This window comes from Meles meles, chromosome 19, assembly GCF_922984935.1.
Source record: "Meles meles chromosome 19, mMelMel3.1 paternal haplotype, whole genome shotgun sequence".
Taxonomy (NCBI): Eukaryota; Metazoa; Chordata; class Mammalia; order Carnivora; family Mustelidae; genus Meles; species Meles meles.
In genome coordinates, this window is record NC_060084.1 from 27,005,583 (window position 1) to 27,142,476 (window position 136,894).

The following is a 136,894-nucleotide window of genomic DNA, read 5'->3' on the forward strand; positions in this document are numbered from 1 at the left end:
CGTCTCTTCACCTCATATGATATTCAACCCTAAAAGGGGAAGGAAACTAGCATGTAACTGGTACTTGCTGCCTACCAGAAACTTTGTACACCATGCTTCTTGGATGGCTCCAAAAGTCCTGGGGACCAGGAGGGGATTACTAAATCATGTCCAGAAATAGTTTGTTTTTGAAGAGCAGCAAGGAGTCAAGTCACAGTCCACTCCATGCCCATCTAACTTCCCAAGCCATGTTTTTTTACATACCACCCATCAGCGGCCCCCTCCAGGGCCGAGAGTCCAGGCCTTCAGCAGGACCCAGCAAGCAGCAAAAGGGAGAAGGGGACACACTGGGGAGTGGTGAGGACTGTGGCAAACAGAGACGTGTGCCATACCTAAAGGGCACGGTCAAATGACTCCACCAATTTCCCCTGAGTGGGAATGTGGGGCCTAACGCCTAACTGAAAGCTGAAAATCTGGATTTCCATGTAAAAGCTCCCACTTTTAAATATCGACAACAGATTCAGAAAAGAGTTTAAATAGCATGCAAGTCAAACAAAGGACCGCTCTAACACTCTGAGCTTCTGTAATACTCTCACGTTACCGCTGATTGCAGAGTGGGTAGGCAGCTTGCCCACGAGCCTGTGACCAAGCAGAGACAGAGTCTGGACTTGACCTCATGTCTTCTGACTCCCGGGCCAGTGTTGCTCTCAGTTCACCTGTGGTCTGTCTTGCTCTCCAGGCCCTGGGGCAGGGGGTGAACCACTCCAGACCTTGGTGAGTTAGCAGCACACTTCAGACTCAGGGTAGAGGCTGGAACACCATCCACATTTTATTGGTCAAATTTGGCTTCAAGTGTGGCATGGCCATCCTTGGGCCTTTCTGGAAATAATGTTAGGTAGCACGTGCAGCCCCTGGGAGCTCACCCGGATCCTGCTGAGGTAGCGTCTGAACCCAGTGGCCTTGCCTATTTATCCCAGTAGTGCCTACCCCCACATCCTTAGACATGGCTTTTTCTGGGACATAGGTCAGACTGGGTCCATCCGTTCCGGAGGACTGTCCCCAGATCTGGGCCCAAAGTCTTTGGAAGCTGGGGTTTAAGGGAGTCGTCCCATTTACAAATGGGAAAACAGACTTGAGGCAAGACGGGCCTCATTCCAACACCTCATAGCTGAGTCTAGGGCTTGGCCCTCAGGCCACTGGGCTAGTCAGTGCTTGGACACTCCCCATCCCATTTCTGGGTGGAGAACATTCCTTGGCTTAGCTGCTCTGAAAGTGCAACGTATAAATATATACTTGGTTTTAAAAAGTAATAAATTAGATTTTCTACCAGCCTGAGGGTATCTGGCCAGCCACAAGTCCTATGACATGAGCATCTGTCACATGCGATATGAGTGTGACATGTGACAGGCGTCACGTCATATGCGAACCACGGATCATGTGTGCTGCCACGTGGTGGTGCCAGGACCTATCCCACTGACCCACAGGCCACACTGCGAGTTCCATGTAACATCACATAGAATTCTGCCACATGTGATCTTCTGTGTCACACATCACATCATGACACTCATTGTGTGACATGTCTCCGACTGGTCATCATGTCACATGCAACACGGGGTAGTCTTTTGGCCACACGAGGCTGCTGGTCCCTTCCTGAAGACCGTAGCAAGACCAGTGCTCCCCTCCTTCCTGGGGCAGCACACAGGGGCCCCCAGCCGAGGCTCTTTTCCTGAGCCCACTGTCCTGGTGAGTGGATGCTGGCTTCACTCGGATGAATTGAAAGGATCTTGAGGGGGGCCATCAACTACCCCGAGGTGGCTGCGGCTGTTTGTCAAAGAAAGCGAAGTCCAGCCTGGGCTCCTTGCTCTGTAGGTGCTGGGCCATGTCGGGGGAGATGGGGTTGTTCCAGAGACTGCAGGGCACAGAGACAGGCACTGAGCACCAGGAGTGGCATGCTCATTCTCTTGTCTCCATCCCCTACAGATGGGGAGACCCAGGCCCAAGACTGGGAAGAGCCATGCCCAGAGCTACCTGGCAGGTTAGACCAGCATGGCTACCCTCCACACCCACCTCCTGACTTCTCCCACTCAGTCTTCATCCCTAGGAGCTCATGATCCCAGCCAGGACCATGCTCATATGACACGTTTGTGCAAATAAGAAAAACTCCCCTTCTTCATGACACTTTACTTCCATCATTTGAAGTTGTCATGAAATATTCATTTCTATTGAATAAGCCACTTCACTACCATTTACTAGAAATCCAACATACCAATATATGAATGGTGTCCCATAGAGGCAATGCCCTTGTGCAGTGCACAACCTATACGGCTGTATGTGGTAGCTCTGATTCTACCATTTTAATTGCTTACTATGTCCTAGGCATTGTGCTCAGTGCTTTATATAACTGTTTAGTCCTCACAGCAACTTCCTGAGGTAGATACTATCATTGAGCCCATTTTACAGATGAGGAAATTGAGGTCAAGAGAGGTTGAGTTGCTGACACAAAGTTCCGTAATTGGCAAATGGCAGAGCTGGGATTTGATCCAGGTCTGTGTGCTGCCAAATTCTTGGTGGAGAGATCCAAGTCTCCTCTGCTAATCCCCAAGCCAGATCTTGCCTTTTACATTATAGAGGTTGGTGTGGCCTCCCACCCATCATCTCCCCACCGTGAGCCCTTTTTACCGGATGACTTGGATGCCAGACCCTTGTGCCAGCCCTTCGACCAGGAGCCAGGCTCCACAAGCTGTGATCTGGTTCTTCTCCAAGCTTTTCAACGGATAGCAGAGAAAGGGGAAAGAGAAATGGCTTGAGTGGGGGGGGATGGGCTTCCCCATATGCCCCGCCCCCAGGCCAAGATGCTTACAGAACCCAACACAGTACAGCCCGAAGGCTGGGGCCCGGGGAGAGCTAAGGTTGAGAGGGGCTTGGACCAGAATGTGCAACTCAGTGAGGACTCTGTGGCAGGCAGTGGCCTCTTGGTTTTCCCAAAGACGGGGGTTCCCCTTGGCATGCTCCCCCAGTTCTGGTTTCCCAGGATGTGCCCCTCATACTCCATTTTCTTCAGCCTGCTCATCCTCGGCAGGACCCGGGCCAGCTCTGCAGCCGCCTCGTCCCCAAGCAGATTCCAGGACAGCCTGCAGGGGAGGGGGTCCTAAGGTCAGTGGCAAGAAAACAGTGAGGTCAAGGGGTAGAGACAAGGTGGGAAGTGCGGAGGGCTGGGGGCCAAGGAGGTTGCCACACAGGTGTGACAAAGACCACTTGATAGGATGCTTGTGCGCCCTCCCAGAAGACTTTTCAGGATGGAGGTAAGTCCCTTCCTCTCCCCAACCCCGTTGTTGCGCTGGTCATCTTTCAAGAACCCAGACAGCTTGAGAGCTGGCTGTCCGGAGAATTCGGAGCACATGGTCTGCAGCAACAACGTCCTGATCCAAACTTCTACCATGCACATGCCTTCATCATCACTTTGCCCTATCCATGCACCCCATTTTCTTTAAAGCGGGCCTCCCCTCTGCTTTTTTTTTTTTTTTTTTTACTTTAAGAGATTAATCTTTGGTAATACTAATCACTACTATCAATGGGAAACCTGCGTTGACAATCCTAAACAGAAGGCAGGTACAACGATAAATACAGCACAGACAATAGTAATCATTTCTAGCTGGAACCTACGCCCTTCCAAAGATGCTGAGCTTGTGGCCTGCCCCCTGCTGGTTACAAAGGGAGAATCATGAAGAAAAACGTAAGCAGAACAAATTCAAGCACTCTCTGGCTGGTAGTATTTCAAGACCGCAGCAATTAGGCTGCACTGGCTAATCTCTGATTTATCTTTGGTATGAAGTAACTATCTGCTCCATGGTCATATACACTATTTCTTGGCTTATCAAGTAAAAAATAAATCAGGAGAATCACCAGGGTTAGGTGTTAAAGATGCCTTAGCAGGGATCTGGAGACTTTCTCTTTGGTGTCATGTAATGAGAAGGATTAAAACCTTTAAGATGGACAAAAAACAAGAGACTCTTAATCACAGGAAATAAACTGAGGGTTTCTGGAGGGAGGGAGGTGGAGGGATGGGGTAACTGGGTGATGGGCTTTAAGGAGGGCACATGATGTGAGGAACAGTGGGTATAAAACTGAACCTTTGAGGGGCGCCTGGGTGGCTCAGTGGGTTAAAGCCTCTGCCTTCAGCTCAGGTCATGATCCCAGGGTTCTGGGATCGAGCCCCGCATTAGGCTCTCTGCTCGGCGGGGAGCCTGCTTCCTCCTCTCTCTCTGCCTGCCTCTCTGCCTACTTGTGATCTCTGTCTGTCAAATAAATAAATAAATAATCTTTAAAAAAAAAAAACAAAGCCCTGAACCTTTGAAACCAATAATTCATTATATGTTAATTCATTAAATGTAAATAAAAAATGTAAAAAAAAAAAAACCCTTTAAGATGTAAACCTAATATCCTCTTGGAATCCCCTGTGTTCTGTACCCTAGGAAACAGCATTTTCTTCCATTGTGTGGTCAGGGCCCCAGGCTAGTCCTTAGTGTGGTTCACCCCTGTGGCTGCCCAAGGTCAGAGAGCATCTGATTGCCAGGAGGGGGGTGGGCACAGCCAGCGGGCCCGTGGGGAGCAGGCTGGTTCCAGCCATGCTTCACCACGAGCAAGAGGTTTATAAATCGAGGTTCCATAAACCAGATGAGGTGATCTATCCAGCCACCTCTCAAAGGGACGGTCAGGGACAAAGAGCTTTCGGAGACTCGCTAGTCTACCTCCCCGCCTGCCCTGCTCCAGCCCACAGTGGGGAAAACAGGCAGGAGAGGCTGAATGGATTTGCCCAACATCACTCACAGCCACAATGTTCAAACTTCCTCAAGAGAAGGCTTAAGGAAGAATGACCTTCCCCATTTACAGATGGAGGACTGGTCAGGGAGGAAGGCAACCAGCTTTAGGACGGAAGGTGGTGGGCAGCGAGGCCAAGCCCCCAGACGCCCACCCTTTCCCGCTCGGGCTTGTTCCAAGCACTCACAGGACTTCTTCCAGCGCGGGGCAGAGCACCAGGCTGGCCGCAAGGGGCTTGGCAGCATGGTTGTCAATCTCACAGGACACCAGGCTGGGGACAAACAAGAGGACAGGCTGAAGGGTGTCTGAGTCGGGGGCATCTCCAGCCAGCCTGCCTCTGCCCACCGTGCAATCGGAGCCCGAGGCAGAGGAGTGGCCCGGGGTGGGGGTGTGGGGGAGACTTAGGAAGGTGCCCCTTTTTGCCCCAGGCTTCCTTATACTTGAGGTTTCTGTCACTTCAAAGGCCTTCCCAGGTGCCAGACGCTGCCTCCCTCCCCGCCAACCCCAGCTCCCCAGGTAGTCAGGAGAGGCTACTCACTCGATCTGTCTGAGCAGCGGGAGCCCCTGATGGAAATGTGGGACCCCTGTAGCCAGACTGTTCACTGCCAAGCTGTGAGATAGGGAGACACCTGTGAGAGGAGCCCTGAGACCTGTCCTGGCTGCTCCTCTGCCCACACTCCATGGCCCACACTCACCTAATCTCTTCCACATATGGGCATCCGTCCAGGGCCTGGCTCAGGAGCAGTGCCCCCTCTAGGCTCAGGCCGCTAGAGGGCAGGCTGGGGAAAGGGGAGAAGGTGAGCAGAGGGCGGGCAGGTGTGGGGCTCAGGAGCCTTCCCAGAGCTCCCACACTCAGCATTGTTTCAGGCCACCCCATCAGACCGTTGGGTCACTGTCACCACAAATCCTCTCCCCATCCACACAGGACCCCGTGGGGGTCGGTGGTAAGGGCCCCCAGCTTTTGGGGGTGAGATCCTAAGTTCAAGGCGGGGCTCTTTCATGTGTCAGTAAAGCAAGCTCTCCATGCTTGGCTTGGCTTCCCTTGCCTGGAAAACGGAGCAGCTAGCAATCCGGCTCCGGGGCTGCTGGGGGGCTTTGATGAGGCCAGGGGCAGAAACCCGTGCTTTTCTGCCGCCCAGCCCTTTGCTGACACTGCCTCACCCGTCCTCAGAGACCGGCTCAGGGACACGGAATGCAGACCATGGTACTTCTTTTGCATATAAGGAAACCGAAGACTCAGAAGGAGTAGCGGCTCCTCCCATGGCCCAGAAGGGGCTGGTCACAACCCAGGACGAGGCTGGGTCTCCTGACCACCCTGCCCAGGCTCCAGAAGCAGGGGAGGAGTGGGCAGGGCGGGGGCAGGCAGTCCCAGCACGAACCACGACCTGACCTAGGGCCGGCAGTTCCGTTAGTGGAGGCCGTGATTCCCCAGTGCTGCCTGCGAACCCCTCCCGGCCAGCCCTGCAAAAGACCCCAGCGGAGGGACACTCACTGTAGGACTCTCAGGTGGTGGGGCAGCTTCTGTGCCAGCATCAGGGCTGTGACATCCCCCAGGACATTGTAGCCCAGCCTGGAAGAGGACAGGGATGAGGGTGAGCACTGGGCCGCCTGGCTCCAGACCCCATGCTGCCCTGGGCCCCCTAGGGAACACAAAGGCCAGGAGGGCTTAGGGGAAGGGAAGGGCTTAGGGAAGGGCAGAGGGCAGCCAGCAGGACCCACACTTACATTAGCTCCTCCAAGTGCTCACAAAGGGCGAGAGACTCCACCAACTGCACTCCCCCAGCTGGGCCAATGCCATTCCCTGAGAGGCTGAGGGCGGGTGGACATCAGACCCTTAGACACCCAGGTCTCCCCCACCCAGCGCACCTGCTGGGGCTCCGAGAGACTGCACCCCCGCCATAGACCTTCTCCACCCGAGGGGGCAGGAAGGACCAGACCAGGGCCTGGGCTGGCTGAAGGTCCCACGGCTGGTGGGGCCTACACGTAACCCATCCCCACCGCTTGGAAACTGAGGATGGCGCAGGAAGGTCAGCCTGAGCCGGGGCCAGGGTCTCCCCCACCCACGGTGTGGCTACTGAGGGCCCCTGTCAGGAGGCCTGACCACTCACTCTATCTTCCTGAGCTCGGGCAGCCCAGGGAGGATGGCAGCTAGGTGCTGGGCACCAAAGTCTCCAATCTGGTTGTGGCTCAAGCTTGGGGAGAGAACAACAGGAGGACTGGAACCATCCACCTGCCCGACATGTCATTTCGTCCACAGCCCCCCTCCCAGCACAGAAGAGGCAGTGATGTCTAGAGGCCTCTCAGCCCATGTGAGGTGAGGACTTCCGACTCTTGTCTTCTGTTTGCAGGATGTTCTCCCTGGTGTCTGACCTGAATCCCTCTTGCTGCAACCCACACTCTCACATCCCATCTTGGGGTTTGCTGATGGTCTAGGCCTGGGGTTGTGAAGGGGGAAGTAGGTGAAGGCAAGGGGAGGCTGGGCAGAACATACTCAGTTGAGGATCCCCTTGCTTTTCCCACCTGGCCCTGCCCAAGTTGTCTTGGGTTGGGGGACAGAGAGGCAACTCACCCCAGCTCCTTCAAGCTGCTGGCAGCTCTGAGAGCCTCTAAAAGCTGGAGGCAGCCGACGTCACGAATACCATTCCTGCTCAGCCTGGAGAAGCAGAGACCTTGGTCAGGAGCAGAGGCCCAGGCCTTTGACGGTGCTAGGTTAGGAACTCTACAGTTTGCAAAGCTTTTACACACCAGGAACCCATATGTTGAACTTCAGGGGTTGGGGAGGGGGACAGGTAAGGTGGGGATGACTGTACCCAGAGTCCAGATGAGAAAACTGAGCCCAGGGAGGAACCATGACTGGTCATGCACTGCTGGTGACTCCCAAGCAAAGTGGAAACGCAAGCCCAGAGCTCCCTGCTCCCCCGGCCCAAGAGCCGTGGCCAAACTGTTTCGTCTGTCCAGTCTCTGCCTCAGGCTCCCTGTCGGGGAACGCCCGGGCCACGCTCGCTAACGGCTAGTTTCATGGGGTTCCATAATCCAGGCAAATCATTTCTCCCCGCCATAGGCGTTCTAAGTGATGCAAACGCTGGGCTTTTCCCTAAAGCCGGTTTATTGACCTTTTCTGCACCCTGACTTGTCCTGCCCCCATGAGTGGCGAAAACCCAAACCCAACAAACCACAGGAGGCAAACTGTCTTGGCCCTGTGTCAAGGATCTGAAGGTTGTTTTGTTTTCCTTCCTTTCACAAATTAAACTTTAGGGATGTACCTTTCTGAGAATTAATTTTGGAAGAAATGACCTAGTCCCATCTGATATGCTTCCCAGAACTCTCTGACCTTGTCTGTCATGCACTCTAGGCAGCCACAGGGGAGAGGGGACTCGGGGAAACACAAAGTCTCTTGGGTTTATCTGTAGTCACCCCATTTTATATTTTGCAAAATCCCAAGAAAAGAATGTGTTGTATCTGTTAATCAAGGTGGCCAGGGGCCCATAGGGAGAATGTAAAGGTCACCAGATCAGAGACCATACCGTCATTACTGACCCCCAGGATTGGTATTACTTGGGAGCTTGTTAGAAATGCAGAATCTAGGCAGCGCAAGCTCGTGGAATCAGAAATGTGAATGAGCCCACTGGGAGAACGGTGCACATTTAGGGTGTTCAGGATTCGGGCCCAGCCCCTGGTGGTCACTCCTATAGCAGGAGGGAGCTGGTGGCAGCCAAAGGCAAGAGTGGTGGGCACTGACCTGGGAGGGCAGCAGTGTCCCCAGGATGGGAGTCACCGAGGGTCCTCAGGGAAATGCCTCCCTCTAGTGCTTCCCCGGGCGGGCAGTCCCCACAGACCCCGGGTGTGTCCTCCCACTCATTCCCATGGGGTCACTGGGCCACTCACCGGAGGCTCCGCAGGACGCTCATGTGGCTTAGTCCCTGCGTGAGTAGGGCCAGGGCGGAGCTGCCCAGCGGCAGATGGCTGAGGCTGGAGGAGAGGAGGACATCACTGGGGATGGGTCCCTGGTGGAGACCAAGGCCCCATCCAGTCTGCAGGCCTTGGTGCTCAGCAATCCCCAGGGACCTCCAAGATAGCCACTTACATCCACACGGAGTAGACATATTGTACAAAACAAAGCCGCGTGAGGCATCCAAAAGCCGTTTCTCTGCATGAGTGAAGGCCACCCAGGCAGCAAGTCTGTGTTCCAAATCACACGGGACCCAGACTGCTGACCAGGCACCCTAGTGGCCCCAGAGCGGGCATACACTCAAGGCTGAGCACTGAGCTTGGGGCCATCCTGAGAAGTAGAACTCTCTCATCCCCATTTTGCAGATGAGGCACACTGAGGCTCAGAGCATTATTAGAGAGCTTATTAAAGGCTACACGGAAAGTAGAAGCAACGGAACAGAACCCAAGGCCACAGGACTCCCATTCCTGAACCCCAAGCATGTGTGACCCCTGGGATCACACTCCTTCAGGCCCCCACCCTGAGCAGGAGAGGGGAATAATAATAACAATAATAATAATAATAATAATAGGAGCCAGTACTTGCAGAGTGTGAACTCTGTGCCAGGCTCTGTTCTAAGGACTTCGTATGTATTATCTCATTTAATCCTTGCCACACCCCCTAGGAGGTAGGTATGGCTCTTATTGCCAAAGTTAAGACGGGGAGAAAAGCACAGATAAGTAATTTGCTCAAGCTCACACATTCAGAGGCATCCTGGTTTGCCTGGAATTGAGAGGCGCTCCAGGATGGGCGACTCTCAGCCCCAGGGAAACTGGGACAGCAGTCACCCTACCAAGGGTTGAACCCAGGTGTCATGGCTCCTAACCAGGGGCCATACCCCTGACTATTCGGTCACAGGTGGGGTAGGTGGAAGAGGTCAGCTGGTGGCAGGGAGGAAACACTCAGAAATGACAGATCCGAAACGGGCAGAGGCATCTGCCCCTCTCTTCATTATGCCCTCTTTAGAGCTGGGGTGGCCAAGCAGGTGAGAGGTAAAGAGAATGGCATTAGTTGCCTGGAAAACCAGGGACAGGTCACACATCTGTCCTGTTCTCTCTAGTACCTGGCCTGGGCCCTGGTAAACACCTGTTAAATGCATGCATGAGCCAATCAACGATCTCATTGGGCCTCCAACACTCCCCCTCCCTGCCCCCATCCAACAAAAGCTTCCAGAAGGAAGGCAGGCTGAGCAGAGGTGAAGGCACATGGGGGGAGGTCAAAGAAACGGCTTGGGAGAAAAACACGTGGGTCCTCTGGTCAAATGTCTCTCTGATACCATCCACGCCCCAGTCCCCAGGACAAGCAGAAAGGGACAAAGTAGGAGAATTCTACTGTTCCCGGGCAAAAAGTCAGAAGGCTACTTTTAAACCATATTCAACACATATGTTGAAAAAAATCTGGAAGCAAATTCACACGCTGCTCCTTCGGAGCAGTTTCCCCAGGGGGTGTCACTGCCAGGGGATTTCGTGTCCTTTGTTACATATTTCTGCAATTACAGAACTTTCTATAACCAGGATATATTTTTGGTCATCAGAGAAACTTAGAGATTAACAGTAGAAGACACTGTGTAAAAGGTTCTGTCTAGATACTGATATGTCTGGGCACAGTGTTTGGGGTGGGGGTACCTGTCCTTCACACTGAGACTGTCTCTGCTCTTGTTGGAACCCGGTGACTTCCAAATTATAGGTGAGAGTAAAAATACTGCCAGTTCCCAAGGAAATGATTGTGAACAAAGAGCGGTGGACAGCTGTGTGTTCTTACCTGTTCACAGTCTGTTTCCCCCATTTCTGACAATAGCATCCAGAAACACCACCGGCCCCCAAGTCCAGACAGCTGGGTGGGCACGTGACCCAGATCTGGCCACTCGGAAGACTGTATGCTTAGATCCCCAGGGCTTGGCTTAGGGGTGGGCATGTGACCTGAGCTGGTCCAGTGAGAATCATCTAGAGCGTTTAACTACAGAGAGAAAGGTGCTCCCTTTCTGTGAAGCTGGTAGAGAGGAAGCCTGCTACCCACAGAGACCATCTGCCTGAGAATGAAGTCAAGATAGGGGTGGGGACAGGGCGGAGAGAGAGAACAAATACAGAACCCCTGGATACAGCCATCCCTGAAGTTAGCTGCCTTTTAATTTCCTGTGGCACGAGTCAGTCAGTGTCTGGCTTGGGTCAGCGTGAGTGAGGATTTTATTTCCAGGGATCAAGCATTTTGACAGCACTCAGTCAGGTAACGGAGTAAAAGGGAGGGTAATTTGGCTCACCTGTAACCATCCAGGGATGTCGCAGCTTGTGTTCACAAGAGAGGAAAAGGTTCCTAGGCTCCCAGCTCCTCCCCACCTTGCTCCTCCCCACCACCACCACCACCACCACTTACTCGAGCCTCTTCAGCCAGCACATCCCCTCAAGGACCGCCATCAACACTTCGGTGTCCTTCTCAACAAACGGGTTGTTGGACAAGCTGGAGGGGCCAAGTACGAGGCAAGGGTCAGCCAAGCCTGCCCGGCTCCTGGAGTTGAGCTTTCTCACTAGCCACCTGCATCTCTTAGTGCCCTGGGGGGGGGGGGGGGGTGCAGCTCGGGGTCTGCAGATCTCGGACCACCCTCTCTGTCCAGGCCCCACCCGGGCACTGTTGGCTCAAGGGCTGGGCTTTGGGGTCCCTGAGGAGGGGCATGGCTGTTGGCCTTTGGCCGTCTCAGATGATCCAGCTGAGAAAGGACACCCAGGATGAGGGCTGCCAAAGAGGAAGCCAGGGCCAGAGGACACACGGATACACATGTGCCGTGATCCCTTCGGCCCCATAGCCCGCCCGGCAGAGAAGGGCAATGACCCCCATTTTACATTTCACGTGAAATGTAAAGACAGACAGGCATGATTACTCATCCTGGATCACTCGGAGCCAGTGGTAAGCTGGGACCAGGAAGACAGTGCTCAGCCTTCCCAGGCCACACACCAGGATTGCTGGGCTTCATCAGGGAGCCAAGAGACAAGCCAAAGTCTCACCACCCACTTTACCAAAGGCCCAGCTCTCCAAGCCACCCCTGCCCTCGGCTGGGCCATCCCTTCCCAGATCCACACCCCCCCCCCCCAACTCTGCGACTCACTCCAGCTCCTCCAGGTGGTGGCAGTGGCTCAGACCAGACATCAGGTGGGCCAGGCCCTCAGAGCTCACACAGCTGGAGGTCAGCCTGGTGGAGGTCAAAGGCAGAAGGTCAGGCAGGGACTCAAGGCCTTGAGAGCTCTAAGTGTTGCTAGCAGAGGCCAAGGAGGAGGGGTGGGGCAGGGGGGAAGGTGCCCTCCTTCCCTTCATAAATCTCCCCACCTTGGAATCATTAAGCTTAGATACAGCCTGGACCAGTGGAGCATTTCCCTAAACCGTACTCAGGTAGCAAGTTCATGGCCTGTGCCACAGTCGGGCCTCACTGTAAGTCTAGCTAGCGATGGGCTTTTACCACGAGCTCTGCATCTTTATGTAAACCACAAAGCTGAGTAGCAAGCATTAGAGAGGTGTTCAAGATACATTGGCCCCAAAAGGACACTTGCTCCCGGATGCAATCAGTTGGTTTAAAGGAGAATTAAAAGTGAGAAAAGCTTCATTTTGCAACATCGTACTGACGCTGGATTGAAGCAAGCCTTCTCGGCGAGGGTGGAAATCAGCAGATGACAATGTGAGAAAGGACAGAATTTTCTACAGTGTCTTACAGTGTCTCCCTCCAAGATATGGATTAATTAGAAAGGGGAAAACAGTAGCTTCGCAGGGGAAGAAAGCCGATAGACGCTCCCACCTTCAGCGGGGAATCACAGTTATTACTGCTAGTGGGGGGGTGGGGGTGGGAAGAGACAAAGTGTGCCTCCCTGAGGAGAACACAACACCAACCCCTGTGAGTTTCTGCCCCAGCGGCAGGACCTAAACCTCAACAGGAGGGAACACTGAAGCCAAACAGAGGGAAAATCACGACAAAATCACTGAGATGTAAATGTCATGAAAATATCCTGCAAGACAAGAGGGTCTGAGGACCATTCCAAATTGGAGACAAAACGCAAATGACAATTAAGTGTAGTGCTTGACGGGACACCTGGGTGGCTCAGTGGGTTAAAGCCTCTGACTTCTGCTCAGGTCATGATCCCAGGGTCCTGGGATGGAGCCCCACATCGGGGCTCTCTGCTCAGCGGGGAGACTGCTTCCTCCTCTCTCTCTGGCTGCCTCTCTGCCTACTTGTGATCTCTGTCTATCAAATAAATAAATAAAATCTTAAAAAAAAAAAAAAGGTGTAGTGCGTGATCCTAGGTAGAATCCAGGACTGGGGGAAAAAATGCGATCGACAACATGACTGGGACGTTTGGCAAAATCGGAATATGAACAGTAGTTTTGATAACGATAGTGCAGGGATGTGAAATTTCCTGCACTTTATATGTTTACTGGATTACAGGAATGTTCTTGTTCTTAGGCAATTCACTGAAATAGCAAAGGGGGAAGGGGCACGTTTATGCAACTACTTTCAAATGGCTCAGGAAAAGGGGGAGGGAGGAGAGCAGAAGGGAGGGGTGAGGAAGGAGGGAAGAAGGGAGAAAGAGCAAAGGCGAAAAAATATATTGACAAGGGGTGAATTTGGGAAAATGATATATGGAACTGCTTCTAGGTTTTCTGTCCATTTGCAGTCATTTCAAATAATAAAGGAAGAAAGGAAAAAGAGGAAATCACTCTTGCCACATGGCAATGTGGATGACCACACACCCTGCTATCATTTCCTGGCCTCAAGGAGTCCCAGCCCCTGGGGTGGGGAGGGCAGGAAATGTGGGGGCGGAGCACAGCCTCCCAGTGAACGTCTTGTCTGCATACCTGAATGTCTTCAGCTCAGAGAGGGACCGAAGGAGGCTTTGCAGCAGCAGGGAGCTGGTGTCACAGAGGTTCACCTGGGACAAGCTGCAAAGGCCAGAGCACATTCCAGAGGATTTCAGGTTGGATGTTCCTCAGGGATCATCCAGCATACACAGACAGGGAGCCCAAGAGAGGGGAAAGAACCACCCAAGAGCTCCCAGTGGGGGCACCTAGGCCACCCTGGGGTTCCCACCCCCCAAACTGGCCAAGTGTGATTCTCTCCTGCTTGAGGAAGAAGGCCAGAGAAAGTAATGCTACCCCAGGCTCTGCTCATTCCCATGCTGACCATATCCTAGATTGGTCAGCTTCTCCCATGTGGCCTGGTTGGGGCACTGGGGGTTGACCAGAGAACTCGGGGCCCTAGCTGGTATTTTGGGGTTCTGACCTGAGCAGCTGCAGCTTGGCACATGTCTCCATCAGCTGCCAGACAAGAAGGCTGTGGTGGGTCCCAAGGTCACAGTGAGCCAACCTGGAGGTAGATAGGGAGGCAGAAGTTTCTGAACACCTGGGTCACTGCTGGGGACTCAATCACTGCCTAGAAGGAGCTTACCTTTCAGGGGTAAATAAACACGAATGAAATAAAGTCCCACAATTTTCTATTCAATTATGGCAAGTGCTATGAAGGAGAAGTCCAGATGAGGCAGCTGGTATGGCTGTGCAGGTTGTTCCCTGCACAAGGGGACCCACCTAAGGAAGTGAATTGGGGCTGATATCCAGCTGTGGTCTGATCCTCAGAATGTACACAGGCAGGGCTGCATTCATTCAAAAGGGGTGACATTTCAATTTCCAAAATGAGCTGTATGGATTAGGATGCTGTGAATCCAGGCATCTGTAATGGTGGATCATGGGAGAACTTGACTATGTCTGGGGGTTCAGAGGGGCTTTCCTGAGGTGGTGGTATTTCAGCTGAGACTTGAAGGATAAGGGAGAGCTAACCAGGTAAAAGAGGAAGAAGGTAGGAGAGGAGAGAACATTCTGGTCCAGTGATAGCCTGTGCAAAGGCCCTGAGGTCAAAGGGAGCAAGGAGGTGTTGGGGGAACTGAAAGGTGGTAGGGATGACTAGAGCTGAGACTGAGGTTTGGGGTGGGGTTGGGCAGGCTGGGCCAGACTTCTTTGGCCACGTAGACACTCTGGATATCAAAGGACTCTAAGCAAGGGACGAGACCCACTGATCAGAAGCAACAGTTATCCCTACCCCTGGCCCATCACCAGCTACCCCCTGGGGGCCCAGGTACTAGGTCCTACCTGAGGGCCACGGCCTCTGGGTTCTCCTGACGGGGAAACTCCAACTGGAGAGAGAACTGCTGCTGGGTCTCCGAAATGCTGAGGAGAGAACGGGCAGCCAGCATGAGGTGCACAGCAGCTTTCCCGTGGAGGCTGAGCTCCCCCCGGGGCTGCCGGTCTACTGACTCTGAGTTCCCAGACCCAGGAGCCATCCGGACCTAGAAAGTGGGACTCCACAGCCTTTGCTCTTAGCTACTCCATGTCATTCTGTCACCTCTAGTCCTAGAGCCACAGTGCATGCTGACTGTAATCCGGGGGCCACTTCCAGACAATCAGTGTGGACACGCAGCTGTGTCTACCTGGGATCCAGCAGCTCTTTGTCTTAATTCTGTGGCTGCCTTCCTCTCTCTGGCCCTGTGGCTTGATTACTGCACAAGTCCCAACAAATATGTGTAGTCCCTGCCATCTTGGAGATCCAGAAAATTTGCTAGTGACACAGCTATTACCCACAAGGCCAGAGACTGACGTCTAGGTGAGGGACGGTCCCAGTAGCCATGAAAAGATGAAGAATTCTGAGGGGCCTTCTCCCTCCACTCACCTTATTTCCGTGATGTTGCCTGAGGCCTGGGTGCAGACTTCTAGCAGGGCGAGCACCCCGGCTGTGCCAACCCAAGGCTCCTCCACCCTGTTGCAGAAACAGAAGGAGATGAAGCTCCTCCAGGGTGAGCTGGGTGGGGGGTGGGGGGGGCAAGGTGGGGCTCAGACGCTTTTTGGTTTTGCTTATTTAAAAACTATAAAATTACACAACTGGGCACAAGCATAAAACAGGAAACAAAATCACCCTTGCTCTGACAGTTACTACAACAATCCTAACGGAAAATATTCATTTTTTTTAAACAGCGGTTTTAGACGTAAGGAAAGATCCATATAGTGTTGCATGGCAAAGATAAGGAAATCCAATCCTATATAGAACATCCCCATTTTGTATTTAAAAAAGGAAAAAATATGTATGGAAAGAGAAGAAAAGATGGATAGAAACAGGGAAACAGGGGCGCCTGGGTGGCTCAGTCAGCTAAGCGTCTGCCTTCAGCTCACATCATGATCCCAGGGTCCTGGGATTGAGCCCCACATTGGGTTCTCTGCTCAGTGGGGAGCCTGCTTCTCTTTCTCTCACCTCCTCTGTCCCTGTACCCCACTTGTGCTCTCTCTCTTGCTTACTTGCTCTGAAATCAATACGTAAAATATTTTGAAAAAAATAGGGAGACAGAAATTCAAGAAAAATCTATTAAAAGTTAAAGACAGTTGTTTAGATGGTAGAATTCTCATGAGTGGTTTCTTCCCTTCTTCCTTAGTTTCCAATATTTTTCCGGACTTTCTACAATGTGCGTGCATTAATTTAGAAGCAGGAAAAAAGAGAGTTGTTTAAAATATTTTTGCTTTTGAAGTTATGTTGAGTTTTTTTCTTTTTCAAAGTACTATTTTCTTATGTTCATCTGGATTTTCCACAAATCTCTACGACGAGGATGGATTATTTTTAGAGTACGAAAAGCTTTATTTTAAAGCGTTATTTTGGGTGAGCCAGCAATGCTGGGTAGATACCCACAAGAACTGAAGGCAGAGATACAAAGAGGTATCTGGACACCACGGTCGCAGTAGCATAAAGAATCACAGCCAAAAGGTGGAACCACCCGAGGGTCCACGGACAGACAGACGGATCAACGGAACGCAGTGTCTACCTACAAAGCAACATAGGTCAGGCTGGAAAAGGAAGGAAATGCTGACGCCTGCTTCAATGGAGGTGAACCCTGAGGCCGTGATGCGGAGTGACACAAGCCAGTCACAGACAGGATAAATCCTGCTCATTCCCACTTAGACGGGGTCCCTAGAGGAGCACGAACCGTGGATTCAGAAGGAGAATGGTGGCTGCCGGGAGCTGGGGGAGGGGGAAGCGGGGATGTGTGTCACGGGGGTGAAGTTTCAGTTTTCCAAGAAAAGAGCCATAGATGCAGAATGATGAGGCTACATTTAACACTCCCGAACTGCAGCCTTGAGGATGGTTAGGAGGATAGATTTTGTTAGGTCTGTTGTACCACAACTGAAGGAGAAGGGCATCTGGGACAGCCACGAGACCTCACCGGCCTTGTCACTGGCTATTGCTGAGACGTGCTGAGCCCCAGCCATGAACTCAGGGTTTGGGACCCAGATATGTAACTGAGTCTCATGGAGCCTTCGGGTCCAAGTTCCATTCCGGGAAAGTCAGGGGTTTAGAGGAACAAATACAGTGACGTCAGGAGGAAGCTACCAGACAGAGCCAGCCAGTGTAGAAACGGCCCAGCGGGTGCTTTTGTCCATAGGTCAGTGATGTAAAAGAGGAAAGCAGGGCAGGGGTGTGTGTGACACGGACTTAAAGAGTCCTAAAAGCCATCGCTACTCCACACCAGTGTGCTGCTTGACTGGATCCTGGGTCCGACGTGCCAGCTGCCCCATTTGGGGACAGTGGGACCTTTTAGATCGGACTGGATCCGATTCTCCTGGGCATCCTCATTCAACCGTGATTCTGTGCAAAATGTCCTCATTTTAAAAAATTCATGGTGAAACGTTTAGGAGGCGTGTTTTACGAGATCTATAACTTGAGGACAATTTAGCCAAAAAAAAGAAAAGATGAAGCAAGCATAAAGAGCCCCGAACAACCGTCAAGCCCAGGGGCTCAGGACAGGAGTCTTCACATTAGTCTCTCTACTGTTGGTAACTTCTCTGCTTTGCTGAAAAATTTCTTTTCTATTTATTTATTTGCTTTGTGATTTAAATTCACGATAATTGACTTATAGTGTATTACAGTTTCAGACACAGAGTTTAGTGATTCTTCAGGGGCCTAGAACACCCAGTGCGCATTCTATCCCATGCCCTCCTTAATGCCTGTCACCCAGTGTCCCCGTTCTCCCTCCCCCCTCCCTTTCAGCAACCCTTTTCTGGAAGTTTTAAAATGATCCCCGTGAGCAGGCACACCCGGTATCTGTTATGTTATTGCTGACCTCAGCGGGGTGTCCTCTGCGGGTTCCTTGTTTTTCTTCAGTGCCCAAGCAGATGCCCTGCCTCAAGGAGGGCGGCCTCTCCGTGGGCCTGAGGGGGTGTCTGGGACTAAAGGCAGGGTCCAGGTGGCAGGGTTGGGTACGGGATGTGGCTGGGGGCACGATCCTGGGGGAGACCCACTCTCCGGGGCCCTGAGCGAGACAGTACCTGAGACTGAACAGCCCCACGGGCCACCTCAGCAGACTCAGCAGTCGTGTCAGCTGCTCCAGGCCCAGGCAGCACCGGGTTAGCCTGGGGACAGAGGTTTGTTACCCGGGAGGCTCTCACCAGGAGCCCCCGCCCCTCCCCCACTCCCATGGGTTGGCCCAGTGACTCACGTGAGAGCCGTGAGCTTTAGAGCCTGGTTCAGGCCGGTGGCCAGTCTGGACACATGCTCTGGCCCGAAGTTGCACTGGCTCAGCCTGCGGGCAGAGGGGAAGGGGCAGAGCCCAGGTGAGGCCTGCTGGGGCTCCTGGGGCTGCTTGTCCTGCCTCCTCCCATCTGCCCGCCGGCGGGGCACCCCACACTGAGGACAAAGGCTTGGAATCAGGGCCTGAGAACAGGCCCACGAGGCAGCTCCCGCTCTGGGAGCTTCTATCTCTTAAGAGAGATCACCCCGCCCACTACCAAGAAAGGGCAGGCATGTCCCTTATCAAGCCCGGACTCCATGCTACCAGGCCCTGGGCCAGCGTCTGGGTAACTGGAGGAGCTTACCTTATACACAGCCTGCCTTATACACAGCAATTCCAACCATGTCATTTATGGGCGGAATCCGATTTCAGTCCAAGTAGGCCTGACCCCAGGCCCAAACCTCCGCCGTGGCCCTCCTCCCCTGTACCCCTTTACTGCAGGCTCCCTGGGAGGGACGAGGCCTGGGATTCCTGCTGGGGCCCCACACTCCTGGTACTGTGGCCCTGGGTGACCTGCAGACGGGCCTCACAGGGCCGGTCATGGTCATGGGACGGGGACACCTGGGGACTTCCGCGAGGCTGACATTTCAGCTGGGTAGGAAAGGATTGGGAGACGTTTATCTTGTCAACTACAGGGAAGAGCGCATTGGGCTGAGTGCCTGGCGGGAGGGAAGCTTCATTGGGCACTGTGTGTTCAGTGAGTAAGGAGTGAAGGTCCCCTGGGCTGAATGTGTGTGCATGTGTGTTATGGGTGTGTTGTGGGTGTGTGTATGTGTGTTCCGTGGATGCGTGGGCATGTATGGGTGGCATGTGTTTGTACGGTGTGTGAGTTGTATACATGCATGTGGGGTGTGTGCGTTACGTGCGTGGTGGGGGTGTGGTGTGGTGTATCTGCGTACGATTTTGGGGGGGGGTGAGGAGGACCATGATGGGAAGTGGCACCCAGATCAGACCGAGGGAGAAGAGACCAAGCTAGACCAAGCTAGACCAAGCTAAGGAATTTGAATCTGATCCTGGGGGCAACGGGGAGCCACGGGAGGGCTTAGCACGCTGGAGTGACACCGTCCCAGGTGTGCTGGGAAGATCCCTCTGGGTGCCATGAAGTGAAGGGATTGGAGGAGTCCTGGCCAGAGGCAGGGGCCCAGTTCAGAGGCCATGATCACAGAGGAAGAAAGACATACAGAGAAAGTGACCTGAGGTGGTGGTGGTTAGGCTGAGAGAGAGAACACCCCAGGCTCCCAGCAACTGACACACGGTTCAAGTGAGCCAGGCCCTTGCCAGACCCTTTGTACATATCAACTCCTTTAAGCCTCATAATAACACTAAGGGCCAGGTCTTAACTATCATTACCCTTTAACAGATGAAGAACTGAAACACAGAGAAGTTAAGTCGCTTGTTCGAGGTCACACAGCTGGCAAATGGTAGAGCTGGGATTTACCCCCAAGTGGCTCGACTCTGAGCTCTTAACCATGATACTCAGAAGCCTCCAGGCTTAGAGTTTAGCCAAGGCTAAGAGGCACCCCTGAATGTGAAGGCTGGCCTAAGGACTGGGGGTGTGGGGGTGTCGGGAGCAGATCTGGGGGTGGCAAACCCAGGCAGTGAACGTGAAGCAGGGTATCCAAAGGAGGAAAGGACCAAGAGAAAAAGGAGGCATGGAAACTGCCCCAGGGTCAGCCTCCTCTTCCCCACTCCCTCCCCTTGACCCCACACCCCAGACCAGGACTTACCTGAGGGTCTTCCCAGCCTCCTCCTGTCTGGAGAAGTGGATCCAGAAGCTCTGCTCAGAGCCCAGGCTGTGGAGAGAAGGGTGTGGGGAAGCCGGAAGCCCAGCCTCCAGAGCCCTAGACACCAGGGGGTGCAGGAGGGAAGGGGGCTGGGCCCACAGGGACAAGGGCGGGTGCAGAAGGCGAGACCACAGGAGACCCCCCAACCCATTCTGTGAGGACACTGAATCCTGGCCTTTCCCACTCGGTGACCTCCCCGGTCTCCACGTCACCCAGGCCTCAGAGGATGAAAACCATGGTCCTCCATTCAGGGAACCCTGAGACTCAGAAGGGCTGCAAGTTGCCCCTAGTCACACAGACAGAGGACTGCTAAGCACGGCAGTCTTGCTTCTCCCCGCCGTGAGCAGTGACACCGATGTCTTACTTCACAGAGGCCTCCTGGGCACGCGGACAGGAGGGGAGAATCTTCACCAGGCCCAGGACACTTTCTAGGGAGATGCTGTTGTGACTCAGGCTGGAAGAGAAATGAGTTCAGGATGAGGGGTGGGTAGAGGCAGCACCTCAGGGCAGCCCTGCCCAGTCCCCCTTGTCTCCTCTCCTCTAGTTGTCATCTCTGGGAGGACAGTCCTCAATGTCCAAGTGCCCACTCTCCAGGAACAGACATTGAGGTCCAGAGCGAGGCCAGAGGGCACTCTCCCCACACGGGCAGGACGGGCACCTGGCCCTGTGTCCTCAGGAGCTGCACCCACTGGGGCTGACATAGGCTTGGTGGGGCCAGGCTGACAGCTCAGGAGCGCAGGGACACCCAGAGTCCAAAGCTCAGTTGCCTAGCAACCCGCCGTATCTGGGCTCTGGTCCCTAGTCTCCCAGATCACCTGGGAGATCGGCTGAGAATATGGGTGACTTCCCAGGGACCCTCCCTGCTGTGGGGACATCTCCAAATCCGTGTCCTGCAGATTTAGTCAGAGGGGCTTCAGGGACAGGAGGGACTAGAAGCCAGGACAGCTGAGACCCTGGGTCAGCTGGTTAGCCACAGTCACTTCCCCGTCCCAAAGTCAGCCTGGGTTACCACGCTGTAGTCACAGCCTCTCCTGGATGTCTGGTGGGGGCTCTGCCTAGCATGGGGGAGGGGGCTCTTCCTCCCGGCTGTCCCCCAGGCTGCTCTTCACTTACTCAAGCGAACCGGAGACAGGCAACTGAGGCAGACATTCCAGGAGGCACCTGAGCCCATCATCACCCAGCATGTTGGCTGAGAGGCTGCAAGAGGCAAGAAGAAGAGGTCGTCAGCAGTTTGATGTGCCCTTCAGCCAGAGACCCCATGGAGACCACCATACCCCCCCCCACCACACCATCAGCTCTGGCACCCCAGACCGATCACCCGGGGACACAACAGCTCTGCACTGCCCCCACTGCTGAGGACCTGCACACACGCACACGTGCACACACACACCTACCCCCCTCCGGTTCGGCCGAGGCATGTGCTCCCGTGCTCCTCTCCCTCCTCCCATGCCCCAACTTACTCCAGCTCGTTGAGGTCTTCACATTTGCTCAGCAACCAACACAGCGGCTCCACGTGCTCCTGACTGAGGCCACAGCCCGTGAACCTGCTGGAAGAGGAGCAGCAAACCCAGGAATGGGGGGCGCTGAGCTACTCAACCCTGCTCTGCCCGCCCTGGCTTGTTCTGGGTGTGGCCTCCAGCTCCCATGGGACCTCGGCCAAGGCTGGATTCTCTGGAACTCTTTGTCATCCACCACTTTCCCCTCGGGCACAGCAGATCCCACCCGGCACCCCGGGGCTCCTTCTGGGGAGGTGGTTCTCAGACAGGGATCCCAGACCAGCCGTGCCTCCATCACTTGGGAACTCTTTCAGATGCAAATTCTATTCTAGGACCTGGGCCCAGACCTACTGAATCAGAAACCGTATGGCCAGGGATCTCTCAGTGGTTGATTCAAGCTCAAGTTGGACAGCTCCAGCCCTGGGGGTCATGTTAATAAACAGACATGCCGGGTGGGGAGGGAGAGAAGAAGCAGGATGCCTGCTCTTGCCTTTGACATTGGAATTGAGGTGAAGGGGATTCAGAGATACCAACTTCCAGTTATAAAATAAGTCAAGGGGATGATGCAAAGCATAAGATGAAAAGTAGAGCAGAGTGAATACAGTCAACGATACTGTCATAACATTGTACAGAGGCAGCCAGCTACTGTCCCCATCACGGCGAACAATGCCTAACGCACAGAGCTGTCCAACCATTAGGTTGTACACCTGCAACTAACACAATGTTGTAGGCTACCTCTACTCTAATAAAAATGAATAAATAGCCACACATGAAGTAACGGTAAATCTGCCTTTGGAAGGTCTAAATTAAGACTACACAATAAGGTAAACGAAGGATCTATCATCACCAGCTAACAACTAAAAAAAAAAAAACCCAAAAAAAAGGGAAAAAGAAGAAGAATCTTAAAATCAGAAAGTACCTAAACTCTGTATCTCAAATTTGTTTTTAAAGATTTATTTATTTATTTGACAGAGAGAGAGAGACAAGTAAGCAGAGAGGCAGGCAAAGAGAGAGGGGGAAGCAGGCTCCCCACTGAGCAGAGAGTCCCATGTGGGACTCGATCCCATGACCCCGAGATCATGACCTGAGCTGAAGGCAGCAGCTTAACCCACTGAGCCACACAGGCGTCCCAGTATCTCAAATTTTTAATTGCTGTTCCTCTTCTTCCTGATTGTCTCCCATTCCCAAATTCCTTATTATACTATTATTTACTTCCTATTTTTAAATCAGCTCATTCTTTTCACTAGATGCATTTATTGCAAAAGGAAACCTTATATCATTCGCTCAGTTGGAAAAAGGGCATGGATGCCACAAACAGACCATGGAGATAAGGACGAATGAAATGAGAGCCAAATATCATCCTTAAATTCAAGCCAGAATGTCCTGGCGGACGGCTCTCCCCCTTGATTAAGAACGGGACTCAGCAAGTGCTAGAACCGCGCTGACATCACGCCAGGCCCCCACCCAGACTTCCTCTTGGCCTTAATCAGGTTAAGAATCAAAAAGAGAATAATGACCTCACGAAGGGACTCGGGTGATGTTGTCCTACCGTACTTGCGCCCAACCTCCTGAAAAATCCTCTCTTCCTGGTCTCTGTCCTGCATTTTGGAAACTGTGGGCTTAGAAACAATCCGGGCATTCTAGAAGTCAGCGGTAGCATTGGGCTTGGGCAGGAGGTGGGAAACTATGGCCCAGGGCCGCCTGGTTGAATAATTTTTTCCATTTTTCAAATGGTGGAGAAAAAAAAAATCAAAAGAAGGTGACTTCCACGCACAACACATGAGATGCCAGTCTCCGCGTCCATAAACGTGTCTTACCAGCACGGGGTGGGGGGCGGGGGGCATTGCTTTACCTACTGTCCGCACCGCTTTCAAGCTATAATGGCGGGGTCGGGTGGCTGTCAGAGAGATCGTGTGGCCTGCAAACCCCAAACTCCTTCCAATCTAACCTTTATGGGGAAAAGTCTGTCTGCCCTGGGCTGAGGAGCACAGTGGAATGGCCTGGTTCGAGTCACGATGGCCCCCTTCCTGCTATGGGACCACAGCCGTGAGGCATTTGGGACACAACTTGCAGAAGGCTCTAGAATGGCGTCCTGCAGATATTCAACATATCTTGATTCTCCTATTTATTGTGACTTCACAGCTGAGGAGGCTGTGGCTCTCAGCGAGCCAGCGGTGTCCGCTCCCAGAAATGTCATCTCTGCGGCGAAGGTTGCCCTCCGCCCCATTATCCTGCCTCTGGGGCAGTACCTCCTCCCTGTCACACAGGCAGCCACGGAGCACGGGTCCGTCCGGCAGCCAGCCGGGCAGGGACACCCGCATCTGGGAGGGCGACCTGCTTTACACATCGTCTCGGTTAATCCTTGCAAACAGCCTGCGATATGCTGACTCCCTTTTCTGCTGTGGCAGCTGAGGAACACAGAAGTTAAGGAGCTCGGGCAAGGGGCCAGGCCCCGTGGAGCTGGGATTAAAGCCCAGTGGGCCTATTACGAAGTCCTTTTCCTTGGACCAGGCCCGTGAGCTCTGGCCTAGTCTGACAGGCCTTCCTTTGTGCCTTTGCCAAAGCCCGGCCCTCTCTGGACCTCTGCTTCTTCATGTTGAAGGAAACAAGACTCTTTGCTGGGTCCTTTCAAGGAAATGGCCCATGAGAGGCAAGCTGTACTCTGCTCTAGGCATCCAAGAGGCGGGTCTACTTGTCCCCAGTACCTACCAGCTGCCTGGGCATGGTTTCAGGGACTTACCCACAACACTCGCCTTCCCGCTCCTTGCTCGACCTGAAGTGCAGGGTCACGTGACACAGGGACCTGGAGCAGACAGCACCTGAGTCGGCCGCCCTTGGCCACGGCATTAGGATGCCCCCAGGGGCAGGCGCCCCTTCCTGCAGAAGCCAGGCCCCTGACTTGGGTCCTACCACCTCCACCTGACCCCCTCCCACCCACCAGACAGGGCACAACCCTCCAAGGCTAGAGCTGGTTGTCCTAGGGTGATGCCCACCTGAGATCCACCTTCCGAACCCGTGGGCACAGGCTGAAGAAGTCGGCCAGCAGGAGGGGGCTCTTCAGGGACAGCCTCGTCTGGCTTAGCCTGAGAAGGAAAGGAGCGGGGCCTTATGTAGGCAAGTTGGAGCCAAGCCAAGAGTGGGCAAGTAGCCTGGAGGGGAAGGAAAGGGAGGTCAGCGAGGCAGCAAGAAGGCAGGTAGGGACTCAAGAGGGAAAAACAGAGACTTCAAGTTGAGCAGACCTGGGTTTGAGCTCCAGTTCTGCTTACCGGCTGTGCGTCCTTGGAAGAGTCACTTAACCTCTCTGAGCCTCAGCTTCCTTACCCAGAAAACAGGACTACCTGTGGGATACCTTCCTCTAGGGTGTCGTGAAGACTTAATTACATCAAGTTGGTGTACTGCCTAGCGTGATACCCATGCTTGTTTTATGATTATATCGTTTCTGGCCTCAAGCACAGACTTAACAGCCCAGTCCTCCTGACAGGGAGCGGGAAGCTTTAGGCCCTTGGAGCAATTTCTCAGCCCCAAATCTGGGGCTAGTTATCTATCAGATTTGGGGCTAGATAACTCATTGTTGGGGCTGTCCAGTAGGGTGTTCAGCAGCACAGCAGACCTCTCTACGCACTAAACTCATTCGTAATTCTCCTTGTCCCCGTCCACTTCCCACTGCCACGACAACTAAAAATGTCTCCATGGCCATGTATCACTGGGGAGCAAAACCCCCCCAGCTGGGAATCACTCTTAGCGAAAGTAAGATGGCTCCATCTTGCCCTTAGAGGTGTCCTTGGCTCCTCCGCTTCGCTGGCCCCAGAAACCCTCCCTCTGCTTGTCTTGTCCGTTCTACTCTCAAGACGTATTCCGAATTGACCTGCTTCTGCCCCAGCCCCACCAATCCCGGACCCACCATCTCCGACCCTACACAGCCTCTTCCCTGCTCTCATTTCCCCTCTTGTCCCCCAACCCATTCTCTACCCAGCACCCTGACTGAGCTTTTCTTTTCCTTCTTTTTAAAAAGATTTTATTTATTTATTTGACAGAGAGAGAGAGAGCACAAGTGGGGGGAGCAGCAGGCAGCGGGAAAGGGAGAAGCAGGCTCCCCGCAGAGCAGGAAGCCAGACATGGGGCTCCATCCTAGGACCTTGGGATCACAACCTGAGCTGAAGGCAGATGCTTAACCAATTGAGCCACCGAGGTGTCCCCACACTGAGCTTTTGAAAACACACATCACAGGGGTGCCTGGGTGGCTTAGTTGGTTAAGTGTTTGCCTTCCGCTCAGGTCATAATCCCGGGGTCCTGGGATCAAGCCTACTTCTCCCTCTCCCTCTGCCTGCTACTCCCCCTGCTCATGAGCTCTCTCACTCTCTCTCTCTGTCAAATAAATGAAATCTATTAAAAAAAGGGGCACCTTCGGCTCAGGTCATGATCTCAGGGTTCTGGGATCGAGCCCCGCATCGGGCTCTCTGCTCAGCGGGGAGCCTGCTTCCCTTCCTCTCTCTCTGCCTGCCTCTGCCTACTTGTGATCTCTGTCTGTCAAATAAATAAAATCTTTTAAAAAAAATCTATTAAAAAAAGAAAAAAGAAAAAGAAAATACACATCACACCTCTTGTCTTTCAAGTCCCCTTGAACGAAAATCTCAGACTCCTCCCCATGGCTCCCAGGCCATGTGTGACGGGGCCCAGGTCCCTCTCTCCACCTCCCCTCCTGCCATAGTGCCCTTCTGGCTGTTCCTTGAGCCTACCAAGTTCAATCTTGCCTCAGGGCCTCCTACATGCTCTTCCTTCTGTTTGGAATGCTGTTCCCTGTTCTTCACAAGCCTGGATCCCTTTCGTCCTTCAGGTCGAACCTTAGCATCCCTCCTCAGAGGCATTCCCTGATGCCCTCACCTTTGCAGGAATTCTTTTCCACATCACCTAGACAAATACCTTATCACTGTCTGAATTCATCTTACTTGCTTATCGTCCAGCTCCCTCTATTCCAAGGTGAGCTCCAAGACAACAACTCTTTTCTCCCCCTGCCTCTCTGTGTCTCCAGCCCTCCAAACAGTGTATGGATTGAGTAGTACAAAGCATGAGCCTGAGTGAAGGGCAGGCTCGCCACCTCATTCCAAAGACAGAAGAGATTTAGGGGCTGTGTGACGTGGGCACGGAGAAGTCCTTCGCTGGTCTGGGGCTTCCCACCTGCTCATTTTAGCCGGCCACTTTGTGGGTTCAAAGGAGCCCCTCCCGTCGTGGGGGCCGTGCGTGGACGTGAGCTCTGCCACATCTGCCCACCTCTGGAATGTCACACGGCTCCTCCGTCCCTTCCCAGTAGGACTCGGGGACAAGCAAGATCCCGGCTGCGAAGTGAGCTGCCTCGGGCGTCCCAGAGAGCCTTAGCCTTAGTACTTATGTTGCTGTTATTAACGGTATGATTTAATTTCCCGTTGTATTTTTCCATCCCAGCTGCAGCTGCTTTCCCCCTGCTGGAAGAGTATTTAAAGTAAATCCTTTTTAAATTCAAACCAGTCTGCGCTGAAATTAGTAAGTGGAGTTTTAAATACTTTGGAGGATGCTGCTTCAGTTCCCCTTTGGCGGAGTTAGACGGTGACCTTTAAAAACTGGCGTGTGACACAGACACCACCTACATCTGTCAAGTCCCTTTCTAGGAGCTGGTGACCTTTCCGTGGGTAGGAAGTACGACAGCCCATTTGCCATAGCCCCTCTGTTCCTCGAAGTGCCCAGAGAACACCTATCTTGTTGGAGCCCCAGTCCTGGGGGAGGGGTTGGGGAACAGGAGTCCCATTTCACAGATGAGGAAACTGATCACATAGCACCCCCCCACACGCCCCCCAAGGTGAGTAAGGTATTAGGGAAGAGCTCCCGGTTGGGCCGGATAAAATAAAAGCCCGAGAAAAACGAGCGGCGGGGAAGGAGAGGACGGCTTTGCAAGCTAAGACCTTCGGCCTAGCACAGGGAGAGGGCGGAAGCGGTCTTACTGCAGCAGGCTGAGCTGGGGGAGCCGGGCTAGGTGGTGCAGCAGGGTCTCCAGGCTCTGGTCACTCAGGACCTCACAGGACAATCTGTGAAACAAAGCATCCAAATGAGGTGGGGGAGTCTTGGGGAAAGCTAAGAGTGCACCGTTGCAGCCAGAACCCTCTGGACAGGGGCTTCCAGCACACTCCCTCCGAACGCCAGGCCCTTGCATTATCATTGAGGCTGGAGGAAAACGAAGGTCACACAAGTCTGGAAAGTGCTGGTTAAGCCAAACGAAATTGTTTTCCTTTGCGGCAGGACATCTCAGAGTTTGAGTACGCTGCTAGGCATTGTGACTTTCCCAGGGAACTCTTAATACTTTTCCCCGAATGTCACGGACTCGTGGGAGCATTATCTCGAGGGCCCTGGAGATGGGCACTGTGCAGAAGACACTTGTTAGGAAGAGCACGCCACCTTGACCACGGTGAGATCCATGGCGGCCACTCGAGGTGCAGGTTAGCTGGGGTCTCGGGTTGTCCGTCAAAACCAGACCAACCAGCGGATCGCCTGTCAGGATAATCTGTCAGAACCCAGCCCACTTGGGAGAAACTGCAGACATCCACCCTTTGGGGTCTGCTTGGGCTGCAGACCCGGCACCAGTAGAGTGTCTAAGCACCCTGCGATGTATAGAGCTTCTGCAGGGGTCTGGAGCAACCTCCCCACTCCCAGAGGCTTTTGAGCTGTGTCTTCCTTGTGCCTTCTCCCCTTCTGCCCTTTGCTGTCCCTGTTCCTGTCCCACCAGTCCCCCAGTACACAGTGTCAGGACCTTTCGCTGGGTCAGTGTGGGCTTGACACTTTTTTTTTTTTAAGGCAATAATAGCAACTTAACCCATTACAAGATCTCACATGGAACGCCAGCGGTGCCCAGGCAGAGCAGACCTGCAGTGGTAGAATTCGGGGAGGGGGCTGGATTCCCGTCCCCTTCCCCGGCATCCGGTTACTGGAGTTCAGCATTAAGCACGTTGATAACAATATTCTGGTACGCAGTCCTGGCACTCTACAGTCGGCAAAGTGCTTTCATGCTATTATCCCACTTTCTCCAGCCACAGCTGAGGGAGGGGGGCCCTCCGACCCCCATCTGTGCTCAGACCACCCAGCGCTGCTGGGGGCAGCTGACACAAAGCCACAGCAGAGGACACAGGGGAGCCACAGCAGGCAGGGACGTCCAGCTGTACCCTTGTGCCCCCTCCAGGGCCTGGCCCGGTGCCTGGTATACAGGTGGTGCTTAGTAGTTACACGACAGAAAAGCGCTCTCTGCAGCACTGGCTCCCGCACTGCTGGAAGCGGCCTGGGCGTCCATCCAGACTCTAGACGGGTGTGGCTGAGGAGCCTGTGGCACATCTAAACTACGGAGGTTCATACTAAAAGGCACAGATATGAAAACATAGACGGGCATGAAGGAGGGCGCATGATGTAATGAGCCCTGGGAGTTACAGAAGACGGATGAATCACTGACCTCTGCCTCTGAAACCAGTAATACATTATGTTAATTACTTGAATTGAAATAAAAAGTATAGATAGATAGATAGATAGGCAGAGAGAGAGAGAGAAACAAAAGACCCCCCAAATATTTTAGGTCTGATAATGGCTTTGTGGTTATACTAAAAAAAATAAACAGGGGCGCCCGGGGGAGCTCAGTCAGTTCAGTGGCCAGCTCTTGGCTTCAGCTCAGACCATGATCTCAGGTCGTGAGATCAAGCCCCACTTCGGGATCTGCGCTCAGCCCAGAGTCTGCTTCAGGTTCTCTTTCCCTCTCTCTCAAATAAGTAAATAAAACCTTTCAAAAAAGGGCACTTACCTTTGAGCTACATATACTACAATAACTACGGATGAAGTTAAGAGGTGCCTGGGACTTGCTTCAAAATACTGTGTGTCCAGGTGTGTGCTGGGGCCACGGCATGGTAATTACTGAGGAAGGTAGACGGGAACTGAGGGTCCATTCCACTACTCTCTCTGCTTTCACATATGCTCCAAAGTATCCATAATAGAAGTGTGGTTTTATTAAATTAAAAAGTAACTTCAGGGGTGCCTGGGTGGCTCAGTGGGTTAAGCCTCTGCCTTTCGCTCAGGTCATGATCCCAGGATCCTGGGATCGAGCCCCGCATCGGGCTCTCTGCTTGGCAGGGGGCCTGCTTCCTCCTCCTCCTCTCTCTCTCTCTCTACGCCTGCCTCTCTCCCTACTTGTGATCTCTATCTGTCAAATAAATAAATAAAATTAAAAAAAAAAAAAAAAAGTAACTTCACAGTGGGGAAACCTGACAAACACTTCCTCGGCCAGGCTGTCAAGGTCAACATCAACAGGTGGTCAAGGTCAACATCAACAGTCCTGAGTCGACAACATGCACCTCTGAGATGGGACGAGAAGCGTACTTCACTTCTGCCGTCTTCTTCCCCCAGACCCAGAACCCCAGTTTACCCAACAGAAAAACATCAGATACACCCACACTGAGGGCCATTTTGCAAAGTACCTATTGAGGACGCCTCAAGGCTGTCAAAGTTATGCAAAACAAAGACTGACAAACTGTCACAGACCAGAGAGGCTGAGAACATGACGCCTAAACGCCAGGCGGGATCCTGGACAGGATGCTGGGTCAGAGAAAGGGTCTTAGGAGGAAAAACCGGGAACATCTGAGGAAAGCCGGGAGTTTGGTGACTGTAGCAAGCAAGGCTGGCTTCCCAGTCACGACAAATAGACTGTGACGGGTGATACTAACCACGGGAGCTAGGGGCGGAGGAACTCTCTGGACTAACTTTGCAACTTTTCTGTAAATCAAGCCTTAACTTATTTGAAAATGAGCGCATATTTAAAAGTTCCTGGACTTCACATTCCAGGGAAGTCATGATGTACTGTCCTGAGACAAGAGCTGGCTGCGGAGATATGACACGGTAAAATCCTGTGTCTGATAATGATGTTAAGCCCCCTTGTTCTGGGTCCCCATGTGCGCGCACACGGAGAGAGGCATGGAAGGATGGACCCCAGGTGACCGTGGATGAGCTGCTCACAAGGGCCAGGAGGGTACCAGAGATGTGAGTGGGAAAGCAAGAACAATGACCGTCGTCATGGGAAAACCATGTCAAGTACAGCTGGAGAACACAGGGGGGTCTGTGGCTCTGAACAGGCAAAAACCGATCATAAGCCCAGACCGGGGTAGGGCGGGGGGGTGGTCCCGGGCCCAGTGACAACAAGGACTGGATGTGGAGAAGGGCTGATTCAGGGGAGGGAGGCTTGTCTTGGATTTCTTTACTGTAAGGTAATTGTGATAAAGTGATAACAAGGAGGACAAAGGAAAGGCTGCCCATCTCTACAGGTGACAAAGCGGAGGCACACCGAGGTAGAGCCCTGTGCCCAAGGTCGCCCAGCCCGTAGCTGGCTGAGCTGGGACTCCTGACTCCAGGTCGAGTCTCTGGTCACAGACCCTGGGTGTTCTTGGCTGGGTGAGTGGGATATCAGGAGAGGGAGGCCCTGGGCGGGGGGGCCCTCGGAAGGGACACGCTCCAGCTACAGAGGCAGACATGGGGGGGGTTGCCGGGTGGGGCTCCAGGGGTAGAGGGAGCAGACTGCGGCTCCCAGATGGCCTGAGTTGAGCAAATGCTGAAGAGGGAGCCCTGGGCCTAGCACAGCGTCTGCTGGTAGAAGGATAAGGTGCCCCGTCGGGACGCAAGGAGCAAGGGACGCAAGGGTAGGTGAGGGGCAGGGTAGGGCTCCAAGGGCTGGGGACCAGGAAGAACTCATCCGGCCTCTAACCAGAACATGCCCACCCAAGTCACTGGGCAGATGCCCACATTGTGCCCTCTAGGACTGTGCCCCCCTTACTTACTTGACTTCCAGAGGCCCCGGACACTTCTTCAGAGTCTCACAGAGGCGGGCGAGGCTCAGGGGTTCCAGCTGACACTGCCTGAGGCTAAAAGGGGGCAGCGGGCAGGGGCAGGGGGTCAGAGAGGGCCCAGGGTGTACGGCCCCAGGGGCTCTCCCCTTCTCCCTCCACCCCTCCTCCTCAATCTCCAGGCTGTAGGATCATCCCCTTGCAGGGCACGCTCTGCACCCCAAGTCTCCCCTAAAGACCGATCCCCACCACTAAGTGACGGCAAAGGCCTCCTAGTGCCTAGCTGCCCTCGATCCATTCCGGTGCCTCCCCATGGCCCTTGCCAGAGTCCGGGCCACCACTGTCACTTGCCTGGACCACTTTAACACCCTCCAATTCTGCTCCTGCCTCCCCGCAATACTTTTCCACTTACCAGCAGCTTATCTTTTAACTGTGCACATCTGACCACGCTTCTCAGGTGCTTAAGCCCCCTGTGGCTCCCTATTACTCTCAGGCTAAAAGCAAAGGGCCTTTTCCATGGCTTCTCTTGCCTCCACGGGCCCTGTGTATGCCAGCCACACTGACGTGCCTCTCCAGAGCTAAGCTTTCCCTCCTCAGGGCCTTTGCCCATGCTGACCCACCTGCCTGGCACATTCCTCCCACTTCTCCTCTGGATAACCCTGTTTGGGCCCCAGATGAGGCATCTCTCTTCCTAGGTGAGGAAATCAAGGCCCAGAGAGGGGAGGGGCCCAGCCATGGTCACACAGCCATGGCAGAGCTGGGATGTCTTCTGAGAAAACAGCGTGGAATCTTTTCTCTAGGGAGAACACTGGGCCCAGCAGCCCCCCTCACCAGTCCTCACACTGGTCCCTTTCTTTTCCTTCTCTTGAACTCTCTTCACCCAGCCCCAGCCCCCAGGCTCTCCTTACTCCCAACTCTTCACTGTATCATGGTTACCCCCCCCCCCCAAAGAAGTGGGTAAGACAGTACCAGAGGCTCCTAGGGACGCAGCGCTGATGAAAGGCCGAGAACTGGGCTCCAGCTGGGAACTCTGGCGAAGACCCACCAGCCAATCGATCCCTTGAAGTGGGGAGACCATTTTTGAGAGGAAAGTTCGCAACACATACATGGGAAGACAAGACTCAGAGGTCAGGGCTGCAGGGGGCCTAGGGACCATCAAGTCCCTCCCTATACAGATGCCGGAGTGAGAAAAGCTGGGAGCTTACACCTGTCCGGGTGGCAGCACCTGGCTAGGTCAGGGGGGGCCGGGACAGAACCCCTCCTCCCTCTGATCATCCCCAGCCTTCCACTCTCTAGGCTTCGAGAACCCAGAGAGTTCCCAGAAATCGAGATCCTGGCCCAGGACGCAAGACCACCCTGGCCTTGGGTCACTCCAGCTTCAGGCAGCCCGGCTGGTCGGACAATGCCTCCCCTGACACTTTAACTGGGAAGGCCCTCTGCCCAGCTGCCAAGCTCCCCAGTTCCACGTTAGGCCGCCCCTGGGCCTGCCAACCTCCCATGAGAGACCAGGGGGCCCGGCCCCACTAGGGGGCAGCTGGGAACATCTGTGCAGAACTGATGCCTTGTTTACTGCAAAGGTGTGGAAACTTCTTCAGAGCACCAACGGTTCTTGGTGTCTCGAACGCCATACCCAGAGTGTGAAGGACGGTGACTCATACGAAGTCGGGAGTCTGCAGAGGTCCCGAGGGGCAGAGGCCGGCCGCCCTCCCTCGCACTCAGCAGCCCTGAGCGAGCACCTGTTCTGCCACACCCCCGCCATCGTGTCTCCCTCCCCAGCTGCCCTGCCTCCTTTCCAGACAGAGCTAAGTGGCCGATTACTGTGAACTGATGGACACAGGGGTTCATCTGCAGAAGGGGTGCCAGACCTGGGTGGGTTACTCTAGGGCCAACAGTGGTCAGCGTGGGGGCGGGGGTGGGGGGCACCTGTAGGAAATGGAGGCCAGGGGGAGGGGGAGCCCATCCTCCCCTCCTGGGAGCTCTCCCTGCTCACCTGCCTCTTCTGTCACCTCTCAGGACGACACGCTGACTATCAGAGCTGCAGACAGAGGGGAGGCAGCCGTCTGAGAGAGACCAGATGGCCTGGCCACGGAGGCCCTGGATGGTGGCCCACACTCTCAGCAAATACAACAACGTACGACATACTAAGCATAACAACACGGACTGAGGCACATACAAGCGCACCACCGCCGGGGCCTCCTTTCACGCTCACGATAAGGCTGTCAGATATGGGCGTACTCTTACTCCCCCTTGACAGATGACAAAAATGGGTACAGAGAGGCCCAGTGACTGCTCAAAGCTGCACAGCAGGTTAAGTGGTGAGCCTGGATTTGAACTTGATCTGTCTGTGCCCACACCTCCCGCTCTTGGAAGGAGAAAGTGGGGGGAAGGGGCAGACCCCACTGAAACCATGGCTCATCTGCATGGCTTGGCCCCAGGCTGCCTGGCCGGGAGGCCTCCCTTCTATGTTCTTATCAGCTCCAGAAACCCCATGACTGAGACCAGTCCTCAGGCACCCAACCTCCATCAGGGAGCCGCAGGTTTCCATAAACGTCTCCTAGGAGGATCCAGAGCGTGAGTAAGGGAGAGTCACTGCATCGTGTCCCATGGCAAACTTGGAGAGACAGTAGTGTCCTGGGGCTACTTTCATTCATCGTCCATTCATTCATTCAGCAGACACCTACCACATGCTCATAGGGCCTGGTGCCACACAGCACCCCGAGAGGCGACACTGTGAATGGGACAGACAAGGAAGCGCAGTGGGAGCCCATGGCCCGTGGGGTCAGGGAGGAGGCCCAGAGCCACACACCTGATGTCCAAGTGAAGGAGCCAAGGCAGAGTGGAGAAGCACGGGGTCAACATGAACACTGCATCCAGGGACAAACCGTTCTCACTGAGGCTGGAGAATCACAGGGGAGACGTTGATGGAGCTCACTGAGACTCACAGATGCCCTCTTTGTGGTCAGAGCTCAGGGTAGGGGAGGGCTGTCCCTGAGTCCCGATGACCCCCAGATGGCCAGAGGGTACCTCTTCTGACTCCCCATTGTACAGATGGGGAAACTGAGGCCCAGAAAGTGACAAGGTCTTGCTCAAGATTATGAGACGTGCTGGCAACAGAGCTGGGATTAGAACTCTGGTTCTCTGGGTCCGAATGAATCTGGGGAGTGCTTTCAGGCCAGCGCTGTGCCTCAGTTTCCCTACCTGAAGGTGGGGCCCAGTGCAGAATGAAAATGCAAGGGCCCCTGTTCAAAAGGCAGGGACAAAGCTTTTCCTTTTTTCAGGTCTGTCAAGCTGTCAGTGTGTTTTCTATTTGCCATTTAATGCCGCCCTCCTCTGGCACGGGCATGGGTAGGGCAGATCTTACAGGCCGGAGCTCAGATGATTCCTCAGTACTGAGAAGGCCACATAGGGATTTGCCCCAAGGCACCAATCTACATATAATTTGCCTGCAATGCCCACAAACGGGCCCAGAACAGGAACAGAGGCAACCTCATCTTCCCAGATCCCCCAGAAAGACTGAGCAGGCAGGGCCCTCAGGCTAGAACTCATTCTAAAGTTGTAGCCAAAACCAAAGCCCCCCACCACTTTCGTGCGTGTGCGCCCACACACACGCGCACGCATGCCAATGTGCGCGCACACGCACGCGCGCACACACACACACACACACACACACATTTCAGGTGTTCCCTGAGAACCTGGAGCCCAGAGAAGTCATGGAACTTGCCTAAGATCACACAGAGAACCCAATAGGTGCGAGCTCTCTCCTCTCACTTCAGCCCCAAAGAACTTAGGAGGAAGAGAAGGATATGTGGGAGCCCAAAACACAGGGGCCTTCTAGCATCCAGAAACTCTGGTCTGTTGCAGGCAAAGTCTGGAGGCTCCTGGCCACCTCCTGCAGGGCTTCCCTCCTGCACTGAACATCTCCCCCCTCTCTGCTCTCCAGCTGCCCTGAGCATCCTGCCGGGGCATCCTGTCTGGTACACATCCTCCCCAGCGAGCCTGCAGCCTAGCAACAGCCCCTCCCTGCAACCCAGGCCCAGAAGGGCTGCCAGTCATTAGGGTAGTTAACTAACCGTTAGCTAATGCTTCCCGCCCATCCTCACATGGCCCCAGGTGGCCTGGGCCTCCCAGAGAGCCTGTGCAGAGCTACAAAGTCAGGTTCAAGAAGTAAAACCTGAGATCGGCAGCTGGATCACTGAGTCCCAGAGGCCAGTCTCTCTCTTCCTGAGACAACAGCGAACTACCCTCTGTGAGCACTTCCCATGTGCCAGGGACAGGACTGGGTGATTGACGTGTGTTTTCTGATTAAATCTTTACAAAACCCCCAGGAAGGAATGAGACTGGACACAGGAGACACACACACACACACACACACACACACACACACACACACACACACACACACACACACACACACACACACACACACACACACACACACACACACACACACACACACACACACACACACACACACACACACACACACACACACACACACACACACACACACACACACACACACACACACACACACACACACACACACACACACACACACACACACACACACACACACACACACACACACACACACACACACACACACACACACACACACACACACACACACACACCCCCCCCCCCCCCCCCCCCCCCCCCCCCCCTGATGAGGACAAGCCTAGAGGCTTTGTCTAGTTGGCTACTTACTCCAAGGACTGCAGAGCTCCCAGCCCTGGGAGGAGCTGAGCCAGCTGGGCCACGCCTTCGTCACCCAGAGCGTTGCCTGAGAAGCTGGGAGGGGCAACAGCGAAAGCAGGTTAGTGGTGGGTGGGCACACCAGGCTGTCGGAGCTCTGTGTCTCCACCTCTGCCGCTCAGTCACTCTGCTTCTCCTGAAACTGGCACAGGGCCCCGGGCGACCAGGCCAGGTCTCAGCAGATCTCCCACCGGTCTGCTGGAGTTTCCCTCCTCCCCAATTTCCATCCTGAGGCTCGTGACCCTTGGGGGTCAGGGAGGGGCTTCAGAGGGGGTCATATGCGGGGACCTATGTTTTCGGGGGAAGGGCTACAACCCTGCCCAGACTCCCTTAGGGGTTCCTGATTGCAGCAGAGAAACACCGCTGATCACAATCTTAAAAAAAGTCGAAACAAAACCACACAGGCAAACACCTGCCGCCTGTGGGCCCCACCCCCCGCCCCCAGCCGCCACTCACTCCAGGTCACCGAGGTGGCAGCTTCCTCTCAGCGCCCTGCAGAGTTGCTCTAGGTGCTTGGCCTGCAAGCCACAGTGTGTCAGCCTGCAGAGGAGGAAGGGCGGCCCCTCAGAATAGAGGCAACAGCGGCCACCACCCCCAGGCATGTAGAGGCTGGAAGAAGAGGGACAGGGACGTGTCTGGCATCCAGAGAGACAGAGACGCACCAGCACACAGCACACACCTAAGATTGCACGGGCAGCCGAGGGCCAGTCAGAGACACACGGAGACCAAGATGGAGAGACACCGAGATGAGAGACAGCGGAGACGGATGCAGACACACGGACACGCACGCACGCTCGTGTGCTTATGCACGCAGGCATACTTAGGGATGTGCACCTACACGTGCACACCTACACACACGTACACACACGTGCACCTACACACACGCACCTACACATGCATCCGCAAACACACACCTACACACACCTACACACATGCACAACACCTGCACACACAGCAGCAGGGGAGGACAGACAGACAATGACAGAAGGGGCAGCAAGCAAAGACAGAGAAACAGAAAATAAAGAGAAATAAGGAACAACAGAGACAGACAGACAGACAGAGAGATTCAGACGGACACAGAGTAAGTGAGAAGCCAGAACATCGACAGGAGCCCTGTAGGGGCTGAGCTCAGCCCCAGGATGACGAAAGCAGGTGACACAGGTCCCCATTCTCTCCATTCAGAGTCCCCACCACCCATCAGCTGCTGGAGGCCAGGGGAGGTAAGACAAGTGGGGGGGCCCCCGGGTAGGGAAGGTGGGAGGCAGGGAAGCCAGGCCACAACTCCTGGACAGGCAGGTTGTGTCCTCCACGGAGCCCCTGGGGCTGGAGGCCTGTGACAGGCTTTGAGCAGAGGAAGGCCATCTCTGTACCTGATTGCTGCAGGGCGCAGGGGCGGCTCAGAGGGCATCTGGCACGTCAGGCTGACCGGAAGCGCAACCCTGGAGGGACACATCCCACAGCCAGGCTGAGCACACTCCCAGCCAGTCTCCGGCCTCAGCCTTATCACCCGCCGTTCAGTCTCCACCTGAGGCCTGGAGACCCTGCTTTGCCCCGGGCTTCTTGGCTTCCCGGCTGTGTGACCCGGGGTAAATCTCCCAGCCTCTCACTGGGACAAGGCATGGACATGGCTTTAACACGGCATGGGCCAGAGGGAGCCATGACCAAAATCAGAGCCGCGGGCCAAGCGATCTGCAGATCCTTGGGGTTTATGCCCGAGGGCCTCGGTGTCTGGCGAAAGGCGCCCTGGCTACCCCACCCCCACCCCAGGAGGCCATTCTGTGTCACAGGGAAATGGGGCAGCAGTCAGTCCTCTGACACTCCCTCCTCTGGGCTGCGTCCCTTGCCAAGCCTGCTGCCTTCCTGCTCCTTCGTGAGTCTGTCTCGGTCCCCTGCGAGCTGAGTGATGCTGTCCAGCTGTGGAGATGGTGTCCAGCTGTGGAGGTCGGGGAGGGTCTGGGCCTAGCTCAGGACAGGGACCGGATGATGTGGGGCCTTACCTGTCCCAGCTCCCTGTCTGCTTCTCCTGCTCTGGGGCAAACGTGAAGACCACAGTTTTGTGCAGCAGGCTGCCGAGAGAGAAGACAGGAAGGAGACAAGAGGGTGACGGAGGTCCTGGGTCCATTTTCTCACCTGGCCCGGAGGGACCTCAAAGGCACCATCCCCGACCTCTAGCTGAGGCCATCTCCCCTGGCTCTGCGGTGACTTCCTGAGCTTCTGGGCACCTGGAATCTTTCTACCACAGAGATTTTGCAAACTTACCAGCTCTTGTTTCCTGGAAAGCCCTTGAAAGAAAACTTCAGTTCTGCCTTTTCTCTGCCTCAGGCTGAAACCCTCCTCCCTCTGCTGTGTGAACCCTCAGGTGAAGGCACTCAACCCAGCACAGGGAGGTCACTGCCAGCTCCAGGACAGGCGCTGACAGTGCACACGGGGCTGTCACGTACAGCAGGAGCATCTCTAACCTCGACTGTGTAAACGGACTTTTAAATACACATTTCTTTCTTTTCTTTCCTTCCTTCCTTCCTCCCTTCCTTTTTAAAGATTTTTATGTGTTTATTTGAGAGACAGTGAGAGAGAACACAAGAAGGGGGAGGGGCAGAGGGAGGGGAAGAAGCAGACTCCCGGCTGAGCAGGGAACCTGATGCGGGGCTGGATCGCAGAACCCTGGGATCATGACCTGAGCTGAAGGCAGAGGCTTAACCAACTGAGCCACCCAGGCACCTCTAAATACACATTTCTCATTGCAGAGCTCATACTTCTTCCATGTGGAGAACTTTCAAGTTATAGTAAAGAATGAAGAAAATCAAGAAAAATCACCCACCACCTCTTCCGCTGATAACATTTGAGAATGGGGTCTTAAAGTCTTTTGTTTTTAAAATGCAATGAATGTTCTTTCTTTTTTTCTTCTTCTTAATCAATAGGATTAAAGGACAGATTCTTATTTAAAAAGTAGTTTGTCAAGGGACAGGTGAAACAAGAGTGACAAAACGCTGATAATTACTGGTGGGAGCTGGAGGGTTCGCCATTCTCCCTACCTTGTATGTTTCAGAAGCTTTACTATAGAAATGGTGAATTAAAATTATACCACAGTCATCCCTCTAGACTAAGACTGTACCTATATCATCATTTTTCATTGAGTTTTTCTCTCTGAAGGTAACTCAGTTTACTTACCTCCTACGCAATGGCTAATATTTAAGGCATGCTCATTGTCCCCTATTATAACCAACACTGAGGTGAACATTCCTATATCTAAATGTGTTTGCACCAGTTGATTTCTTTAGTGTAAATCCCTAGAAATGAACGGAGCACCATTTGGAACGAGGTGAGGATCCTTTATAGGATCATTACACACAGTGAATCAAGGTCCCGTCATCTCTCTTTTGGGTTAATCTGTGTCTCTCTCTTCCTTCAAGGGGTGTTTAAAGCGGGGACCACCCTACTTGGTTGGGAGCCCAGCGGGGTGGGGATTGTATTGATGGTAATAGCACCTGGCCTCAGCTCCCCAGACTGAACCCAGAGACTTACAGAACTAAGGTAAGGCTGGGCACGGTCTCGGGTCAGGTTTCCTATGAAGCAGAGCCTGAGCCTCCGAATGGGGTAGAGGGCCAAGCCTCACCTGATCACTTCTGTCTGTGATGTCCTGGGGGCCTGCTCTCAGGAGAAGCTGGTAAGGGACCAAGGGAAGCAGAACAGAGCAGGTCCTCAGCCTGATCCCACAGGAAGCTCTGGAGCGTAAAGGGCACCAAAGGTTTGTCCCACCTACAGCAAGGGGGCTAGAGAGTGATGCCCCTGGCTCTGTCATTGGCCACTCCTGATTGGGGGAACTGGGAGGACAACCGGCCAGGTGTCATCCGTGGCTCCTATTAGCCCGAGGTAGTTTCCTGGAGAAGGTCTAAGCTATAAGCAGCCAATTCATAGCAACTGGGGAAAGAGGGTGTGGTGGGGCACCAGCAGCGTCTCCTCCAGGTCCCAAAGGCCTGGGCCCAGAAAGAATGCTAAGGTCTAAAAGAGGATGGTGGGAGAGTCCCAGAGCTCCAGGCTGGAGGGAGGAGTGGGTGACTGGGGTCCACTGGGAGGTCCTACCTGATGCGCAGCTCTGCCAGGGTCCGGCACGTGCTCGCCGCGCTCAGCACACAGTGTACCCCCTCCACAGAGAGCCCGTTGTCACTGAGGCTGTGGAGAAGAGAGGAAGTGGCCGTCAGCAGGCAGCTCAAGTCCCCAGGCCCAGACGGCTCCAGTCCCCTCCTCCTGGTGTAGTAGCTTGCTGGCTAGTCACTCTTAGGATGTCCTGGGTCCTTCACCAGGGTGTCTCGAAGGATCCTGGCCCACGTGGATGAGCCAAGAGCTCCAGGACCTCACTGCCCCACTCAGAGAACAAGGTTCCACAGCTTGAATGGGAAGAACTGACTCCCAGTTTTCACCTCTCTGGGTCTGCCTCCTGGTCTGAAAAATCACCACCATTTTCATCCCATTTTACAAATGGGGAAACTGAGGCTCAGAGACATTAAATGATGTTGAGGCTACTAAGGGACAGAGTCAGGACTGAACTCCCAAGGCAAGGCCCCAAACCACTGTTACTCAACCTCGTCATTCCCCTACCCGACCCACGCTGGATGCTAAGACCTCAACACACCCCACCCAAACCCCACCCGACCCAATACCGTGGGACACCACAGCACATCCAGCCGCCCATGACCCTTTCTTTCCATCCCAGCACCCCAATGACCCACCCCTTGATTCGACACCATAGCCCCACCCTAACATGCCTCTTCCCACGCCAACACCCCAAAACCCACCCACCCCGAACCCTAATGCAAGACGCAGTACAACACCCACCCCGCCCCAGGGCTGTTGCAAGGATGAACTAGAACACTAGCCACTGAAGTACGAGGAACCCGCTCTACGCACGCCGGGGGTTTTAGTTGTTGGAACCGAGACAGGGGCTCCTGCCAGAGGCAAAGGCAAGTCATGGGCAGACTTGGCTCCAGCTTTGCTGGTGTTGGGGGAGAGCAGGTCAGTGGAGCAGCACTATCTTTGGCCACTGCAGGTGTGCAGACCGGGGTGCCAGGGTCTAGCTGGGGCTCGATCCGGGGTTTCTCCCCTACCCCCCGCCACCCAGCAGTGACGCCGGTGACTCACTCCAGACTCCTGGCGATGTGCAGCTGAGAGGCGGCCTCTGCCATCAGTCGACAACCCTCATCGTCCAGCTGGTTTCCTGAAAGGCTGAGACAGAGGGGTCCCCATGCCTTGTGCCGTTGGGGTGGGGTTCCCCCCCTTCGGCCTTAGCACTCGCACAGTCCCTCCTTGACTTTAGGCAAAGCAGCACTCTGGTAAATGAGTCCTAATAATGATGGATACTGCAAGGCTGTGTATGATGAGTTCCGACTGGTCCAGTTGCTTCTACCATTGCTGGACATTTCATCCTCATAAGGACCCTGTGGGGCAGGCCCTGTTACTATCCTCATCTTACTGATGAGCAAATCGAGGTAGACAGAGGTTAAAGCACCTCCTGAAAGGTGGACCTGGGGTTTGAACCCGGGCAGCCTGATTTCAAGGCCCCAGCTGCTTTTCTGTGCTTCAACCTGTGTAATTGCTTCCTATGATAAACTCATGGTTTTAGGGGCATCAGATCTACCATAGGGATCAGGGAAGTTTTCCCTGATGTTGGAACTACTTGCTTGAAACACCAGGAGCTCAGTAGGTAAGGGGTGGGACAGAGATGGGGGAAAGGTGTTCCTGGTATTGGGAGCAGCTCATTCAAAGGTCCTGCAGCATAGCCCACTGGAGGAGCTGAAAGAAGACACTGTGTAGGACTGAAGATTTCAGTGACAGGACAGGGTCAGATGGGGCTTGGTGGGCTGGAGGCAGCGTTTTGGATCACACGGGATTTTAGGATTTGGGCTTCAACACGAGCAGTGGGAAGGCGTAAAGCGGGGGCAGGCAGCAGTGAAATGCAGGTCACTCTTTACTACATGGAAGTGGCCAGTGTGGAAGCAGGGAACCCAGTGAGGAGGCTGATGGGTCATCCAGGTGAGGAGTGAGAGTGGTTTGGAGGGGGAAAGTGGATGAAAAGAGGGTGGTGTTGAGAGCTATGTAGGTGGTGGGTGGATGTGGGATGGGCTGGCTCTGGGGGAGGGTGCAGGAGCTGAGAGATGTCTGGTCTGTGTAGCCAGGTGGGTGATGGGCCCATACTGCAGGTGAGAGCACCGGGGCAGATGCCGGGGAGGGTCAGGCTTGGTGATGTCCTGTGTTTTGCAAAAACTTCTAATCCTGTCTTCCTTCTCCCAATGGGACAAGGTCAAGGCTCAAGCTCTGGTCACCAAGGCCCTCATCCATTCATCCTCCCCTAGGTTGGGGCTGCTCTCCTCACACCACCTTACGGCATTCCATCACTCCAGCCTCATGCCCATTTGATTTCCTGGGATGGTCCTAGCAAGGATCCCCTCCTGGAGACATGACAGGGCCTCTACCAATCCCCAAGCTCTACTCTCAAAGGAGCTGGGCATTAACAGAATTTCTCCAGCCCCAAAAGGGAAGGTGGTCTCACTGTACTCTGGGAGGAAGACAGGGGGAGGGGACCCTGAGGGCTGTGGTTTGGAAGACACATGTGATGAGGCCTCTCTACTTTGCAGCTCTCAATGACACTGGTTACAAGGACGAGGCTGGTGGGAGTCAGACTGCCTGAGCTTGAACCCTGGCCTGGACTCTTCCTAGCTGTGTGACCTTGAGCAAACTTAACCTCTGTGTGGTTGAATTTCCTCCTCCATGAAGTATGTAGAGTAGTAATACTTACACATCTCAGAGATGGTAAAATCAAATGAGAGGATGTACGCAAAAAACCCTGGTCGAGGGCAAGTGCTGAACAGTGGTAGCTGCCATGATGGTCTGAGTTCCCCAGGTTCTTTTTTTTTTTTTTTTTTAAGATTTTATTTATTTGACACACAGAGAGAGAGATCACAAGTAGGCAGTGAGGCAGGCAGAGAGAGAGGGGAAAGCAGGCTCCCCGTCAAGCGGAGAGCCTGATGCGGGGCTTGATCCCAGGACCCTAAGATCATGACCTGAGCTGAAGGCAGAGGCTTAACCCACTGAGCCACCCAGGTGCCCCTCCCCAGATTCTTAATGAGTCAGCATGCCCTTCCTTACATCACGCACCCAAAGTGGAGGCCCTTCAGACAGTGCCCTGCCCCCACCCATCTCCCACCCCAGCACTTTCTGTAATACTCACTCCACTTCGTCCAGGCGGGGGCCTTCCCGGAGCTGGGCTATGAGCTCCTGCGCATCATGGCCCCTGAGCTGACACTGCTGGAGCCTGGAGTGAGGGCGGACGCGGGGGAGGGGGGTCAGGGCAAGAAGCTACACCACACCTCCTCCAGCCCCAAGGGCCACTGCCAGGGGCGGGAGCCGAGGGAGTCAGGAGGCAGTCAGACCGGAGTCTCATGCTGGTCCTGCTTCTTAGTAACTGGACAACCTTGGACAAGGCCCTTAACCTCACTTTCCTCCTCTATCAAATAGGAATAATGAAGCATACCCGGCAGGGTTTTCAAAAGAATTACAGTGAGAAAAGCATATCAAATACTAGAGTGCCCAGCGTGTAGCAAGGGCCCATTAAATTAGTGTAATTATTGCCGTTATGACAGAAGCTCCTTATTCAGGCCAGGATGGGTTATTCAAGTCCTTTCTCTGCCCCATGCCTGTTTTTCCTTTTAGCCTCCTCACCCCGGCTGGCTATATACCTCTCCTAGGAAGGCACCTTCCCCCACCCCCATACCATATCCCTCCCCTTAAGGCAATGGAGCCCACAGAGGTACCTGAGTGTCAGGCTTCTGCTCTGAGCCTCTTCCCTCTGGCCAGCATTTCCCTGCAGTTCTGGCGCTCTGGCAAGAACAAACCCAACACTGGCCTCGTCTTAGAGTCCAGGGCTGAAGGGCCAAACCTCTTATCTTGGGTTTGGGGCCTGAAGAGCCCAGGGCACCACCCACAGGGAATGAGTAACAAAGATGGTTGTTTGGGGGAGCTAAAGTGCTATTCCGCAAAGCAGCAAGAGCAAAAGGTTTGAGGGCAAATAGACTTTATTCAAATTCTGGCTCTGCCTCTCAGAACTGTGTGGCCTCGGGCAAGTCACTTCCCCTATCTGAGCTTCTGTGGTCTCTTTTCCAAGATGGGATGACAATCTCTAACACACAGTGATTGAAGGATTAAAAATGAGCCGATGTTCCGCCAAGCACCCAGAAAGGGCATAGAATTGAAGCTCAGCAAAAAGAAGCTGCTATTTCTATGCTGTGAAGCTCTCTATTTGCACAAGTGCCGCCTGTGGTTCTAACGGCTGGGAGCACGGACTGTGGGTGGGTCCAGGCGGTGCCACCTCCAGGCTCTCTCCCACTGGGCCAGGGGACGAGTGGGGGCTGCAGACAAGTTGGCATGTTACTGGCCAGGTTTTCACAGACCTCTAGATTGGCACCATCTGACAGAACTTTCCACAATGAAGAGAATGTTTTACATCTGCGCCATCCACTGTGGGAGACACTAGTCTCCCACGGCCATTGAGTCCCTGGAATGCAGCTAACGTGGCTGATAAACTTAAATGTTCATTTTACTTAATTTTAGTTAATATACACTTAAATAGCCACATGTGGCTAGTAGCTACCATATGGGGCATCTCGGCTCTATGCAGCCAGAGGGGAAAAAGATACTGATCCGACTAGATCATTGTATGGGTGAGGAAACGGAAGCTCGGAGCAAGGACTTGCCCAGGGACATACAGCGTCATCTGTCTGTGAGTCTTGGTCAGCCGGGGAGAAGTGCGAGAAAGCCCAGTTGGAATGTTCTCTCACAGAACGGCTGCTTCCCTTTCTTTGCCATGCAGGACCAGCCACACTGGAATCCATGCACAGCTGGATTAGCCGGCATCTGAGTGCCACCGGGATGTCAGCGATGTTTTAAGCACTTTCAGTATATTAATTCATTTCATCCTCAGAGTACTCTGAGATGTGGGTATCATCATCCCCCCCCCCACTTTTTAAAAAAAATTTTTTTAAAGATTTTATTTATTTATTTGACAGAGAGAGAGATCACAAGTAGGCAGAGAGAGAGGGGGAAGCAGGCTCCCCGCTGAGCAGAGAGCCTGATGTGGGGCTCGATCCCAGGACCCTGGGATCACGACCTGAGCCGATGGCAGAGGCTTAACCCACTGAACCCAGGCGCTCCATATCCCCCACTTTTTTTAGACGGAAGAGTTTTCCAGAGCTTTTCCCACATATTAACACCAATCTATAGTCATGCCTTCCTTAAGGGCCTGACTTGCTCTGAGATTTCTGGGGATGCTCCCTCCAGCACAGGGACCAGATGTGGTCCAGACAGGCTAGAGGAAGGTAAAGTCCTTTGTCAACTTTGAGAAGAAAGGTATTTCTCAGGGCAGCCCCACGTTCCAGCTCTTCATAGGCTCTCCTGGCCATCTTATCCTGCCAGTGGTTGAGCCCAGACTGCTCCTTGGAATGAGCCCAGACCCACCACCTCCCTAGGTTCTTACCCTTGAAGCTCTGCAGCAGTCTCTGGGGGCGGGGAAAGAAGGAAGATGAGTTCTGCCTCCCTGCAAGAATCAGACACTGAGCCATGAAACCGGTGGACTGGACACCAGCACATCACCCACTACCTGCACTCCCCTTGCAGCCCCAGACATCCAGAGAAAGTCTTTTATTATAACCAAGAGAGAAACAACTGGCAGAAATGCCCCAAATCAGACAAGTGAAATTTGTGACTGTCGTTGTCTGATGAATCCGAGAGAGTATTTTTAAAAGTCAGGAAAACAATATGTACAGAGAGGACTTTTGAAATTAGGAATGCAAAGAGCTTCTGTGGGAGTTACCGTATTTTAGGGTAAAGAGCAACGGCACTTGACCCACTCCGTAATCCGAAGGGGGGGGGGGGGGAACCCAGTTCAGCACCATGGAGAGCGACACGCGGCTCAGGATTCCCGGGCTAAAATTACACTTCCTAGATGTGCTGACCCACTCCTTCAACCGTCCACCCATCTATCCATGCATCGTTCTGCTCAGCCACTATATACTGAGTACCAGGTGCCAGTCCTGAGCTGGGCTCTGGAGATATTGAAGTGAATAAAACAGATTCAGGCCCACATGCGTACGTATTGCAGACATGGTGCTGCATTTCCCACTCCCTACAATCCCCTCCCCTGTTCTCAAGCCTCTGAAGGCCCCGATTCCACCTCTTTTGCTCACCTGACCTGCAGGGTCCTGACAGTAGGGCATTCGACTGCTACCTTTGTCAAGCAGAGTAACGTCGACAGGGAGACATTGTTGCGGCTCAGGCTGCAAGATTGTGGTGAGGGTATCAGGAGCAGATCCTATATTCCAGGGGCCCCAGACTTTCTTTGCTCTCCCGGGCCGGGGTGGGGTGGGGTGGGGTGGGGGTGGGGGGTGGGGGTGTGTGTGGAAAGATTGCTTACTCGAGCTTCTGGAGCCGCGGCAAACAAGGAAGTACCTCCACGATGTTCAGCACGGCCCAGTCCTTGAACTGGTTGTCCTGAAAGCTGAGAGGCCCAGCCCCTCAGCCATGGAGCTGGGGAACTTGGGGGCCCCAGTTGGCAGGTGACATGGTTGCCCCAAGTCAGAGGCCCACAATATGTTGGTGACCTGCTCCACAGTACCCAGTAGGCCCAGCTAGGAGAGGCCCTCTGCTGTCCTCACGTCTGTCCCTATTCAGTCCCAAGGGGGACTTCCTGCCTAATGGCCCAAGAGATCGGGATAATGGGCTGTGAAGGCCTCATGAGGTGGGATGGGGACACCCAGAACACTGCTCTTAGGGCTACGTCTGGGATGTGCCTCAGGCCAGAGTTTATCAGGGCCTCCTGGCTCCTGGGTGATAAGCAGAGTCGAGACTGGGATACAGATGCTGCTGCTTCCAGCCCCAGCTCTGGCCTTGACTCACCCAGAACCTCACCCAGGCCAAGCACTTTGTTTCTGACCTCACATTCCCCATCTGTCAAATGGGAGCCTCCAATCCAGCCTTGCCTGAGTTCCTAGCCAAAGGGACAGAAGTGCGAGGGTCCTTTTGTGCATGATCGCTCTGGTTAGTGCAAAGGTTTAGGAATGTGAACTTGTTGACACTTTTTTCCTCCTGATTATTGACAGTGACCTTTGTCTTTTCTCCTGCCAGCCGGTGATCCCACAGAAAGGCACCCAGCTGAGGGGACAGGAGCTGTGGTCCGGCTAACATTCCACTCAGTAAGTGGGATGACTTAGTGCCAGGTTGCATGTGTCTGGACAAAGGGTGCCCTTCTAAATCTCCTAAAGGTGCCATACAAGCTTGTGGTGGTTCTGCCCATGAGCTCTTGAGAATGCGCTGCAGCCCCACCCCTCCTGGGCTACTCATCAAAAACACAGGGCAGGACTATATCTGCACAGATGTGATTGGTTAGCATGTAACTTGCAACTAAATGGGTATGTGGATCTAAGTGTGCACAAGTGTGCACACACCTATGAATGTGCATGTGAAGGGAACATGTGTAAGTGAGCAGGCGAGTGCAAGTGCATGAGAGTGAAGGTATGTGTGTGTTTCATGCACTTGTGTGGACCCACCATGCCTGACACCTGCCTACACATGGCCATCCCTTCTCTCAAGGTCACAAAAAGAGGAGAAGGGCGGCCTCAATACTCAAGGTCCTTCAAGACAGCCCCAACTATGAGATGAAGGAAGCAGTGCTCTAGGTTTCAGGGGAGCCTTGTGTCTGGATCTAGCCTCACCCCGTTTTTGGACCAAAACCTCCCCTCTCTGGGTCTCACTGAAAAATAGGCCAAATCCTGATGGAAAATGCAGGACTCATTACAGGCTCTGGGGTGGGTGTGGGGAGCCCAGGGACCTGGGAAATAACTTGTCCCCCTAGCCAGCTGGTCTACCTGGAGATCACTCACCTGACCTCTTCCAGCTGTGGACAGAGGCGCAGAGCCTGCACCAGGTGGCTGATGCCTCGGGCAGTGATCTTACTTCCTGCTAACCTACAGGGTAAGCAAACGTGGTGGGCAAGAATGGGGGTGGGAAAGGGGGTAGGTAGGTCAGGAATCTGTCCTGTGCAGGGTCAAAGGGAGAGGGGAGAGTTTCAGGCATTTCCAGCTGAGGATCCCTCTAGGACCCAAGCCCGGGCTTACCCCAGCTTCTTCAGGCTCCCCATTGTCGACAGGCTCCTGGAGAGGGCTTCGGCAAAAGCATCCCCACACTTCCTGCTCTTAAAGCTGCCAAAGGAAGAGGCAAGATGGCAGAGCCTTAGTGCTGGGCAGGGCTTAGAAGCCATCACTCCCACCCCTTCCTCTGCCAGATGGAACTGAATGGTGACATTAATAGTAGTAGCAGTAGCTGTTGTTTGTAGAAATAACGAACGCGTAGTATGGCAAAGACTGCTAACTGCCCACGGAAACCCATTCTCCACGGATGCAGCTCTTACTGGGAACAGTTTCCCACTCACATTTCCAGCCTCCCGTGCAGCTCAGAGTGGCTATGCAGATATGTTCTCGCCACTGAAAGGTGAGCCGAAGGGACATGTCCCATTTCCACGTGTGTGAGCTTGGACACACTGGGTGCATCTAATGCACGCTCCCTTCCCTTCCCCGAAGCTGGAGCAGAGATGCCCATGACCCAGGTTTGACCATGCAGATCTAGATGCCCAAGGGGACGATGGAGCATCAGGGGGAGGGACCTGGGTCCCTGCATGACCACATGGAGCTGAGTCAGCTCAGAGACCTGGACCACTTACCTCTGAGCGTTCCACAACATGCAAACAAAATTCAACATTACTTCACTCACTGTACTGGGGGGCAGGGAGGTGGGTTCTCTGAGCTTCACCTTTTCTCTTGCTCCTACTACACATACTGAGCCTTTACTGTGTACTAGGCGCTTGCTAAGGAGGGTTTTCCCGGCATTCTCTTACCAGGCTCTCACAATAACCTCATGTAGTTGGTATTATTACTGATTCATTTTAGGGACAAAGAAACTCAGGCTGTGAGGTTAAGTATCCTGCCCAAAGTCAGACCACCTCTGGAGTCAGAGGCTCCAGTCTACAGCTGAGAGGGAGAAGGAGACTCAGCAGAGTTCCAGCAACCGCAAGGACACCTGGACCCTAAGGTCTTGGGAGGAAGGGAGCTTCTGCACCAGCTCTTGGGTCAAGGGGCAGTTTGGACTCTGTCCTCATGTTCGAGATCTGTGCCCAGCCTCCCTTGGCGAGGGTTTGACCGACTCCACCCTCCCGAAGCCCAGGTCCCTCCTAGGGGCTCACCCGTCCTCCCCTGACCCTACTCTTACCTGAGATTCTCGACCTGCTCACAGCCCACCAGGGCCTCAGGACAGTGGGGCTCCAGAGGGCAGCCCTCAAAATCCAGGTGGATGGGGGCGTTCCTGTGCCCCAAGATGCTGGTCAGGGCAGCCAGGTCGGCGTAGGTCAGTGGGAAATTGTGGAAGGACAGGTGACAGGGGAGACTCTGGGCCATGAGACTGGCCAGCTCAGGCTCCTGGGTCTCACCCACACAGTGACAGAGTGCCACAATCTTTGGCCCCGTGAGCCTGCGGGCGGCCAACTTCCTCAAGGCTTGCATCACCACGGTCTGCCTGGCACTCACCCACATCTCGTCGCGCTGGGCCACGCAGCTGAGGAAGGGTCGGCAGGCGCGGGACGCTAGCCCCGCCAGGAATGTGGGGAGGTGGTCTAGGAGGCCCAGCCTAGCTTTGGTCCGCAGCACCCAGCGAGAACTGAGGGTGACATGGCCGGCAAGTGCATTTCCGTCCAACTTGGGGCTGGCCATCAGGTACAAGGCAGCAAAAAACTCCTGTAGGCTGAGGTGGGTGAAGGCGTAGCCTGTGTCCCGGTGCCCCGGGCCCGTGCAAATGCAGAAGGAGGTCAGCAAACCGAGGGCAGCCGCAAAGGCCATTGTGGGCGGGTGGATGTCTCCTACAGAGAAAATGACCTTCCCGGTCTGCAGGCCACTCAGGGCCACCTCACTGAGCTCCAGTAGGGCCTCGGGAGGCAGGTACCCGCGGGGGCCGAGGGTGGACAGCATCTGCACGTAGTTCTGAGTCACGGTGGGCAGGAGGGCCGCAGACTGGCCTGGCGGGCTGCCCGGGAGCAGACGGAGGAGGCAGAGGCAGGTGACCTGGCAGAGCGCGGGCACGGCACACAGGCTCTGGAGGTGTCTGCTGCCCCGCAGCTCCGCCAGGGCTGCCTCCTGCCCCGACTGGTCCGGGAAGAAGCGGCCCACGTACTCCTCCACCCGCAGCCTGTCAAAGCCCCACATGTGGACTGTGGCTGCTTCGGCGGGCAGGCAGTCAGGCAGCTTCCCTGGGCGGGAGGTGGCCAATACCCAGCAGCCGGGCAGCAGGGTCCCCCGGCAGAGGCTGGAGAAGAGGGCAAGGGCCGGACTTGGGTCCTCAGGACCTGCCTGCCCTCTGCTGGAGCGGGGATGCAGGGCCTGGTCCAGCCCATCAAAGATGAGCAGGACTCCATTAGCATTCTCCTCCAGGTACTGGAAGACCAAGTCGGCGCCTGCCTCGGGGTTCAGGTACAGGTCGAAAAGGAGCTGGGGCAGCGTCAGGAGACGTGTGATCAGGTTGAGCTGGCGGAACTCGAAAAGAAACAGGGCCTGGAAGCGGTCCAGCTGGCCGTCAGCCCACCTCTGGCAGAGCCGATGGGCCAGGGTGGTCTTGCCCATGCCCGCCTTCCCCAGGAGCACCGTCACCCTCGGGCCCTTGTCGGTCCTGGTGCTGAAGAGGTCCCGGATGCTCACGTCCGCGCCATCTTCTGCCTTGGGGTCCCCCGGCGCCATCCCCTCCTGGGTGCGGAAGGGTGCTGGGGTCCGGCTCCACTGCAGGATTGGGGGGATGTAGGCCTGGTGGAAGGCTAGGGGTTGCCCTGGCCCGGGGATCTTACTGCCGTAGCGCTGCTGGGTGGAAGTCTTCAGTAGCTGCAGGTACCTCTGGGCCAGCTCTGCAGGGGGCAGGGCAAGGCATGAGGGTGGGGGCGCCTCCCACCCCCCAGATCCCCTCACCCCAGCACTGGCTGTTGGAAGCCCGTAGCCTGAGCTGTGTGTGCAAGGGCATGGGGATTGGCAAGAACACACAATTCCTAGAAGGAATTGGTTCCCCAGTTCCTGGTTCCACAGAAGCCTTGATTCTGGGGGCCATTCAAATGGAGAAGTCCGGCTCGGGGAGTGCAGATCATGGCTCTGTTTGTTTTGCAACAATATAGATGGTGTAAAGTTGTTGGTGAGATGGAGGAGGGGAAGAGGGGGACTCCCTTTGCAACATCTTCTGTATCTGAGTAGCCTCTTCCCCACCCAATATTTCAGTTTTGTGATTCTCCAGAGGGGAGGGCTAGCCACCTATAGGCCTAGGCACTCGCCGGTCAGAACTGGAGCTGGGCCCTTACTATGCCAGGCATTGACTTTTTAATGTTGGATCCCTGGGAAAGCTTGGGTGGCCCAGGGAAGAACTGGGGCCCTGTCAGGGGATGCTGGGGACAGCTGGTTGAGAACAAGGATTCTTCTGGACAACAGGTGGAGAGTGAGAGAAGTTCTGTCTACTCTACTCCCTCTGGCCTGGCCGGTCCTCAGCAGCCCCCATGCCTTGTGGTGGGGGGAGGTCTCCCTGGTATTCTGCCCATCTCTAAACTGGCCAATAAGGCTCCAAGTCTGAGGTCATGGTGGTCACCTCTCCCCTGCCCACCCAGGACATCCAGTCCATCTCTGCTGGAAGGAAGACCAGAGTTGCCAGGCTCCTGGGAGCTTATCAGCAGGGCACAGAGTCCAGGATCTGTATCCTGGCCCCAGGGCAGGTCCTGATGTCTGGGTCCTTCCTCACCTTGGTACCCACCTAGCTGCTGCTTCTTGCACTGCTTCAGGCGGGGTGAGGACCCACAGCTCTGATAAGGCCGCTTGAGGCCTGGAAAGAATGAGAGAAGAGTAAGGGGTGAAGTCTGGGGGCCTGGGCTGAGGGGCCACCAAGCACCTTTGGGGAGCTCCAGGTCACAAACAGACAGACAAGTGTCACTGCAAAGGCAGTGGCAAAGGCAGGCCTGGGCAAAGGCAAAGGCAGGCCGCGGGCAGAGGTTGAATCTTCAACACCAGCTTCTGTTTGCATAAGGGGGTCGCAGGCCTGGGTGACAGGCTCAGAGGCTCTGTGATGGAGGATCTCCCAGTCCAGGATGCGGGGAGCTGGGCCCACAGCCAGCAGCCTCAGAAACACTCAGCCTTGGCCATTGAATGGCTTGGGAAAGACGCAGGTCTGTCGAGGCCACTGCTGGTTAGGAAAGTGGGGTTTCCAATGGACTAGGCCAGGTCTGCGCCCTCCCCCTGGGGTCAGTGTGTTTCATCACCCTTACTTCACATCTCTCATGTTTCCTCACTTCCCTTACTGGTTTCTCAGATTCTTATCTGTTTTGTGGATTCATAAGAGATACTTTAATGCCTTTCCAAAGAGGCTGGGAAAGGAGAAGGGGAAGAAGGAAAACAAGAAGGAAGGGGAAAGAGAACAGAGGGAAGGAAGAGAGGAAAAAGGAATTAGGGGACAATGTGAAGAAGTAAAATGGGATACTCCCCCAGCAGGGCATCAGTGACCAGTCAGAGCAGCCCCGGGGCAGGACCCTAGCCCTGACAGGTGTTGGCTGTTAAAGTGCTGGGTTGCAGGGAGATTTGGGGACCCCTGAGAGGGACTGGAACCAGTTTGAGGGTATTTTAATATTCCCCAAGTCCTTTATTAATAAAGGACCCACTGGCTAAGCATCATTCAGGTCTGGTCACAACTATGTGATAATTACACCAGCTCAATGGTACAGGCCGGAAGGAACCAGGACTAAATGGTTTTGATCTGCTGGGGAGCTGGGATTCTGGGGTGGACGTTTTCTATTAAAGCCTGTTGATATTACTGCCATGCACAGCTATGGTAAAAAGCCCATACTTCCACAGAAATAAAGGTTCTGAGTGCACAGCCTTCGTGAGACACAATGGTGAAAGATGGAAAGCTTTCCCTTTAAGATCGGGAACAAGGCAAGGGTAACCGCTTTCACCACCTCTATTCAACATAGTACTGGAAGTCCTAGCCAGAGCAATTAGACAAGAAAAAGTAATAAAAGCCATCTAAATTGGAAAGGAAAAGGTAAAACCTGTTTGCAGAGGACAGGGTCATATATGTAGAGAACCTTAAAAACTCCACAAAAGGATCTTTTGGACCTAATAAATGAATTCAGCAAAGTAGCAGGATACAAAGTCAACATATAAAAATAAGCTGCATTTCTGCACAGATGAACAACCTAAAAGGGAAATTACAAAAACAATTCCCTTTACAAAATCATCAAAAGAATAAAATGTTTAAACATTAACCAAGAAGGTGGAAAACGTGCATGATGAAAACTACAAAACACTGGGGCCCCTGGGTGGCTCAGTGAGTTAAGCCTCTGCCTTCAGCTCAGGTCATGATCTCAGGGTCCTGGGATCCAGCCCCGAATCAGTCTCTCTGCTCAGCAGGGATCCTGCTTCCCTCTCTCTCTCTTTGCCTGCCTCTCTGCCTACCTGTGATCTCTTTCTCTCTCTCTCTGTCAAATAAATAAATAAAATCTTAAAAAACAACCAACTATAAAACACAATCTTACCCCAAACAATCTACAGATTCAACACAATTTCTGTCAAATCCCAACAACCTTTTCTGCAGATATAGGAAGATGGATCCTAAAATTCGTCTGGAATCCCAAGGGACCCCAAAGAGCCACAAACTCTTGAAAAAAGAAGAACAAAGTTAGAAGACTCATACTTCTTGATTTCAAAGCTTACTACAGAGCTCCAGTAAGCAAAATAGGGTGGTACTGGCATAAAGACAGATATAGAGACCAATGGAATAGAATAGAGAGCCCAGAAAGAAATCTTCACATATATGGCCAAATAATTTTTGACAAGGGTGCCAAATCCATTTAATGTGGAATGGACAATCTTTTCAAAAAATGGTGCTGAGAAAAGTGGGTGTCCACACACAAAAGAATGAAGATGGACCCTTACTTAACATCACATACAAAAACTAACTCAAAATGGATCAAGAACCTAGATATAAGACCTCTAGCAATAAAACTCTTAGAAGAAAACATAGGGCAAAAGCATCATGACATTGGATTTGGTAATGATTTGTTGGATATGGCACCAAGGCCCAGGGAACACAGGAAAAAACAAACAAAACGGGCTTCATGAAAGTGAAAAACATTTTGTGCATCAGAAGACACTATCCACAGAATAAAAAGAGAACCTATAGAATGAGAGAGGTCTGCAAAACATAGATCTGCAAAGGGATTAGTATCCAGAATATATAAAGAACCCCTAACCTCAACAACAGCAAAACAAAGTGGTTTAAAAAAATGGACAGGGAACTTGAAGAGACATAGCTCCCAAGAAGGCATAACAATGGGCAATAAGCACATGAAAGACACTCAGCACCACCAATCATTAGGGAAATGCAAATCAAAATTACAATGAGATCAATACCACCTCACACCCATCACGATAGCTACTATATTTTAAAAAATCAGAAAACAAGGGCTGGCGAGGATGTAGATAAATCACAACCCATGTGCGCTGCTGGTGGGAAGGCAAAATGGCACTGAGGATGAGAAAACAGTATGGAAGTGCCTCAAAAAATTTAAAAATGGAATTGCCATATGACCCTGGATTTTGGAGATATACTCAAAAAGAACTGAAAGCAGGATTTTGAAGAAATATTTGTTCACCCATGTTCACAGCAGCATTATTCACAAGAGCTAAACTGTGGAAGCAACCCAAGAGTTTAACAGTGGATGGATGGATAAGCCAAGCGTGGTGTTCACAGACAATGGAACGTTCATCAGCCTCACGAAGGAAGGAAATCCTGACACCGGCTACAACATGGACAAGGGACAAGATGTTGAGTGAAATGAGCCGGTCACAAGATGATTCCACTTATAAAAGCTACTGAGAGTGGTCAAATCATAAAGACAGAAAGTAAAATGGTGGTTCCTTGTAGCTAGGGGAGAGGAGACTGGGGAGCTATGGTTCGGGGTGGGGACAGAGTTTCAGTTTTCCAAGATGAAAAGGGTTCTGGAGATGGATGGTGGTGATGGTCACACAAGAGTGAATTTAATACCACTGAACTGTGCACTTAAGAATGGTTAAGGGGTGCCTGGGTGACTCAGTGGGTTAAGCTTCTGCCTTCAGCTCAGGTCATGATCTCAGGGTCCTGGGATCTAGCCCCGCATCGGGCTCTCTGCTCTGCAGGGAGCCTGCTTCCTCCTCTCTCTCCGCCTGCCTCTCTGCCTATGATTTCTGTCTCTGTCAAATAAAAAAGTAAAATCTTAAAAAAATACATTTAAAAAAAGAACGATTAAGATAGGGGCACCTGGGTGGGTCAGTCGGTTAAGCCTCAGCTCAGATCATGATCTCAGCGTCCTGGGATCGCCCGAGGTCAGGCTCCCTGCTCACTGAGGAATTTGCTTCTCCCTCTCCCTCTGCCCCTCCCCACTGCTTGAGCTCGCTCTCTCTTTCAAATACATAAAATCTTTAAAAAATGGATATGTATATTTTGCCACAATAAAAAAAAAAGAAGAAGTTGGCTCATGAATCCTGAGGTGGTCACCATTTGATCGCTGACCTCTCTGTGTTCTACCTGAAAATCAGTCCGAGGTTGCCAGGGTATGGACAGTAGTCCGTGGGTCAGTATTGGGGCCCAGGGCATCTCAGTGATGCGCGCCCAAGTTTGTGGGTTTGGAGGACGAGGCCTAGGGCTAGGGGACAAGGTGAGAACACGCGTCCCCCAATGAGAGTGGCTGGGATCTTGGCACTGCCCCAGGGCTGACACCTTCCTGCTCACTCAGGACATTCCAGCTTAGACCTCTGGGAACAGGTATCAGGACAGGCCAGAGCCTTCAGGGCTGCGGAGGGAGAGATGGGGAGGGGGGCCGGTGCCTAGGATCCATGTTGGCAGGGAGAGGATACGTGCAGATGCGTTGTGGAATGAGGGGCTGGTTTAAGGGAAATGCCTGTGCCCAGCCACCATCTGCCTCCTCAGGGCATGCCCCCCTCCTACTCCGCACCCCTGGGCCTCACCGTGCTGGAGCTGAGAGGCAGGCTGGCTTTCTTCACCGGCCTCCAGCTGGCTGGGAAACGCTGAAAGAGAGGGAGAATGGAAGACGCTGTGGGGCTGTGGGGGGATGCTCTGGGACCAGCTCTGGGACGGGCTGGGGCCCAGTGTCTGGCTCAGGGCTCATCTGTCAGGGCAGGTCCCCAGCAGGAGAGAAGTGAGGTCAACACTCGGCCCAACCAGGGAAGGCAGCTGTGGGCAGAAATGTGCGCGTATACACAGGTCTGTACATGCACAGGTACACGCGGGCATGTCTACAGGTGCACATGTGCACATGAGTCCCGCATCGGGCTCTCTGCTTGGCAGGGAGCCTGCTTCCCCCTCTCTCTCCGCCTGCCTCTCTGCCTACTTGTGATCTCTCTCTGTCAAATAAATAAATAAAATTAAAAAAAAAAAAGAAACACAGAATTTTGCTCCTGTCTTGACCACGTCACCCCCGTGTGACTCAGGCAGATCCTGGCCCTCCCTGGGCCTCCCAGGCTCCCCGGGACAGGGGCCAGCCGGCTGCTCGGCGCCCCTCACGCCTGCCCTTACCGACTCCGTGGCCCCAGGTACTGAGCAGCGGCACCTCGAGGTCCAGCGGCACGTCCAGCTCCATGCACACGCAGTGGATGAACGCCTGCCACGTGGCCTGGCCTTGAGCATGCAGTCTTCTCAGCTGCAGGATGACCCCCTGTGTGGCATCCTGGGCCTTGTCCCCAGAGCACACGTCCATCTTGGGGAGGAAGAACTTCACCTTGGCATTCAGCCATCCTGAGTCTTTGCTGAGCAGCCTCACAAGCCAGTTCCACAGGTGCTCGGTGCCCAGCTGGAGGCTATCGGGGTCCATGAGGAGCCGGCCCTGCAGGGACAGGGGAGGCAGGTGAGCTGGGGGGGCAGGCAAACAGGGGGACAAGTCAGCTGGTAGGAAGCCAAAGGCGTAATCAAGAACCATGTCCCACATCTGGGGGGCCGTGGGCAGGCAGACAAGTGGATTCTTGGTGGAGTCTCCTTGCCTGTGCCCAGGGATCGGTCCCAGAGAACGGCCCGCTTCTTTCTTACCCCTTACCCCCTGCTTATCTGTGCCCGTGTCCTGGCACTGGAAGGGTCCAGTCCATCCCCTGTTGATGGTTCCCTGAGGAGGCTTTATTTTTCCCCGTTTCCATGGACCTATTTGAGCTGCTCTCTGAGCTCGGCTCATGGCAGAAACAACTCATTGTCCCCCACACGCCCAATCTGTTCTCCCCCGCTTCCTTAGTATTAGAACTCCTGAATATTTCCTGCTCATCCGGAATAAGTTCTATTTCCCAGCCTCCCTTGCAGTTAGAATAGGCCATCTTATTAAGTTTTGGCCAATGGGATAAAGGTAGAAGTGTTGTATATCCTTCTTTGCTTCCTCCTGTTAGTTGGGATGTCAAAGTGATGGCTGCACCTTGGGCAGCCACAGAGGATCATGAGGTGGAAGCCAGTTCCGCAGGCGGTGGAGGGTAAGGCAGAGGGTAAGGCTGAACTTCTCTGACATGACAAGGAGATACATTTTTGTTTAAAGCACTATCGTTTAGGGCTTTTTACTACTTACAGTGAAACTGAGTGCTAGCTAATACAAACCATCTCCTTCTCTCTCAGCAGATTTTCTCCTAAAGTGGCACTCAAACAAGCTCTTGGTAGGAGTACCAATATAAGGCAAGGGGCACTTACGTAGCAAAGCTTAAAAAAAATTTTTTTTGAAAGATGTGGCAATTCTGTTTCTAGCACTCTAGCCTTAGGAAATAATTATGAGTGTACATAAAAATTTTAATTAGAAAGCTGCTTCACTGCAAGGTTATTTATAATAGATAAAAACTGGAAACAACTTAAAAGTCCCAAAACTGGGGATTTAACTAACTGGTGGTCCCTCATATGGTGGAAAATGCTGTCACATCTCCAAATCTACTTTCTGGTACTATTTCCTTAAGAACAGTAGCGAACACTTAGAAAGCACAGACTATGGGCGAGGCACGGTTCTAAGTGCTTTATGCGTCTCATATAATCCTCATGACTGTAGAGACCCCACTTCCAAATCTGAAGAGTGGGAGGCTCACCCAGGAAGAGCAGCCTTACCAACTCTCAGAGGCTGGGGTGCAGGACTGAATGTCCCGGGGTTCAGACTGCATCTGCTCCCCTTGACTCCCAGCAAGGGCATGTGTCCCCAGCCCCCTTTGGCCATTCCTTGGTACCTGGACTGGTAGCAATGGCTGCTCACTCAGCCACAGAGCTTTAGAATTCATGAAACATGTCACATCCATGCGGTAGGCAGGGATCACCATCCCTACTGAACGGATGGGAAGACGAAGGCCAAGGATGTGCCCAAGGTCATCATGCAGGGCCATGGCAGACCCAAGCTCAGAACTGAGATTTGCTGCCTGTCAGGTCAGTACATTTCGGAGGCCTTGGAGCCCTAGACGGCAGCAGACAAGGACTAAGTCCTTGGACTTGGTGTGATCTTGGTCAGAGGGTGTGGTTATGGCCGAGACACAGCTTCTTTTCTGGGCTATGGTGTTCCAAGTCCACGATGCCCATAAAGAAATCAGCCAGGACAGTCAGGTGTCAGGTGGAAGTGAAGAGTTTCTAGGTGGTAGAATTCTGGGGGAATCCTTAACCCCCAAACGTGTCCACCCTGCCAGTATGACACAATGCCTTTGCTTCTGCCATTAAGCCTCAGTCCCCTTGGGGTAAGGCGTCACGCCCTTCCAGGAAAACCACCCATGAGAGAAAAAGCATATTACATTATTATTGGTCATTGAGGCATCTATGGAAAAGAGCCTTGGAGACAGAGGACTATAGTAGAAAGATCCTCAGCCCCAGAGTAGGAAGACTAGTGTTCCTGACCCAGCTCTGTACCTGTAATTCTTTGTGGTAGGTATCAGGGCTAGTCACATATATTCTCCTTCTCTTTCTAGACCCGTGGTTGGATGGCACCCCCCTGCGCCCCTGAAGTCAGCCATGGCCACGAAACTTGCTTTGGTCCATGAAATATGCTAAAGAATGACTCGTGTCACATTTGTGCAGAAGTTTTCCAACGTGCAATTCGCGAAGTTCTTTCTTTTCCTCTACCCTGGGGACCAGCACTATTCCAGATCTTGGCTGCTCCTTTTGCCTGGGGCCAGCAAGAGTATAATGTGGAGGAGAGGTCCTAGTTGACCGAAAAGAGTCAAGAAGCAGAAGCAGAAATAAGCTCTTATTGTCCTAAACTACCAGGACATTGGTGGGTGTTATGGGACCATAAACTAGCCTATCCCAGCTGATTCACTTATGGCCTGGCCTTGAGCAAGTCTATTCTCTAGCTGGGCTTCAGTCACACCATATATAAAATGGGTAGATTGGATTCTGTCTCAAGGCCCTCCCTGATCTTCTGTGTCTGATGACCTTTACTCTCAAGCTGAATGGTGGCTAAGGGGAGGTTTGTTGTATGAGGGGCAGCCCAGGGAGGTAAATCTGGGTAGGGAGCAGTCTTGGTAGAGACTAGGAAGGGAGTGAGGGAGTGGGAAAGAGAGGAGGTAAAGGGTCAAGGTCACCTACTTGGCCTCCTGGTTCATCATAGATGTTCTAGGGTGTCCGCAGAGATGGTCTCATTAGTTCCTGAGCCAAGTCCTATGCTCTGAGCTGGATTTGCACGTTGCTTCTTTGGGTGGGGTCCTAAAGAGAGGAGACAGGGCACTTTCCTCAGTATACCTTAGTATTCCAAATCCCAAATCCTCTGGAGACACCTCGGAGGCATTCGACCCATAAGAGGTCCCTACCCTCGAGCGCAGATCTAATCCTCCCCCAACCACATCTCTTTTTGTCCCGGGACTGTGCACAGCCCAACCCTCGCTGGTGTCACCATCTGCCACACGCGGCCCCAAGGGGGCCCTTCCCCCTCCTCCAACTCGGACATTTGCCTTCCAGTGACTTGTGGGATCAGAGTAGGCCCTTGGAATCCAGCAGGCTTTCCACAGCTAATTCATCTGGATGAAAACGGAGTAATCCTCACCACCAATGCCAGCTTCCTGTCCCAGTAAACTCCCCACAGGGTTAAGACTTGCCATCTTGTTTCTTATTACATCTGAAGAATTTTTGAGGCAGTTGAGAATAAATATTCTTCTTTATTTTTTTTAAGATTTTATTTATTTATTTGAGACAGAGACAGAGAGCGTGAGAGAGTGAGCATGGAGGCTGGGGGAGGGGCAGAGGGAGAGGGAGAAGCAGGCTCCCCGCTGAGCACGGAGCCCACGAGGGACGTGATCCCCGAGATCGTGACCTGGGCAGAAGGCAGATGCTCAACCAACTGAGCCCCCCCAGGCGCCCCAAGAATAAACATTCTTCTTAACGAGAAAACCCAGAGGCACTAATCACTGCCTCACTGAGAGCACAATGAAACGACACCCTGGCTCACAGGCCTGAGAGAGATGTTGTCTAACAACACAGAATGGACGAGAAGAATGGCGGCTGGAAAGTAGAGGGAAGACAGGCAGAAGAGCAGGTGTGCACGGCCTGGGTATCTACAAAGGGAAGGAGGGAACCACGAAGTTCTGGTGCTTTAGAGAAATCCACATAAATACAGAGCCTTCTAAACACAAGAGAGGTTAACCACTGTTTTGTTTTTTTTTAAGATTTTATTTATCTATTTGACAGAGATCACAAGTAGGCAGAGAGGCAGGCAGAGAGAGAGGAGGAAGCAGGCTCCCCGCTGAGCAGAGAGCCGGATGCAGGGCTCCATCCCAGGACCCTGGGATCATGACCTGAGCTGAAGGCAGAGGCTTTAACCCACTGAGCCACCCAGGTGCCCCGAAAATTGAGAATTTTAAAAACCATTTTCTGTTGTGCACTAGAGTGATTAGTAACTTTCAAAACAGAAATAGCTTATTTTTAAAAATGAAATTTTCTTCTATAATAAAAGATTTAATTACTAAAGAATTAAGTTGAAAAAAAATGAAAAAAAAAAGAATTAAGTTGAGAAACAGGGGGCTGCCTATCAAGAAACATGAACTAGTTTTGACTCTGGTTCTTTATAATGATGATTCATTTGCATAGTTGATTTCCTACTTGCTTCTCAAGCTTATATAATGCACTTAAAAAAAATTTTTTTTAAGATTATATTTATTTATTTGACAGACAGAGATCACAAGTAGGCAGAGAGGCAGGCAGAGAGAGAGAAGAGGAAGCAGGCTCCCTGCTGAGCAGAGAGCCCGATGCGGGGCTCAATCCCAGGACCCTGAGATCATGACCTGAGCTGAAGGCAGAGGCATTAACCCACTGAGCCACCCAGGCCCCTTAACCACTGTTGTTAGGAAAAAGACAAGACGGGTTTGTAACCCCCGCCCCATTTGTATATTGAAGCCTGCATCACCAGTGTGACTGTATTTGGAGGTGGGGTCTTTGGCCCCCAGGGCCAGGAGGATGGAGACCTCAGGAGGGCTCAGGAAGCTTACAAGATAGGGGCAGGGGAGAGCCTGCTTCCTCTCTGGTCCCCCCCTCGCCACGATACACGGAGAGGGGGGCCATCTACCAAGTAAGAAAGCCCTTGCCAAACACCAGATCTCTGGGCTCCCTGAGCTTGGGTCTTCCCAGCCTCCAGAACTGTGAGGAGCAAATGCACGTCGTGTAAGCCACTCAGCCTGGAGTCATTCTATTACGGCAGCCCGAAATGACTAAGATGAACCTGCCTGTGACCACAGAAAGTAGAAGAAGAAAACCCCCTCTGAGTTAACATGTGGATTTAAGGCGGTGCGGCTTACGCTAGAGCGGGATACTCAGGAGGACGTGATCCAATTATAACAACAATCATTTAGACAGAAAAGGGCAGATATGACAAATGTTTATATACCTCAAATATTTCATAACAAACAGTTTAAGTTTGAATGAGATAATGAGAAAGGGAAGGCAATTCTAGCCAGCACTATTTGTTGGGAGAGGCAGGCGGTAATGGAGAGGCTTCCAAACATCACAGAGCATCTTATTAAAGCACCTAACAGTAAAACTATTAAAAATTTTTAAAAATGGCCAGGGGTGCCTGGGTGGCTCAGTGGGTTAACGCCTCTGCCTTCGGCTCAGGTTATGATCCCAGGGTCCTGGGATCAAGCCCCGCCATCGGGCTTTCTGCTCAGCAGGAAGCATGCTTCCCTTCCTCTCTCTGCCTGCCTCTCTGCCTGCTTGTGATCTCTGTCTGTCAAATAAATAAATAAAATCATTAAAAAAAATAGAAAAAAATGGCCAAAGGAACAGAATCAAAGTAGCTTTACACACACCTAAAACAAACCCATTAATCAACAGTATTAAGACAAGACATATAAGAAAAACATACTGTATTAACACACTTGGTAATACAAGTGTTTTAAATTTAAGGAATTATTATTATTATTTTTAATAGGTTAGTATTTTATTTATTTATTTGAGAGGTAGAGAGAGACAATGAAAGAGAGAGAGACCATGAGAGTAGAGAGGTCAGCGGGAGAAGCAGACTTCCTGCTGAGCAGGGAGCCCGATGTGGGACTCGATCCCAGGACCCTGGGATCATGATCCAAGCCGAAGGCAGTCAACTAACCAACTGAGCCACCCAGGCACCCCAGGAATTATTTTTTAATTAAGGAATGGAATAAAATGTTCTGTCTGGAAAGCAGGAGGCATCCCACATTCCCGCTGAAGGGCCATAATGAAGGAAAAGACAATACAAGCGTTAGTGCGGATGAGGAGAAATGGGAACTTCATATTCTGCTGGTGGGGACGGGAAACAGAGCAGCCCCCTTGGAAAAGTGTGGCAGGTCCTTAACATGCTAACCACAGAGCAACCGCAGAACCTAGCCATTCTACCTCCAGATTTCTCTACAAGAGCAACGAACACGGACATTCGCGCAAAAATCTGTACACGAATGTTTGTTATTCACAACAGCCCAACAGTGAAAGGAATGCAAATGTCCAGAAGCTCATGAATGGAGAAGTAAAATATAGTCTATCTCTACAGTGGGATATTATTCAGCAATAAATAGGAGCAAAGTACAGATACTAGAGCAAGGACGAACCATAAAAATGTTAGGCCAAGCAAAAATGCTCCCAAGTATATCACTGAGTAAATGTGTGTGTGTGTGTTTGCATACACAGAGACCAACTCTAGGGCTACACAACAGACCAGGAATAGGACTTCACTGGGGGAGTGGGGGATGGAGTACCCAGACAAAGGAGAATCCTCTACACTGTACTCTTTCAGACCAGTTTTACATGCAAACATTTTAATAGGCAAATTTTTATTAAAAAAAAAAAAAAAACAGGGGCGCCTGGGTGGCTCAGTGGGTTAAGCTTCTGCCTTCAGCTCAGGTCATGATCTCAGGGTCCTGGGATCGAGCCCCACATCGGGCTCTCTGCTCGGCAGGGAGCCTGCTTCCTCCTCCCTCTCTCTCTGCCTGCCTCTCTGCCTACTTGTGATCTCTCTCTGTCAAATAAATAAATCTTTTTTAAAAAACCAAAAAAAAAAAAAACCCAAAAAGACATTCACATTAAAAACCAGAAGGGGCTCCTCTGTGGCTCAGTCGGTTAAGCACACGACTCTTGATTTCAGCTCAGACCACGATCTCGGGGTTGTGGGATCGAGCCCCATATCAGGCTCTGTGCTCAGCGTAGAGTCTGCTTGGGATATTCTCTCTCCCTCTCTCTCTTCCTCTCCTTCTGCCCCTCCCCCTTCTCACTTTCTCTAAGATAAATAAATAAAATCTTTTTAACAATTGAGTAAATATTACCTCATTGTGTAAAAAAGATAAATCCGTGGTGATAAGTAAGCACAAGAAATGATCAGTGATAGCTCACAGAAATGGAAGTTCCTCCATTAGGTTACATAACAAAACGAAAAAAGAACTAGAAGGCAATCAATAAGGATAAACACATATGTCAAGCATGACAGAGAGAGCCTAAAAATTCAAATCAAGAAGTAATTCATACTTATTAAGGACATATTTTATTCTACGTTTCAGTTGGATGTTGGTGTGTGTGTTATGGGGACAGAATGACATTTGCACTGGAAAAGGAGCTGAAGGAGGTAAACAGGCACATAAAGAATATGGGCTACACGCCAGGTCAGGGCCTCTTGGCCTCCACGACTTCAGCTCTCGCAACTCTAACTCTCGGATGCCCTATGAGAATTTTATTTTATTTATTTTTTAAAAGATTTTATTTATTTGACAGACAGAGAGCACAAGTAGGCAGAGAGGCAGGCAGAGAGAGAGGGGGAAGTAGGCTCCCCGCTGAGCAGAGAGTTCAATGTGAAGCTCCATCCCAGGACCCTGAGATCATGACCTGAGCCGAAGGCAGAGGCTTAACCCACTGAGCCACCCAGGTGCCCCATCCCTGTATGCATTTTAAAGTGTCAAAGTCCCAAGGGCAATCCCGACCTCCTCTTCCCACATGAACTGCCTGCTTTCTCCACCACCCTTCCCACGTCCCTGAAGGCTGGCCTCCTGCTTCCTGGAGCTCTGGCCAAGGAGGGCTAACTTTTTCCGTATGCACTGCAGACTCTGACTTCCTCCGTGGCTGCTGCCAGAACGCATTGCCACCATTTCTCACTGGGTCCTTTGGACCAGGAGACCTGGCACCTCTTCTGCCGGCCCCAACATCCTCCATGGAGGCTCAGAGTGTCCCAGTCAGGCTGTGGCCCATGGCAGGTGCCTCTGTCATGCAGAGCACCCTCCCCCACCCTAAGTGAGAGCCAGAGTCCTTTCCAACGCTACCTGATTGTCTGAACAGTTTTTTTAAAAAAAAAACATGAAAACTTTACTTTTATTAAGGGTTTATTTATTTGAGAGAGAGACAGAGACAGAGATAGCTACAGAGAGCACAAGTGGGGAGGAGAGGGAGAAGCAGGCTTCCCACTGAGCAGGGAGCCCAACACGAGGCCCCATCCCAGCACCCTGGGATCATGACCTGAGCGGAAGGCGGATGCTTAATGGACTGAGCCACCCAGGCATCCCCAAACATGACAACTTTAAAATTCCATTTGTTGCTTTTTTTTCAAGATTTTATTTACTTATTTGACAAGTAGTTATTTATTTATTTGACAAGAAAGATCACAAGTAGGCAGAGAGGCAGGCAGAGAGAGAGGGGGAGGCAGGCTCCCTGCTGACCAGAGAGCCCAATGCGGGGCTCGATCCCAAGACCCTGGGATCATGATCTGAGCCAAAGGCAGAAGCTCAATCCACTGAGCCGCCCAGATGCCCCCCCTTCTTATAAATATTTTATTTGTTGCCTTTTTTAAAAAAAATTAACTTTTGGCACCTTATGTTTTGTGCTTTACATTCACAGTTGAGAAAACTGTTCATTTTGTCAAGAATGCTCAAACGTGAGGGGAGCCAAGAGTGTCCTTCTCTTGGTTTTGACTCAGGTCATGATCTCGGGGTCTGGGGATCTGCTGAGATTTTCTCTCTCTGGGCCCCTCCCCCAGCGTGCATGCATGTGCACTCTCTCTCTCTCTCTCAAAAAAAAAAAAATGTTCAAAAAGTAGAGCACACAGTTACATATGATCTTTTCCTGGACTTAGAAATCTCATCTCTTCACATTTTATTTACTTTATTTTGCTTTTTTTTTTTTTCTCCTTATTAGATTGGCCAGCAGCTGCTGTCTCTCATGTTTAAAGAGACAAAACAAAGCTTTCATTTCCATTTATCGGTTCTGTGGAAATTTCTCTTTTTTAGTTTTAGAATTTTTTCTATCTCCTGACTTCTCTTCCCTGATTTACTGAGACTGTTACTCATTAAGTTTATGAGTGAGTTTCTCACTTAAATAACTTCTAGTCTTTCCATTTTAAAAAAGTAATAAGAGAAAACACTTTTCATCAATTTCCATAAATTTCTGTCAAGTTTATATCAAATTTACAAGTAAATTATAATTATAATTTTTTAAAAAGATTTTATTTATTTGACAGAGACACAGTGAGAGAGGTAACACAAGCAGGGGGAGTGGGAGAGGGAGACGCAGGCCCCCTCCCGATGCAGGGCTCGATCCCAGGACCCTGGGATCACGAACTGAGCCCAAGGCAGACGCTTAACGACTGAGCCACCCAGGCACTCCTGTAATTATAATTTTGAAGTGAGTCATTTAATGGAGGCTAAGTTATTCTTTAAACCTTTGCCATTAATCTTTTGTTTTACTAGGCTGTACAAAGAATGACTCCTGTGCAATTTCTGCTCAGGGAAGTATGTTGAGATTTTCCTTTTTTGCTTGGCATATGACAAATTTTAAAATATTCCATGACATTTATAAAGTTACTCTTTTTCAATAAGTACAGATTTTGAGCCCCCAAGTTATGCCGAAATAAAGTCTAGATGGGGCCAATATTTAAATGTGAAAAGTTAAACGGTAAAAGTACTAGAAGACTACAGCTCTTCAATTTACAACAATTCATGAAGCTGTACGTTGAATTTTCTGCATTTTTTTCTACATTACGATTTCACCACAAAGCCATTAAAATTTTTTTTAAGTGATAGAAAAAAACTTGGGGAAAAGTTTTAAACAATAATTTCAGAATAGACAGGGTCTAGCTGGGCATGACACAAAACTCAGAAATCGTAAAAAAGAAAAAAAGGGAATGAAATGGAAACTTCCATATTGTCAAAGTACACAGCAAATAAAGCAAGAAGACAAATGGCAAAGTGGGAAGAAGTCTACACGCTGCATCACAAAGATGTGACTGCTTTAATATATCAAGAGTGAGCACAAATCATTAAGAAAGCCTTCGGCTCAGGTCATGATCTCGGGGTCCTGGGATCGAGTCCCGCATCGGGCTCTCTGCTCCGCGGAGAGCCTGCTTCCCTTCCTCTCTCTCTGCCTGCCTCTCTTGTGATTTCTCTCTGTCAAATAAATAAATCTTTAAAAAAAAAAAAAAAAAAAAAAAAAGAAAAAGACCAATGATCTGATAGGACCTCCGGCAAAGAGCCTGAACTGTTTACAGAAAAGGAAGCACGAATGTTCTGAAATGTATACGAAAAGCTGTTCAACTTCACAGGAAGTGAAAGAAACACATGTGAAAAACTAAGAGAGACATACAGTTTCCCAGCTCTTCGATTGTCAAGGGAATTGTATAGCTAGCAAGGTTGTGAATTAGCAAGCGTTTGGACGCCTTGCTAATGGGAGTGTACACCAACACAACTTGATCTACAAAGATCGCAAATGCCACGGAACCACAACCAGCAATTCCACACTCATGCACCTATTAGTCACATGAAAAATAACATATGTTCAGGAGCACTTAGTGTTGGCTTGCTTATAGCAGTGAAAGACTGTAAAAACTCTAAATGTCCCTGAAAAGGTGTGGCTTAAATCACGGCACATCCATACGGTAGAATTCCATGCAGGCATCAAAAAGGACGAGGCTGAACGATGTGGGATGACACGGAATGGCGTTCGTAACACGCAGGCACAGTCGTCTGGCCACAGTTATTTCGAACTCTCAGCCGCGGTCTGGCCCGGCCTTGTTTCTGTTGGAACTGCCTATCAGCTTCCTGCCGTCTCTCAGATAAAGTCACACCACGTTAATACTCCGCCACAAAGAAGGTGCCACCTTCACATGAGGGGGCCAGGAAAGGGTCAAAGGATGAATAAACAAATGGTCTTTTGCCATGGGGTTGCTGGCCACCTCCCAGCCCTCTCGCACACCTGCTGCCCTGCCCTGCCACAGGATGTACGGCCCCACCTCCCCATCCCACCCGCTTGGCGCACCCTCTGCCTCTAACACCCTCCCCCATTCCCCCCACCCAGCAAACTCCTCCTCTGCACCCAGCTCGACTCCAGGAAGTCCTCCAGGCTGCCTTCCCAGACCAATCCACGCCACCCCCACCCCCGCCGCTGCCCTTCGCTCCTTACTATTCTGTTCTTTCTCCCCCATGCAGGTCACCCCATCCTCTCTGCCCACCACTCCCCTCTGCACAACCGCAATAGCTTGGGGGCCAGGGCAGGGCCCGATTCTGGATCAGAGCAGATGCCTTGCACCAGGGTCCTGGATTTGAACCTCTGCTAGTTGCCAGCTATGTGGCGTTCATCGGGTGTCTCTTAGCACCTCAGTTTTCCCATCTGTAGAATGGGGATTTTTCTAGATCAGGCTATTAGAAGTAGAGCCCGAGACAGGGGTTCCTGCAAATGTTATTTATTGGGAGGGTAAGGGAAGTCTTGCTTCAGCCTGATACGTGGAGGGGGCTGCGGGAGGGGGTAGCAACCCCCTGGAGTGTGAACAACGCCACAGAGTCTGTCCTGTCCTGTCAAGGGGCAGGGAGGCGGGGCTGTTAGACTCCTATATGGGTCAGTTGTTGCCTGCGGGTCATGCCCAACAGATGGGGAGGGAGGCATTGTAGGAGATCATTGCTATTAGCCAAGGGTAAGCCTTCCAAAAGGGTGTTGATGCTGGTGGCTTAAGCCCACAGTGGATGGGGGATGGGAATGCTGGCTGATTCAGGGGGAAGCAGGTGAGTGAGAGGGATCATCATCAGAGTCTGCTATGGGCATACGATCATCTACCAGGCAAGGTCAATGGGAGATGAAGCAGGCATCTGGCCCGTGCGAAAAAGGCTCATACATGCTCACTCTGATTACAAATGGCTCTGCTGTTATTTCCTCTGTAAGCCCAGCCCCAGCCCAGGGTACAAGGAAGGAAGGGAGGGATTGCAGAGAGGACACGGCTTGAGTCACAGACTTCTAGTTGCTGTTCCTTTGGTTTCTTTGCTCGTCCTGACTCCCCAGGTTTGGATTATGGGGGGGCCCCCAGGAGGCCGGGCCAACCTGTCTTCTCATCGACTGGCTTGTTGGGACCCATCACCTTGTCTCTCCCGGGGAGACCCCACCTGCCTTTCCTGTGCCCAGGGCCCGATGGGGAGGGTCAAGCCGACAGAAGCCCCATCCCCACGGCACTGGCAGGCCTGGTTCTGCCCCTGGCTCCTGGGCCAGGGTGGGAGAAGTGAGGACAGAAGGGGCAGCTGAGGACGGCCAATGGGGAGAGAGGGACAGAAGTGAAAAGGGCTCATGTCCAACGTCAGCACCAGAAAGGCCATGGTCGGTGGGGCCCAATGAAAGGCTTGGCCACCTGGGGTGAATCAGACACACAGGGGCCCTCACGTCCTCCCAGGATGCCCCATGCCAACTCCTGCCAGGGGTGACGGCAGTGGCCGGGGGCCCCCGCCCCCACCAGAGGTGGCTGGCTACAGTCCAAGGCTTCAGAGGATGCCTGAGCCTCGGGGCAAAGGGAGATGGAGTTGTGAGAGGCCTGGCTGTGAGTCTGTGCCAGGCCCATTTTACAGACGGGGAGACTGAGCGGCCCTTACGGCTACTAGGCAGCCCAGGCACGGCTGGCCTGACCGGATGACCGGGTGGGCTCTTTCCAGGAGGCTGACGCAGCCCCACCCCAGGAGTGGCCCCTGTCTCATGGGGGGGTGCCCCAGAGCACACAGCTGCAGAAAGATGTCAGCAGCCATTTCTGCCCTCACCCACAAAAGCTGCTGGGACAGGCAACAGGGGTCCTGGATGCAGCACATTTCCACAGCGGGAGGATGTGGGCTGACTGTGCCTTTGAAAACCATCATCTTCACTGTCCTCACCACGTTAGGGCCTCCAGGACTCACGCTCGGTCACATGGATTGATCGATGCCAAGGTTCCCAGTGGCGAGAAGACTGGCCAGGTCACGGCTAGAGAGCCACAGAACTGGCAGTTGACCAAACATCTTCCCGCCCTGGAGCCCTCTGGGGGGATGGAGTGAGCAGCTGGGGTGTGGGGAAGGGGGCAGGGAGGGACCCGGAGAGGGCGGAGCAGCCCGCGTCTGCACTCTGGGCCTCAGGCCCAAGCTGTCCCTGTCTCGCATCCAAGGAGGTCTCTCTCTTCTCATCACTGCAGACTGTGGAATCTGGGTCTCGGCCCGTACCACTGGTTTAAGCCACCTCCGTCACGCCCACTGCCTTCCTGTGCAAAAAGCCTTGGTCCTTCCACCAGAGGACCCCCGAGGGTTTCCAGACACACCCTCCTCTGGGACCAGCATGCCCCAGAGCCAGCAGGTAACCAAGTAGTGGCCTTGCCTCTCCTGCTTAGCCCTGGCAATTTGGGCCGGGCACCCACACAAAGCGGCTAGTGAGCCTTCCATGAGAAGACTTTCACCCAACATGTTCCCAGGATCTTTCACGCCAGGTCTGGGGCTGCCAAACTCATCTGCACGTTGGAATCATCCTGGGGGGCTTCCAGAAATTCTAACGGGCCACACCCTGGACCAATCACAGCATCATCTCTCCAGGGGGAACGCAGGCATCTATCTGAACTCTCTCATGTGCTGACAAGCTTGGGAATGAATGCTCTAGGCTGGTCGATGACATCCGGCTCTCCACTCCCAGTCGGGGGAGAATGGTTTTGTATTTCCTTGCATTTGGCGCCCTGCCTCTCCAGCAAACCAGAGCCAAGGGCTTCTTGCCCTCTGAAAAGCTGGGGACAGGAAAGTCACCAAGATGGACTTATTGAGATGAAACCCTAGGGGTGTCTCCCAGTGACTAACACTTCCGCCTCTGCCCTGTTCCTTGGCACTTTGCACCGCAGCTCTGTGGCTCTACCAACGGCTGTCACACAGGCCCCTGCTCAGCACAGCTACACCCAATGGAAACAAAGCTGAGGTCTGGAAATCCCCTCTTTATCTCCAACCATAACGTTGCTGAAGATCCCAGAGGAATATGGTTTTGGAGTTCTGGGGCCCAGAGTCAGACAGAGAAGGACAAATACTATATAATCTCACTTAGATGTGGAGTCTAAAAACCAAACCAAACCAAACCAACCAACCTAATAAAAAAAGGGGCGGGGCACCTTAGTGGTTCAGTGGGTTGAAGCCTCTGCCTTCAGCTTGGGTCGTGATCCCAGGGTCCTGGGATCGAGCCCCGCATTGGGCTCTCTGCTCAGCAGGGAACCTGCTTCCTCCTCTCTCTCTCTCTGCCTGCCTCTCTGCCTACTTGTGATCTCTGTCTGTCAAATAAATAAAAATAAAATCTTAAAAAAAAAAAAGACACAGAGGATTAAAAAAAAAAAAAAAAAGACACAGACAATCGCCAAGGAGTGCTGAGTATAAGGTGGGCAAAATGGGCAAGGGGGGCCCAAAGGTACAAACTTCCAATTATAAAATAAATATATCATGGGGATGTAATACACAGCAGAGTGATGAGAGTTAATAATACTCTATTGCCAGGGCACCTGGCGGGTTCAGTCCAGAGAGCATGTGACTCTCAATCTCAGAGTTGTGAGTTCAAGTCCTGTGCTGGGGGTAGCAATTACTTAAAAATTTTAAAAAAGGGGCGCCTGGGTGGCTCAGTGGGTTAAACCCTCTGCCTTCAGCTCAGGTCCTGGGATCGAGCCCTGCATCAGGCTCTCTGCTCCATAGGGAGCCTTTTTCCTCCTCTCTCTCTGCCTGCCTCTCTGCCTACTTGTGATCTCTGTCAAATAAATAAAATCTTTAAAAAAAATTTTTTTTAAATCTTTAAATAGGTAAAAAACAATACTCTCTGGCGTATTTGGAAGTTGTTAAGAGATACTTCTTTAAAGTCTTCAACACCAGAAAAAAAAGTTTTTTGTAACTGTGTGGAGACAGATGTTCACTACACCTCTTGTGGCGATCATTTTGCAATGTGTGTAAATATCAAATCATTATGATACACACCTGAAACTAATACAAGGTCACGTGTGAATTACACCACACGGAAAAATGAAAAACTAATTTTTTTTTTGAGAGAGCGGTAGGGCAGAGAGAGAGAGAATCTCAGGCAGACTCCACGTCCAGCGCCGAGCCCAATGCTCCATCTCACGACCCTGAGATCATGACCTGAGCTGAAATCAAGAATTGGATGCTTAACTGCCTGAGCCCCCCAAGCATCCCCCAAATGAAAAAATTTTTAAATAAATATATAAAATAAGACCTATGCTGACCCCAGAGGTTTTTTCCTAACTGAAGCACCATACCACCTTCATAAATAATTTTCTTTCCAACATTACCATTTCCACAGCTCTTTATGATTTTTTGCTCATAAAATAGAATCAGTCATTTGAAAAGTTCTGAACATCACAGAAATATATAACCTGAAGTTTATAGCTCATGATCTCACCCTTTAGGGAGAGGTACCCAATTTCTAAGTCGTTCTATGCACATCTGAGGCCACGTCTGCCTGATCTGAGACTCAGAAAACCATTTCCTTAAAATTTTTCTAAGAAGCATGTCGCATTGAGCTTCGTTTCCTAAACTGTGCTCACCACAAACAGAAGATAACCTTCAAAAAAGAGACAGACAAACAAAGTAAAACAAAACCAAAATGACACTGTTGAAATAGAACCAGAGTCACTGTCTGGACACAGCTCTGGCCTGGGACCTGGCCTCCCGTTGCTGAAAAGGAGACCAGGCGTGTGAGAAGCATGAGTTCAGCAACAGCTGAGACTTTCTCCTTGACTTATCTGGAAGGGTATAAGAGAACTGAAAAGAAGACAACATTCTCCCTTTATGACTCAATTTACATGGATGCCTTGACTGCACGCCTCCTAAAATTATCCGGTTGACTCCTACTGGATAAGTCTCTGTCCGAGGAAATTCGGACCCATCCATTTCAAGAATTGGATCCCGAGGCCCAGAGATGCACAGGACACCTTCCAGACCGCAGGAAGTGTCACAAAGACACATAAGTCAGCAAGCTGTTTCTGATGACTTCTCTCTACAACTAGACGCTACAACAAGATCCGAGTGCCTCAGAGTCACAGTTCCCCGGGGCTTGAATGCTCCCTCCTTTTCCCATGAGGGGCAGAAAGACCCACCAAGGCACGAGGCTGTGGGGGGGTGTCTGAGGTTTGGTGACTGTACGGGTGCCATCCCTCCACCAAGGAGATGGGTGTCGGAGGCATAATGCAACTTCCCAGGGGCCTGCAGCTTCTACCTCTGCACCAGCATTTTGGGAGAGAAATGTAGAAATGTGGTCTCAAATACTTGAAAAATAAAGGTCGGGGAGAGGGTGCTGGAAAGATGGCAGGAAGCACCAGGACTCTGTCTCCCCACCGAGACCAGAATTGGCACAGGCACAACAATCTGATAGAACTGTTCCTAAACTCTGGAGTCTCTGAATGCTTGCCACATCCAGGGAAACATGTGGGCGGTAAACTGGGGTTAATTTCGGTCAATTCCAGCTCTAAGCGGGAGCAGCTCTCCATATCCCAGACCCAGGCACATGGCGGACAACTGTGCCCATGTTCCTGGGGCAGCCTGCACACGGCTTACAAGAATCGGGGTGAGTGAAAAGGACCCCGTCCTCCAAATACTGGAGATTTGTGCTCTGCTTGCTGGTTATTGCTTCTGATCACCAAAGTGCAAAAAGAAAAGGCAAGCAGTCATTGTTGTCGTGTTTCCCCTCATTGTTGCAAGACCCTCTCCCTCCGGTTAAACTCTCTGGAGACTGAGAGGGCCACATCCCTTTGTTCCCATCATGATTCTTCCCTTTTCCCCTTTCTGGAGCTAGACACTAAAGACTGGGATGTTCAAAAATGACTACAATATAAGGGTAAAATTAGAAAATGACCATATATGCCCAAGGAAAACTCAGAAAAGATACCAGAAGATATTAGGCTTACCCTCAGACTGATCCTTGGCACAGAGACATCTCACAGGAATGCAAAAACCAACACAAGAAACGGAAACATAACAAAACCCCAGCAAACTGTGGGGAAAAGAGAGATTCTGATTTCCAGAATTATCACATTATTAGACTCAAATGTCCAGGGTTCAATAACAACAACAACAAAATCACAAAGCATATGAAGAGATAGGAAAATATGACTCATTTGAAGAAAAAAAAAAAATCAAAAGAATCTGTCCCTGAGAGAGACTTAATGGCAGACAAGGATTTTAAAACAACGGTCTCAAAGAGGTACCCGCCTGGGTCACTTAGCTGAGCATGAAACTCTTGATCTCAGGGCTGTGGGTTTGAGGCTCACAATGGGTGTGGAGACTGCTTAAAAATAAAATCTTTTTTTTTTTTAAGATTTTATTTATTTATTTATTTGACACAGAGAGAGGCAGAGAGCGAGAGAGGGAACACAAGTGGGAGGGGGGGTGGGAGAGGGAGAAGCAGGCTTCCTGCTGAGCAGGGAGCCTGACGTGGGGCTCTATCCCAGGACCCTGGGATCATGACCTGAGCCAAAGGCAGATACTTAATGACCAAGCCACCCAGGCGCCCAAAAATAAAATCTCTTTTTAAAAAACTGTTTTAGGGGCGCCTGGGTGGCTCAGTGGATTAAGCCGCTGCCTTCGGCTCAGGTCATGATCTCAGGGTCCTGGGATCGAGCCCCGCATCGGGCTCTCTGCTCCGCAGGGACCCCGCTTCCTCCTCTCTCTCTCTGCCTGCCTCTCTGCCTACTTGTGATCTCTCTGTGTCAAATAAATAAATAAAATCTTAAAAAAAAAAAGTTTTAAAAAACTGTTTTAGGGGCACCTGGGTGGCTCAGCGGATTAAAGCCTCTGCCTTCGGCTCGGGTCGTGTTCCCAGGGTCCTGGGATGGAGCCCCACATGGGGCTCTCTGCTCAGCAGGGAGCCTGCTTCCTCCTCTCTCTCTCTCTCTGCCTACTTGTGATCCTGTCAAATAAAAAAATATATTTAAAAAATTTTTTAAAAATTAAAAAAAATAAATAACTGTTTTAAATGCTCCAAGAACTAAAGAAAGAGAAAGTCAAGAACACGATGTATGAACAAAATAAAAATATCAATCAAGAGAAAACTTAAAGAGAAATCACAAAGAAATTCTGAAGCTGATGAGTACAATCACTGAGATGGAAAATTCACCACAGGGATTCAAAGGCAGATGCGGACAGGCAGAAGAATCCGTGAACTTCAAGACAGGACAATGGACATTACTGAAGCTGACGAACAAAAAGAGAAAGATTGAAAAAAAAGCAAAACAGAGAGGAAGGCAAACCATAAGAGACTTTTTTTTTTAATTTTTAAATTTTTAAAAATTTTTTATTTATTTCTTATTTTTTTATAAACATATAAAGTATTTTTATCCCCAGGGGTACATAAGAGACTTTTAACTCTAGGAAACAAACAAAACTCAAGGAGGGTTGCTGGAGAGGGGGTGGGGGGGATGATGGGGTAACTGGGTGATGGGCATTAGGTGATGGAATGAGCACTGGGTGTTCTATGCAACTGATGAATCACTAAATTCTACCCCTGAAAATAATAATACACTACATGTTAACTAAACTGAATTTTTTTTAAAAGATTTTATTTATTTGACAGAACACAAGTAGACAGAGAGGCAGGCAGAGAGAGAGAGGAAGGGAAGCAGGCTCCCTGCTGAGCAGACAGCCTGATGCCGGCCTTGATCCCAGGACCCTGAGATCATGACCTGAGCCGAAGGCAGAGGCTTAACCCACTGAGCCACCCAGGGGCCCTGAATTTATTTTTTTAAAAATATTTTATTTGGGGTGCCTGGGTGGCTCAGTGGGTTAAAGCCTATGCCTTCGGCTCAGGTCATGATCCCAGGGTCCTGGGATCGAGCCCCGAGTCAGGCTCTCTGGTCCACAGGGAGCCTGCTTCCTCCACTCTCTCTGCCTGCCTCTCTGCCTAGTTGTGATTTCTCTCTGTCAAATAAATAAAAAATATTTTAAAAAAATATTTTATTTATTTGAGAAAGAACAAGAGCAGAGCCAGAGAGCATGAGTAGGGTGGGGGAGGGGCAGAGGGAAAGGTGGTAGCAGGCTCCTGGCTCAGCAGGGAGCCGGCTGCAGGGCTAGACCCCAATCTGAGCAGAAGGCAGACACTTAACCGACTAAGCCACCCAAGCATCCCATAAACCACATACTTTTATTTTATTTTATTTTAAGATTTTATTTATGTATTTGACAGACAGTGATCACAAGTAAGCAGAGAGGCAGGCAGAGAGAGAGAGCGGGAAGCAGGCTCCTCGCTGAGCAGAGAGCCTGATGCAGGGCTCAACCCCAGGACCCTGAGATCACTACCTGAGCCGAAGGCAGAGGCTCAAACCCCCTGAGCCACCCAGGCGTCCCAAACCACGGACTTTTAAACAACCAACAGAGCAAAAAAGAAATCACAAGGGAGTTAGAAAATATTCAGAGATAAATGAAATAACACAACACACCAAAACTTATGGGACACAGCAAAAACAATTATAAGGGAAAAAATTATTGTTACAAATGATTATATTCAAAAACAAGGAAGGTCTCAAACCAACAGATTAACCTTACAATTTTAGGAACTAGAAAAGGTGGAACAAACTAAAACCAAGACCATCGAAAAAAAAGGAAATGATAAGTGTTAGAGCAGAAATAAACAGAGAACAGAAAAACAATAGAGAAAAATCAATGAAACCAAAATTGGTTCTAAAAAAAATCAACAAAATCAACAAACTTTTAGTTAGACAGACTAACAAAAAAAGAGAGAAGATTCAACTTAGTAAAATCAAAACTGAAAGTGTACCAGTTCTACAGAAATAATAAGGATTATGAGAGTACAATGAACAACTGTATGCCAACAAACTGGAAAACCTAGATAAAATGGAGAAATTTCTAGAAACACAAACTACCAAGACTAACTAAGAAATAACAGAAAATCGAAACAGAGCTATAGCTAATGAGGAGATTAGATCAGCAATCCAAACTCTCCCAATGAAGAAATGCCCTGGACCTGATGGCTTCACTGGTGAATTCGATCACACATTTTTTTTTTTTTAAAGATTTTATTTATTTATTTGACAGACAGAGATCACAAGAAGGCAGAGGGGCAGGCAGAGAGAGAGGAGGAAGCAGGCCCCTCATTGAGCAGAGAGTCCGATGTGGGGCTCGATCCCAGGACCCTGAGATCATGACCTGAGCCGAAGGCAGAGGCTTTTTCCCACTGAGCCACCCAGGTACCCCTACAATATTCTTATATGTAGAAAAACTGTTAGAACTAATACAAGAATCTGGCAAAGTTGCAGTATACAAAGCCCACACACAAAAATCAGTTGTGTTTCCCTACACAAAGGATGCCGAATCTGGAAGGGCAATGACAAAAACAATTCCACACACCATAGCATCAGAAAGGATAAAATAGGGGCGCCCGGGTGGCTCAGTGGTTTAAAGCCTCTGTCTTCGGCTCAGGTCATGATCTCAGGGTCCTGGGATCAAGCCCTACATCAGGCTCTTCGTTCGGCGGGGAGCCTGCTTTCCCTTCTCTCTCTGCCTCTCCACCTACTGTGATCTCTCTCTCTGTGAAATAAATAAAATCTTTTTTTTAAAAAAGGATAAAATACTTAGAAATTAACCAAGGAGGTCAAAAACATGTACACTGAAAACTACAAAACATTGTCAAAAGAAATTAAAGGGCATAAATAAACGGAAACACATTACAGGTTCATGGATTGGAAGATTTAGTACTGTTAAAATGTCAACATTAGCCATCTACAGATTTAACCTAATCCCTACCAAAATCCCCATGATTTTTTTGCAGAAACAGAAAAACCCATCCTAAAATTCATATGGAATCCCCAGAGACCCCCAAATAGCCAAAAGAATCCCGAAAAAGAAGACCAAAACTGTAAGACTCATAATTCCCAATTTCGAAACTTACTACCAACTAAATCAAAACAGTGTAGAACGGGCATAAAAACAGACGTAGAGATGACTCTTGAACAAGATGGGTTTGAACTGCGTGAGCCCATTTACACATGAAAATTTCCAAGAAATACAGTACTGTAAATGTATTAGTGTATTTTCTCTTCCTTATGATTTTTTTTAAAGATTTTATTTATTTATTTGACAGAGAGAGCAATCACAAGTAGGCAGAGAGAGGAAGAAGCAGGCTCCCTGCTGAGCGGAGAGCCCAATGCGGGGCTTGATCCCAGGACCCTGGGATCATGACCTGAGCCAAAGGCAGAGGCTTTAACCCAATGAGCCACCCAGGTGGCCCCCCCTTATGATTTTCTTAATAACATTTTTCCCAAGCTTCCTTTATTGTAAGACTATAGCATATAATACATATAACATAGAAAGCATGACTTAAATCACAGTTTCTATTATCGGTAGGGCTCCTGGTCAACTGTCTGCTATCAGTAAGCATGTATTTGAAGAGTCAAAATTTACACATAGATTTTGACTAGGGGTCAGCACTCCTAACCCCACATTGTTCCAGGGTCAATGGTATATGGTGTAGACCAATAGAATAGAATAGAAAGCCCAGAAATAACTCTTGCATATATAGCCAAATGATTTTTGACAAAGGTGCCAAGACCATTCAGTGGGGGAAAGGACAGTCTTTTACAGCCTTTTAATAAATGATGCTGGGCAAATTGGATATCTACATGCAAAAGAATGAATTTAGACCCTTACTTTACACTCCATTTAAAATTCACTCAAAATGGATCAAGAGGGGTGGCGCCTGGGTGGCTCAGTCATTAAGTATCTGCCTTCAGCTCAGGTCATGATTCCAAGGTCCTGGGATCGAGCCCCTCATTGGGCTCCCTGCTCGGCCGGATGCCTGCTTCTCCCTCTCCCACTCCCCTTGCTTGTGTCCCCTCTCTCACTGCGTCTCGCTCTGTCAAATAAATAAAATCTTAAAAAAAAAAAAAAGGATCAAGAGCCTAAATATAAGACCCAAAACAATAAGACTCTGAGGAGAAAACACAGGACAAAAGCTGAACCACAATCATTTGGCAATGATTGCCTCTTACCCAACGGCACAGGTAATCACGTATATATACACATATACACATACAAATTAACTTCATGAAAATCTTTAAAATTTTGAGCATCTGGGGCGCCTGGGTGGCTCAGTGGGTTAAAGCCTCTGCCTTCAGCTCAGGTCATGATCCCAGAGTCCTGGGATCGAGCCCCACATCAGGCTCTCTGCTCTGCAGGGAGCCTGCTTCCTCCTCTCTCTCTGCCTGCCTCTCTGCCTAGTTGTGATTTCTCTCTGTCAAATAAATAAAAAATATTTTAAAAAAAATAAAAATAAAAATAAAATTTTGAGCATCAAAAGACACTATCCACAGAGTAAAAAGGCAACCCACAGAATGGGAGAAGTTATTTGCAAAACATGTATTTGACAAGGAATTTATCATCAGAATACATAGAGAATGCCTAGAATTCAGTAACAAAACCAAATGCGTGGATCTGAACAGCAAAGAGACCAACAACTCAATTCAAAAATGGGCAAAGGACTTGAAGAGACATTTCTCCAAAGATGTAACTAACAATGGCCAATCAGTACATCAAAGATGCCCAGCATCACTAATCCTTAGGGAAATGCAATCAAGACCACAATGAGTGGCGCCTGGGTGGCTCAGTCTGTTAAGCAGCTGACTTCGGCTCAGGTCATGATCCCAGGGTCATCAGGCTCCCAGGTCAGCAGAGCATCTGTTTCTCCCTCTCCCTCTGCCCCTTCCTTTACTCTGCACACATGCGCGTGCTCTCTCTCTCAAATAAATAAAATCTTTTTTAAAAATCGACTAGAATGAGACTGATACCACCTCACACCCATTAGGATGGCTACTATCAAAACAAAACAAAACAAAACAAAACAGAAAACAATAAATACCGGCAAAGATGTGGAGAAATCAGAACCCCTGTGTGCTGCTGGTGGGCATGGAAAAATGGTATAGCTGCTGTGGAAAACAGGATGGTGATTCCACAAAACAATAAAAATGGAATTACCATACGACCCAGCAGTTCCACTTCTGAGCATCTACTCAAAAGAACAGAAAGCAGTCTCCCAGGTTCACAGCAGCCTTATTTGCAATCGCTAAAACACGGAGATAACCCGAGTACCCCTCAGTGGAGGAAAAGAGAGGCAGGATGCGGTATATTTTTGCAACGGAATATTATTTAGCCTTAAGCAGGAAGGAAATCTTGCAACATACAACATGGCTAATCCTTGAGGGTGTTACACTAGATGAAATAAGCCAGTCACAAAAAGACAAAGGTAACATGCTTGCACTTACATGAGGCAAACGGAGTATCCTATCCGCAGAGACAGAAGGTAGAATGGTGGTGGCCAGGGGCTGGGGAATGGGGAGTTATTGGACAGCGGGCATAGAGTTTCGATTGCACAGAATGAGAAGAGTCCCGGGGGTGGGTAGTGGTGAAGGTGCACAGCAGTGTGAAGGTGCCTATCACTCCTGAATATATTAAGTGGTTAAAATGGTTAAGATAGTAAGTTTTATGTTATGTGCCTTTTTAACTACAAACAAAGAGAATCTATATAATCCTTTAGAAGTCCACATTGAGAACCTAGCCTAAGGAAACATTCCAGAATGTGAGCAAAGCTCTAGCTAGCAGGATGTCCATGCCCGATCTTTCCTGACACAGATAACCTGGCTCAGACACCAAGCCACCCAAAATACCAGGGCCCTGGGAAGGTTAGCGCCCCCCAGCTCCCACACCCCGTCTCTGCCCAGGGGATGGGATGGGAGGCTGTAGAGAGAGGTCTTCTCGGGTGGAGGGCTCCTGCAGCAAGCCCAGCCTTTTGCTCAATCACATGGGGAAAAAAAAAATGATCTTGCAATAAGCATTTTGAGCACAGAAGACCGGAAACAAATCTTCCTCCTCCTTTTTCTTGCCATTGTCTCTGCCTGGTTCCCTCTTCCTCCAGACATCATCATGGTCCATGGCCCCCTGCCTGGCCCCCCTCAACTGTCTTAGTGCCCTTCGTGGGAAGTTCCATGCCTCTCCGAACACAACCATCCTTGCACCCGCCGTGCACTTACCCCCTCGCCTAACTTGTCTTCACTGTAGTCACATGTCATGTACTTGTTTGTTGTGTTTCTGTTGGCACATCAGTGAGACCTGTCCTGTTCTCAGCTCTAACCTAGCGCCCAGCGCAGGACCTGACATGTTCTGGAAACTCTTTGCGGAGGGGGTTCATGATCGCTGGGCGGAGCCAGGCGGGAATCAGTGTAGTCAGTACTCACCTCCCTGAAGTAGGGGGCATCGTCCCACCAAAAATGCCCTTTGGGCATCCTACCTCCAAGAAGTTTCTCTGTGTGTGGGGGGTGGGGGGATGTCTCCTCCCTGCGTGGCCTAGCCACTCTCCACCTTCTCTCTCTCCTCCCTTCTCTTGGTAGCAAATACAGCACCGACCCCCAGCACCCCAACCCACTCACAGGCCCCAAACAGAGCCTGCCCTGCCGCCACCCACGTCCTGGTCCCTGCTGACCACTTTGCACACGGGCCCCACCCACCCGGATCCTAATCAAGGTACTTTCCCAAAAGTACTTCCCTTCTTGAGAGCAATCTGGTGGGAAATGTGGAAAGAATTAAAATGTCACCATCATATAAAATATAGAAAAATATATATAATATGTTTTTATATAAAATATATATAATATATTAAAATATATAATAAATATATAAAATATATAAATATAGATTTATATATGTATATAAATCTATATTTATATATAAATATATTAAATATATTAAATATTAAATTTAATTATTAAATATTAAATTAATCATTAAATTTATTATTATAATATTTATATTATATTTATCTATTTATAACTTAATTATATATTATATATAAATTATAATATAATTTATAAATATAAATAATTTATAAATTTATAATATATAATTATATATAATATATAAATTAATTTTATAATTATATATTATAATATTAATAACATCAATATATTATTGATATATAATATATTAATTATATATTATAATATATGATATATAATTATAAATATAAATAATTTATAAATATAAATTTATATGTTTATACATATTATATGTTTATATATTATATATATAATATATATTATATGTTTATATAATATTATAATAATTATTATTAAATTATTAAATTAATTAAATAAATTATTAAATATTAAATATATTATATACAAATATATATTTATATACATGTATATAAATATATATACTAATACAAATATATTTTTTAATTCTTTCCACATTATATATATATATATATATACATGTGTGTGTGTGTATATATATATATAAATAAAACAGAGGAAACAGTCCATGCATAGTAGAAGAAAATGAGACCCAATCTAAATGCTTAAAAAGGCAAATATGGTTCCGCCATTCTATGGACAACTATGCAGCCACTTAAAATGCCAATATGCTCATATTATAAAGAGCGAATGTCCTTAACATGCACAGTGTTTGTACAACTAAATAGGAGAAAGACTAACAACCCAACAGAAGAGTGGGAAAAGGATAGGAATAGACAGTGTATGGAAAATGAACTACAAATGACCCTTAAATATTTGAAAAGATAAGAGAAATGGGGGGGAGACATCATCGTTCATCTCCCAGATCTGCAAATAGGGAAAAGTCTGATAACACACACGCTGGGGCGGGTGTGGGAAGCAGGCCCCCTCACACATAGCTGCTGGGAGTGCGATTTAGCCCAACCCATAAGGACGGTAATTTGCCATATTTATCAAAGTTCAAACTGCATATTTCTTTTTGACCTTGTAAATCCACTCCTGGATCTGTTCATTCTTTCTTTCTAGATTGTATTTATTTATAAGAGAGAGGGACAGAGCATGAGAGAGCGTGCGTGCAGGTGTGCAAGTCATGGGGAGGGGCAGAGGGAGAAGCAGACTCCCTGTCGAGCCGGAAGCCCTATGAGGGGCTCGATCCCAGCACCCTGAGATCAGGACCTGAGCTGAAAGCAGGTGCTTAACTGAATGTTTTTCTCCAGTTTTTCTCTGTCCTCTTGAATATTCTTCTTAAAGACTTACTCTCACATATGCAAACATAATACTTAAACAAAGATATTCATTACAGCACTGTTTGGGATAGCAAGAGAAACATTTAGGAAACAACCTAAATGCCCAATTTAACAGTAGCTAAATTAATGATGACACAACCATATAATGAAATACTCTGTAGCTGTTAAAAAGGAAAAAGCAGGGGCGCCTGGGTAGCTCAGTGGGTTAAAGCATTTGGCTCAGGTCATGATCTCAGGGTCCTGGGATCGAGCCCCGCATCAGGCTCCCTGGTTGATGGGAAGCCTGCTTCCCCCTCTCCCTCTCCCCCTGCTTGTGTTCCCTCTCTCGCTGTGTCTCTCTTTGTCAAATAGATAAAATCTTTAAAAAGAAGGGAAAAATGACCTCTCTCTCTGTCAAATGAATAAATAAAATATTTTTTTAAAAAAAAGGAAGGGGAAAAAAAAGAAAAAGGCAGATTTTTTTTTGGTTTTGATGCGGAAAGATTTCCAAATTGTATTCCATTTTGAAAAAAGAAAAAAAAAACTATATAGCGTATATCACCATTTGTAAGAAGGGGGATATCTATACCCATATTGATATCTGTATCTATCTATATCCATGTTTGCAGAGGCCCACCTGAATGATCTTTGTAAGGACACATGAGAACCCGATGACACTGATGCCTTCAGGGAGGGTAGTCAGGTGGCTGGGAGACGGGGGAAGGCGGACACTTACTCTGTATCATATACCTCTTTGTATATTTTATATCATTTTACTATATGAATATATTAGCTATTAAAAATGAAATAATTTCAAAAATGATATAGGACGTACTTTCCCTCTAATATCTAATTCCATTTTGTCCAGTTTAAAAAGTATAATTCCATTTTGGTTTTTATGTATGAGTCCACAGAAAAATATGAATATCCACACATAGAAAAAAGACTGGAGGTAAACCAGAGTAGAAGCAGAGGTCATCCAAGGTCAAGTCAATGTTCCCTCAGGCTCTCTGAAGTTCTCCTTTGCTATATGTCAGAGGCATCTCAGGTAGAAGGTCCGGGGAAGACTCCTGCGTCTAGAGAATTTATCGGAAGACTTTGGAGTGACCCACAGGTTGGAGCAGGAGTCCCATCACAGAGAGTCAGGCTTGAAACAAGCAAGATAAATGAGTGAACTCACATTTCCTCATGACTCTCATCTCTCAATCCCAGGAAAATGACTGGTTTCATGCCATGGTCAATCAGGGAGAAAGGATGACCACAGAACAGAAGAAGAGCCTGGGATCAGAGATGGCCAGAGGAACTAAGCTCACACCCACCTCTACCCTCCAGATTCACAGAGGGCTGAAGGACACATGGGACTTCCCAAAGGAACGGAATGGGGGTTCATGCCAACTTCACTCAGTCCTCAAGGACCCAAGAGCCCTCAGATGGCATATGGGTAACACAATCATGCCCAGTTTACAGGGAACAAGTCCCACATACAACCAAGTGCTTGCCTGCCCCATCCCTTCTGGTTTTAAGTACAGTGTGTGGGAGACACATGTTCTCCAGGGTGGCCAGAGGGATCAAAAACCTTCCCTTCTCCGCACAGCCTACAACAACAGCCAAACTGATGATTTTTCTTTTTTTTTCTTTGCAAATCCTCTAGGTGTTTTCCTTGCAGAATGGGTTTCAGCCAAGGTAGACTTGGGGCTACCAGCCAACGCTCAAAAAATAGATCTGTGAAAGAACCCCAGTAGTTTATGTCCTCAGAACACCTACAAAAAGTTTTTACAAAGTATTGGCCCTTGTGTTAATTTGCTTGGGCCTTACAGTCCAGCTCTGGAAAGCAGAAGCGAGGTCCTGGGCTGGTGAATTAGCTTCCTAGCTTGGTTACAGTTGTAACAAAGCACCCTCAGGGGGAGGAGCCTTCCTTCGCTTTTCTGGTTTCTGCTGGTTGCCGGCAATTCTTGGGGTGTCCAGCCTTATAGACGCATCATTCTGATCTCTGTCTCTGTTGCCACCTGGCTGTCATTTCATGGCGTGTGTGCATCTTCATAAGCTGACCTCCTCTCTTATAGGGACACCAGTCACACTGAATTAAGGACCCAGTTAACTCTGGTATGACTTCAGCTTAACTAATGACATCTGCTACTACCCTATTTCCAAATAGAGTCACAACTCAGAGATACAGAGGGTAAGGACTTCAACCTATCTTTCGTCAGGACACAACTCAATTCATCACAGCTGAGAAAAGACACCCCAAGAAGTTTTGTGGAATTTTCCTCCGCGGGCGCGGTGGGTATGTGTGTTGGGGGAACAGAGAGACTGACCCGGCCCTGCAAACGTTCGGTCGAGGCACAAAGCGAGGCAACCTGCGAAAACTCTTCCAGAGCGCCTTCCCTTCTGCTGGTCTGCCTCACAGAGGACCCCCTGCTCTCCACGTGCTGAGGTGGACCAGGCACTGGGGCGTATCTCGTCCAACCTTGAGGCACACTCTGAAGGACATATTATCACCCCCAGCTCACAGATGAAAAACCGACGTTCTGAGGAAATCGACCAGCAAACACCAGGAGCTGAGGGCCGTGATCCCTCTGCTTCCCACACCAGGCACCGGCCAAGCCGTGTGCTGGGCTTTGGGGACAAGGCAGGTGGGCACGATCAGCAGCTTGGCAGCGGGAGACCAAGCCGAATGCTTCTCTGGACTTACAACTTCTCAGAAGGAAAAGCAATTTGGAGGGAGGAGACTCTAGGCACTGGCCTGTGAGTACAGCCCACCTCCGGACACTCCCAGGTTTGGGAGGCTAGGAAGTGCTGGTTTTCCAACTGTTTTTAAAGTCTGCAAACCCCCAATCTTTTAAAAAGGAAACAGAAGAACCCCCAACTTATAAAACAGGTGCAAACCAGGCTGAAGGCAAAGGACCACGCTCAGACCTCCCTAAATGGCTGGCTCAGCAAATCCCAGGTCCTGACCTCCCGAGTGAGAAAAATAGCTGAAAACCATATAAAACGCCAAAAGCAAGTAACAAAATGACGCCCATGTTTTTACCCGATTATGAGGTTAAAACGTTCATCAGATATAGTCTGGGGGGAGTTGACATGAAGAAATTATTGTTCAAATGCTTCCAGTCTTCAGATGGTGCTGTGGTGTTTTTTTTTTGTTTTGTTTTTTGTTTTTTAAGATTCCTTATCTTTTAGTACATTCGGGGATGTTTCAGTTAAATGCTATGATATCTGTTTGCCATTCATTTCAAAATGAGGTGTGGCAGAGATGAAAGTGGGCTGAGGAACGCTGGGGTTGAGTGATGGTTATATGGCACTTCCTTACATTCAAACCAGCAGGCCGGCAGGCTCAACCTCACTAACTCCGTTCCTTCTATCCTCATTGTCAATAATAATAATGATGATGATGATAATAGTAATAATAAAAAAAGCACGTTTAGGCTTAAAAGCGTGAATTGTGCAGAATGAGTCGTGAGACTTCCAAAATGCTTTTCTTTTCTTTCTTTCTTTCTTTTTTTTAAATTATTATCGAGGTAGAGTTGCCTACAATGTTATATTAGTTTCAGGTGTAAAACAGTGAGGCCACAACTCCACACACGTTGCCTAGATTCCTTCTACTGTACGTTCATCTCTCTGGCTTATTTATTTCCTAACTGAAAGTTTGCACCTCTTTTCTGTAAAGCACTTTACTGAGCTATGATGGACCTGCAAAAAGCCCTGCGTGTTTAACGTATACAACCTTTTGAGATTAGCGGTGAGCATGCACCTGTGGAATCAGCACCACGATCTATGCCATAAGCCTCTCCATCACCTCCAAAAGTTTCCCTCTGCCCTCTATTATTTGTGTGTGTTAACTCTAGCCTCGATGCTGTACAGATCTCTAGGACTGACCTGTGTAGCCAACAAAGTTTGTACCTCTTGATCCCCTTTACCTATCTCGCCCCACCCCCCGCCTCCCGCTGCTATAATTCTTTAAAAAAGCAATTAAAAGTTAAAGTTCCAGGAGCTTTGGGAGGGTGGGGAGAAAGGGGAGCGCAGCCGCGTACCCCGCCCCTCAGCTCGGGTGACCTCGACTTGCCTCCCTCTGCGGCTGGCACCCCCGCCCCCAAACTCCGCCGGGCAGCGGGCGCCGCATCTGTCCACCAGCCGGTCAGTCCGTGCACCCTGCCACCGGGCCACCCAGCCGGCGGCCGGAGGAGCCTCCCCGCCCAGCGCCCTCGGGCACCCACGGCCCGGTGCTCCCCACGCCGCGAGCCCGCAGCCCCGGGGCTCGCTCTCCACTCACCCGGCGCGCTCCGGCTCCGCCACGATCCTGCCCCACCGCGCTGCGCACGAAACTGAAAGCCGGCGGAGAGCGCCGGGGCTGGTCCTGGGAGCCGGCGGCCGCTGCCGAGAAATCACGTGGATTACAAGTGCCGCCGCTGGTGGAGGCGCGGGCCGGGCGGGGGCGCACCGCGGCTCCCGCGCTCTGCATGCGGTGCGCCCCGACCCAGGCACGGCCCCCGGAGGCGACACGGAGGCAGGGGGCCGTGCGTGGAGGGGATCAGGGTGCCTCAGGAGGACCCCAGGCTGAGTTCCCCTCTCCTGGCCCGTGGGGACACTAAGGAGGGGGGGACGGGGGTGGGGAGGGGAGAAGAGACGGTCGCTGTGCAGGAGACTGAACCCAGGGGCCCGGCTCCTGTCCCGCGATGCTCTCCAGACTGAAAGGAGGGGAGAAGAGGGTAACAGCAATAATTGGTCTTACTAACTGAGCCTTCGGTTCTCTGGCCCGGTGCCGGACACTCTCTCGGAAAGTATCTAATACTCAGAATAACTCTAAAATGCAGACGCAAGCATGACTCCATTTTACAGATGAGCAAACTGAGGCTTAGCCAGGCGAACGAATTTGCCCTACTCGCGCAGGCAGAGATGAGGAAGAGAGGAACCAAGAGCGCTGGTGGGTCAGAAGGAAGATGAGGCTCCCCGGGGAGGGGCTCTGCAGCCTTCCTGAGCAAGGACTGGTCCAGCTACCCTCCCAAAGCTCCACTATAACCTCCTGGCTCTTCTACACCCCTCCTGGGACAGGGAGCTCCCCTCCTGCCGGGGCCACATCCGTCCTGGGGACAAGTCAGCCTGCTAGGAAGTCCTCCACTCACCTCCCTGGGCTGGTTTGCACTCTCCACTCACTTCCATCCCATGTGAGTACGAAGGTACTACAAGATAGCGGTCACATCAGTGTCAGACAGCCCTGGACTGAAGTCCTGCTCTCCAGCTACTGGCCAAACACCTTTACTCGGGCCACCTTCACCCTGCTAAAGGCCCTGCCTGCCAGTCCCCAGAAGAGGTCCTGGTCAGCTTAGTGAGTGTCCCACCCTTGCTTTGGGTCCCAAGAGATAAAGAGAAACAAGCCCAAGAGACGGGTACCTGGGTGGCTCAGTCAGTTCAGCATCCACCTTTGGCTCAGGTCATGAACCCAGAGTCCGGGGATCGAGCCCTCCCCCCCCCACCCCCCCGGCCCGACGGGCTCCCTGCTCAGAGGGGTTCTGTTTCTCCTTCTGCCGCACTTTCTTTCCATCAAAATAAATAAATAGAATCTTTTAAAAAACAAAAAACAAGCCCAAGAGAGCACTTGGAGGGGCTAGAGCAGGGGTCGGAAGGAACCTGGCTCAGAAGTTGGTGGCTTCCCATGAAATGGTCCCAAAGGTGAAGGGGCAGCTCTCTTGCCTCCGAACCAGCAAAATCCAGGCTAGGCCCTTTGGGCACATTCCTGATGCGGGCCCTGATCTCTTCTCTTTCCCCCTCTTCTTTGTTCTGGGTGCTACAGCAGCCTCCATTCAGTTCCTTTTTCTTCTTTTCTTTTTTTGGGAGGGGAAGGGCAGAACGAGGAGGGAGAAAGAGAACAAGCAGGCCTCACCCCCAGTGTGGACCGCAACACAGGGCTCGATCCCATGACCCAAGCCGAAATAAAGAGTCGGATGCTCCACAGACTGAGCCACCCAGGTGTCTCCCTCCATTGTTTCTTGAATCTGTCATGATTGTGTCCTTCTGCCCCAGGGACTTTGCACATGTTTGGGTCTTCCTCTTTCCCCATCCCATTTGGCTAGGGTGGTAATAGGGGTTTTCTCCACACATCCTTCATGGAGCCTGGAGTCTCCCAAGGCTGGGATGATAGAAATCTTGTATTATAGCCTGAAGGCAGGAAGAAGACAGGCTCTGAGCATGTGGTTTGGCCAAAAATCTGCTTATGAGAAATGTCTCTTCCATGTTAAAGCCCGATTGGCTTTTTAGGGGCACCCTCCTCCTCTTCTACCAGAAAGCAGACCTCTGTGAGGGCCCCTTGTTGTCCCCGCTATCCTCGGGATCTGAAGCTCCCCGGTGCTCCCCATATTTCCTGTCCTCCACTGGAAGCACGTGTAACAGAGGATAAGTGACAACTCATGCAGGAAGCTGGTCAGGAGAGGAGATGGCCCCTTTGATGCCCAGGTTTGGGTGGGCAAAGGGGCTGAAAGGAGCCAGTGCTGTGGGGGACGGAAGAGAGGGGCTGAGAGACACTCTCTGTTGACCAAGGGGAAAACAAGGAAACCCAACCAGGCCAATTCTGCTTCTACCATTTCCTCTCCCAAAGCCACACAGGCAAGCCGAATGCAAAAGAAAGGCCAGGCCAACTCAGTGTATCCTGTGAGGAAGGGAGCAGAAAGCTCTGGACGGGGCCTTCCAAAGCACCCCCTGCACAACCCAGTAAGGCTGTCCGAGTTTCCCCCATCAGTGCCACCGCGTATAGACGAAAATCCTACAGAGCCAGCGCCAACAGGGAATTCGGAGGTCATCCGAGCCAACACTCTCATTTTATAGGAGGGGAAACTGAGGCTTGGGGCTGGGCTTACACTGGGTCCCAGCCTTCCAACTCTCGGCCCTTTCTGCCACATCAGGTTGCCAGCAGGGGACCTGTGCCCTTAAAGTGGGTTGAGCCATCCTGTGTGGTGGCAGACATGGTATTCTCTGGGTCAACCCGGAAGCAGGGATCCACGCACTGACCGTGGTGCCGGCGTGCAATGCCGCCAGGAGGGACAGTGGCCTCGAAGGAAGGGGATCCTCCGTGGCTGGAGGGTGAAGGCCTGTGCAGCTCTGCCTGAGGACAGCTAAAAGGTGAATGACTCATCTCTCATCTCATCTCTATGCCCATGATAAAATACATCCCATCCTGCCCCTCTTGTCCTGCTCCCCACATCAGGGGGACCTCTCCCGAGTGGTCCCTCCTGGGACCTCCTCTCTATGCCCTCATCTCTATGCCCATGGCACTCATCTCTATGCCCATGATAAAATACATCCCATCCTGCCCCTCTTGTCCTGCTCCCCACATCAGGGGGAACCTCTCCCGAGTGGTCCCTCCTGGGACCTCCTGAAGCCCTGGGATGGGCTCTGACCCTCATCCCATTCCACAGAGGGGAAATCAAGGCCTGGGGAGCAGCCAGTCGGCCATTGCTCTCCTGCCTCTCTCAACCCCCTTCATCCATACCACCTGCAACCTAAGGGCCTCCCGGCAGACACACAGGGAGAAGGATGGTCACAGGAAGAGACGAGGGAAGGGTTGTTCAGTCTTACTGCCTTCTGTCCTGTTGCCTGATTTCCTGGAGGGCCTCCTGTCTGCTCTGTAAGGCAGAAAGAACTAGAGAGCTTGTCTCTCCCTGTCTACCCAAGACCATTTCCTACCTCAGGTTAGAAATAGGTCACCTGGGTGGCTCAGTCGGTTAAGCCTCTGCCTTCAGCTCAGGTCATGATCTCAGGGTCCTGGGATCAAGCCCCGCATCGGGCTCTCTGCTCAGCCGGGAACCTGCTTCACCCCCCGCCCCTGTCTACCTCTCTGCCTACTTGTGATCTCTCTCTGTGTCAAATAAATAAAATCTTAAAAAAAAAAAAAAAGAACTAGTCTTCAGTTTAATTGTGGGATCAAAAAGAAAGGAGAATGTGGCCTTCTGTTGCCCTTCTCCCCCAGAAAATAAATTCTGGGCAGAATTCTAAGTGCCTTGTCTAATATTTATATCACTTCAAATGAGCCCTCTTGACCCCTCTCTGGACATCTACCATCCCAGCTGCCCTTGCTCAGACAGTCCCTTCCTCCTGCCACGCCCTCCCAGTGCCCTTTATGCTGATTCTTCCTCCTATTTTAACGTCTCCATAGGATGGGTTGCCTGGCTGGCTTAGTCCGTAGAGCATGTGACTCGGGGTCCTGAGTTCAAGTCCCACGTTGGGTGTAGAGCTTACTTAAAAGAAAAAAAAAGTCTAGGTAAGGTCTTGTCTCCCCAGCAGTCAAGTCATAAGGAAGGAAGGAAAGAACACTATTTCCCCACCAATGTCTTGTGTCTGACACCAGAGGGACCAGGGAGAGATCTGAGGGGTCCACCAGCCCCTCCTCTCTCGGCAGCACATACTGGGGATCCCAGAGGCTTAGGAAGAGCTTCCTTTTGGAATAGGGGGCCCATCCTGGGGGGAAGTGAGCCAATTCACGGGGGTCCTCTCGGGACCCTGGACTCTCTGTACTGAGTGGCTAGAGAGTGTGGGCAGCCACGGACCCTGGGAATCATGGGGTCAGTCTTCACTCTGCTGAAAGATCAAGTTAGTGGTTTCCCAGCTTCTGTGCTTTTGGGGTCACATGGGCCCTTCCTGTCTTGGAGTCTCACTTTTCCTCCCTCCCAGCAACTTCTTTCTGGTGGTCAGAAAACAACATGCCCCAGGACCTTGCCCCATGACAATGGGCTCATGCCTCCCAGATGAAACCAGCATCAAAGCAAGGTGAGGCTTCGTCTGCTGGTGGGGGGATTTACCTGCGTTTTTACTCTCTGGAGACCACATAGACTAGCTGGGTGCTACTCCAAGTGTAGACTCTTAGCCGGCAGCATCAGTGCAGAGAGGGAACTTGTTAGAAATTCAGATTCCCAGGCCCCTCCCCACTGAATCCGAAGTTTGGTGGGGGAGGTGTGGGAAGAACCAAGAATCTCTTTTGGCCACCCCTGCAGGTGATTTTGATATATACCCACGTGACACCCACAGATAACTTTCAAATAACCTCCTGAGTGGGAGTCATGAGTTCTGTTAGCACCTTCCCCAACTACCCGCTTATTTCCTTCATAACTTGGGGCACAGTTGGTGGTTAGATAGTGTTTTGTTTGGCTGGTTAGTTATTGGCATCTCTACCCATTAGATTGTAAGTTTCATAAAGGCAGGAACTTACTATAGGCCTCGACCAGGGTAAGAATTCAATAGATATTGTTGAAAATACATACAGGGCTCCCCTTGCTGGCTCAGTCGCTAAGCGTCTGCCTTTGGCTCAGGTCATGATCCCAGGGTCCTCTGTTGGAGACCCGCATCCAGCTCCCTGCTCAGTGGGAGGCCTACTTCTCCCTCTCCCTCTCCCCCTGCTTATGTTCCCTCTCTCGCTGTGTCTGTCAAATAAATAAATAAAATCTTAAAAAGAAAAAAAGAAAAGAAAATACATTCAGATGTACATACATACATACATACAAGTACTGGGGATGCAGAAACTCTTGACTCTGGGATGAATGTGACATATGACCTTGAACTAGTGTCCTTCTGGTTCCAGCCTCTGGAGCTCCTTCTGTACAGTGAAGGGGTGAGCCCGGCTGATCCTGGAGGGCTGCTCCTGCTCTCTGCCATTTTAGCAGGGACTTGGTGTCATGCCTCTTTAGTCCAGACATTCCATACCAGCTCCCCCATGTCATCTCCTCCCCCCCAACCCCAAGCCTTTGTGGTTTCTGCTGCTTCCTCTTGGCCTTTTAAGACTCTAAGGGATGGGGGCACCTGGGTGGCTCAGTGGTTTAAGCCTCTGCCTTCAGCTCAGGTCATGATCCCAGGGTCCTGGGATCGAGCCCCTCATCGGGCTCTCTGCTCAGCGGGGAGCCTGCTTCCTCCCTCTCTCTCTGCCTGCCTCTCTGCCTGCTGTGATCTCTCTGTGTCAAATGGATAAATAAAATCTTAAAAAAAAAAAAGAAAGAAATACTGAAGGCTCACATACTCCTCACCCACGATTCCTTATCCACAATGACAGAAGCAAACAACCTCTGAAAACTATTCTCCTTAAGCTCGTCAGTCAACACGGCCATTTGGACAGGAGGCCATTTATGGTATTTACCTCACTTCCTGCGAATATTCACATGTGGAGAACTATCAGAGTGTTTGACTATTGGGGTGCTACCCCCATCCCACAGGGGCACCCAGCAACATCCCCAGTACGCACGCACTCTGTCCCACCTTTCCGAAATCTGCAAAATTTTGAATGTGGAAATTCACGTGGCCCTCATGGATAGGGACGGGGTGTGGCTCTGTGTACCAAATCCCCTGTCCTACCACAAGCCTAAGAATGAAATATTACTAAAACTGTCCACACCTCCCTATGTACCCCTCTATAACTCGTGTCATATGATTTTGATTATTAGGAAGATGTTTGAGAAATAGCCAGTCACAGCAGGGGTGGTGAGAAGAATCAGGGAGAAGAGTTTAGAAGTTTCAGAGACACCTCTGTGGGCTGGGGCCCCTATTTCCCTACCTTCCCCCATACCCACCTCACCTCTTCAAAAGTAAGCCACCAAGAGTCACCTGCTTGGGTGTGGGGGGAGGAATTATATCATCACCAAAGAACTGACCATGACCTAGTCCTGACAAGCAACCTTGGGTGTACTACAGCAGGAGTGGACAGTGACTTGGGAGTGGCTGGTGGAGAAACCAAGGAAAAGCTGTGGGAGACATAAAGGGTTCCATGGCCAGGATAGGGACCCATGAGACTAGCTGGTACTTCCCCTGGAGATGGGAAGAATGAAACTGACAGCTCTGGTCACTTGTCCAGGGCTGGGAAAAGAGGAAGCTGCCTAAGGCGGGGTCTGGGGCCCCATGGCTTGAATCCAAGGCCCCACTCCATCACTAATTTGTCAGTGATGACCTTTGCCCTCTTTGGCCCTTGGCTTTCCTGTCTGTGGTAGTGAAGCAATCCTTTTCCCTGCCTGCCTCTCAGGGCGTGAGAAGGATGCCTTTGCTTAGCCTTCCGTGCCTCATCTTCTGGAAAATACGGATAATAATAGTAGCTAACTCACAGGGTTGTTGCGAGGGAAAATGAGATAATCCACATATAGAGCTCAGAACAGGACCTGCTGCCTGGGGACCTTCCAAGAGAGTCTGTTGCTTTTAGTCAAGAATATTCCTGGAACACGGACTCAGCTTCAGCCCTGGGTGAGAAGGTGGGCTCCAGCAGAGAGCCAAATGGACATGGTCTCTACCTTCAGGAAGCCCAACATTCATCAGATAACCCCAGAACTAAACGGAAAATGGCACCTGAGCAGTATTTTAAAGGAGAAATGCAGCAGGCTGTGGTTTGAGGACCCTCAAGAGTGGATCTGACCTCGTGTGTGTCTGTGGTAGGGGCGTCCTCTGAGGATGAGAAGGGATCAGATGGGGGAAGAGAGCTAGAAAGCATTCAGGGCAGAGGCAACAGCAAGTGCAAAGGCCCTGTGGAGGGAGCATGGCTAATGTGGGTGATGGGGCTGGGGATGCAACCTGAGGTGGCCTGGGTAGGGCCCCAGGACCTCCAGTTTGTGGACTGCTGGGCTGGGCTCCAGGACACCTCTCCTCAAAAATCAATCAAACCAACGGCTACCTTACAACAAAAGGTTTTATTTAATACATAGCTGAGCTCAGAAGAAAGAGAAAGTCCCAGGGACTGGAGATGCAGAGAACTGAGGGCTAAACCCATACATAAAGTATCCCAGAGAGCTAAGGATGAGGATGTGGGTTCAAACCACACCGGCCTGGGGTTTTAGCACCTTCAGAGGGAAAGACGGATGATGAGAAGGTGGGACGAAGACGTCTCCTATCTGTGAAAAGGAAAGTGAATGAGGCAGCCATGGGGAACGTCAGGGTGGGGCTGGGTGCGGATATAAATGGAAAACTCTAGCTCATGCACATGAAGTGATAAAGAATGTATTTATACAGCCAGCATGCTGGGGGACTTCCTGAGCTGAGGAAGGAACCCAGAAAAACATCCAGACTAATGAATAATGTAAACTCCAGGGTTCCTGGCGGGAGTCAGCACAAAACCATCCTCTAAGGAAATGTAGGCAATTCAGAGAGCAGTCTGTCCACAGGACAAGCAAATTCCAGGAAAGATGAGCTTGTAAGGAAAATGAAACTGAAACTGAAACTCAAAAGCCATACAAGGAAACCATCTACCACAAGGGAGAGCTGGCAAAACACACCCAATTAGAGGAGGAGTTCTCCCGAGGATCTGACGGGATAGGACCACCTGGAAGAAAGCACAAAGGAACTAATTTTTCACTGATTAGGGAAATAGAGCCATAATGAAACCACAGGACTCCAGGGGTTAACAGAGGTTTAAAAAAGAGGAAAAAAAAAGAGAAGAAGAAGACTTAGCTTGGAAAATGAACTCAATAGAATTTCTAGAAATAAAAAATTATTGATATTAAAATGAAAAGTTCCATGAATAAGTAAATGAATTAGACATAAGTATAAAAAGAATGGGAGCATTGAAAGAGGTAGCTACATGGGGTGCCTGGGTGGCTCACAGGGTTAAAACCTCTGCCTTTGGCTCGGGTCATGGTCCCAGGGTCCTGGGATCGAGCCCCGCATCGGGCTCTCTACTCAGCAGGAAGCCTGGTTCCCGCCCCTACCCCCGCGCCTGCCTCTCTGCCTGTGATCTCTGTCTGTCAAATAAATAAATAAAATCTTAAAAAAAAAAAAGAAAGAAAGAAAAAAATGAGGCAGCTATGGAAATGATCCAGAACTTAGCATAGAGCTCATAACACCGTGGAAAACAACTAAAATATGCCGAGCAGCTAAGACATATAGGGTGGAGTGAGAGGGTCCAACATAAGTCTAATGGAAATTAAGGAAGTTAAGAATGGATTAGACAGGGGCACCTGGGTGGCTCAGTGGGTTGAGCCTCTGCCTTCGACTCAGGTCTTGGTCCCATAGTCCTGGGATTGAGCCCCACATCAGGCTCTCTGCTCAGTGGGGAGCCTGCTCCTCACCCCCACCTGCCTACTTGTGATCTCTCTCTCTCTGTCAAATAAATAAATAAAATCTAAAAAAAAAAAAAAAGAATAGATAAGACAGGGGAGTGGCAGTAATGGGAAAGACAGTGACTGAGAATTTTCCAGAGCGAATGGAACACGATCCAGAACTGAACAATTATGTTAGGTCCAAAACAACTTGGTTGAGAGGTAGACTGCGGTCAGATAACACAAGAACCCGGAGCCCATGTCAGATGATTTTTCCTGTGTCCTAAGACTCTCTTTATCCTTGATGAGTTTTTGGCAGGCAAGTGAGTGGTCAGTTTTGCTTCTTGAGGCTGCTCTACTCTTGTGGGCGAGAGATTGCAGGGGATTTCAGGGTGCAGGAAGCTGTATATCCAGTCTCCATAAGAGAGCATGGTAGCCTGGCCTAGGGTGGAGATGGAGACAGAGGGACAGGACTCGGTGATGGGCCTGAGGGAGAAGAGCAGGTCAAGGGCAAGCCTACGATTCTGAGCCGCATACCTGGAGGAAGAGAGACGTGCCCAAGCTGAATTCACAGACTGGAAGGGGGCGGTCTGCCGTTCAGAAGGGAAGAACCATCCTCTGTTAGAACAGGAGAAGAACAGCGGGAAATGAGTGAGCCGGTGGTATGGGGAACTGGAAGATGAGGGAGAGAGTCTGTTGGCCACACTGCCCAGCAAATCTGGGAAGTAGGGGCAAGGCTGTTTGTGGGGAGAGAACTGGGAGAGAGACAGGAGGGGGCAACTGGAAATTTTAGGATGGTTAGAGAAGGACCAAAGACATTATTGCTATGGGTAGGGAAGTGGGTTGGCCAGAAAACTGAGGGAGGGAGGGCTTATGCAGAAAGGGCAAAGGTCTGTTGGGGGGGTGGGTGTCATGGATTCTTAGTGGAACCTCAGACTGGGCCAGAGTGGAGTATAGACACCACTGGCCCTGGCAGAGCAGGCAGAGCCCGTGACCTCCAAGGAGCCTAAGACCTTCAGGGAGCCCACCTGAGGTCAACTTTGGAACTAGGAGTAACTGAAAGTCACATCCTCTTGCTGGGGCCCTCTGAGCCTGGGGAAGTTTCAGCGCCCCCCCCCAAGCCTTATGGCCCAAGTAATGTCCATCCAGACATGGGGCACTGTCTTTGGGGACATCATGGCTGGGCTCAGACCCAGCTCTGGAGCTACTAACAGTTTCCGGGCCTATAAATGATAAGCATAAAAATGTTTTGTCCATAGGATTGTCAGGAGCACCGAATGGAGCAACGCATATAGTATCCAGCTCAGGGCCTCCCACCTAGAAGGACTCAGCGGGAGCTGTTCTAACGGTGGGCACTGCTGTTGGCTATGGGGGGCTTCCAGAAAAAGAGCAGGATTAGGAGTGCAGGAGATAAAACCCATGCAGCTGAGGGGTGGGCCTTGGGTCTCCGGGGGTGAGCACGAGGAGCCTGATGGAGTCTCAGAGAGGTCCCCTGGAAAGCAAAGACCAGAGGGCAGAGACTGGAGGCAGGGCGGCAGGAGGCCACTGGGATGCACTCAGACTCTTGCACCTCTTGACGCACCTGGGCCTGCACCACCGGCCCGACTTCAGCCCATAGAACACAACACAGGGAATTAGCTCTCATGCACCAGGCATCTGCTGGGTTCCAGGCACTGGGCTGTGGGTCTGGATGCATTTCCCTCTCTGATCTTCACCACCCCACAAGGTGCCTATTACTGTTACACCCACTGAACACAGATGGAAATGGCTCAAAGAGCTTATGTGACCTCCTTGGAACTGGGATTTGATCCTGAGTCTGTCCCAGACCCATCCTGTATTTTTTTTTAAGATTTTATTTATTTACTTGACAGAGAGAGAGATCACAAGTAGGCAGAGAGGCAGGCAGAGAGAGAGAGAGGAGGAAGCAGGCTCCCTGCCAAGCAGAGAGCCCGATGCGGGGCTCGATCTCAGGACCCTGAGATCATGACCTGAGCCGAAGACAGAGGCTTAACCCACTGAGCCACCCATGTGCCCCCATCCTGTAATTTTTTTTTAAGAAAGATTTTATTTATTATTTGACACACAGAGAGAGCACAAGCAGGGGGAGTGACAGGCAGAGGGAGGGGGAGAAGCAGACTCCCTACTGAGCAGGGAGCCAGATGTGGGACTCAATCCCAGGATCCCAAGATGATGACCAGAACCAAAGGCAGACGCTTGACCGACTGAGCCACTCAGGCGACCCCTAAATCCTGCATTTTAAGCCACTGTGCTATACTGTGCCCAGAAGCCCCTGTCCAGACAAACTTGCTGTTTTCCCTCTCTGTTCTGTTCTGTTCTTTCTTGAGAGAGTGATACAAAGGATTCTCACTGTCCCCATATCCAGCCCCACCTAATGTCAATCACAGCCAAGCATATATTAACTACTCTACCTATGTCTGTTTTGGATAACAGTTATATGTTAATGAAATTTATTCTATGGCAACCTGGCTTTATTGAATTGATGATTCATGAAGGATAATATTTCTTTGAACTTCTATAGGTACATTTGCCATCTGTGACCTCTTGTGACACAGGTCTAGGATGGCTTTATCCTCATTTTACAGAAAGGGAAACTGAAGACCAAGATCCCACAGGGAATGAGGGGCTGGATTTAGGATACCCTCCCTCCAAGCCCTAGTGCCTTTCTTGAGAAAAGTAAAGCTGCATTCCAGCATCACCAGCATCCCCTAGTGGCTGCAAGGCGTTTACACCGATTCCAACATCAGGTTATCTGGGTAAAAGCAGGATCCCCTTGGGGTGAGCTTATCTGCAGGGAGGCGGGGCGGAGGAAAACCAGGAGGTCGGTTTTAGGACAGAGATAATGTTTCTGAACAGTGTCTTCCCCATCCTTTGGGGCTCAGACAAACACGCAGACACGGACCCATCCTGAGCCAGCTGCTGTCTGTCTCCAAGTGACCTCCAAGCTACCTACTTCTTTGAGTTGCTTCCTCCTTTTATGGGGAGCAGGCCGAGTAGTGGGAATTGACAGAGATAAACCAAGACATGATCTGTAAAGGGGTATCAGGCTTCTGGCCCCAGGAACCAAGTCAGGTGGGAAGGCCCGAGTTCTTTCTTTGGGCTGGGGCAAGTATCAGGCTACTCCCCACGATCCCGGTGTCCAGCCTGTTCACACCCCAGGCCCGACTTACTCAAACAGCCCACATTTGACTTGGTCAAGGATCATCACGGCCTCTCACCCTTGATATCTGCCAGCTCAGGAGGGCTGTTTGGGCCACCTGGATGGTCTCCTGGTTCACTAGGATGGAAGGCCGCGGTGAGGGGGCTACAGGCTCAGACCTAGACCCCTACAGCCATCCCCACCTTGGACCATAGCTCAGCTTCTTCAAGATGAGAGGTGGGACTGGGCTGCACACTGGTGTAAGTCAGATCGCTATGCGCGGGGGACACAGAGAGAGTCATGACCCCTGACCCTGGCCAGAGATCCCGGTCCAAGGCTAGCTGCTGCTTCTTTCTTTTTTTTTTTTTAAGATTTTATTTATTTATTTGACAGAGAGAGATCAGAAGTAAGCAGAAAGGCAGGCAGAGAGAGAGAGATAGGAGGAAGCAGGCTCCCCACTGAGCAGAGAACCTGATGTGGGGCTCGATCCCAGGACTCTGAGATCATGACCTGAGCCGAAGGCAGAGGCTTTAACCCACTGAGCCACCCAGGTGCCCCCAAAGCTAGCTTCTTGATCCTGACCTACAGGAGCCCCGTGATCCCAGTCAAATGGCAGCCCCCAAACCAGGCCACGCTAAGCCCAGCCTCACCAGCCCCTCCGGGATACCTCCTCCCCCCAAATATGAACAGAGTCTACAGTCCTGGGTCTCGACCCCTGGTATCCTCAATCAGAGGTCATTGCATTTAGCCCCCCTATGCCCTTATCGTATTGAGCAAGAGGCTGAGGCCTGGAGAGGGAAGAGTGGCTGGCTGAAAGGGCCTCCCCAGCTGGGCTTGCCTGCCACCCCCAACCTGGGCGTTCAGGTCTTGGGACATTGACCCGCCCTCTCCGCAGCACTTCTGCTCTCCTTGGAGGTTCCCAAACCCTGTCCGTGCACCTGTAGCCTGTCTCGGGAGGCAGGATGAAGCAAGGTGCTCTCCATGAACACAACTTCAGGTCCCCTGGCTGGCACCCTTCAAGTTTTCCTTCCTGTGACAGCTGCCCAGAATCAGAATTTTCTGGGTGTCTGGACCACTCCTGCACCTGGGCTCCTCTGTCCTTGGCTTCCAGATGGCAGGGGAGCAAGTCAGAGGGAGTGCCTCCATGCCCATGCTGTGTGCTGTATGCAGACCACCCATCACAGTGGCCCCCAGGAGCCCTACAGACCAGTGAACACAGGACAGGAGAAGCCAGCACTCACCTTCACTTCACTGGTGTGTGTTGGGAGGTCTGGGGAGCCTGGGTCCAGGGGACCGGAGGCCTGGGGGACACACAGAGAGTGGAGGGCAGACCTGCCTCACATCCTAAGCTAGTAAAGGGAATCAGGCCGATAATGACCTTGGCTCCCTGTACCAAGGTCTTGGCCTTTATGGTTGGTTGCCACCCTGCCTGCTATAGGACTCCTTCCTTGAACACCTGTCCTTGCCCTTCCCTCCCCGATGGATCCTCCCTGTGCCTGTCACTGGACACACACCCCCGTTTACTCAACGAGTATTTACTGAGCATCTACGCAATAAACGGTCAAGGGCAGGGACGCAGAGGCAGGAGAACAAGACGGCGCTCCCTCTCACGGTCCTGTGTTCTAGTGGGAGATGCGGACGCGATCTCAGGCTTTTGCTGGCGTGCTCTCGTCACCACGGCCAGAGCCGGAAGGCCCTGTGACTATGTGCTGAGTAATAGTAGCTGCTGTTCCCTAGCTCTCTTATGGGTTTGCTAGACCGTGAGCTCCTTGAGCCAGAATCAGCCAGCCCATCTGCACACAGTAGGTGCGTGGCACGCAGTAGGCCCACGAATGCTCACTGAATGGAGCAGGAAATGGCAGGTGCTCTGCCGAGCCCTTCACATGCCTTGTTCTGTCCTCACAGTCATTCTGTAAGCAGTCACCGTCTGGTGTCTCCAATGCCCAGGTAGGACTCTGAGCTCAGAGAGGTGTAGTGAGCCTTTCTAGATGACCCAGCCAGTGGCCTTTGAAGCCAGGATTTACACACAAGGCCCAGATCCATGTCTGGGACAGAGAGGGCAAGCACTGGGAGTCAGGGAGGGGACCTAGCCAGCCCCTAAACTCACTCATTGTGTCACCACAGGGATTGGTCATTGGCTCTCTCTGAGCCTCAGTTCCCTCATCTGTAAAATGGGAAAGTGTCGATTGCTGTCCTTTGCATTCAAGGAGATGAAGGCGGTGGACCCCATAGAGTCCTAGACACAGGCTTTTGCTTGATTTGCTCTCAGTACCTCTGGGGCAGTACCTGAGTTGCTGGAAGGATGGGCTGCTTCTGGGTGGCGTCGGTTGTCTGGGAGAAAGGATAGGTGATTCCGGTGGCTTTTGAACTTGAGTCACATGAATGTGTTATTTTTAAAAACATGACAACATACAGGGGCGTCTGGGTGGCCCAGTGGGTTAAAGCCTCTGACTTGGGCTTGGGTCATGAAGTCATGAACCCGGGGTCCGGGGATCAAGCCCCGCATCAGGCTCTCTGCTCAGCAGGGAGCCTGCTTCTCCCTCTCTCTCTGCCTGCCTCTCTGCCTACTTGTGATCTCTGTCAAATAAATAAATAAAATCTTTTAAAAAAGAAAACATTACAACACACAGTATTTTACCCACAGCTGGCGTCAAGAATTCCCCTTGGCCAAAGACCAAATGGTCAGTTCCTCTTCCTCAGAGCTCCTGCGCAGGAAGCCAGGGCTGTAAGGAGCTGGCAGGATGCTGTCCCCAGAGGGAGAACCTCTTGGGGAGGTCCCACCCCAGCCCCATGCCGTGCTCCCGCTCACAGAGTGGGGTGAGCCTCACTGATTCCCAAGGCACAGCCCACTTGGCCCACTCCCTCCTCCCGCCGCCCCAGGCACCCAGTCCTCAGGGGTTCATACCCAGTCATGGCTCCCCTCAGCTGACCTGGTGTGTGCCCACTGGCCTCGCCGGGGCAGGGGTTGGAGGGCACTGGTTTTGCCACACCTCTCAATATCCCCATCTGGCTGGGAGAGCCTAATTAATGGGCTCCATTTCCCAAGAAGTGGTGAGGGCTCCCGGGCAGGCTGTGGTCCTCGTGGCTGCAGTTTCTGTTCCTGAGGCCTTGCAGGGCAATGACCGTAGGCGCCCCTGACCGCGGTACTGGTGGTCAGTGGCCGTGCCTGCCAAGGAGAGGGAGCTCTGTCCCTCCGCCCACGTAGCAGGTGCCAGGGGCCTGGCCCAGGAGCAGGAGAGGTCATGGGATCGAGATTAAAAAGCAAAACCAAACAAATAAAACCCAGCGAAACCCAGAAACGCCTCTCCCTGCATCTTAGATGTTTAAAATGTCATTGTCACCACCATCACCAACATCATCACATCAGCTACACCTTTGGGCCATAGGCTTTTTGCATGATCTCATTTGACCCTTTTTCTTCCTTTTTTGGGTTGCGGTAAAACACCCATACCTTAAGATTTATTATTTTAAAGTGTTCCGTTCAGCAACGTTCAGTACCTTGGCAACGTGGGACAATCCCCACATTCCAGAACTTTTGTACCATACCCATGAGGCAAACCTCCTTCCGCCCTCCCATCCCCACCGACCCCGCAACCACAGATCTGCTTTCTCTTTCTACGGATTTGCCTACTCTGGACATTCTGCATAAATGGAATCCTATAATACAATGACTTTTGTGCCTAGCTTTTCCCAGGTCTCATGATGCTTTCTCGGTCCCTGTCCAGCAGGCATCCCGGGCCTGCTTCTGTTATGCGGCTGGACGGCACCCCACCGTATGGCTAGACCACGTTGTGTTTGGCCCTCATCCTTCATGGACTCTTGGCTCATTTCCTATCTTGTTCGCTCTGCAAACACACCCCACCAAGGTCCTCGATCGCTCCTGCTTCACCGGTTACAAAATGAAGCGGAGAGAAATTAACATGCTCCAGGGCACATGGGGATACAAAGTCAGGATTCAAACTCAGAGTTGGGCTCTGGGGCTGGTAGAGCAGCCAGTGGGACATGCTGTCCCTTTGTTCCTTGATGCCCAGAATCTGAGAAACATGCAGAGGCCAAGGACACTCGGAGGATGGCAGCTCCCGTGCCCCTCACCCTGCTGTGGCTCCTGGGGAGGGGGCACCCTGGGGCGGGGAGGGGCCTGGGGTCACCTGGCCTGTCCTTTCCACTTCGTCATGCTAACCTGCAGAACAAGGTCTCCCCATGGAGGGGAATGCAAAGCCTGTGTTTTTTTTTTTTTTTTAACAGACTTTACTTTTTAATTTTTTGTAAAGATTTTATTTATTTATTTGACAGAGAGTGAGTGAGCGAGAAAGAGCCCAAGCCAGGGGGAGAGCCAGAGGGACAAGCAGACTCTCTGCTGAGCAGGGAACTTGAGTGGGACTCCATCCCAGGACTCTGGGATCATGACCTGAGCCAAAGGCTCAACCAACTGAGCCCCCCAGGTGCCCTAGACTTTACTGTTGCAGAACAGTTTTAGATTTAATGCAAAATTAAGCAACAGTATAGAGGGTTCCCCTGTGGCACCTTCTTGCCCCTCATATTAACACCTTGCATTATTAGTAAGATAACTTTGTTACAATTAACGATACAATGAATTTATGAACTAACGCCATAGCTATCCAGGTGTCCTTAGCTTGTGCCCTTTTCCTGTTCCAGGGTCCCAGCCCGAATATCACATGGCATTTGCTTGTCATGTCTCGTTAGGTGCCTGTGGACAGTGACAGTTCCTCAGACGCTACTTTTGAAGATCTTGACGGTTTGGGGGAACATTGGGCAGGTATATGGCAGGATGCCTGTCTGCTGGGACCCATCTGCTGGTCTCCTCATGAGGAAGGAGTTGTCGGGGCATCACCAGGTAGGGCGTTCTTTCATCACTTTGAGGGGTGTGTATGATGGACAGGACTTGTGCCCGTGGCTGCTGACCTTGACCATGACCACCTGGCTGAGCTGCTTTCTAGTACATGTGGAAAGTGCGTTTCTCCACCATAAAGTGACTCTCATACTTTCTATACTGTACAAGGTGAAGAAAGTCACTAAGGCAGCTCCCCTTCCTTTAGGGCAGAGCATCTGCCTAATTTATTTGGAATTCTTCTGCATGGTAAGAGTTCTCTCTGTCCCTCATTCACTAATCTAGTCAATCATTTATTTACATCTGCAGGGACTCACGGGTTCTTATTTCATACTTTGAGTTGTAATCCAACACTACTTTATTTTTGGTTGTTGTTGCTAAAATGGGTCTGTCTTTGGCCACAGGGATCTCTTTCAGTTGGCATCTGAGTCCTCTGACACACTGCCATTCACACATTTAATATTTTAAAATATTAATTAAATCATTTTAAAAATTCCAGTATAACAAACTGGAACTGAAACTCTGTCCCCATGAAACACTAACTCCCCATTCTAATAGGGGTTTCCCATTGACTTTACCATATTAGTCAACTACACGATAAAGAAGAACTTGCTAATAAATTCCCTTCCTAAGAGTCAGTGTTGACCATGAAGAGGGGAAGGCGTATGTAGGCATTAGGCTGGCGGTGCTGAAGCAAGAGCGAGGACTGACTTCATCATTTGCTCCAGTGTGGGGGGGTCTGTGACCGAGGATTTGGGGTGGCAGGACCTGTACCCCCAGCATGGATTGGAAGCAGCTGTGGCCCAGCCCCTTCACTCTCATGCGAAGAGTCCCAGCCTGGGAGATAGGGGATGGTTGGAATGGCCCCTCCCAGGGACAGAGCTGGTGGCCTCTAGGTTCAAAAGAGAGGCTGGACAAAGGGTCAGCGAGCTGGGGCAGGACGGCCTTACCTCGGCTGCAAGGAGGGACCTTCCCCTTCACTAGACATGAGGAGCCCGTGGCCTCCTATTAGCAACCAAGAACTGAGGGAGGGGCTGGCATTCTTGCTGCCGGGCAATGCATGCTTGAGGACACAGCCCTGGCCACTGTCACAGCTCAACTCCAGCGGGGAGGTCTCAGGCTCGGAGCACCTCATGCTCCCAGAGGCAGCTTCACGGAGTGGACAGGGACCCCGATCAACTCGTGGGAGTCAACTGTTAAATTTTTAGGAATTTTGCAAGCCAGTTATTAAACACAGCTACCATTAGAAATTAAATATTTCTATGCTATAAATGATATTAAAAACAAATTTAATTCAAAACATCACTTCCAAATTCTTTTACTACTGAGGATGTCCTTGGGGTTATTGACATCCAGTATGTGTGGTGCTGAAATCACTACGTAACATTGAGCTACTGTGCCTCTCTTGCCAACTTGGCATTCGGTGACATCATGGTGGGACCTTGAAATTGTCAGTGGTGGGAGTACTTATACCACAGAAACCGGCAAAGGTGCTTTCTGTTCTGCCCCCAAGAACTGATTCTTTGGCTTCTGCCAACCCACCACTGACTAGGAACCTGAAATCTAGTCAGCTGTCTCCACCACCCAGCCCATGACTTCTTTCACTCCTACCATGCCTCCCTTCCCAGCTCCAGTGACACCTCTTCCAGGAAGCCTCCCCTGATTTCTTAGCTTGAACTCCCTAAATTCTTTCCCACCTCTTCTGTCCTCACGTAGTATTTCAGCCTGGCTCTTTTTTCCCTCCCTATAAACTTTTTTCTTTGATTATATGGTTTTCTTTATTATAAGTCATGCTCATTATAGAAGTAATTCAGACAAGTAAAGGAAAACTTGTCAGTACCCATGATCCCATCTACCTCTCTGGTGACAACTGCTATTTACACCTTGGTCTGTGTCCCTTCAAACACTTTACCTTATATCTAGGTGATTATTATTTAAGTGAGATCATATTATACAACTTCTTTTATAACTTCTTTTTTATTTGCCATCTTACTTACAGCCTCTTCTTGATCTCTACAAAAATAGGGTGCCTGGGGGGCTCAGTGGGTTAAAACCTCTGCCTTCGGCTGAGGTCATGATCTCGGAATCCTGGGATCGAGCCCTGCATCGAGCCCTGCATCGGGCTCTCTGCTCAGCAGGGAGCCTGCTTCTCTTCCTCCCTCTCTCTGCCTGCTTCTCTGCCTACTTGTGATCTCTGTCAAATAAATAAATAAAATCTTTTTTAAAAATCTCTATAAAAATAAGTACAGTTATACAAGATCTTTGTTTAAAATTTTGCACAGTGTTCAGGGTGCCTGGGTGGCTCAATCGGTTGAGCTTCTGACTCTTGATTTCTGCTCAGGTTATAATCTTAGGGTCAGGAATCTGAGCCCTGAGTTGGCCTCTGTGCTGATCAGGGAATCTGCCTGCCAGTCTCCTTCTCCTGCTCCCCTTCCCCTGCTCATGCGTGTACCCTCTATTTCATTCTCTCTCAAAAAAAAAAAGATTTTTTTTGGTAATAAGCAGTGCTCTACTTAGCAGCTGTAATATGATTAATTGAACCACCGGGACTGTATTCTGTCAGCTAATCTTCACATACGGCCTGAACTATGTCCTGTGCTGGGTTTAAATTGCTGGAAGGAAGTCTTGCTGGGTAATGATCACGTCTGTCTTCTCATTTCCCCTATTTTTCTGTGGCTGCGTGGATACACACACACACACACGCGCACACACCACATTTCTTTTTACCAAAACAGGTTCCTATTACACTCTATTCTGTATCCTGCCGCTCAAAAATGATCTTCTTATGATCCTTATGATGGTGATTATGGTGATGGTTTGCTAACATCTGGGGTCTGGATTAGCTTCCTAAATAACAAATTACCACTAACTCGATGGCTTAAAACAACAAGAATGTATCTGCTCACCGTCTGGAGGCCAGCGGTCCGAAATCAGCAGCCCGGCGCTGGAACCCAGTGTGCGCGGGGCTGCTCTCCCTGCCGAGGCTGCGGGGTCATCCCGTTCCTCGCCTTTTCCAGCTTCTGGTGGCTGCCAGAACTCCCTGGCTTGTGGCCACGCCTCTCCAATCTCTGCCTCCCGCCTCCCTGTCCACATGGCCGTCTCCTCTCCTGTCCGCTTGCCAAACCTCCCTCTGCTTCTCCCGGATGACATGTAGGAGCCACTGGCTAATCCAGAATAATCTCCTCGTCCCAAGTCGTGAGCTTAATCACGTCTGCAAAAGAAGAAAAAAAAAATTTGCCTTATACAATCACATTTACAGGTTCGAGGGATCAGGACAGGCCTGTCTGGGGGGTGGGCGGGCATCACTCGGCTGACCAGTGTCACCGGGGAAGAGAAACCTATCATAGGCTCCCCCTTCCATGAAGCAGGTAAGGACCACGGCCCCAGAGAACGGCCCCACCTTGGGGCCGGGGCAAGAATGGGGAAGTAATGTCACCCCTCACGATGCAGGGGACTGACAGGCTCCTCGCGTCCGGTCACACATAGGGCACATGTCAGGCAGAGAGCAGGCTGCCGTGTCTGGGGGTCTCTGAAGAAAAGGTTCAATAGTGCTGCTGGCTCCAGGCTGGTTTGGGGTAGTGCAGGTGGTGGCCCCGGACATGGGGACATCTGAATGGGAAGGCCATGGGCTCCGGCTGCCCCTCTGAGGCCCACCTCGGAGCCTCAGAGGGGCCAAGGGGTTCAGCAGTATTCTGACCAGACTTAGTACTGAGAAGAGGGGAGACGGACAGCTACCAAGCACCCCTGAAAGAGACCCAGAGACAGAGAGACAGAGCCCAAGCTGCGGAAGAACCAGAGGGCCAGATGCCAGAACCCCAGGGCTCCGGGCCAGTTGGGTCCCTTCTCCCAGGTCCCCATGAGACCACCCAGGTTTGCCGGCGAGTTCCAACCCACCCTGCAACCAACACTCCACTTACTAAGTCCTAGGCCTTCAGAAACCCTCAGCTAGGGCAACGGGCAGCGGCCTGGGGGAGGTCGGGGTGGGGGGGTGAGGTGGAGAGGAGCAGAGAGGGGCTTCAAATGGCCTCCACGGCCAGGCTCAGAGTGGACGCAGCATGCAGCGCAGAGGCGGCGAGAATCCAGAGGCTGTGGGTTGGGGAGGAAGCCAGAGAAGGCCCCTGCCCGGCCCTCTGCTGCCCTCTGGTGGTTGGTGACCACCTAGCCGCAGGCTTCCTGCCCAACCAGTCCCACTGGGTAGAGGGGAGGGCTGAGGAGGGGGGCGTGTCACTTCATAACGCACACCTGAGGCCCCCATACCCACGCACCTGCCCCTGATAAAGCAACCCACGTGCAGACACGCCCACCCGCGTGCACACATGGGCCGCCTACGTGGCAACCCCAGCTGCATCTACCTCTGAGACCCACCTGCCCACACTTGTCCACGCACTCCACATGGGAGCCCCCAGAATGCAAACAGATGTGCCGCTCCTTGTGTCTTTTTGAAAAAACATTTTCATGGGCCCTATGTTCACAAAATTTTTGGTGTTGAGTGTTTCCTGAACCTTGATCATTCAAGAACTACAGTCAGAAACCCTATCTTCTGTCTTCCCCTAATCCTGCCCCGTCATCAGCAATCTCCACGATCCCCTGGCCGGCTTTGCTCCACCTTCTTGCTCTGACTCTGGATTTGCGATTTCTTTCAGTGGAGCTCCTCCTTTACCCTTGTACTTCATTCACACTCAGGCATGGACACATTCAATGTGCATCAGAGAATTTGCCCCCGTGCCTAGGCCACTGGGACTGCAGTGAGCAAACTTACTCTTGGATGTCACCAAATCAGAGACAGCCTCCCCTGACCCACTCTCCAGGTCCTCACGCTAGTGAAATCCCGCCACTTACCGGCCTCCCAGCTTCCTTCCTGCAAGCCTACCTGGCCCCCCTCTCTGGAACGGGAGTCCTTTATAAGACACAGAGCAAAGCCTTCCCTGGAGCCTCTCCCAAAGGCATTTGGTCTGAAGCACAGCCAGAGGGGCACCCTCTTCTGAATGAGTGATACAGCCGTCCCAGAAGCAGGCTCCCATTGGCCAAGGCACCCGAGAATGAGGCTCTGGACTCGTCATCTTTAGGCAAGGACCCTGTATCTGTCAGGGTTCTACCAGAGAAACAGAACCTGTAGAAGATGAGCTCATTGTTTGTTTACTCCATGGGGTGGACTAAACGTGATTGAAGAGCTGGCCAGACAAGTGTCGAGTTGTAGGGCAGGCCTGCAGGCTGGAGACTGCAAAAACATCTTTGTAGGCTGTGGGCTGGACTGCTTCTTCCTCAGGGAAACCTCCGTTTTGATCTTCAGACCTTTCTGTGAATTGGAAGAGGTCCACTCTGATTAGAGGGGATAATTGCCTTAGAATCTACTGATTGTAGATACTGATCACATCTGCAAAATAACCTTTGGGTCAGCACTAGTTAATGACTGATTGCATAGCTGGGCCTCACCATGCCTCATACATCAAAGTAACCATAGTCAAGGTCACCCTTTGTCAGTTCTGTGCTCGCACTTGTGTTCTGAAACCACACTTCATCTCCAGATAAAGACAGTAACAAAGTCGTGCTTCCACATATTGTGATGCCACTATCTTGTGGTTTTCACAAAAAACATGCTGACCCTTTCCCCAGGAGAGGATGCTAAGTCCCTGGCTGATGGTCACTCTTGTCCTTGATAGCCTGTAATTAAAAGCCTATGATGTAACATTAGGTATGATTAAATCATCTTATGTTAGACAATAAGGAGACAAGGGAAGAAATCATATAATACAAGTGTGCGTGTGAATATACAAACATAGGCACAACAAAATGAGGAATATTCATGACAATGACAGTCCTCATTTCTACAACTGGTCACATGGCTATAATTGGGTATTTTTAACCCCCTTCTTCCACTACCCATTCAATGTCTTCAGTAAGCCCTGCAGATGATTATAGTTCTCTACATGGTGGGGTGACCCAAACCTTCATTCCTGAAGTCACAGCCATTAGTAGTCCTACCTGAATTGGGTGGTAACTTTCCATTGAGTTTAAGCATAGCATATGATACAAAGAGACACCCAGTGGATCTCCTGTATTACAGAAATCTTTTCTTCATTGTATAGTGCAGCCCAATTTCCTCTTGATAATCAGGTTGGATCCACCCAGCCAGCAGAACAAGTCCCTTTTTTGCCAGTTGATTCAAAAGTAGGAGGACCCCAAAGTGGCCAGGTAGCGGTCTTAGTTTCCAGTTTAATGGAATCTGTCTCCTAGTGGAAGCATTACTTCCTCTTGGGGGTTGAACTGTGTCCCCCAAAGTTCATGTCCATTCAGAACCTTGGAATGTGAAAGGAGGTCTCTGCAGATGTAAATACGATGACTGGTGTCCCTATAAGGTCATATAAAGACACAAGAGACACAGAGGGAAGAAAGCCATATGAAGGTGGAGGCAGAAACTGGGACACAGCTACAAGGCAAGGAACATCAAGAAACTGCTGGCAACCACAAGAAGCCAGGAGAAAGGCATGGAACAGGTTTTCCCCCAGGGACCACGGAAAGGGGAAGTCATCTGCCAACACCTTGATTTCAGACTTCTAGCTACTGGAAATGAGAGAAATTTCTATTGTTTTAAGCCAGTTTGTAGATTTTCTTAAGGTAGTTCTAAGAAATGAATACACTCCCTTAGGAAATAAGACCTCTACAGAAGATCAGAAGATTGTGGAAAAGAGAAAGTTTTATTCTAATGGATCAGTAGGGTCATAGTGAGTGGTACCACTCCCATTTCTGCCCCCTGCTCTCTGGACCTGTGAATCGTGGCTCTGGGAGAAATAGCACCATAAGGCGACATTGATTAGACCATATATAGCCTTCTGGAGAAACCTGGCCCAGCCCTGCGGAGTATCGCCACCTAAATGTGCCACCTGGTTCGGTCCTAGGCACCTTCCTAGAAGAGGCTGTAGACCACATGCCCTCCCTTTAGGCCCATTAGCATTTTTGAAGATCCCAGAAGTCCACAGTAGGATCAAACTGCAGTTTTCAAATTTACTTGACCATGAGCTTATTTTTTGCAATGTTTCTCCTGTGCAACCAGGATTTAAGAAAACACACCTCGGAAAATGCAAACCTAAAAAGCTGCTATGGTTTAAGCTGAAATAAGGAAATTTTGGTTTTAGGTATTTAACCGCTACTTTGTCATGAAGATCCAAACCAGTCATTTTGTAGTACGAATGGTGGTAGGTAGTACATTATTATGCCATATTCAATAATGGTTGTGGAAGCCTCGACATTTCTGCCACATCCCACACCCATCAGCTGTCTTAAAGCCTTCTCTGTTGTCTGAACCCCCACCCCACCCCCCGCCCTGGTGCAGCTTGGGCCAATGTGAACCCTTGTCAGCTGTCCTCAGGACCATCTTCCTGGAACTATTTTGGGCCATGGAATCTGGAGTTTCACCATCACAGGCTGACCTCACAGCGAGCGGCCCCAGTCCTTCAGAAACATGAGACGGACGCCACCATCTGTCTGGGGCTCTAGGCACTTTGTCAGATGGTGATGCCCCCTCCCCTGAAAAATCAATAGGCTTTTCTACCCAAGACTTGAAAAAGGCCTTAGTATGAGCTGTTCAATGAATGTTTATTTGATGTAAAAGAGGTTTTCAGTAATGATTCAACGATCACAATCATGATACTAGAAGTGATTTACTGTGCCAGAAACACCCTGCCCAGGCTTTCAGCATTCTGCTTATCACATTATTCATGGGTGAAAAATAAACACAACTGTGTTTTTAAGATTAGTCTCAAAATTAATACTTAAAAGATTAAAATCACAAAAGCAAGCTCAGCTTACAAAAGCCAGTGCTAGATGAGCAGGGGTAATCATCACAGAATTGCCAAGTGGAAGGTAGTGACTTTTTATTTCCAAAGTAGGCTCCACACCCAATGGGGGGGGCTTGAACTCATGACCCTGAGATAGAGTCCCACACTCTACCAACTGAGCCAGCCGGGTGCCCCAATGCCACTAACTTTAAACCTGGTGAATTCAACTTTGATGGGTTACCACATAAGCCAGTACTGTTGGAATCAGGGAATGGGGACAAACCCAAGTATATTCTTAGGAAATTAGAACTTTCATGGCCTTACCTTATCATTCTTCATTAGTACGAACAGTTCTTTTATAAAAAGAAGCAGAACATGCAGGTGACTTACAAGTTAGCAACTCAACTGTGGACCATCCAGTGACATGGACATGGAGCAAACTGCTAAAATGACAGGAGTCTCTGCCAGGGTCATTCATAGTAAAACTTTATTGAACAGAAAATCCAGCAAAGGTTTTCACCTCTGCAAAGTTCCCCTTGGTTTAAAGTAAAGCACTGCATTTTAAAAAGCAATTATACATAAGTCTTTCCTAGAAAAGTCCTGCTAAAACATGTCTAGCAATTTCATTGATTATATAAAGTAGTACACTTAGTGTAATTTAAACATTCCAACAGGAATCAAATCGTACCAGCAGAACCATTTCTGCATCTATGATACCTATGTACAAACACACATGCAGACACACACATCTGAAAAGTTCCTCAGGCATAAACATGCGACACTAATGCCTTCTACTTACAATGTCTATGAAACTACATACAGTATATATTAAAGCTCTTCAGAGAATAAAGACATGAGAAGCCTTGGACATTTTTTGTTCACCAATTTGTTTCTTGGCTTCAAGTCTTAGTTTCTGCTTTTGCTTTATCACAAAAGCATATCCTCCTCCTTGTTGATTCTTAAATTCTGTGCCATTGCCATGTCCAGGTGAAGAAATCCAGCTGGAGTCAGATGATCCAGTCCATGCCTGTCAAAGCCTCCAGCAGCCAGAAAGCAAGCACCATCAGTTTGCTATGGCTGGGGGGCCTTCTGGAAGAAGAGAAGCAAAGAAAGTCTTGAAGACAAGCCAGGCTGTGCTCATAAATGAAGGGCTGGTCCGCTCGTCGTCTAGTATGTCTCTGTCTGGAGGGAGGCGGCTGGGGTCTTCGATTTCAGCATCAGAGCCTTCCTATAGCATTATAATGAAACATAGTGAGAAAGCCATTAGGACGATGACAAATGCCAAATAATGTAATAATGTTAGGAAAGGGCAGAGTTAATCCCTGGTCTCATACTCAAAGCAACCAGGCAGACAGGACCTGAGGGAATGGTGTCCAAGGCTGGATGGAGTTCTCAGGCCTCACAGCACAACCGCTGGTGACCTTCTCACAGTTTTGAAAATCCCCGGCAGTTAAGTATTAGAACAAATGAAGTAACTACATCGTCATTATTAAACTCAGGAATTAAGTTAACCACTTCATTACATATGGATATTCCGATTTTGGCAGTATTTTGAGTTAAGAAACTAAAAATGTTCTGGAAACAGATGCAAGGGTGACAATTTATATTACAAAAGAATATCCTTTAGGATTATGGATTAAACTATTCTACAAATCTAGGGAAATCCTCCAGGAAATATGTCCTATGAGACATGCTTATCTTCCTAATGTTTAGTTACAGTAACTATCCATTAGCAGTTTCCATGGTATAACACATCATTATAGGCCTCTGAATGCTCAAAATAGTGAGTTTAAAAAACATTATTTACACTTGCCAAAATGCAAATTGCCAGAAGACTAAAATACCTGATGAATTTTATGGCATACTCAATGTTTTTTAAAAATAGCTACTGCTCGAGGGTGCCTGGGTGGCTCAGTCAGTTAAACGTCTGACTCGTGGTTTCTGCTCAGGTCATGATCTCAGGGTTCTGGGACTGAGCCCCGTGTTGGGCTCTGCTCTCAGTGAAGGCAGTCTGCTGATTCTTTCTACCCTTCTCTCTCCCCACCCCACCTGCTTGCACACATGCATGCTCTTGTTCTCTCTCAAAATAAATAAATCTTATTTAAAAAACCCCAAAAAACAAAAACTAGTGCTCTAAGAACATATGTGAAAAAATCTTGAAACTTCAGCCTAAGGAAATGGTAAACCATGAGGCTAAATATCTAAACGTTAAGGATTTGAGAGCCTGGCATTTCACACGAAGCTTGCTGGGCCCCCCTGGGAGTTCCTTACCTGTAAGTTGTTGTTGGGGTCCTGATTCACAGCTTCATGAGGACCATCGTTCGGGAAGTTCTGAACTGGCCTCTGTCTAAATGGAAACCACCCAACGTGGTGCCTTCAAAGGAAGCACATAAAAGTTCATCTTAGCTAATCACAGTGAAATTTGTTCAAGAATTTAAGGGTCTTCTTGATTAGATAAGGTCCCCCTTGCTCTCCTCCTCTAACCATAGCAGCGCTCTCATTAGAAGTTCACAGGCCCATCTGCAGAGACTTCCTACCTCACCATCTCGTAGACTTCCTCACCGGCCTATCAGCTTCTTCAGGGTCACTATGAGGACTGTTTTATTCAGCACTGCGTGCCCCTCAACATTAACAGCATCCTGAATACAGTAAGTGCTCTTGCTGATCCCGAACTAAACTTTACACGTGCAACCCTGAGCAGGGGGTGAGGGAGGGATACACACACACACACGTGCACACAGAGTGGGATTATAGTATCTGAAAATCTACATAAAAATAAGACCTAAATTTGGTCACAAATATGATTCTAGAGACTAGAAACTTAAAGTGTTGCTAACTTTTAGATTAAAGTTAAACTTTAATCTAAAGTTTAAGTTAAAGATAAACTTAAAGATTCTAAAAACTTAAAGTGTTGCTAAAATTTTATTTGGAAAATCCAATTAACTATAAGTCTTATAGCAAATCTGACAAAATATTAACAATGATTAATTCTGGATATAAGAGTAATTGTATTATTCAAATATCGTTCTTAAGATTTTTAAAACTAAAATCCATTTTCACTTTATAGGAAAAATTTGTCAGTTATGACCACAAAGACAACATATCACTCCAGGCGAGGGTCTCTCAGCTTTGGCACTACTGACATATGGGGCCAGATATTTACTGTGGGGCTGTCCTGTGCTTTCTAGGATGTCCAGCAGCAGGTCTGGCCTCTACCTACTAGATGCCAGGAGGACTGCCCCTCCAGCTTTGACAGTCCAAAGTGTCACACCCTAGGAGTACAAAATCATCCTGATTGAGAAGCACTACTCTGAGTCAAGGATAAAGCCAATGTCAGGTCTGTAAAGGTTCGGAGCTTTGCATGGCCCTTGAGAGCTGTCAGTGCCTGACCTTTACTCCTGGGAGGGAGCAACTACAGCTTGATAAAGATAAACTTTCAAAACAAATACAATTTCCCTTTCATGTCTTAGAATGACTGTATTATTGTGGTTCATGAGCCTGGCAGGGACCTTACCCAAAAGAAAACAGAACGTTCTTCTTGTGTTAACATGCAATTAATGTGTTCTCAGCAGTGCCCAACCAGGCTGTCAGTTCTCTGCACTGAAGGCGCCAGAATAACATGCTACTAAATACACTTCCACAGGGACGCCTGGGTGGCTCAGTCAGTTAAGCGTTCAACCTAACGGGTCATGATCTCAGGGTCATGAGACTGAGCTCTACATCGGGCTCTGTACTAGGCATGGAGCCTGCTTAAGATTCTCTCTCTGCCCCTCCTGCTCTCACTCTCTCTCTCAATAACTAAATAAAATCTTAAAACAAAAACACACTTCCATAAATAATGAGTACGACTGCTCAAAAAAAAAAAGAAGTCTGTACTTGGTTTGAGCCACCATGCCGCATTAATTTGTAGTAAAGGGGAAAAAGGAAAGCGAAATCATCTGCTTACAGGTACATAACGACGGTGGCCCCCATGACCATGAGGAACCTGCTCAGGGAGGAGTAGAAGTAGAGGATACTGAGAAAAACGGAAAATGTGGCTGCTGAGTAGGTCCAATCCAACCAATCTCGATTTATTTCATCATCTTCTTCCACAATAGGGCCACCTTGTGCATTCATCCGCAAATTTTGATTGGCCCCAGGATTAACCACCACTGGAGGAGCCGCGTTCTGATTGGCTGGCTGGTTCTCTGCTGGAAACTGGTTGTGAATAGGGGCTGGAGCAGGTGCAGAGACCACAGGTATCTCTTGTGCACTTGGTGAGGGGACAAAAGCCCCCGATGCAGCAGTGGCCGCTAAACTAAAATAAAATTGACAGAGGCAGATACTGTTGAGAGCAAAGCACTGTGAAGACTGTGCTTCTCATAGTCTTAGTTACAAAGGGTCTTTTACTGTTAAGAATTGTCAATAGGTACATGAAAAACTTGCGTTTAACTTAGTGAAGAATTTCTTTACTAACAGTTGAATCTATAAATGCCTCTTCTGCTCCTGAGAGAGCCACATGGCAAATTTCATCCGGAGTTAAAAGTATAAACCATAGAAGTATGGTATAGTAGCAAATTCAACTTTTCACAAAACTAAAGATACCTTGTATTAAAAAGGAAGTAACTGATAAATGAAGTAATCAAACTACGTACAGACTCAAGTGCCCCTCCGAATTAATACACAAATTAGGTAGCAGTTATGATGTATATTCTCCTCCACCCCCCGGAGCAGACACAGCAGGGTCCTGCAGACATCGAGGATACCCTCCCCACTCCATCCCCAGCGTGGCCGCCCCCAGCAGGACAGGAAGGACTCACTATTGCATGTAGTACTGCCGGGCGTAGATCTGCTGGAACCAGGAGAGCTGCAGCCAACCATAGGTTGTGTAGCCCGAGAAATCAGGCCCCAGGCCTTGGAACGCTGGCTGGGCAGCTTCAGGTCTATGAAAGATTTTTTTAAAACACTCATTTTGACTTGGTTTAGTATGAATAAATGAAAGGTCTAAGTTACAATTAGGACTTCAAAGAGAGAGGCTTTACAACAGTTGTGGGCAGATTACTTTGTGATGCCCCGTGTAATACCAGCACAGGAAGTGCTGACAGAGCCCTACCACCATGGCCCAGGTCCCACAGGGGCACGAAGGACACTGCATTATTACTAGGACATAGAAACCAGCTGGACCCTTTCAGGCTAGGTGGATCCTCACCCCCCGTCTCCATTTGCTGAGTGTCACTGCAGCTCTCAACCCACAGCTTATCCTTCAAAGAGCAGTTCTAAAAAGCTACATCTCTCTTAAAGCCTTTCCTAAAGAAAACTACCCCCTTCTCCTGCCACCCATTTCTCCCACCCGCTAAATCTGAGCTACACGAGGGTCAGAGTTATGTGCGTATGTGGCCTCACTCACATGTGCTTGCCGACACTGTGCCCTGTACAGGCTGGGCTGTTAGCTCACCAGATCCCCAACAACCTTGTGGGGAGGGAGCGTTCCCCTCCATTTCACAGAAGGGCGCCCGAATACAGCTCAGGGAAGACAGGGATTTGCACGAAGTCACTGAGCTAAATAGCAGGGCTAGGTTTGAGACCTGTTTGACACCAAACTCCTGTTTCTTAAGCAGCCTAGGGCAGAGCATATGGGTGTCATCTTTGGCTTTGTGTCCCTTACACAGTGAACTCCTTTGGCAGCAGTTCACAAAATTGAAACCAAAAGTACTGGGGAAAGATTGGGAACTGGTTATGTGATCATCTCTGCGGGTTACCTCCCAATCTTAAAGTTATGTGTATTGGCTATTCAATAAATTATGTGTTGAATAAAATTGCTGTTTTTTTGTTTTGTTCTAAGATTTTATTTATTTGTCAGAGAGCAAAAGAGAGAGACAGCACAAAAAGGGGGAGCAGCAGGCAGGAGGAGCAGCAGGCCCTCCAGAGCAGGGAGCCCAATGTGGGACCTCATCCCGGGACCCTGGCATCATGACCTGAGCTGAAGGCAGATGGCTGATCAACTGAGCCACCTAGGCATCCCTAAAATCGACAAGTTTTATCAAGGTAAAATTCATATACATATGGGCCACAAATTTCAAGTTGTATAGCTTGAATAAGGGAAGCAATTTTAAGGGTTTCTATCCAATTATCCAATCTATATGTGGACAGTCTTTTTTTAAGTCGGCTCCATGTCCGGCGTGGAGCCCAACACTGGGCTCGATCTCATGACCCTGAGATCAAGAGTCAAGACGCTCAACTGACTGACCCACCCACGTGCCCCTATGCTGACAATCTTTTAACCAAATTCCCTACCCGGAGTGTTTTTAAAATGGTATTCCAATCAAGTAAGTCTTGGTATGATATCATTTTTGATCATTTAAAAATATTACAGCTTGGGGCGCCTGGGTGGCTCAGTGGATTATGCCGCTGCCTTCGGCTCAGGTCATGATCTCAGGCTCCCGGGATCGAGCCCCGCATCGGGCTCTCTGCTCCACAGGGAGCCTGCTTCCTCCTCTCTCTCTGCCTGCCTCTCTGCCTACTTGCGATCTGTCAAATAAATAAATAAATAAATAAATAAATAAATAAATTACACCTCAAGGAAATGAGGGGATAACAAAGTGCTTTTGTAAGTCTGATGAGGACAAGCATTGTATATATGCAAGATAACTAAGCTTTTACTCAAGTATGTAGGCGTGAACTGACATGATGTTTAGGAATTAATTTTAGACACTTCAGAAAGGAAAGAGCAAAGGAGAAATAGATAAAACAAGTATGACAAAACTGTGATCATTATTATTGGGCTCAGGTGATGGCTGTGTGAATATTCACTACACCATTCCCTCTGCTTTTGTATTTGAAATTTCTGTTACAGTGGAAAAACAACCAACTCATCATTCCTCAAATACCTGACTCGGTCAAAATGAAATATTAAAAACCACCAGGAAAAGGAAACCAGGGGAATTGAGGGGCTATACAATTTCAACTTGTAGTTAATTAATTTTTTTCTCCTAAGAACTTTTGTAAGAGGAGGTCCCAAGAGCTATGAAATCCAAACATCAGAGCATTTAGTCACTCCTGCCTTTTGCTCTAAAGGAAAGACCTTTTTGGGGCGCCTGGGTGGCTCAGTTGGTTAAGTGGCTGCCTTCGGCTCAGGTCATGATCTCAGGGTCCTGGGATCAAGTCCCACATCCAGCTCCTTGCTCAGCAGGGAGCCTGCCTCTCCCTCTGCCTACGCTCCCCCTGCTTATACTCTGACAAATAAATAAAATCTTAAAAAAAAGAAAAGAAAAAGAAAGAAGAAAAAAAAATGTCTAAAGAAAAGACCTTTTTCCCCCAGTACTGCCAACTCAGTCCTTGGCACAGCATTTCTCAAACAATCTTTTCATCTTTTGTCACTCATTGTTATGATAGACAAAGCACAAAGCCACTCAGCAAAGCAGCTGTGAGATGCTTACACCAGCTGTTCTCTCTGAAGCAGCACTAAGTCCCTGTCATGAGGTCAGCACCATGCAAAGCACACCCATGTGGGAGGCGAAATACCTACATTTCGACATGTGGATCCCCATAAACTTATATGTTCTTAAAAGGCTCTATATATTAAGAAAAGTTATACATGAAAGATCTTTAAAGTGAAGCCCTTAAAAAACAAAATTTTGTACATTTTAAAGTTCTTGACTATATATACTATAAACATACTTTATTCTTAAAATTGAAGCAAATATGCCCATCCATATCATATAAACCTGGTATATATCGTATAAACCTGGTACTCTATTCTAACACTCACCTTGACATACTCTCCCATCCAGAGGGAGAAAGGTTCCGAAGAACCTCCCTTTGTCTTAAGCTATCACCTGAGGAATCCCCAGGATACTGTCCCTGATGGAGACCAGCAGCCTGCTCTGTGGATTCAGCGACCTAAGGAAGTGTAAGATCAGTATTAGAACAAAGGATCTGATGCAACTGTCTGCAACCAAACTAAAACGATTCTTTTGCTGTGAATGGCTTCTGTCCCTCACCCCACCTCTGAACTTAACAAAATTAAACAGATGCAATGTTATGTAAAAAATATTCTGAAATTTGTTCAACCCAATTTCAATCTATATTTTAGAAGTCCTTGTTTTTTCCTAGAGTAACTATGCTGTAATTTCATTAAAATCTTCCAACGAAGTTATCATTGGTCAGAAAGAACTCGTAATGTTCTACAAATCTTACGGTGCTAAATTTACTAAATCAAGAAATAAAACCTGACCAACAAGATTTGTAAGCACAACCTAGCCAGCAACCTAAAGGAAAGAAATTTCCTATACTATGTTCAGCTGTTTCAGGAAATAGAGTCATAATCCTAATTTAGAATGTGTCCCTACCTTAGAATATCATTACTGTATATTTAATCAACACTGTAAAATAAAAAATAAGTGATTTTGGCCATCAAACATAAGTTAAGTCTCTAGATATCACTGGATATTAGGAATTAGTGATTCCTTAGAAGAAGCTTATTATGTACTAAATTCAGTAAAAACCCATTTTAGAGTGCCTTGCTGGATACACAGCTACTGGAGGTCAAATCATGTCCCAGAAGATAGTGTAACGTAGAATTCCACTTTCCACTGTAACACTAATGGCATAGTCTACTACTGTAGTAACAGACATGCACTTGTACTGGTAAGTTTCTAATTCCTGATTCTTACTGGGGAGGAAACAAACTATTACTTGATAAAAAGGCAATAAAATCTCAAGTTTTCTCCAATTCCCTTTATTTCTACCATGCGGGTCTGAATGACAGAGACTGTCATAATTTTGAAAAAGCAGACATACCTTTGTGCTGGTTTCTGACATTTTTGAAGGACCCTTCACACTGCACACCAAATGCAAAACATGCCGTTTTTCCTGCTAAAAATAATAAGGAGGTACGTTAGGACCTGAATTCGACTTAAGCACTTAAAAACATTCAAAAGTTAAGGTGTAAATGATGTACCTTTGGAAGCAAGTCCTTGAGACACTGGTGATCCAATAACAGCTTCCCAGAGTAAATCAACCTCTGGTCTTCTGGACGCTAGTAACGGAAAGAAAGAGAAGCACAGGTCAGCATTTAGCTCACAAGTTCCCAAACACAGAAAAAACTTTTATACAAATAACTTGAATATGGGTCTTTTTTTCCCTAGAATCACAGGAAAGCATTTTTTCAAAGGTCTCAAAGACAAAACTCTTCTTTAGAAAGTGGTGAACTTTGAATTTCTAACGCACAAATAAATTTAGGATGACAAATCATCTCCAACCCACAAAACCTATGGTGACCTCACTTATAAATTCAGAAAGGAAATTCCTTTCTGCCACTAAAAACACAGATTATAGAGAAAACACAAATTGTAGAGAAAACTCAAAGTACTCCCCAAGCAAGGTCAGCCTCACCAAAATCACCTAGTATTGTCCTAAGATAACATAAAGCAATTCTAAACTATGTTCTCAAAGAGACTTTTACCTTCAAATGCAGGTATAGAGGAGATGGTGTGTAGGTAATACTTCATACAACCCCATGAGATTTAGTATCCCTGTTTGAAGGGAGGAAAAATCTGAAACTGACTTGTCTAAGGTCATCTACTGCTGAAGAGTCAAGATTCCAAGCCCTCTTCTCCTTCTTGGTGATTTCAAAACCACAGGGACTCTCCATACTTTTCATACAAATCTCACTTTTAAAATCTATTTTTAATTCCTTTAAAAACCATACTTAGAACTAATAGCCTCAAATATATTCCAAAGCCAGTACACTAGAGATCACCAACCAATGCCAGAACAAACTACTATGCAAAATTTGGAATAAAGCTGCTACTGCGAAGGAGCTGGAGATTATAAACTGTTTAAAACAATCAAAACAATAACTGCATCTACTTATCTGTATAAAATCAGGATTTTTTGACACTATGCACCTCAAACTACAGAACCTAACTGGATACCGTGTTCACCACTGTTCTGATTGACTTTACAGGTAATGCTACACACATAATTTTGTAAAATGTTACCACAGAGGCAGGGTACTCCATTACATTACAGAGTTCCACACTAGTAAAGGTTTGAAAACCATAGCTGCCTGTGGTTTTTTAATTAATTTATTTTTGTTAAATGTTTATTTATTTGACAGAGATCACAAGTAGGCAGAGAGGCAGGCAGAAGCAGGAGAAGCAGGCTCCCCACCGAGCAGACAGCCTGATATGGGGCTCGTTCCAGGACCCTGAGATCATGACATGAGCTGAAGGCAGAGGCTTAACCCACTGAGCCACCCAGGTGCCCTTGTGGTTTTCCTTCTAAAGGCCTGAAATGACATTTTACGTCTTCACCCAGAAGGCTGATTTGAAAAAAAAAAAATTAAATATGTTATACAACTATAGAAAAGTATATAACAACTATATATAAAAGTATATAAACAACTATATATAAAAGTATACAAACAACTATATAAAAGTACGATTTCTCAGCTTAGAAACCAAATGATGAGTGCTCTCCTGCCATAATTTTTAAGCACAAATTTACACACCTGAGAGTCTTTCATTTGGGTCTTCAGACTTACTAATAGGAGTGATGTTTGTCACCCAAAGAAGCCCTTAAGGAAATCACTCCTCCAAAACACTGCCTTTACCAAATGATGCAACTAGCGACTACACCTACGTACCTAAGAGCCATTCTCACAGCAACACGGCCACCTAGTTTCTCGGAAGCAGCTGCGGTGAAACTACCAACAGTCCCAAGTGGTATGCTAAAGGAATGAAAGCTTATTAGGTAAATAAGCAAAATTCAAAAGAACTCAGAAGGAAAATATTTCTTCTTTCTGTACTGAACGAAGAAGAAACAAAAAGAACCTAACCCCTAAGCTACCACACACAGCAACTTTTCAGATAAGGAGGAACAATTCCACAGTCTTTTTCGGCCCGATGTCTCCTCCTGCCTGAGGGAGAATGACACTTGTGGGCAGTAAGGCACACTGCTGACACTTACATAATATCAGGGTAGAAAGTAAATACAGGAAGGATGCAGCCGCCTCCATCACGTGGTGGGGACGGAGGGCGGTGCTAAGGGTGATGTTGACAGATGTGTCCACCAAAACAAAGCGAGGAAGTCTGTAATTGAGGGGCCAAAGTTCTAAACCCAGGCTCAGGGAGGTTCTTTTCTGCCTGCTTCCCCTTCCAGATCACTCTAACCAGAAAGCGCGCGGGGCTCCTCCCCGGGACTCAGCAAAGGCTGCGCAGCCCGGCGCGGCAGGGAGGGGCCCAGGGCGGAAGGTGGACAGGGAAGGGAAAAGCCACGTCTCGCTCCTGGGTGTGGGACCTTAAGCACACACTCCCTGGGCCCTCACCCTGTTTCTCTAACCACCCGCCCGGGGCCGGCCCCTGCCTCCTCCGCTCCACACTGAGACGCGGCATTCAGAAAATCCACTTCATCCAGTGGATGGAATCCTAATGCAGAACGCCTAGTCGCACTGTCCTTTCGGGGAAACTGAGGCTGGGTGGGTGCAATGACTCACCCAAGGTCAAACTGCTGTCTCAGCGGCTTGGCTAAGGCGGGAAGCCAGACCTAGGGGACGGGGCAGTGGTCTGGGAGGTGGGGTGGAAGGGGACAGTCTTAGGGTCGGGACCACGAGAGGCGAGGTGACAGGGGAAGGCGGCCCGTCGGGAAGGCGGAGCGATGGCGGCCTAGGACGTGGAGGTGACGGCCATTGGCCCCGGCGGCGCGGCGCCTACCCCGGCAGGGCAGGGCAAGACCCCAGCCCTGGGGAAGTGACCTGGTGAGGACCAGCCCGTCTGGGGAGGGACGGCGAAGGGAGAAGCTGTAAGGGAAGGGGTGGCGGACGCGAGGCGGGCCGAGGGGATCACAGCCGGGGCGGGAGTCGGGGGCCCCTCTCACCGGGCGCTCGGGGTAGACGCGGCTCAAGTGGGCCTTCAGGCGGCCCACGCTCCAGCTGTGGTCGCCGCTCAGCTCCAAGTCGCGGTGGCGCTGGTTGGGGCTCTTCACCAGGAGCGTGACGGGCTCAGGCTCGGGTTCCGGGTCGACCTCCATGTCCGCTGCGCTGTGGGTTCCGAGGAGCTCCGAGATGCCAGGCAGGCGGCGTCGCTTCCGCCCACAAACTCCGCAACGACAGTTCACGTCTCTTGGGCGCGCGCCCCCGCCTCAGGCTCCTTTTATAGGCACCTCGCGCCGGGGCTCTGCGGCGAGAACTCTCTGTGGCTGCCACCCATTGGCTAAGGCGGAGGTCACGGCCCTAACGTGGCCCAATCGGCGCCCGGATCCGTGGGCGGAGGGCGGGCAGGGCACGTGGTCGCGGGCTGATGCAATCCGTCGCCCTTGCGTCACCCGGAGTCGCGGCTGCGGCCCCGGAACCCGGGTTCGGCGGCCATGTTTGGGTGCGCTGCGGCCCGTTGGGGCACTGAGGCCCTGACGGAGCTGGGGTGCGCCCTATCTCGGGTTGCTCCAGGCGCCTCGAGGAGGGTCAGGCCGGAAGACCCCCGGCTTGGCGGCTTCTGCAAATTGTGCCCTCACAAAGCAGCTCTCCCCGCCCCTTTTGACACCACGCGCCAGGGTGCAGGGTGTCTCCTTTCCCTTCTCGGTGGACCGCCCAGGACGTCAGGCCCCACAGCCTGCCCTACGGTGGTGGCCTTCCATGCTTACACCGACCCCAGCCCAAAGAACAGCTCGGTGGACTCCGTTTGCGAATTCACCCTGAAGGTCGGCCTTAGCAGGGTGAGGAAAAAACGGGGCGGGTTCCTCCCGGGGCCAAGGACAGAGGCTTCACCGGCTGTTGCTACTTCATCTGTGGCCTCAGACGTGAACGTTGCACCCTCAAGTGTGGGGCATCACCTTTCTGACTGGCAAACGGACCACGCAGTCCAGCTTAGGCTGGGAGACCCTCCCAAAGGGCCTCACTTTATAGGATGCTGACACGTACTTCCTTTCAATTGGGGCTGAGACCAGGAGGGGAAGGTTCTCAGTTCTCTAAAAGGTGTCTCTGATGTAGAGAATCTTATTCCCTCCCTTCTGTAGGAAGGAAAAAAAAAAGTCATGAAAAACAAAACTGACATTGTGCAGGCCCCATCCTTGGTCCAATCCTGCTGCGACATTTGTTTATCCAGGTGTCAGGAAATTGGCAAGGGCAAGGGCAGGAGGCTAACGGGAGGAGCCTGGTCTGGTTAGTGGGTGTAGTACTGCAAACTGGGTGGCTTGAAGGACAGAAATGGATCGTCTCAGTTCTGGAGGCTGGAAGTCTGACATCAAAGTGTTGGGCAGGGTTTGTTCCTTCCGGGAGCTTTGAGAGAGACCTGTTCAATACCACTCTCTTAGCTTCTGGTAGTTGGCCTCGATCTTTGGAGTTCTGGAGTGCGTAGCTGCATCATCCCATCTCTGCCTTCACCATCACGATCATGATGTGTGCGTGCCTTCACATCATTTTCCCTCCATGCATGTCCATCTCTGTGTGCCAATCCCCCCCCACCCAAAACCTTAAAAAAAAAGATTTTTATTTATTTAGGAGAGACAGTGCACAAGCAGAGGGTGGGGCACACCAGGGGGAGGGAGAGAGAGAATCAAGCCGACTCCACCTGCCCAGTGTAGAAACTAAGCGGGGTAGGGGGCTCAATCCCATGTCCCTGAGATCATGATCTGAGGCAAAATCGAGAGTGGTATCCTCCACTGACTGAGCCACTGGGGCACCCCCACCCCACCCTTTTTATAAGGACACCAAGTCATGCTGGGTTAGGGTCTACCCTACTGACTTCATCTTAGTCTGATCATGTGCAAAGACCACATTTCCAAATATGGTCCCATTCATAGGTACTGGGGGTCAAGGTTTCAACACCTTTTTACACATTCGATCCATAACAGCCTTAATGTAACACAGAACTAGGGTGGTTTCTTTTTCAGCAGTCTTTATGTTAAGAAGTGGGGTGGAGGGCTTTAGACAGAAATTGTCCCCATGCTCAGCTTTCAGTGATTGGTTTTTGTCTGCTGAGGGGGGCTCTGTCACTTTTCATCGGGGCTGGTACCACAGGTGTGGGAACTGCGCAGTCACATGGAACTCCACTCTTGGTTTAATGCTCTGCTGTTACCATCTGAAATTCTTAATAAATTTTGAAAAAGAAGGTTTGCGTTTTAATTGGTCCTCACAAATTAGGTAGCTGGTCCTACTTTTATACATAAGATGGAAGAAAATGACTGATTATGATCTGGTAGTCTTGGAACTAGCTAAAAGCTGGCCAGTGGGGCCAGGCCTTTTAAAACAAGCAGAAGCCTTAAAGGAGGCAGCCAGGCAGGAGATAATGGCTTTATTGGGAAATTAAGTATGCCCCATGGCACGGTTTCCTCTAGCTCATGGTGACGAGCATCAAGACCCTTTAAGATAGCACATCCTCTTCCAACAGTAAGACAGTAAAGGGGTTGTGTTTCTTCCCTTAGGGAAGAGGCAATCTAATTTCTGTGAGTCCCCTTTATCTCCCAATAAGAGCTCCTTTTATTTTTTTTTAAGATTTTATTTATTCATTTGACAGACAGAGATCGCAAGTAGGCAGAGAGGCAGGCAGAGAGAGAGGAGGAAGCAGGCTCCCTGCAGAGCAGAGAGCCCAATGTGGGGCTTGATCCCAGGACCCTGAGACCATGACCTGAGCCGAAGGCAGAGGCTTTAACCCACTGAGCCACCCAGGCGCCCCAATAAGATCTCCGTTTAAAGGATTCTGGTAATTCTGCCTATAGCATATTTAGAAAAAAACATTAAATTCAAGTCTACAAACATGCCAGGAATAGAAAGGTAAACAGGGAGTGACCCTATTCTCAATAACCTCACAAAGACAATGGGGGGTGATAAGACAGTACAAAAATACAGAAATAAAGAACAACCCAGAAGTCTCCTACATTTCTGAAGGACTTGTGATTACACTGAGGGATTCCTTAGCAGCAGGAGAAGAGGGGGTAGTCAGAAAAAACTTGGTGGAAAAGGTGGAATCTGAGCTGAACTTTGAAGGATGTGTGGGATTGAAATAATAATAATGTCAGCAATTACTGATTAGGTCCAACAGGATGACTGTACAGAATTTGTATGGACAAGTATAAGTCAGTGATTAAACTCATGGTCCCAGAGCCTGACTGCCTGTTTTCAAACCTAGCTTTTGCCCCTTGTGTGCTATTGTGACCCTAAGCAAGTTACTTAACTTCTCTGTACCTAATTTTCCTCTTCTGCAAAATAGGAAGAATAACAGTATATATTTCATAGGGCTGTTTTGAGGGTTACACGATAGAACATTGCTGAAGGTCTTGGGACAGATCCAGACAGGATGTGCTCAATAAATGTTAGCTATGTGCTTGATAAATGTTAGCCATTAGTATTTAGCAAACTGAAACCAGTCCAGTCCAGTGGTTCCTGAACCTAACTATGAAACAAAGTCACCCAAGGAACTCTTTTTTAAAGTGAAGGTCCCTGGGTGCCCAGGTGGCACAGTTGGTTAAGCATCTGACTCTTGCTTTGGGCTCAGGTCGTGATCTTGGGGTTGTGAGACTGAGCCCCATGTGGGGCTCTGTGCTGGGCATGGAACTGTTTGAGATTCTCTCTCTCTCCCTCTCACCCTGCCTCCCTCTCTAAAAAAAGGAGGAAAAAAAAAAAAGGAAAGATCCCTGCAACACCCACACCGAGGAGTGGCAAAGATATGGAGCAACCGGAACTCTCCTATGTGGCTGATAGGAGTATAAAAATGGTACAACCCTTTTGGAAATCGGTCTGGCAGTTTCTCATAGAGTTAAACACACACCTGTCTACAGTCTAGCCATTACCATCCCAGGGATTTACCCAAAAGAAATGAAGGACTTGCACAAGAATGTTCATGGCAGCTTTATTCATAATAGCACCAAACACTGGGAATGGCCAGTTGTCCATCACTAGGAGATTGGATGAGCAAGCTAGAGAACACCCATACAATGGCATATTACTTAGTAATTAAAAAAAAGAACCAACTCCTGATACATACAGCAGCATGAATGAATGTCAAAACCATGCCAAGTGAAAGAAACAGGCAAAAAGAGTACGTATTATAAGAGTCCATTCATATGGACGTGGACTCATGGTTGCCTGGGGATGGGGCCGGCAGAGACTGACTTGGAAGGGACACAGCAGTGGTGTGCCCGAGTCAGCTGGTAGGGTGACACAAGGCCCAACTGTGAGCCTCTTCAATGACAACTCTTACAGTGGCGTCATATCAATGGCTTGAAATTGGCGGTGCTGGGAATGTTTACACCACAGAGATCAGCAAACACTACAAAGCAGAGCGTTTTTTTTTACCCCAGGGAATCGGTTGTTAAACTTTTACCAACACACCACTGGACACGAAGAAAGTTTCTGGACTGTTGAAATGTTCTAGCCTGATAGGGTGTGGGTTACGCAGGTACAGACATTTGTCAAAACAGATCAAGCTGTTCACTTAGGATTTACGCCTTTCCCTGCGTCCACCTTAGGCTTCAACTAAACATGGAAATGAAGAAACAAACAAACAAAAAAATACAGGATGGCTCTCTGGGGCCCGTTTTAGTTCTACTAAATGGGGTCTGATGCCAAGCTGGTACTGGTCCAAAGGCCAGCTTTGGAAACCACTGGTCAAGTTTGACAGTAATTATAGGGTTTATTAAAAACAAAACAAAACAAAAACAAAAAACACAAAAAGAACAATGATGAGGGGCGCCTGGGTGGCTCATGTGGTTAAGTGTCTGCATTCAGCTCAGGTCATGATTTCAGGGGTCCTGGGATCAAGCCCCAAAATCAGGCTCACGCAGGTCAGTGGGGATTCTGCTTATCCCTTTCCCTCTGCTCCTCCCCCCTTCTTGTGTGCACTCCCTCTCTCTCTTTCAAATAAATAAATAATATCTTTAAAAATAAAGTAATAAAATATAGTAATGATAACCTCAGCGACAGGTAAGACTGCAAAGAACTCTTGGGACCACCTCCAGAAAGACTATATACGGTCACCCTTGAGAGATGGAGCCTTTTTTGTGGGCAGTGGGAGGTGTTCAAGCAGTAGAAGAGACATCAGTGTGGGCCATCACCATCAGTGTGGGTCCCTGTCATCACAGAGGCTGCATCTGAGGGGGAGACACTTGGGGCCAGAAGACCAACTCTTCATTCAAGGGGAAACACAGATGAGCACTAGGATAGACCCAAAAAGGAAATATGGAAAATAAGACATTGCAGAAATAAAGCAGGGGGGAGCGAAGGTTGGCTCATGAGTAGAGCTAACAGTGAACTCTACGACGTGCTTCCCACACTCCACACACACAGCTTCGAGAACCTTCCCTGAGGCATCCATTTACTCCTCACAGTGACCTTATGAAGCAGGAGGCTATCAATATTTCCATCTTACAGCGGGAGAAACTGAAGCATGAAGAGGTTAAGGAACTTGCTCAAGGTCACAGAGCTAGTAACTCTTTGCAAGTGTTAGTTTGTGATTAACTGTACTGAGGTACATTTTATACACAATAAAATACACGGGTCTCAAGTGTCCCATTCAAAGAGTTTTGGCAGATGTCTTTGCCTGTGTAACCCACACCCCTGTCAAGATCTAGAACATTCCTGTCACTCTAGAAAGTTCCCTAGTGCCCCTTCCCAGTCTACCCGCTCACCCTCCCCCACAATTCTGGTCCCAGGCCTGTTCTGGAAAGTCCGTGGAAATGAACTCATAAAATACAGATTTTGTGGGGCGCCGGGGTGGCTCAGTGGGTTAAAGCCTCTGCCTTCGGCTCAGGTCACGGTCCCAGGGTCCTGGGATCGAGCCCCACATCAGGCTCTCTGCTCGGCGGGGAGCCTGCTTCCCCCCCCCCCCCCGCTTGCCTCTCTGTCTAATTGTGGTCTCTCTCTGTCAAATAAATAAATAAAATCTTTAAAAAAAAATACGGATTTTGTGTCTTTCAAAGAGAGAAGTGCAAGCAGATCAGAAAAAGAAATACAGTGAGCTAAAGGGACATTCAGATCCTTAAATGAGATTTCTGGAAATCTGGAAATGAAAGGACTATGGAGATTTTTTTAACTGGATCGTAGTAACAGTTTCATGGTGCTATCTCTGTGGAGACCCAATTCATCTTTAAATTCTGAGAAGGGGAAAGGGAAGAAGGAGTCAAGATCTGTTTTTTTTTTTTTTAAGATTTTATTTATTTATTTGACAGAGAGAGATCACAAGTAGATAGAGAGGCAGGCAGAGAGAGAAAGGGAAGCAGGCCCCTGCTGAGCAGAGAGCCCGATGCGGGACTCGATCCCAGGACCCCGAGATCATGACCTGAGCTGAAGGCAGCGGCTTAACCCACTGAGCCACCCAGGCACCCCAAGATCTGTTTTTCTTGACAGTTGGGTTGTGAAGGTCTGGAAGAGCCTTTGCAAATCCTGAAGAGGCAAAAGGTCATGGACAGAGCACATGGTTTATTTTAGGCCATCTGTTGTTTAGGCCCTGCTGGACCTCTCTACTTTGTTCTTAGGACTCTTATTTTAGGGGTGCCTGGGTGGCTCAGTGGGTTAAAGCCTCTGCCTTCGGCTTGGGTCATGATATCAGGGTCCTGGGATCGAGCCCCACATCGGCTTCTCTGCTCGGCGGGGAGCCTGATTCCTCCTCTCTCTCCTATCTCCTCTGCCTACTTGTGATCTCTGTCTGTCAAAGAAATAAATAAAAATCTTTTAAAAAAATAAAGAACTCTTATTTTACTGGGTTTTTAGAGATGCCCCCAAGCTCCAGCCAGAAACCTTGCCTTTTATGGTCTTTTCTGAAGTCCCAATTAGGCCACATACATGCCATCTTCTTTGGCCCAGGAAATGGACATCCTGTTTCAAACTCATGAAATCCATCCTACAGCAGCTCTGGTGCCCATGCTAGGCCCGGCCAGAAGCAGCTTTCTTTTTTCACCAGAAGTAGCCCTTGAGGCAAATCCTTCCTTATGATGTGACCAGTGATAGGGAAGGGTCTTTGCAAGATCAAGGAAAGAATTATCTCAGACTGTGGTTTGCTGTCTTTGAGGAGTGTGATACTCACTTCCTGTTATTTCCAGACCATCCTGCTAATGTCTTAGAAGTGCTTGTTACATACCTTTTTATTTATTTATTTTTAAAAAAGATTTTATTTATTTATTTGACAGAGAGAGGGAACACAGCAGGGGGAGTGGGAGAGGGAGAAGCAGGCTTCCGGCAGAGCAGAGAGCCTGATGTGGGACTCCATCCCAGGACCCTGGGATCATGACCTGAGCCGAAGGCAGACACTGAACGACTGAGCCACCCAGGTGCCCCTACATACCTTTTTATTTAAAGAAAATTAAAACAGAGCTGGTTTTGAAAACCCCAAGTGTCTCTTGAATAGGAGACACCAGGTATGGCCTGTCAAGATGGATGACTGGGGCCAAGAATGGGCCTGATAGTTGGGTGGTGGGTGCAAGGTGGGTACAATCCTAAACTCAGCACTTGTGAGGTTTAAAAGCGTGTCCAGGGTGAATTTCCTGAACGACTTAAACAGAATTACCATATATGGCCCAGCAATTCCACTCTTAAGGGTACATCCAAAAGAACTGAAAACAGGAGTTTGAACAAAAACTTGTCCATGAATATTGCAGAGCAGCACTACTCATAGCAGCCAAAAGGCAGCAATAACGCAAATGTCCATCAGCTGATGAATGGACCAACAGAATGGAATATTATTCTGTTACAAAAAGTCATGAAGTCGGGGCGCCTGGGTGGCTCAGTGGGTTAAGCCGCTGCCTTCGGCTCAGGTCATGATCTCAGGGTCCTGGGATCGAGTCCCGCATCGGGCTCTCTGCTCAGCAGCGAGCCTGGTTCCCTCTCTCTCTCTCTGCCTGCCTCTCTGTTTACTTGTGATCCCTCTCTGTCAAATAAATAAATAAAATCTTTAAAAAAAAAAAAAGTCATGAAGTCTTGACACCTCCTGCCACATGCGTGAGCCTTGAAAACATTGTGCCAAGTGAAAGAGGCCAGACATGAAGGCCACATAATACATGATTCTATTTATACGGAATATCCAGAAGAGTCAAGTTCATAGAGACAGAAAGCAGATTAGTGAATGCTAAGGGTTACTGAGGAGGGATTGCTTAAGGGGACTCGGATTTCCTTTTCAAGAGGACGAAAATGTTTTGGAGCTAGATGGTGGTGACGGCCACACAATGTGAAGTCACTAGATGTCACTGAAGGGTACACTCTAATGCCAAGCCCTGTGCCGGGCGCAGGGGTGCCAAGATGCGTCAGACGTGGTGGCCATCATGGCTGACATTGGCTCATTCAGCTCCTTCAGAAGCTGAGATATTGAAACACTGACGCCAGTCAGTTAACAGCCACTGCCTGAGTACACCCCTCCCCAGCTGCCCCAGTCCCTCCCCTTGAGATTTCACTACCATCCAATAACCCAAATATCTACCCCAGTTACCACCTTCACGGATCTCATAGTCAAATGGTGGACACTCTAGATTTTGCTCCAAAATAATTACCTCCTGCAGAATCTCACGCCTTGAAGGCCACACATACGAACTACAAACTACCCCATATTCTTCTCTCCTTCTCTCCCACTCCCACTGAGCACTCTTTCTGTCCTCATGCTACCAGCCCCTCAAAGTCTTCTCAATGCTTGCAGTTCGCTTCTGGCCTCTCCAACCATCTGGGAGTTCATGGTCAGCTATCTCCATGTACTTTCATCATTCTCCTTGACTCTCACCTGCCTTGGCCTTTCATTCTTCTTCCATTCCATTCTTCCATTCTTTGCTTGGCCAGCCCCATTACTGGGGAATGTGTCACTTGCCTTCTGCATGTTCGCTTTCTGCCCTGGTGCTCAGGAGCCCTGCCAGGGAAAGTCACAAAGGCAGGTGTCCCAAGAGTTTTGCACCCTTGGGCTGGCAGATGTCAGTGATGCCTTCTCTGCCAATGAGCAAAATATCTTCCTGCATTTTGTTGATTCCCCATTACTACCTCTTTTTTTTTAAAGATTTTATTTATTTATTTGACAGACAAAGATCATAAGTAGGCAGAGAGGCAGGCAGAGAGAGAGGAGGAAGCAGGCTCCCCGCTGAGCAGAGAGCCCGATATGGGGCTCGATCCCAGGACCCTGGGATCATGACCTGAGCAGAAGGCAGTGGCTTTAAACCACTGAGCCACCCAGGCGCCCCCCATTACTACCTCTTGGTCAATTAATTTCTTCCTTGCATCCTAAATCTTTCTGCTCTGACGTATACATACACTCAGGTCTCTATTACTCACCCACACTCTGTAATGGAGACATTTATTGCTCAATGACTATTCAAACATTCCCCCCAATTTTCCAGCACTGTTGCAGTTGGGAGCCATGGACTGATCTGGCTAATAGGTTTCAAGGGGAAGTAACACGTCACTTCTGGACTGAACCCTTTGGAAGCCAGTGCATGACGTTACAGCTCTCTTTTCCCCTCCTCGATGAGTTGGAAGTTACTGGCAGAGATGATATCCTCACTAGACGGAAGTAGTTTTGATCGCTGGATGTTGCTGTGGAGAAGAGGGTCCCCGAAGGGTTGCCTAACCAGCACAGAGATATTTGTAAAAGAGAAATTGGACTTTGCCATGCAAGCCACAAACATTTAGAGGAAAATTTGTTACTGCTGCGTAGCCTACTATTGTACTGACTGGTACACAACCTAAGGTAATAATAATCCGGACAGATTCCCCAGAATCTGCTTCTCCCTCAAGTTTCCAACTCATTTTTCCACACCTTATTTTCCTTATCTTCTCTCCATTGCTGCATTACTTAGTGTAGGGTGTCCATGTTCTTGTTTGCTGCTTTCCTTTTCTCTCTACAAATTCCTCAATCCCTGGTCCCTGACTCACCACTTTACCAAATGATTCTCTGCAAAGCTCCCGGTGATGCCCAGTACCCCAAATTCGATAGCATTCTTAGCAGCTTCAGCCCCTCTGCAGACAGCTGCCCTGAGGGTCCATTCTGCTTCTTCAACCCTTTCTCTGGGGTCTTCTGAGAGCTTGGTTACCCAGGTTTTCCTCCTGCCCCACCAATGCTGGTCCATAGGCTGCTATGCTGGCTGCCCCTCCTTCTTCCTGCCCCCTAAATATAGCCCATCCCAAGGTCTAGCCTGCAACCCTCTCCACTCTCTGTACTTTCTCTCTTGGTGATCTCACTCAAACTTTGGCTTCAATATTCTTGTTCATGAGTGTGACTCCCAAATCTATTTATGGTCTGTGTTCTCCAAGAGCACCCAGCTATCAGTGGACACCCTGAGCTGTCTGAGCTCTAGGACAATTCTGCCCACTGGGATGTGTTCACCCATCAAGTATCCCAAATGCACTCACTCTTTCTTCCTCCAGCAGAAAGTCTGTTACCTTGCCCTCCATAGTACATGGTTTCCCCGTCTTGCAGCTGCCCAGGCTCACCTTTTGGGGCCCTATTTCCACCCACACATTCATCTGGGAAATTCCTAGTTCTAGAAGGTACGATTTATTCATCCTCTCCTCCATCTTCTCTCTCTTTTCTGTGCCCTCTGCTGCTCCTAGAGTGTTGGGCCTTGATGACTTGCCTTTGCAGTCTGCACAGCCTCCCCGCTGGGTGCCCTGACTTTCCTCTTCCAGCCTCCTCCATCTCTTGACCAGCCAAGCTTCCTAAATCTCCGATCTGCCCTTCACCTTCAGTGGCTCCCTAGTGCCTCTGGGTCAGTCATGAGCTCCTCAGCCTCAGAGTGGGGGCCTTCCACAGTATGACCTTCCTGATCTTATTTTCCCACATCCACAGCCCTCATATGCCAGGAAAACTGGCTTATTGCTTGTTGTCCAAACAAGGGCTCTCCTCATTTGGATCCTTGCTCAAACTACTCCTACCACCCGAGAGGACCCAACCCCAGCCCCCCTTTCTATCTGTAGAATGCTAGCGATCATTCACACCTATTCTAAACGCCATTTTCTCTAGAGAGACTAGCCTAGTTCCCTTGATCTCATGTATTTACTCCCTTTTTCACATCCTTGGAGCCTCTGTCTGTAACTCTCTTACAAGCTAGGACGAAAAACACTTTGTTCTCTCTTGACTCTGTCCTTCGTCTGTATGACATTCTGCAGTCTGTCTTCTCGGCCAGGTGGTTCTTTGCAAGGCTCTACCCACATGGCATTTTTAGAAACTGAATTTGTTTTGGCTCCATTTCAAGAAGCGGCTCTTATATGATGCCTGTGCTTTCAATCATAAGATTATCCCTCACTTCAAATGGGGAATTACCAGTGCAGCTGTGGCTGGGCTTTCCTGGGTCCCGCTTCTGTGAACGTTTTTGAATTTAGCAGCATTTTTTTTTTTTTTTTTTTTTTTGGTGACTTCCTGAGCTAAACATAGCTACAAGCGAAACCTGGCTGCTTTGCATGTACTTGGGGCCTCCCGGCCAGGTGGTTCTTCTGGAATATTCCAGCTGGCCTCTTCCCTGTAAAACTCACCTCTCCCTCACCACACGAGAGAGGCCAGGCTGGTGTGCAAAAGGGAATCCAGTCCAAATGAGGATGCTCCATGTGCTCATGAGGCCCACAGCTTTCTGCCTGGGAGGTAGAACTCAACAAGCCTATTGGGTAAAAAATAGGCCATACTGTACTTGCTTCAAAGCCACCACAAGCCTGGACAGGAACCGAAGCAGGAAGTGAAATCTTGAGGCTGAAATGTTGCGGAGAAAATTGAGAGCTGACTGGACAGTGGCTCCCAGAGGACAGGGGTGAGATGCCCCTGCTGGGAGGTGGTCCGAGAGGCTGCTGGCTGCCGCTGGGCCCCGTTCCATGCACAATGCAAGGGAAGACTATACGGGAAACCCTTCCTACCGCTGAAACTCATGAAGGTAGAGGATCTTATCACCCACACGCAGAAAGAGAGAGATTGAGAGAGAGAGCATGAGAGATACACTGAGGACTGAAATCTGTTACCTATCTGCTGCTCTATGGGCCAAACAATGAATCAGAGGGCATTCAAGAGCCCCCCAATCACAAGGCAGGACAGTGGGAAGTCGTGGTGGAGGGTGGGGTGGGCTGAAGAATGTGTTCTCCACCCAACCCCCAGCACCCACGACTTTGATCAACCATGCGTGGGCGAAACCACAGTCATCAGCAGGCCAGCTGGCCGGTGACACCTGTTCTCGTCCAGCTCTCTCGTGTCACAGACGGAGGCCCAGAGAGGCTCAGAGGTATCTGAGGTTGCACAGCCAGTTTTGGAGGGAGACAGAGACTCAGATCCAAGCCTCTTGGTGGCCACTCCACCCCTCCACTTCTCGGGTTGAGGCAAGATTGAGAGCACTTGGAGACTTTTATCATGACAGAAGAAAACGAGTTCCCTGTGAGTCTGCAAACACAGGCAAGAGAAGCAAAGGAAATACAAGTGTCTCCTGTAGATGTCCACGTGGAAATCTGGCAATATAACCTAAAGAACCCGGGGAAGCTCAGGGAAAAGTTCAATCCAGGGTTGAGAAAACAATACAGTTAATTTTTTCAAAACACTCAGCAGCGTTGAGAAACAGTGTGTTCCAAAACAAATAAATTCTGTTGACTGAGTGAATGTATTTTTTATTCATTTCATTGTTTTTGACCTTACTGTTCACTCAAGGCTTTAAAACAAAACACAGAAAAACAAAGCTATTATCATTGTTCAAAATGCAGCTTCCAAGAGAGTAAAGATTACTTTTTTTGTTGTTGGTTTGTTTGAATGTCCTCAGCCAGAGGATTCTGTGACCTTGGATCAGGGTCTCCCTGATCTACTTGTGAACTATGTCAGGAAATAGTTTTCTATGTGGCTCTAGAAAGGCAAGGCTGAGCGAGGCTTTGTCTGTCTGGAGTTGGGGGTTGTTCCCAGGTCTGCGGAATGGCTCAGAGGCAGGAGCCACCTCGGGGAGCACAGCCAGGCACCCGGTCGCTCTCAGGAAGTCCTGATACTGGGAAGCACTCGGGGGGCCTGTCACAGGTGGGAGCCAGAGCCTTTGGTCTCTGCAGCAAAGTGTACCTGCGAGGAACTGAAGTCCTTTGGGTCCAGACACTAAGAAAGAGATTCCTGCCTTCATGACTAAGTGGGCAGTTCAGCGGGCTTGGAGGGGGCCAACCCGACCCGAA

At 50.1% G+C, this 136,894-nt stretch overlaps 2 protein-coding genes across 7 annotated transcripts; both read right to left on the bottom strand.

Annotated features, from left to right (window-relative positions):
* Positions 1-783: 783 nt before the first annotated feature.
* NLRC5 (NLR family CARD domain containing 5) lies at positions 784-87,417 on the bottom strand. Of its 5 annotated transcripts, none has more exons than XM_045987337.1 (49): positions 87,344-87,417; positions 59,908-60,024; positions 56,905-57,211; positions 56,337-56,396; positions 52,093-52,161; positions 49,534-51,208; positions 48,387-48,470; positions 48,153-48,236; positions 46,688-46,771; positions 46,461-46,550; positions 45,752-45,811; positions 44,034-44,099; positions 43,451-43,534; positions 41,365-41,448; positions 40,309-40,398; positions 38,226-38,294; positions 37,599-37,667; positions 36,685-36,768; positions 36,181-36,264; positions 34,280-34,369; positions 33,464-33,508; positions 32,443-32,532; positions 31,468-31,551; positions 27,613-27,696; positions 24,634-24,723; positions 24,381-24,443; positions 21,605-21,688; positions 21,258-21,341; positions 20,509-20,598; positions 20,088-20,153; positions 18,289-18,372; positions 18,119-18,202; positions 15,480-15,566; positions 14,903-14,980; positions 14,043-14,126; positions 13,619-13,702; positions 11,883-11,966; positions 11,156-11,239; positions 8,683-8,766; positions 7,367-7,450; positions 6,906-6,989; positions 6,523-6,606; positions 6,290-6,367; positions 5,493-5,576; positions 5,336-5,407; positions 4,985-5,068; positions 3,027-3,110; positions 2,659-2,742; positions 784-1,888 (listed from the first exon to the last, which is right to left on the bottom strand). In XM_045987337.1, exons 3-49 carry the CDS (start codon positions 57,197-57,199, stop codon positions 1,777-1,779), a joined length of 5,604 nt encoding a protein of 1,867 aa, XP_045843293.1. In that variant the 5' UTR covers positions 57,200-57,211; positions 59,908-60,024; positions 87,344-87,417; the 3' UTR covers positions 784-1,776. The 5 variants fall into 5 exon arrangements, with proteins under 5 accessions (XP_045843293.1, XP_045843292.1, XP_045843294.1 ...); XM_045987336.1 differs by having other exon boundaries at positions 21,605-21,691; XM_045987338.1 differs by lacking the exon at positions 56,337-56,396 and having other exon boundaries at positions 21,605-21,691.
* A 24,888-nt stretch (positions 87,418-112,305) lies between these two features.
* Positions 112,306-123,956, bottom strand: HERPUD1 (homocysteine inducible ER protein with ubiquitin like domain 1). Of its 2 annotated transcripts, none has more exons than XM_045988064.1 (8): positions 123,697-123,956; positions 120,779-120,856; positions 120,619-120,690; positions 119,588-119,718; positions 116,640-116,762; positions 115,787-116,137; positions 114,112-114,214; positions 112,306-113,068 (listed from the first exon to the last, which is right to left on the bottom strand). In XM_045988064.1, the coding sequence occupies exons 1-8, from the start codon at positions 123,847-123,849 to the stop codon at positions 112,904-112,906; spliced, it is 1,176 nt and encodes a 391-aa protein (XP_045844020.1). In that variant the 5' UTR covers positions 123,850-123,956; the 3' UTR covers positions 112,306-112,903. The 2 variants fall into 2 exon arrangements, with proteins under 2 accessions (XP_045844020.1, XP_045844019.1); XM_045988063.1 differs by having other exon boundaries at positions 120,619-120,693; positions 123,697-123,955.
* Positions 123,957-136,894: the final 12,938 nt, after the last annotated feature.

What these genes read in the sequence shown, in the direction of transcription:
- NLRC5 (XM_045987336.1), bottom strand. Translation starts at nt 57,199, where the DNA reads ATGGACCCCGATAGCCTCCAGCTGGGCACCGAGCACCTGTGGAACTGG. An exon ending in AGCAGAAGCCTGACACTCAG is followed by an intron (nt 43,535 to 44,033) that starts GTACCTCTGTGG and finishes CCCTCACTCCAG; the next exon opens with GCTCCAGCAGTGTCAGCTCA. An exon ending in CCCGCGCTGGAAGAAGTCCT is followed by an intron (nt 3,111 to 4,984) that starts GTGAGTGCTTGG and finishes CCTCCCCTGCAG; the next exon opens with GCTGTCCTGGAATCTGCTTG.
- HERPUD1 (XM_045988063.1), bottom strand. Translation starts at nt 123,849, where the DNA reads ATGGAGGTCGACCCGGAACCCGAGCCTGAGCCCGTCACGCTCCTGGTG. An exon ending in GGATGGGAGAGTATGTCAAG is followed by an intron (nt 116,763 to 119,587) that starts GTGAGTGTTAGA and finishes AATCTTTCATAG; the next exon opens with ACCTGAAGCTGCCCAGCCAG. An exon ending in ACCCCAACAACAACTTACAG is followed by an intron (nt 113,069 to 114,111) that starts GTAAGGAACTCC and finishes ATAATGCTATAG; the next exon opens with GAAGGCTCTGATGCTGAAAT.